Genomic DNA, 114,300 nt, shown 5'->3' with positions numbered 1-114,300 from the left:
TCTGTCTCTGTTTCTGTCTGTATGTCTGTCTGTCTGTCTGTCTCTCTTTCTCTTTTTCCAACGTTTGAAATCAAGAAGTTGTTTATTCGTGCCATAATCAGTGTCTTCTCCGGCTTCCCTTATATGGTCCACCTACTTCGCTGCAGTGACTCAGTCATTCGATCGCTCAACTAGGCCCAACACAATCTTGAAACAAAATTGAAATTACCATATTTACAAAATATTTATACCTTTACTGGATCACCAAAAGAGAATCTTTCGAAATAATCTTTAGAATATTACTTAAGCACATAAAATGGCCAGGACTTCCTAAACTGGGGGATTTGATAAAGGACGAAGACCGAGTATTCACCTCAGCTGAATGATTCGAATGTTTAAGAATGTGGTAATTCGTAGTGTTTAATTAGCATAGGATTCGTTCAAGCATACAAACAGATAAACAAATTATTACGCTGGTAAGCTGAAACGGCCGTACAATTGTTCTACTTTCAATTTTAAACTAATACTTTCTCGTGAAGAGGTACAATGTGATTCCAAGCGGTAGTATATATATATATATATATATATATATATATATATATATATATATATATATATATATATATATATATATATATATATATATATATATATATATATATTAATATGTGTGTGTAATTTGAGAAGTTTAATCATGCAACTGAAGCTGAAAATATGTCACAAGATTCTGTTTTTAAAGCCTAGTAAATAGTAGCTTTGGTTTCAGACTGCTTACTATACTAATTACGCAACTAACTCTCCCGGTCCTGACTAAATGCCTCCCTCCCCCCGCATAAAAATCCTGCGGGCGCCCATGTATATATGTATATATATATATATATATATATATATATATATATATATATATATATATATATATATATATATGGACAGAAACACAAAAAGAGAGAGAGAGAGAAGACTAGTATTTTCGGGGTTTTCGGTATCTACTTATATCTTGATATCTGGAATACGTGCTTTATAACAACGTAAACACTATAAGATTTCGTTTTCAAGCTACGCGGTTCAGACTGCATAGTTTTAGTTTCTCTTACATAACTTTATCTTGTTAAAAAATAACACATCCAATCCAATTTTAACATTACCGAGTATGTTCAAAACATCAAATTAGTTCTGATAAGATTAGTAAATTGAAATCCTAATAAAAGAAGTACTACTAATCAACTATAATATATGTAAATTGCTAATGGATTGAATAACTGTCAAAAATATTTTTTTGCCACGAAAATATAACGTTTATTCAATTATTTTAATCTGATGCGTTGCATCATCTTCAGCTTGAAAGTTAGTTATAGTAGTTAGTATTGGTTTCATTAATTTATGAAAAGTCAATTTTCTGGTAGTGTTTTTTCATCGGCTGATGTACCTTCATTCGCCAATGACAACATTCTACACTATTGTAATTTTTTATTGTTTTTTGGTGGATATTGTTGTCAAATATTTAAAATGTCGAAGGTTTACAAATCGGGTCCTGTATCATTAAGAGACAAATATTTGATCCTACATGCATCCACCAAAGAGACAGACAGTTATCCAGATATAAATATACACATGGCGCATTTATACGCATATATGAATAATGTTTCAAGATTAGGTTATATTTCAACATTAGGCTATTGATTCTGAATTCTCTAAATTTGAGATGAATTTGCACTGATTGAGCATTAGCGTTGCAATAAATTGACAATAACAAATACTAATAATACATGTTTTCATAATGAATTAAACATGGTTCAGAATTTGATCGATACCCCCCCCCCCCGCGTTATGCGTAAGGGAGATAATACGGGGATTTATTTGGAGTGAAATAATAAAAAAGATAACAAATTGCACCAAGTCACCTACAAGAACCTGGGACCTCGTAACGATTTGGTGTAAACGTTCCATAGTAATTTAATATAGTAATCTCAAAATTAATGATACAAAGTTGCAATAGCCTGTCAAGATTTGTAAGATACAATTATTTGTTAGGAGGTATACACATGCTGTAATCTTTTTAATGGTTAGCTTATTTTAATTTATTTCTTGATGTTGTATAAAACTTATTAATATGGGTCTAAAATGTATTATTAATAATACAAATGTCCGAAGGCCAGCACCAATCCCCCTCAACCTTTTTATATTACTTTGTGGGCTGATAAGACAGCAGACTAATAGACCAATAAAGAAACATAGGGATTGGCAATCAACAGCACCACAATATCTGTGTGGCAGAATGTCGTTTTAGTTTATAGTTCCAATTAGTTTTAATATAATATTCGGTTTGTGAAAGACAGCGCGTTCAGTGTCCAACTAGTTAACCATGCTGTATTTGTAGTGCTCTACTTTCTTTATTTAAACCATCTTTCTTGTTCAAATTATCAGTGTGTTTTATATTTATTTAATTGATATGAATGAAAATAGAAGTACAGAAACTAAAAGAAGCAACATATCAATTTGCAGTGGAGATTGTAGCTGACACACTGAACAAGGCTGTGCAGAATTAAATCATTTCGTCAATACACGGTTTGTTAAAGTCAATCATTACTGCGTTGGATATGCAAGAATGTGCATTTGTATGTGATATACATAAAATGAATGTATAGTATGTACGCTGTATGTTTGAAATACCACTGTGTACATCAATTTTTCATTAAAATGAAACTCGACAAGATTCGTTTCCTTTTGATGAAAAATAAATACATCTTATGTATATCAATTATATATATATATATATATATATATATATATATATATATATATATATATACAAAACATAGACAAGACAAAAAAATAAAACAGGAAAACGGTTATGTTTGCGAAACTTTACATGGCTGTTTCTACAGGAATTCAACCTTTTAACATTATTAAGTTTCAACTACTTTATTTCAGCATCTGTCTAGAAAGCAGACCAATCACCATGACGACAGGTGCAGTGGATGGCAAGAAGCCGTGAACTCACAAGACTGATATTGTCTACATTGATACTGATTAGTTCACCATATTTTTCAACGCTAACAGAGTGGTTAAAAATTACTTCATAGTCAAACGTCTAACTTTTAGGTTGTTGCGAGTTACGCAATACATATAAAATTTAACTTGTATCAAACCAAGAACTAAGCCAGCAAGTACATATTAGTAAGCCCGAAAGTATGAATGCAATTATTTATTGATGTATCTGTATATCATCAATCGCCGCCGCTGCACGCACTAGCCCCATACCCTCTCGACTTAGCGCACATCACCCCCAAAAAGGATTGAACATAGCAGTGGCTACAGGTATTCGTGCGTAGCAAATACAGTCACACGAGGAACCATTAACTACCTGTGGTCAAACACACAAATGTTATTTCTTCAAAATTCAATCTTCTTTTCACCATGTCTGGTAGGTTTAGATGTTTGTAATTATTAATTTGTATCGGAACAAATGTGTGCTTGATACTTTATTTACACATATATAATTCATATATATTCAGTCAGGTAATTACATGAATAATCGATGCATATATTTTATATTTTCCAAAATTACTCTTAAAAGTATGCGTGATAAATAATGGTAAAACATCAAAACGATACCTAGTTTGGCGATTCAATTAAATGTGCAGCCATGTACATAACTGCTCGCAGCATAAAGATCCTAAATGTAATAGTTTGCATGCGGCATTAAAAAGCCAGTCTATACAATAATACTAAAATTGATTTATCTCACTTGACATACGGATGTACCTAGTCACGCTTGTACAATCTTTTCTCTCCATGCCTTCTTTCCGAACAAATAACTTTGCATAATTTTTATGTTTCAAGTACTTACAGGTTGTTTGATTTCGATGTTAAGGACGAAGACGTTTCTACGGCGTTTCATTGCAAAGTATATTTAACTCTAGTTGTATTATGTGATTATGGATTATCTTAATGTGATTTATAAGGTAAACTTGAAATACATGTACTCTGTATAGGCAAGTGAGGTTAATTCATCTTAGATGGAACACTCAGACTGATACGGTATATCTTGATATACTAGATCAAGGACATATACATAATATTTTATAATGCTTCCAACGAAACTGCTGTATAATAATTTTGCTAGAAATATAACCCAATACCACAGTTTTTGTGTGCAAATTGCTTAATCACTGTTACTTGGTATGCAGAGACGCAATATAGATATTTAACACGTTATAAACCTGATTTCCATAACCACTTTCCCATAAATATAGTATGATAAAGCTTAGAGGCATGTTTCATCCGTGTCTTTTTCTGTTTAAAATAAAACAAATCGCACAATATTTTAAACCATTCTACCTATTTGCTGCATGAAGAAACAGTTAACAATTAATAATTGATGTATTAACTAGGAAAGAAATAATCATATAGGCCCTGGTGGAGAAGCCACCTGCACCCCCAGAACTCCGGCATATTACGCCTTTTCCATTGTATAACTTTAACAATATAACTGAAAAGGAAACTTAGTTTCGAAAACACTCTGGTTGCTTCGTGTTCATCATTTTCTTGGGAGTGGTGTGTACGATGTATACGCAACGCCCACCCTCCCCGTAGTTCCCTAATGAGGTCTCATATACTTTAATCGTATTGCTGGACACGCACACATAAATACTCCATCAAGGACAAAAACAATGAAAACAGTGCCTGACATATATTAGTCCATGTAGGGGCTCGTGATGTGTTAGTCTGACCTGAATATATGCCTCAGTGTTAACAAGGCCATGTAAGTAAAAAAAAGATCTCTCTCAAAAGACAGTAGAGGTAAGACATCGCCCTAAACAACTGGACCTGGCGGGACCATTGGATAAAAATTAGGGTAGGTATAAAAACAAATAAACAAGTATACATAGAGTTAAATACATAGAATGTCAGAACTAAAGAGCATTTTATAGCACGTATGCTACCGCTGCAGAATTTTGAGAAAGGTCAAAGCCAACATTTGGAGATATTCGAATGAAATGCTATTCTATGTTTTATACCAAACACTTCTGAAACGCAAGACTCTCCAACCTTTGGACGGTGAATTATATAGCATCGGCATTACATGTCACCGTTTAATTTATACATATCTCACCTTTCGGTGGACAGCAGACAGAACAGGAGATAACAAATTTAAAAATAAGGTAAATGTATGAGGGTTAGGATACACGGGAAGAAGACGGAAATGAAAATAAAGAATACATTCATGGACAAATTCGTGATTTAGAAAACGTGCGAAACAAACTCTTAAACTCTTAAAGAAAGATAAATATGACAAACAAGTGTGTCAAATGCTTCTTTAATGCGCCAGGTATCGTAACACATCGACCACATAGGCCCACTAAACACGTCTGAGCTCAAGACAAATATGGAAAGAACGGCGTCTACGTTTTTGGGAATTTTTAGGCTGATAAGAACTTCCTTCATTCCTAAGAAGTAGCATGACCAAAAATGAGAGATATCTTTGTATTTCCTTACGAATTACACTTTCAAACTCTGCTTGAACAGGTAAGTACTACTATATCAAAAGTTACGCTGGGACATTTTTGTACTTGATCTTGACTTTCAACTTCCATGGATGAAAATCATTTGTGCACTGTCCATCTATATTTCCATGCATTGTGTGAACAACTAACCCTCACGGAACAAAGATTCTCTGAAAACGAGCAGTTTTCATGACAGGGTTCCTATACACAAACGACAAAACGATCACAAATTTAGACAAAGTAGGAAACGGATCAAGGAGGTAAAAAAAATACAGAAAAAAAAAACGGTTTACCATGCCTTGAATTTAAACCTGAGATAAAATAATACCTTTATTGCACAAACATTTATAATGTTCAAAGCAGTTTCGGAGACTAAGTCAAGATACCCTAACTTGCAGCGTTTTGACATAATCATAATTGTTTTGCAACATCTCTTCAGCATCTTTTCTCATTTGTATCTTGTGCCTAACATTTGTATGTTGTGTTGTTGCTTAAGAATTAGCCTCCTCATGAAAACATTGATTTGTGCAGTTCTAGGGCCTAAAGATATTTGCTACTAATGCATTATCTTCAGGAATGTACTAACAAGATATGGCATGATTGACATAAATAAACTAATGATTAATCTTATATGTATAAACATCGAAAGTTATGATCAAACAGTAAAGTGTCCAAATGCATTTTCTTTGATACAGCCATGTATACCTATTCTGACGGCGTTGTAACATGAACTTCATAAAGAAATACAGAAATAAATATTGCATTTGAATAATGTCTGCTTGATTTGCATACATGTTGAGTCAATCCATCTGCGAATCAAGAAATTTAGTATTTTGTCTTTTCAGCCTTAGTACTGAGCTCCGACATGTTGTTGTGGTATCATGCATGTTGTACTCAACTTTAGCTCATTTAAAATCATAAGACGTAATGGCAAATTTATAAGCGAAATGTATCGTACCAAAAATGAAAATGCTGATGCAATTTATACGCTAAAATATATTTTCATTGCATGATGAATATTTAAAGTATTTTACAAAGACATTAAAATGGTACATGAACGTAATCTTAATGTCTACGATCCGTTATACATGGATGGAAGGAATTGACACTAATACTTCCACCAGAAGCTTGACGCTTTCTGTACCTATCCACGCACACTCCTCCCATATCCAGATCATTAAAAACATACTCAAGGTGACCGAGAACGCTTGGTGAAAATAGATAACTTCATGTTCATAGTATAAAGAAAGAAAAAAACAATTCCACGATCACACCATGAATACCCTTTATGTCTTATTTACTTTACTAACATGTATACAAATAACAACTTCATTTCGAATTTTTACATTTAGCATCTCAAAAAATTTACATACAAACATTTGTGCGTTTCCATAAACAGGTAATAATGCACTTAGATCATGGTGGTATAATTCAAGTAAGTGAAACAATTCGGTATAAATAACAGTCAAGGTCAAGAGTCTATGGTCTCAGTTAACTATTTGTCCCGTAGTTGACATGTAAGATTAACAGTTGGCATGTTTGGAATATATCTTAATTTTTTCATTAACGGTTATGCTAACGAAAAATGCAACATTTTAAGGTGCCAATGTTCTGAAAACATTAATAGTTTCTTTAATGTGATTATCATAAAATTTGATTGTTAGTATATTTGCTTAGGATAATAATAGTAAAGTGGAGGAAATAGTCCAATTGATGGGCTGTTATGTATGTTTAATTTATATTGTGTGCATAACCTTTGTCTGTGAGGAGGGGTAGAGCTTTGGGCTTCCTGTCTATTGTCATGATGCGGTCTCTTGATGTTCGTTATGCACATAAATTGTTAACAAAATGTTCTTAAAGTCTAAGTTCAATCACTAATCGTGTTTACATATTTGATGGAATTTCTCATTTGCCCACATCCTCAGCATTATATTTTGCTTTTGTTCAAGTGAAGATGGTATATATAGGTTATGTAAAAGGAGGTCACCATTCATGTTTAAAATTCATTCTGTAAAATCATTTACTTTTGCATTCAGAAATAATTTGAGAGTAATCATTTATTTAAATTAGTAATTATAAATATAATCTTCTTTGAATTTTTGTACTGAAAATCTATTTTGGGATTGTTGTAGATTCGGTCAAGACATTCTGGATTATATCATTGCGATCCATCAATACTATTTGTACATTTAACATAATTGGAATTCATTCGGAACACTCTATACTCTTTGACTTGTAATACAACATTTATTAGTATTTGGTATTTAATTCACAATTAGTTCTCACTTTGTAATTTAGAGAAATACCTGTTTTTGGTTAATATCAAGATATACATTATTTGTTAGTTTTACTACACTTATTGGTTTTGCTTATTTATGTTACTTAGATGGAGACCATAGAGTCGTCACAGAGACAAACACCGGAAATCGGTGTCCAATATATCAAAATATGGGCTTAACTTCATAGAAGTTTACGATACGTAGGGAACGCATTTACTACTAAAACATACAGTATCCGTCACACATACACAAACACACACACACACACACGTGTGTGTGTGTTTCTCACAGCTGTACACATTTCTCATCCTGATGAAAATCCTGTCCACAGTAAGATTTTGCTTGACAACTTATGACTTTTAATGCATACAATTACACAGCATGTATAACGATGTCCTATAGTATATACAGATCGTACCGATGTACACATTTGTGCGGCCTAAAACGGTCCTGGAGACAACATCTATTAGGAGACAACATCCATTAGGAGGCACATTTTTTAATAATGCATTTATATAACTGATACATATAAGTGCATCAAAATAATATTTGCAGGCAACACTCATTACTAGGTCCGCCTATACAACATGTTTTTCACTCAAGCACACATTTCACAACGGAATCAAAGAAGTAAAGGCAATATGCAACAGTAACTCCCTCACATGCTATTTATTGATTTCACCAATTCATCCATGTATTTAGCTCTTTTTTTTTTCCTACCGATAGGACTGTCTTTTGTAATGTAAACATCTGCTACATGCACACAATTACATAGCCTAAATTAAAATTTACAAAACATCCATCAGTAGACCCGTCCATATGAATAATACGTATATATAAATGCTACAAGCAAATGTACCACAAATAACAGATACCGGCAGCAGCCATCAACATTTAAGATATTATTTATACATTAATCTGACTGAAAGATGTACGTAAACACCACAAATAAGAACGGATAAGCAGCATCCATCAATAGTCATGTAAAATATAGGCATGCGTCGAGTTCATATCTCACTGATACGCGCACCTACACAAAAACTTGAATACTGCATCCTGTAGTAGACTCATTAACTGTTTATTATACATATCGCCATTGCACACAGTTTCCAATCTTTGATAATTACGTGTAGACATCATCTAAACAACAGCCGCTTCCCATATAACAAGTGAAGATGAACAAATACATCCAAACTAAAGGCCATTACAGAATGTATAAGTAGGCACATGCGGTGTAATTTATTTATTCGTCTAAGAAACACTTTCACAACCTAAATGGAAACTTATATAGTACATATATCAATAGGTATGACCTACAACTACAAAATGATGGGGGCCCCAAGTGGCCAAGTGGTCTAAATCGCTCACCGTTACGGATCATTGCCATCTCACCTCTGTGTATGCGGGTACGTGAGAAAGCTTGTTAGTAGCTTTTCTTGGGTTGATTGTTCTTTCCGCGTTTTTCCCGGGTTTTTCCTCCACCATTTATACAGGCCGCCATGTATAGCATATATTGTGCTGCAAAATGGCGTTAAACCCTAAAACAACTACACTAACAACAAAATGATGTATGGAAAAATTTGCCAATGAACATTTCTTACACAGAAGTTACCATTGCCCTCAGAAACACATTAGGTAATTTAATGTCAATTTCCCATTGTCCTATATTTCCGCTAAATAATAAGAAAAAGTAGCTTCCTACTTTCCTATTCAGTAACCGACCCACCCACCCACCCCTCTCTCTCTCTCTCTCACACACACACTCACACACACACACACACGCGCGCGCGCAAAAAGACACATATACACAATCGTCATGTTAATTCCCTGTCTCTTCTGACGGCGTCATGTTCATCCCCCTCTCAATTTCTTTCTAATAATAATAATAATAATAATAATAATAATAATTTTTCATGTTTGTCGCCACCTTGTCTTAAGAAAGTCATAACATTGATAGCCTTCTCACATCATCCTCTCTCTCTCTCTCCCCACACACCTGAACTTCCTATAGAACGATGAATATTTAAATCATAAAGGTGTATGTTCCCACTTTAACATATCACTCAAAACAATTGCCATAGTCATAATGTATGCTTGAAATAGAAGGCTTGAAGATACATAGGCATTATTTTGACTGTACGGTTGGAGGTAGAACGACAGGTGTGTGAAATATTTTACTGCGACCGTCTGTCTATATTTCATTGTTTGCACTTTGTTCACAGTGGCTTAAGAAGCTGTTAAATGTGGCTAGGTAAAACAGTAAAAAGAAAATAAAGTGTTTGACGGGCAACAAGCTTCAGCTGCTGCTAATTTTAGTACATACTGTATCTAGATTAATCAATGTGACACGGTCTAATAGGCGTTTAGCAATATGCGTTGCTAGGTCAATCAGGACGAAACGCCGTGTTTAGATTGCCACTAAATTGCAGCCACTGCTCAGTTCACATATTAAAATTCTATGGTCTTTAGGTAAATAATAAAACAACATAGCAATCATCAAGTTTAGTGAAATGCAGCAGAAATATTTTTTTTCTTGAATACAAGGGATACTTTACTCAAACAACTGCCCGCTTTAGTAAGTAAATGTGTTAAAATTAATGCTTATCTTTTTTATAATGAAAAACACGGTTTAAGTGATGATTGAGTTCGAGATGTTTTTGCTGCTTTCTGTACAGTATGTTCGTAGATAGAGGTCAAAATAATTCACTAGTCAAGATACCTTCAAAAGAACAGTAGTTTTGCGAATGGTTATGATCATGTATTTTCTGTAACTCTGAAACCTAGTGCACATCGCTGGTACAATGACATTATCCAAAATGATCGCAGGAAATCTAGTTTTACTTTGCAATTTTGCCAACCTTGTCAGTATGTTCTTCTTAAATATGTTGTACATAAAATGAAAGGGAGAGACTCTTCTTCTTTTTCATTTATGAAATCAGCTGGACTTATTCAAAAATGATGATACGTGATGACTGTTTGCAAACATTTGTTACCTCTCTCTCTTTCTCTCTCTCTCTCTCTCTCTCTCTCTCTCTCTCTGTTTCCCATGTGCATGCACAAAGACAAACAAAAAACTGAAATGCACACACTTTATTTACAATTTTAAAAAACAAAAATTCTATATTTCTGTTTTTCACACACAGCCATATTCCTCATGTTGAAACGTTTTACATACATTGGTTTTTCCATTCGAGTGTAGACATTCACTTTATGACACACTGCAACACAATATACCTGTCAAAACGACGACCCTTATGATTATTGTTTTCTTCTCTGTGCCCATGAATTGAGGTCAAGAATGTTACTCTGTACCCATAATGCTAAACCAATGGGCAATTTTAACATTGGAGTTTTCGTGCAATATGGTCAATTAACATAGGTTTAGCTCATTTCAATCCCGTTAAACCCTACAGTTTCATCCTCTACTACTCACGTATAAGTGCCCATTTGAAAGATGTGTTTGCCTTATATTTCTAAAAGTTAGTGTGTTAGTCATGTATTCCATATAGAAAGAACCATCAGAGAGTATATAAACGTATGAGTCACTTAGGTGTGTATGCAAATTAAATATGGCCGACCTCAAGGTGGATAGTATTCCTTCGTCTTTATGTACAGTGTCTTGTATGAATACTTTGAATGAGTATTATAATGCACCTCAACACCAATACGTTATTTACCGCCGAGAAAAACTGGAGTATGGTAACTTGTACAATGACACATTGCGGTGGCTGACTCGGGCTGATATGAACCCTTTCTGTCTTAAGTCCTGCAATCTCACGAGCGAACCACTGCGACTTTCCCCTCCATTGGTCGTCTCTAAGGACACGCAGGAGAGTGCACAATGCCTATTATACAAACGCCCAATGCTGGTAGTGGAGCATCTTGCATTAAACGGACAGTCTCTTGGATCTTGATGCTATAGTATTTTTCCTTTCAGAATATGTGCTTTCTCCTCGTCCTCATAATACTCAACACAGAATAGTTATTCACTACACTAATGCCTTTTAACTTAAGAGCCACATTTATCCGCTGCTGGTATAACACAAAAAACTGGTAAAAGTTTGAAAAATTACATTTTAATTCATTACCCTTTACATAATCATATAATAAGAGACAATTTTTAACTTGCGAATTTGGAGTTGTACCGATAACCCTTACTTTTAATGGTATTGGAAACCTTTCAATATTCTAGGTGCCATACCATTCCTTTTCAACAAGCTATCTCATATCTTATTAAGTTACGTATGGGAAAAGGCAAGAAACAGATAATGTAAAATTTGTATGGATTTCACCTAGTTAGACATTGTTAGACTTGCCCCAAATCACGAGTGGTTTCATAACTATGCAGCTTTAATAACGCGTTGTCACGACAAATATAAGCCGTTCTACATATATTTATATAAGTATACAATTGCAATAGCATAAAACATTTGCTTGCATTTGAAAGAGAATCCCTACTATCTTAATTTCCATCAAATTTTGTCCTAAATGATCCGTTTTAGTCAAATCTTCATTTTAAGGATCTACAAAAGGGCGCCATAAATAAGATGATTAAACTTTGACCAAAATAACTGGAACATTTTTAGCTGAGTACCCTTAAAAAAAAATTCCAGGCATCTGTTTTCTCTACATTATCTGCTTTCTCTTTTATTGTTATTTTTGCTGATCGTCCTTCGAGTTCGAACATGACTATGACATTGCTGTATGGTTTGGATTCTGTACGAAAATGGCTGGTCAAGCGAGTTTATTTTCTGACATTTCTGTGGAACACTTGACAGGAGATCCCGCTTGGATTTGCATGATCAATAGAAAACGTTCTGCTGTTCTGGAATTTCGCTGTTTTGCAATTGTCTTCCTCCGGCAGGTCTTGCCAATATGTATGGTCAATGTTGAAGTGTTTCAAGGATGACTAATATAACCTTCTAAGCATTTGTTCTAACCATCCTGAGACTGCTTTTCCACTTTCAGCTAAACGTAGAAGATCTTCTTTGGCGTTCTCTCATCTGACATGATGCTGATGTGACCTGTCCATCTCAGTTGTGCTTTCATCAGCATAGTTTTGATGTTTGGAATGCCTGTCAGTTTGAGAATCTCAGCGTCTGGTACCCTATCCTGATATCATATCGTCATCGGTTTCCTCTGGCAGCCTATGAGAAAATAATTCATTTTCTTTGCATGGCGTCTGTGCAACGATTTGTAGACCGTAAGATTTTAATGTAGACTGATCCCATTGTGCCCCCACACAATTGGACGTAGTCTGCACTTTCTATAGCAATTCTAGCTATTGTTTTATCATCGATGTGGACACCGTCTGACAGTGTGCTACCACGACAGGCGAATTTGTTATCTGCCACTATTGTTTGGCAATTGATTGTGATGGTAGGCTGTACATAAGGCTTTCCTGATGCATGTTGTTGCATGACCTTGTTCTTCCTGATGATGACTGATAGGCCGATATTGTCACAAGCTGAAGAGAAATGGTCCACCTTGTTTTCCATGTCAGACTCATATTTGACAGTCAGGTATCAGTGGTCCGCAAATAGGAGATCTAGAAGAGTCACTTCCTGTAACTTCGCCTGTAGTCTCATCAGAATGAAGAACAACTAGCTTGCCCTATGTTCGGTATATAATGTCGATTGCATTGTGATATGTGTGTGTGTGTGTGTGTGTGTGTGTGTGTTTGTGTGTGTGTGTGTGTGTGTGTGTGTGTTAATACGTTTTTAGAGACATGACATATTTGGTGATTGGCTTAAGGACTTAAGGGCTATACTTAATACGAATAGGCTGTGGGTGAGGCATCACGTGTAATACGTAATAAGTATAAAGTTCTATGTTATTAACTTAAACAATTTTGCCTGTAGATACTTATCCCAAATACACCTTAGCTGTAGCTGTTGTATATGTTTCTGCTTGCAAAACAAATATGTGATTCAAATTAAGTCAAAGTTGACCTTTGTAAAAATATTACAAACCCATTAGGGAAGATATATGAACAGTTGCATACTTTAGAAGATGGTACTTCGTTCAGTGTTGCTGGATGCTATTACAGTGAATTATACGGTGTGTGGAATATGATACGTTTAAGGGAAAGAGTTAACACTTACTTGAAATGATAGCTATATACGTATTAGTTTTGATTTAGGAACATTTTTTCTGTATATGTGATAAATAGTTATTTATGTTGTTTTGTGTATGACATATGAATACTGAGTAAATTAGTTTTTATCACATTATAGTCATTTGCAACGATATGAATTGGTTTAGAAAGTAGGGTACAAGCAGGCAGCTTAATGTGGCTCGTAGTCTAAATAAAGTGGAAATATTAGACCAAATTCTTGCATTTTGTACATTTTGTATGGAACCGATTACTAAGTAGAAAGTGATCATAGATTTAAATTCAAAGATTCATAAATTAATAAAGTATAGAATAATCAATTGCAAAAGTGATCGAATATATAGATATCAATATTTTAAAAGACAAGAGAGCAGTGAATATGATTAAATTACAGACTGTTCATTTTTGGCTGTAGTCATTGTTTGGAACTAAAAATTGTAACATTACTATTAATAATACCAAAACAGGTGGATAATTGTGTTCTTGATTTTATTATAAACTGTTGCTTATGACCAGGCTTTCCCATCATGTCTTAGTAACTACTGTGATGGTTGTTCAGGACTGATTAAAATCGAATTTGTTCATGTTTTATACAAAATCTAATTTTCCTTGCAACTAAACCGATTATTCATAAGTATCTGTGGTATTTCGTTTTGACTACATACCGACTCGATATTGTTGTACACTGCATCAAATTATGTGGTTAAAATGCTATGGATTTCATTTTATTATAAATTATTCTTTCACACTCTCGGTACTACTAATGGGACATGACTGTTACAATATATTTTAGACATTGCTTCACAATCATAGATCTTTCCACTACATACATGTACTGATTCGTGCATTACGCAAACCCTTTAAAGGAGCACTACTGCATAATGTGAAACATATGAGAAAGGATTAAAACTCTGTTTTTTTTATTTTTTGTGTAAAATTATTTGTTTCAGTCATTTGAAGCACACTCAAGCAACTGAAATGAAGAGAAAATCGAAGTCAGAGTCTCCAATATAGTAAAACGGCGTTATCATGTACGACGCGTTATTTTGAACGCGTCTGCGTGCTGCTTAATCTGTGCGATTATTTGCTATTACCATGACACCAGAGTAAGCCGCAGGAAGCAGAGGGCCTCGAATGTCCCAGTATGTCCTCCTCTTCTGAAGGCGGTCACCATCCATACAAGCAGCACCAGTTTACTTAATTCAATTATTTAAATTCTATGTCCAGTTTCCTATTTATACCGGGTTGTCACTAACCTACAGCCTAACATGTGATAGTCTCATTCGATTGGAATAGACCTGAGTTCTGCATTTTCCTACAATGAAAGAGTTTGTTAATTTTCTTGTACTATGCGCACGTGTATTTTCCTAAACGTTCGCCAATCATTTTGACTTAAATAGCGTCTATTTTTGTGATTCTAATTCAAGTGTTTGACATCGTGAGTTGGTAAGGTAACCTCATTTTGAGAATCATATATATTTGGTGGTCCTCTTTTTTGGGAGGTGGTGGAGTAGGAGCTATATTTGCTGTACTGTAAGTTATAGATGTACATGTTCTTTGCATGTGTTCAATTATATGTTATCTTTATCTAATTGGGTTCGGGTGTAGGGAGGAGGAGTATTGTCGGGTCTAGATTTCTTCCTTGACGATGGCAATTATTTTCTTTATCATTGGGGTTTTAATTTTGTGTTTATAGTGGCGATTTCTTTTCAGTTATTCTTTTCTTTTCCCAGAGTCTTCTCAAAGCTCTGTCCTGGTGGTCTTCTATCTTCTGCTTCTTTTCGTGATCTTCTTCAATACCACATTTTCCACTGAACTGTTCCTGATCTTCGTTAATTCGGGTACATTTTCCCTTTGACCTCCTTAATGTTTAATTCATTTCCTGATCTTCCTTGTATCCAATAACCGTTTCACTTACTTTCCCTTTTCATGCATTGTTGTTGTCTTCTGCCTGTGTCATAAGTTTATATATATTACTCTTCCTATTCATCAATTTGATCTCTTGTGTCTGGAGTTCGGTTGCTTAGATATCCCTTAACCTGATTCATCATTGGAATGTTTTCACTTCTATTAGGCTAATTGTTTTGACATTTTCTTTTATGGTATTAGTTGGCCACGTTGTTTGTGAGTGTATAAATAGAGCTCTGTTTACCTTCGAAAGTCTTGTGTCTCCAAGGAATATCTAGAGTGAGCTCTGCTGTTGAAAGAAAAATAAACAATGATTCGACAGGCAGTGACACATTCGGCGAAAAAAAGGAAGAAGAGGAAAACATGAGCGTTAGGTACAGAGGAACTTCGACGTAAGTGACGAGGCAAGAAAATGGCGAATCATAGAACCAGTCAGGTAATCGCAAAGACAGGGAAATGGAGAAATTCTTACTACACATGTAAATTTGTTTGAGCGGCGGGGGGGGGGGGGGACTCAATATGGATCACAAGCACAATCAAACATTTTCAGAAGCTTTTATAAAAGTTTATCGGATGTTCTTAAACATGTTCTCACATTAATAGCCGGCAAACTTCCTTTAAAACTAGGAAAATAAATGAATTCGAGAGGACTCCTGACAAGGGTGGGTGAAAGTGTAAGACATGCACCCTGATATGTATCTTGTCTGTATGTGACCAAACAATATAAATATCAGGATGGACGTCTTACATTGCAAGAGTAGGTCAAAATACAAATTGTATGCCTTTCATGTATACCTATACCCCAGTCCCATATGAAACGAGTTAATTATGATGCGTACAATCTCAAAACTAGCCCTACAATGTACACGCTCAAAACTAGCCATACAGCGTAAGAAGTCTCATCTGATATTTATTTTGCTTGGGTTCACCCAACCAACATATATATCAGGGTAAAAGTGTTACATTGTAGGATTTTCTCAAAACTAATTCAGCATGATAAATTAGGATAGTCAAAGGAAATAATAACGCAAAATAGCTAAACACATAATGATTACAGGCATTTACGTTGATTCTTCATAATCCACATAATTTGGATGGAATGGTTGTTTGTGTAAACTGCTTGGTTAAGTCTGTTGAAGGTAAATATTATTACCAGAGAGGCTATTTCCACTGAATGTGAAAAAGATTACACAGAATTTCCTTATTTCATCAACATGAACAAATATTGATTGACATCAAGTTGGTTACTTATTCCTTGCTCCTTATTCTCGACTGAATAAGGAATAAGTGACCAGTTATCGATTCAATAAGGAATAAGTAACCAGATACCGATTTAATAAGGAATAAGTAAGCAGTTACGTATTCCCGATTCAACCATCTCTACATACATTTGGCTACTTATTCCTTATTCATATTCAGTTGTCTATTCATTCATAATTTCAAGTTCAATAAGTGAATGGTTATAACTTATTTATTGACGATTAAATGCTCTTCAGGGCATTCATTGGTGTTGTTCTAACCCCGTCTGGAGAAAAAAAGTGTTATTTTGGTATCAGCTATATCAAGCTGAATAGAGACAAATCACGGACCATATGTAGGAAGGGTTTAGGATATTAGTGGGTATACTTATTTAGTAATTTAATATAGGATTAATTAGTTATGTTAGGTTGATTGATTGATTGATTGATTGATTGATTGCATTTTAACGGCGCATCAGCACTGTTAGACTATTTAGCGCCATACAAAATGTTATATGTATACTTGTTTAAAAGTTATAAAAAGTCTCATATCGACCAGCGATATCAGAACCAAATAGTTGACATTAAAACGATAAGATGGTAACGGTGAAATATAATGCTTCCAGTTCAACGGGGGATGTAAATGGTGTATGCTAATGAAGAGTGATGAAAGGTATTGATAAAAGGGAAGGTATATAAATTGCATAAAACTGCTCTAGGTGATAGCATAAACTTTAGATTTTAGAGTAAATGTTCACTGCTTTCAGGAACTCCATAATACAAGTAATGTTTATTGTATCAAAAGGTTCCTTCATGTCATGCATGTTGCAATAATGATTGCGAGTAGGTTCCAGTTCAAAATACTTTATCATAAAGTGCTTAACAGTGAATGGTTCATTGCAGGAAAAGCACTCCGGTGGATCTTCTCCTTTTAGTATCTGAGAGTGGGTTATATAAGTATGTCCAATTCGAATACTTGCAACGACTACCTCCTTCCTACGCATGATTCTGTAGGAAGGAGTCCATTCTCCTAGGGTTGGCTTGATGGTGTGAAGTTTATTATTCACTGCATAATTCCATGATGAATTCCACTTCTGACGTAAAGTATCTTTGATACTAGGTTTAAAATATAGTATACGGTATTTAAAATCAGAAGGTTCATGAGACAGGGCCATTTTAACAGCGCGATCTGCTTTTTCATTGCCTTTAATACCAACATGGCTAGGTATCCAGCAATATGCTATATTGTGGGAGGTACTCAGCTTAGTATTTTTGACGAGAACATTGGTCAACAATGGGCTATCCAGTTTTCTATTGTGTAGTGACTGAAGTACTGATAGGGAGTCGGACAAGATAATGCTGTTTAAAATACGTTTGTTTTCGATATATTTCAGAGCAAGGTCTATTGCTCTGATTTCGGCTGGAAAGAAAATAGATGTGCCATTTGGTAAGCGAACTTGATTTACACAAACGAAGGCTGCGGCAGCCTTTTCCTCATCCTTTGATCCGTCGGTATAAATTCATGTGTAGTTTTTGGTGAGGAGTGCATGGTAAGAGTTTTGGAAGATGGAAGGGTTTGTCTCGGATTTTTTTTCCATCGTGTAGCTTTAAAAGTACTTTTGGTTGTTGAAGTAGCCAGTGTGGTGTTTCGAGAATGGACGTTTTCTGAAGTTTAGAAAGATCATTTTTTGTACTGTCATGGCTGGATGATATTATAATGCCAAACGAAGGTATGGCGTTTGGTTTATTTTCATATATGGCTTTGTATTTGTGTTGAAGAACAGCCGAAAAGGCACGTTTCAGAGGGTTTGATTTTAATTTGAGAGCATACTTTGCGGAAAGCATTTGTCTACGATGTGACAAAGGTGGATCTTTCGCTTCAACCAGGAGGCTTTCACACGGGGATGTTTTAAATGCTCCCAGAGCTAGTTTTATTCCTTGATGATGAATCGGATCAAGCATTCTCAAATATGACTTTCTGGCTGAACCATAAACAACGCAACCAGTTTGGAGCGTTCTATATAAACGGAGGATGACTTTTCTATCAGCATCGCATTCAATGTTCGCTACTACGTTAAGTAAGTCAAGAGCTTTTAAGCATTTAGTTTTGAAGTTCTTTAGTTGTGGAATAAAAATCAGTTTTCTGTCAAAGATAATGCCTAAAAACTTTGTTCCTCAACAACTGGAATAGGTGTTCCGTCCAGCGTGAGTTTAGGTTCATCGTGGTGTCGTCGTAACTGACAGAAATGCATACATGCCGTTTTTGATTTCGAGAATTTGAAGCCGTTCGTACTTGCCCAATTATGAATCTTGTTTATATTTTGCTGTAGTTGTCTTTCAAGTGTATGCATGTGCTTTGATCGATAGCGTATTAAAAAATCATCAACGTATAGCGAGCAATCCACACCAGGAGTCAAACACTTGGTGATGCTATTGAATTTGATGTTGGCAATACTGCCCTGTGGCACACCCATCTCTTGCTCGTGCAGATCTGAGAGGGTAGAGCCCACTCGTACCTTGAATTCTCTGAGAGAAAGTTTGATATGAAAGAGGGCAGAAGGCCTTTTAGACATAGATCGTGCATTTCATTTAGTATCCCGTATTTCCATGCCGTGTCATAGGCCTTTTCTAAATCAAAGTAAACCGCTATTAAGTAATCCTTCTTGATACGTGCATCGCGAATACATGTTTCCAGTGTAACCAGATGATCATTTGTGTTCCGGCCAAATCGAAAGCCACTTTGGAATGGAGATATTAAATTGTTAGTTCCAGGTACCATACAAGCCGAGAATTGATCATTCGTTCCATTGTTTTGCACACACAACTTGTGAGTGCAATAGGTCGATAGTTGGCAGAATCTGCACTATTTGTACCTGGTCTGGGAACTGGTATTACTATTGCTTCAATCCAAATTTTAGGTACATTACCAGTAGTCAATAAGTCATTGAAGATTTACAATAGAGATGTTAATATTGATTCTGGAAGGTTTTTCAAAAACTGGTAATGTATTTCGTCAGGCCCAGCGGATGTATCATGGGCCTTGTCTAAAACCTCCATAAGCTCTAATGGTGAGAACAGTTGGTTATAAGTTTCCGAGTTGTTGGATTTGAATTTTAAACGTGACTTTTCTTTCTGTGTTTTTAATCTTCGGGAGGCTTCTGAATAATTAGATGATTATGCCTTTTTAGAGAAACTGTCAGCAAGAATATTTGCTGTGTCTCGTTTTGAACTTAATGTGTTATTATTAAGTTGAAGATGTCGGAGAGAGCTGTGTTTTTTCTTTCCGTTTGTTTTACGAATAGTGTCCCAAACTTTCTTAATAGAGGAACGAGAGTTTAAAGAAGAAATATATTTATTCCATGATCATGGTTTACTTTCTTTGATTGTGCGGCGAGCTTTGGCCCGGAGAATACGATATGAACATAAAATTTTGGGCGTCGGACAATTGTTAAATTTTTTCAAAGCTTCTAATGGCTTCCTTGCATTCCTTAGTGACCCAAGGTTATCGGGTTCTTTTGCAGTTCGGTGAGGACTTTTGAATGGATTCCTCTGCAAACTCGGTTAAAATAGAAGTAAAATGATGAATAGGGTCATTAGCATTGAAAACTTTATCCTCATTCAGCCTAGTTTTCACTCTACACAGATCCCATACTCAGCTGATATAATTACCTATGATTGACCCGTGAGGCCACCAGCTTCTAGGGTCGGTAAAATTACCTCCTGATTGACCCGTGCAGCCACCGCCTTCTAGGAAGTCTTCTAAGACTGCGGAAAGGGAACGTTGAAGAAATATACTGTAGTGACAACGGTGGTATCAAGAGAGATACAAGGCGAAAGATAAAGAAGCTGAGAGAGTAGATAAAAGACTTCCTAGGGCTCGGCGTGACCAGCTGATTTGTCGAGACCGGGCCAATCCCGACCACCCGTCTAAGAGAAGAAGAAGCCAAAGTAGTGTATTGCATCGGAAAGCCTCTGCTCAACTACCAGGATCCTTTCTCCCCCGACACGGGACGCAACCCACTGCAAACAGGTTGCCTCTATTTAGTCGCCTCTTACGTCACGTAGTGAGGCACGTCGGACCAATTCTACAACCCCGGACCCGCACGGGGAAGTTAAGTTAGGTGTTTGGGTAGTGTCTTGTGATGCATGGCGTGAAGTATTAGACTCAGTGCCACTAGAGGTAAAATTTCAAAACGGGGTCTAGGTCTAAATCTATAAAGAAGGGACGTAATGGCCTAAATATATACTTAAGATAAACTCTTCTTGCGGAATGTTTATTACCGCACATTATCTTGTCGCGACTCTCTCGATATCGACAGGAGGTATATTAAATTAAAAAATGTTCCTACTGTTAACATGGGTACCTAACCAGATACTGTCCAACAAATGTTGAAATCAAAATTATCTAAGTAAAGTTCAATTTTCATATTTCTTGAAATCGACTGGACGAAATTTGTCAGGACTTATGTCATGGCTCGGTACTATCAACTAGAGAAACAAATGTCAAAGAAGGGTTTATGTCAAATCTCTTTAAAGATACTACGTGATGGCCCAACTATATAAACATGATATAATCTTCTTTCGGCCTGTGTATAAGTCGCCCTCCGATCCCTTTATGTAACCCCAATTTCAGAAAATCGGTTACCCGTATGCTAAGCTCCCCAGTTCCAAGGACTTCGAGTCAACAGTCAAACTCAACTGAAGGCTTGTTAAACTCGTAAATACTCCACATAATTCTCTTCTATGGACATGATAACCACACAAGAGAAATCTCCAATTTCACACGTGTATGGTTTTTTGGTGGTTTCACGTTTGCTTGTGTCATTAATAAGCTTTTCGAATCTGAGTATTAATAGTTCACGCCATGCACAATAAGATATGACACAAGCACCTAACACAAGTAATTAATCCTATCTCAATTCACTAACCATGTATACCTACCAATTTCCTAAACCATTCTCTCACATAGTCCATGATCTGTCTCTGTTCAGCATTATATAGCTATTACAAAGAGAACACTCGTATTTCCTCAGTCGGGTTAGAATAACACCAATGCAGACCCTAAAAAGCTTTCATCTGCATTAACGAATTGGTAACCAATTACATGCTGAATTGGGAATAATGAATAAATAGACAATGGGTGTGAATAAGGAATAAGTATTCAAACGTATGTGAACATATTTAAATCGGATTACTTATTCCTTATTGCATCATGAATAAGAAATAAGTATCAGTCAAATATGGTAGGTTATAGGTGTTATAAATTAATGTAGTATCCACAATACTGACAGCATTGACTAAGAGGAAATGTAAACTGGTAAAATAACAAGTATTATTCAATCTAATTAGTACATGTAAAACAAGCAGAAAGGGACTGATAGTATACACGTTTTGCTGAGGATGTAAACATGTTATCACATCACCAGAAATTAGTATAGAATATAGAATATAGAGGGGAATTTGCAGTTGGACGGACGGCGATATTGTTTTGAGGAATCTAATCACTATTATGGACACAGTGAGCCATCCGAGACTCCATGGGTATCAGCAGAATGCCCCAGTGAGCCAAAAAGCTATGTTATAGTGATGGGCATAGAAATATATATATATATATATATATATATATATATATATATATATATATATATATATATATATATATATATATATATATATATATATATATATATTAAACTCAGAGACAACTTTTAATATTTCACTTTTAGTCCATATATTTAATTTTGTAGTCATTTAGGTTATTATTGAATTTACTTCTGGCAGTGTGACCTTTATTTTAGATAGGTAACCTATAATGTTTATAATACGCATATGATAGAAGCAAGAGCATACATGATAAATTTGTATTTATAAATTTGTATTTATAAAGTTTACAACTGTTTGCAGCAACTACCTTTATTGTAATTATATACGTTATGAGATGTCAAAAACGCTGACTCAATACAACTGCATATATTTGACATCCATTACATCTACCACCACACCAAATTTTGAAAATCGTTTCTAACTGAATATCAGAAATGGTTCCAACACAAAGCAGCTAATTTGTTCACATCTAACACTGGAAATTTGGTTCATCCAATAAGTGTTAATCCTTTAGAATAACTCTTCTACACTGGTCACCCTCCATTTCCTCTGCCAGGAAGAAATTCTTTGTAGTATCAATAGGGTTTAGAAACTTGTTCCTGATAAATTGGATGCAGCATGATGGAATGATTTGTCTATCATCCTTTCCCTGACTACCATGCTGTCATAAGACAGTTTGCCCGTATGCGGCATATCTGCTTGCTTTGTTCAAGTTCTGTTCCGTTTATGTTTCCCTTGCAAATGTATCACGTCGATAGGTCTGATGCAGGTACAGCACAATGGGATCTGTGACAACCAGTCCCATTTCGTGTAATTAAAGAGACCAATTTATTTTGCTACTCATCCTATAGGAAAAAATATTATTTAAAAATGTTATTGTTAGGAAGGAGAGTGTACAAGCATTACACAAATGTTTTATTTTTTAGAAGTATTTCTTTTTGCATTTATATGAATTATTAATATAATATTTGTTTAGTAATTGCACTAATTAATGACTTACTCATATAGTTATCTGTGTATATCATCTCCCTAAAATTCCGTGGTAAATTTGTCCCAGTGTTCATTTACTGACGACTGCATATAACTGAGTCTTACTAAATATCTAAACCTTTTTGCTTGGGTCATATGTATTTAAGGCAGTAATATTATGATAGATGGGAGAGTTTGATTTATAGTTAAATTAAAGATTTAGAAAATACAACGTTTCTCAATAAATTTAAATTATACTTGTGTATCTCCTAAGAGAAAATTGTTTTAAATAAGGGAGGCATATGCACAGAACTTTGACTGATGCAACTTTTCAGTATCAGTAAGCAAGGGCATACGCCTACATCCTTAAAATATAATTGCTGACCACTACATGTCTGCCTCCACCACGAACAAATTATGCATGCAACATTGTCAGTAGGCATTTACGTAAGCGTACGACGGAAACACCAGACTGGAAAAGGATGACCTTCAGTGATGGTGTAAGGTTGCAAAATTTTACAGCGATTTCGTATTACATTTTGTTGTGGTTCGCTTGATATGTACCCGTTACATGTTATGTATTGTCTATGATCTATATAGCTTGGCAACTTGAAATAATTATTCTATCCTGTTTGGGACATGCATTTTGAATTTTATTTAGGTTAACGTGAGGTCATAGAGGTAAAGTCTCCGAAGTGATATGCACCAGGAGAGAGTATTGTATGAACTTGTAGTCAATTTCAAATAGGTGTCATAAAGTAATATTTTCCAGAATAGTTATTAATAAATAGGGACTAAAAAGAACTTTCGGAATATGTGAGACTAATAAGAATGTTGGTGGGTAAACTAGCAATCCTGATTGGCTGAGCTAAACGAGGGTGTGTTCCCAGGTAGAATTGTAAAGTTGTGGAATAGTTTCCCTCGTAGAATCAATCAGTCCAAGTTGTTCTGCCGAAGGGGAAGTCTTCACTCCCTTGAAGCAAAAAGGTTTATCCAGATATAAATTGTCAAAAGGGGTATCGCAGAGATCCAGAGAAGGACAAGCGGAATTTTCTGATGTTAAGCAGCCAAGGTCTGGATAAAACACAGTTAGTCTCAAAAGAAAAAGAAGGTAGACAATAAAATTAAAACAATGGGATGAGCGAGTTTAAAAGAACGTTTGAACTAATAACTTAAAGATAGAAAAAATAGATTTAAACAATTTGGCTGCCGCGAGTTCGAACTGTCAACCTTCGGTTTAGGAAGCATTTAAATCAATGCAAAAATTTGAATCCGTGGAACTATTAGTGGACCAGAAATTTGAAGCAAATCTTAGGCAACCCTTCGAAAATGAAAACTTAAACAGCTGGTCTCTAAGTTTAATCCAACATGTAGAAATATCTATAAATCAAGTTTAACTTATTACATTTTGCATCTTATTGTATGCCTAGTCAGCCATGCCATGTCGCCTTTGGTCTCTTATGCTTATCCCCGGTAATGTACAGGTCTTATGATTTGCATTATATAATGCTCTTAAACTGTGTATAAAAACGGATTTACTTCTAGGAAAATAAATTACTATATACTGAAACTTATTAATCGCTTGGACGATATCAGTAGATTTATTATTAGCACAGATCTTAATGTAAAATCATCAACACACTAGATCACGAGGTTTACCAGTCATATGCCAAACATCAGAAATTCCGATTTTTTTTCCCTTCAATGCCGATACTAAGCGGCGATGGTGTTGAATTGCCATTTTCCGCCTTGGACTGCCAGTTTGAATCGTTACGTGACCATGTTATACGAAGTCAGATTCTATTTTTAGACGAGGAAGCCCTTAGATACGCGGAAGTTCGACTTAGACGAAGTTTAGCCTTCTTACAGTAAACACAAGTTTATTTTTTACAATTTGTCAACCAATTGAATCAAAACAGAGAAAACATATGCAAAGTAAAATGTATGAAAATGTATACAGTAGGGTTTCTTTAAAGTTAGGCTTAATCAAATTCATATAAATGACATCAATATATGTTATAGCCGGTAGTAGTCAAGGTGGATTCCCTTTCCTTTGTACATCTACACCCACTTGTCATGCATCGCTTGTACATCACGGGGGATTTTCCCCACTGAGTTTTGTGTTCTTTTTGTGGTTTTCAAGCATATAAAAGGATATACATAGCGGCTAGCATACTAGCACGACTCTACCGGCAAATTTGTTTACATACCTACTTCTGCCGACCCGAGACTTGAACACACGAGGCCAGATGTCAGTTGCCAGTGATCGGTTACATGTTTTATGTAAGTTTTGTGTGTGTGTGTGTGTGTGTGTGTATGAGTGAGTGAGTGAGTGAGTGTGTGTGTGTGTGTGTGTGTGTGTGTGTGAGAGTGAGTGAGTGAGTGAGTGAGTGAGTGAGTGAGTGCGTGTGTGTGTGAGTAAGTGAGTGAGTGTGTGAGTGAGTGAGTGAGTAAGTGTGTGTGTGCCCATGTCCGTCGTAGTATAACGCAATGTTTACATTATCACCGCTACCTTTTAGGTGGGCTATGTTTTTCGGAAGATCTAATCGCCCGATATTTCAAAGCAGAAAAGGAATGCAATACTAAGAAAATGTTCCCTTAAACCAAATTATATTTTTATTTCTCTGAAGTGAATGTTACTTTATCTTATACATTATATCAAATTTAATTTCAGAAAAATCTCTGCCATTTTTTATACCAAATATACCACGCCTGCACATTTACGGAAAAGAGCGGGAACTGAAATATTCACAACAGTGGAGAATTCAATTGTTCTTGATAAGGGTCTTTAAATTTACGTGAAAATATGAGATCAAGGACTTACACGTATGTAACGTTTGGCTTGTAATAAGGCATAGTGTTCCTTTTATTTTACCAAATATTGTTTTATTACTAGGACTAATAACAATCGTTATGGTCCTTATATAATATAGACCCACGTGTATAGGACGCAAGCAATAAATGAGATGGTAAAATGATCGCCAGTCTAGAGTTATGTGAACAGAACATGTAGTATATATGGCTTTGGAGGCCATGATTTTAGTCAAAAGAATAATGAATGAAAGCTAATGTATTGTAACTTTATTAACAATAAGTGATAATGTTCTATTGATGAAATTACTGTCCTTTTCAGACTTTACTTTGGAACACTCGTTACTAAATATTCACTAAATTATCATGGCGCAGAATTGAAAACTGCATCAGATCATGTAAAAAATAAACTCCTTGGCTCGTGTGATTTTCTCCGTAGACAGAAGCTCGAACCAAATATGGTCCCCTACTGAGAAACATGATAATATGTATTTAGAAATTAAAGTAAAAGTTTGAGATTATGGTATTTTAAAAAAATACTTTTACTGTTATTACTTCCGCGAGTCTTCTAGAAGAGTTTGTATGTCAAGAGAGGCAACTCAAATTTAGGCAAATGATTAGATCTGATAGTAGTTATGTCCTTTAGATGTGATTCCACTACATGTAATGCTTGAACAAAAAGTAAAACATGTTTTTAATAGGACATTACACAAACCTCTAGCAAATAATGATTAAAATGCTAATACAAATTGTCTAGTGATAATTAACAATTTTAAACAATATTACAGGCATTATTTCACGATATATGTATAGTTATGTTTCCACATTTGTTCTGTTATACATCAGTACCATTTCAACCATCCAAGCCCTCATTTTTCTCAAAATTTTGAAGAGTACCATGTATGTGATCTTGTAACTGAATGAACGGTTGGTCACATGGTATTTGAAGTTTTACTAAGTTTGTCAGAAGAAAATTTATTTGAACCAGGTTGATGTGATTTTTTAACAGAGATCGGATCATGTTTACAAATTTCCTTAAAGGAGACCAGAAACCAATGGAAATATAGAATAATAATAAAAGTACTATAGCAGAAAACCTTATGCTGAAGTATCATCTGCGACCGTAATGTTAATATTTAAATATTGGCCTATCTTCTAAGAGCTGAATTTCCGTGACCTCGTATGCAAAATTTCCGCCCCTATTCGGTTACTTTCGGGATATTACGTCATAGTAGCGACTCCAGCAGCCCAAGTGGAAGTTGCCAGAGTAAAAGACAATACCGTTTTGTTTTGCTTACGGGTGCAATAGAACATTAATAAAAGCCTGTTGACATTTTAAAAAATCTTTTCTGAAAGATAAAGGCATAATGAAAGAATGGGTACATTATTACAAAACGAGTCGATTTCGAAGCAACACCATACAGCACTATGTTCTCGTTACATTTCTCAAAGGAATGTTACGAGAGGATCATGAAAAAATAGCAGCTCAAAGATACGCAAATGCTAGGTCTAGACTAAAAGTTGGCGCTGTTCCAGGCATACCTTTGGACATTTTAAATCCTGGGAAGAGTATTAAATGTGTGAGTTATGAAAATAGGCAGAAGGACGAGTAAGTGACCATAAAATGCGACAATCAATCCACATATCTTTTATCTAAAAACAGCAGTGCTAAAAACAAATCTGATAGCCCGACACCCTGGGTCCCTTCTGGTTTTAGTTCCGGCCCATCCTGTATTCAAAGTGAGGTGCCCGTCAGGCTTGTCAAAACAAAAATTGTTTGCCTTAGGAAACTTTGATTGCACTGGTGAAATGATTAAATGTATTTTCAAGATGTTGACATACATGCCTTAACACGGCACAATCTAAATCAAATCACCACTGTCCTAGGCGAAATTTAGATTTGATTTTAATCAAATGGAAGCTTTGCTAAAAATAAGATTCTAAACTGTCGTGTTTCGAGAAAACAATTTTAAGTAATCTTATAAAAATTTAAAAATTTATTTTAAAAAATGCATTGCATCCATGTAGTATGCATAAACGGTAATCTCTAATAATTGGAACTGATATAAAACTATTCCTTGGGCAGCTTAAAAAGCAGCGATAAAAAAAGGTCAACGTTTCACATTAACTGTCTGACAATAGAACGGGGGGGGGGGGCGCTATTGACGCCCCCCCCCCCTTGCCCCAATGTTTGACCGCCCATTTGACGTGCCTTTTCTCCCTGTGATACGCCTTATATTCTCCCATGACAAGCCCCTTTTGCATATTCTGGTCAGTTCTGGCTAAATTGCACAATAGCTAAAGTTTTGATTTAAGTACGCAAACGATAAAGCCGGTGTGACTAATGAATATAATCCTTATCCTTGCATTGATCTTGTGAAAAGGACTGCCTTTCGGACATACTTCAAAAAAACCATGTTCGACAGTGTGTATGCGTAAGCACCAGCAACTGATTACCAAATAAACGATGCCTATTTTGTTGTTACTTACGATGCCATGGACCTCATTTTAACAGTTCAAATCTGCAGTCACAAGTTACCGTACTTGTGGCAACTGTTTTTCTCACGTTTTATGCCACAACTTATTTCCTAAGGTTTAAGTCTTAATGCATGTAACACTGTATGCTGAATAAAATATTTATTCAGAATTAGTTCTTTAGGGCCACATATACTGCATGGTATATTTTGTTTTATTCCTTGTAATTTAATCATGATAATTAAACTTTTCATATACGGTAGAGGAACGTCAGGTGTTAACTGGCAGAGTTTCTTTGGCGGAAATGGAGATGCGATTTTGTTTGCAGAGAAAATTTCAAAGTGATCATTCATTTAAGCTAATAGGTGACAATTTTATTCTTTTAATTTTTTTAATACTATATTACTGTTGTAGTTGTTTAAAAAAATCTGATATTTACTTGAATAATGTTTAATCTTCACGTTCTATTTACTGAAGAAGAAAAAAAAGAAGAAAAAACTTGTATGATATTAATTATTTCGCCCAGTGCCGGTTTAGACGTGTGTGCGTGTGATTTGAATTTTTAACGTAGCTTTAACAATTTTTCAGTCATATCGCTACGATGTCTGCAGTGTGGCAGTTTAGACTGGATTACATACGTTATGTTTAAACATGGTTTGGGGTTGGTTTTTTTCTTCTTCTGACAAATGAAAATTGACAGACATAATGTAATAATCGGGACTTCGCTGCGCAAAATTGAGAGATATTACGAGATCGGGAGGTAGATGAGGAAATACCCCCCAAATCGGGAGGTTTTTCTCCCGGCTTGAGAGTTGACAGGTATGAACTGTCCGGGCTTGTGTAATTTCATTCAGGACTTAAGTTTATTTAAGTCACCAGCCCGGGGCCTGTGCCTAACAAATTTCTTTTAGCACTTACCATTATAGTACATAAACTATCATATCAGACTGCAGATTCAACTTTTGAATGTGCAACCCAAATGTGGTCTCCTGTCTGCCTCGCTCGCCAATGTTTATGTTTGTATTCGAGGACTGGCTGGTATAGCGTCACGGTACCACGTGATCTGTCGTCTCATCAAAACTCGGAAAAACTCGGCAATTTATGTAACAAGATAACCGGGTGGGATATTTCGGATTAACAACAGAACACGTTTTGACGACACATATGGTTTAATGTGGCGATTTATATGAGTAGTGGATTATGAAGATATGTGCGTATTTATAATCCAAATATTGGATCTATTTAACATAAAAACGCACAGTTTCATAGATGGAAAAAATATACAAATAAATTAGTTCAGTAACCCTAAAACACAGGATAAATGATTTCACAAATGATTCAATAATGGAAAGATGAATATAGTTCACTCAAATAGTAAACGATGTAAGTCTTTACACATAGTAAAAAATGTATTCGCTCAAGTAGCGATATTTTGTCACTAAACATAAGGACCGATATACAATCTATCCTCCCAGTCCTGAATAATACACTGGGTCTTACTAACCCAAACTTAGCATACAGCTAATAAAATACATGTGTGGAGATGCACTCCGTCACCCGTGCACCATATCCGCTCCACAGCTCCTCCGAATCAATTTCACAACTGCTATAGACTCCGGACCCTCGGAATACTATGATCACTTGAACATTAGACCCTCCGGACACTTGAAATATTAGACCCTCCGGACCCCCTGGTCCTTTGACGGCTCTACAGCTGGGTCACCTTAGTCACTCTGGACACTCCGGACGCTAGACATTAGACGCTCCGGCACCTTAAACGCTCCGGACACACGGACGTTTCTACCCTCTGACAACACCGGACACCCCGGATATTCCTACTCTCAGACAACACCGGACACCCCGGATATTCTTACCATCAAAAACACAGCTGAAAATATACCCGATACAGTGTACTAAACTTGATACCGACATAACGTAAGGACGTTATACATCCAAGTCATAAAGATTATATTATTATGGCAATTACAAAACAGAGGTTCAATAGTAAACCTAACCCTGCTCGATAAGACAATAGTAAACAATTCTTTTTAAAAAAAAAAATGTAGCTTTACATTACCAATATAAATCCTGCACTACGTCGCAACAAGAATAAAAAAATGCTCGCATTATGGTATATAAAGAAAACTATAACAAACATGCAAAGGTAAATATGGTAATACACTAGTTATCACTTATAACCCAAAAATTACCTACCCCTACAGCTGGAGTTGTGCGAATCCTTTTAGCAGGCCGCTTGCTGACAAAACCCTTAGTATTGTAAAGGTCCTTTACATCTAGTAACGTATTTATACCTTTAGAATTTTCGTTATTCCTTATCGAAGGCACCTTGCACGTGTGGCATAGGACGAATCGTACTCACGATTTCGAAATACAATAGACCCTAATATAATCACCCTCGGGTATCGTTGTACAGCGAAAAGAAACGAAACCCGAGTACATGTATTTAATTAACAACATTTACACCATTCCGTGACAATTTACGGAACCGTGTTATCTTTCACGCAATATAATCACTACCCGCTTACGATATTTAATTTATAAACATTGCAGTCGAATTAAAATCTGTAGAGAATTACATAAGTAAAAGGAAAATTTTGATTTCTAGTCTCCTTTAAAGTTTTTAATTGGTAGGGTGGGCGGCAGCGGGGAAATATTTTCGAAAATAAAAATTGTCTTCCAAATGGTACAAAAGAAATACAGACTTATGAAACTTGCATAATTGCAAGTTCTTATTCCTGTAAGACAATGTTTCTACAATTTATTTTAAGGACATATGTTAAGAGCTTTATACAACAAAATTCACAGCCTTGTTTTGCTTCGTTATATTTTTCAGACCTGAGCTGTGGAATTCAACTTGCTATTTTCTTGTATATCTAACTTTGACGTTTGTAATACATTCCCTTCAAGGTAGGAATTAGTTTTGTTTATTTCGACACGTAAAGAAAAATAGTCAGTAATAACTGAAACATTGAAAAAGGTATTGAAAAGGCAATTGCATCATACCTTAAGGAATGATATCAGAAACTTAGTAATAAAGAACTAATCATTCCAAATTGTTTTTTAAATTTCGGTGTTTGGGAGAAATAGATGTAGTAAATATAAGCATTGCAGCTCTTTGCTGTGTATTAAAATAGATTCATAGGGTCTTAATATTTGTTCTAACGACCTGATTTTTACTTAAACCGAATTCATCCTTGGCAATTAACACTATATAAGCAAATAGATGTATGTTGTTCTTTCTGCAATACTAATTAACTTTTGCCAATTAACAAAACACAGCTTATGCTAATTACATCTGATGAATGATAAATAAATGCACTCAATCCGCAGACATTCATCATTGAAACTTATGAACTATGATCTGAGAGCGAGTTACTTAGTCCGTAAATTGTGACTATTCTTCACAAATAAAATGTAAAATGTTGCTTAGTTTATTCACACACTTCTTTTTAATTTTAATATGCCTTTTTAATTTTATTAAACAAATACTCAGAAGTGTATAATGAAATGTTAAATCTTATATAAATCAGAACTTTAAAAAATACAAAATATGTATATTGTTACTGAATACGTGAATGAGTGAAAGCATACAGAATCTGAGTAGCTTAAATCGTGAATGCAGTGGCTAAAGTTTCTTTTTAAACTATAACAGTTACTACTACATATTTGTCTTGCATTTTTCCGCGTTGTAATAGCAATGAAACCGTTATATTTTGATCTGATTACAAGAATTTCCTTTTGAAAGAAGCCGCTGTAATGCATTATTTGGCGCGTCGGAATTAGAACCAGCAGGGTGCATTTTAAATCCTACCATGAAATCATCCCTGGTTTGCCCTCACAGTTTGTCTAGAATAGGCATTCTACATTACCTGCCTCCACACGATATAACCATCCTGTGATGCTGTGCTTTAATTTGAGGGTACAATTTAGTTTACGGCAGATAAATCTACTACAACAGGTCAAGACATTCTTCAAATTAAATACAAAACTGGGTGATTAGAAGCTAACTTAAAGTAGTAATTTTAAATAATTTACGACAAATCTGTATTTAGTCTAGACGGTGACCTAAACTGGTAAACAGAGTCTCTCCAGTTTTAAAAATACAATATTGAAATGTTCCTGAATTATTTTGCAACTAAGAATATAATAATAGAAGCAACTCTCCAGTAGAATAAATCATACCATCTTCTTTTGTTTAGAATTATATAAATATATAATCATTCTCCATATATAATCACACTGTATATAATTACAATGTATATTTATATTCCCGGCAATCATATCTATATAAGTACATTGCATACTTTTACAATCAGCTTTTTCACCAGTCATACAGAATTAAGATAAATCAAAATGACGTTGAAAACATATTTACGGGAGAAGGAGCTGTGTTATTCTAATCTAAGTTACAAAAAGTTAGAAGATTTTAATAATCATACTTTTTAAATCTTTAGATACCTCGCCTATATCTTTCTTTTACTACTCTATGTACAGCGAGTTTAAACTTCTTTGTAATTATTTGAAGTCGTTTTATAAGTATGTCGTAATGGATTAGTTAAACTTTTATTATCTTTTCGATACCAAAGGATCATCATATTTCTCTAATCTACAATGTGTTAATGCAGATATCATTGTATACACAAAATCATATGTTCAGAAGCAAGATGGAGAATAGGTTGTATGATTTTTGTTTTTAAAGTAACAACCTGTTTGTTTAAAATACTCACAACAATGAGTATAAAATTCTCAGCAGTTATTTGAAATCTTTCCTCTACTTTTTTATGATGAGTCTGTTCTGGTTTATATGTAGGCTGCACTCAACTCCTTGAATGTGTTTGTTGTTGTTGAATTATCTCCCGTTAGCTATACTTCAGAAATGAGTATCGAAAATGAATGTTACATGCAAAATGAATATAGGTCATTATTCGTATGTGTTCGTACATGCGCATGTAAAATCTTAAAATTAAATTTCCTGTCCAAATTTATTCGGCGTTATCCTTTATAATCTAAACAAAAAGTGTCAGCAAGTTCGCTGAGATAAAACTTTTGCCTAGTTTTGGTATTTTCTCAAAAAAAACCCAAAGCCTAGATCATATAACTCAACGAGGTTTGTCAGGAAGCTGTCCACTGTACTTACTGAACAAAATAAAAAAATCTGTGAAGTAAAATATCTTACAGAGGGCTCTGCCCAACAAACCAGGTACAGACTGTGCGTTGAAAAAATGCAAACACCAGTACCATACAGAGAAATTATAATGTTTAAATAGGTGAGTAGAATACTCAATTTACCATTATGGTTCAAGCATAATTACTACTGTTTTTATAGCATGCACACTAGTACACATTGCAATGAATATAAACATTGTTCTTGCTTGATATAATTTTTCGAGCAATTCTGATTCTCTAATACGGCTCAATTCATTGGAAATCGACTACAAACAAAATTATGCGAGACGATCAGCCAAGAAAAGCCTCACCTAGTGCTTTCTTAATTAAGACGATACACTCACTTGCAATGTAAGCTCGTGAAATGCAATTAAACTAAAAAAAGATAATTTTATTATGTGTTGAGCGTAGTTTACAGAATTGTCAAGACATTATCAAAATATACAGACGTTATTTTATCGGCAGAGTACCTTTATACTACAATAAGCAGAACTAGTTTGAAAAGTCGACGGTATTCGACCTGATGTAACATTGCTTCTAACCTAACAAATTGTCTATGTACCAGAAGGATACTCATGAATATTAACTGTGGACCTGTCTCATTTTAAAACTGGTAATACCAGTCATAAGTATGTCCTCTTTCAAAGATTTGGTTCAAATATATAATGAATGCACACAAAAAATGCATGATACACGAAGTTTTTCTATGGACTTATCTATCATTAAAATAACACACATAACCTTAATGAACACGTCAAAAACATATGTTTGTCAAACTATACTTTAATATCGTTAAAATAAGAAGAACTATATTGACGCAAAAATGTGCAGAAACGTATTTGGGCGGAGTTTAATGCACAAATCTGTAGAAAGCTTGTTTTCTGCAGAATTAGGTAGAAATCTGACTTGCGTACTATTTTTAGTCTGACAAAAATTAATTTTTCATGTCTGATCGCAGTGGATCGTAAGATCTGAGTAAACATATAATCGCCATTATTACTGATTTAACATAGTAGTAATTTGTCGAGCTTTTGAAACAAAAGAAGAATTTAGCTTAGTTACGAATAGTGATCAAAGATGTACTTATAGGTATAGTGACATGCCATCTTAAAAAGAAATATAAAAGAACAATTGCTTTTTCATTTAAGTCACAATTTGTCTCATTGCTTAGACTTCATTTTTTCAAGAGCAAAAGTTGGGTATGAGTTCCCTCCAACGAGACCCGAATCTGCATTAACGGCAGAATTCATCCCCAAAATTAGGAAAAGTATGAAACTATATCTTGTATCTTCGAAAATGTCAGTCTTGATAATCGTTTATTTTCCATCGATTTAGTGTAGGTTTCACTCTGCATATCTGATGCAAACTAGATGTTTGTCGTATTCAGAAGTTATTATGTCTTTACAAAAATGCACCCAAGATCATAATATGGATGTTTAGTATAATACCAAATGTTGTTTTCTTTTCATCTACTTATAGGAATAAGATGGACTATGCCGTCACAAATTACGAGGTGCTCAGGCCAGACTGCACATTTCACCTGGGAATATGAGAAAGAAGCAAATGAAGAAATAAGACAGTTACAATGGCGTTTCAACACTACAACACTGATTGCATATAGTTCTGAGAAAAATGGTTTCACCGTAGATCCGAAATACCAGGGAAGAGTAGAAAAAGTAGGCGTCTCTGGAATCTTGCTCAAGAATATCTCAACTAAAGACATTGGAAACTACACACTCTATCCTGTTATTTCGTGGAAGGAGAGCCCCGTCATACAGTCAATTTGGCTTAATGTCATAGGTATACATAATACATTTCAGAAAAATGTGTAATCAGTTTGATAATGTCTCCCGGTTATGTACCATCTTCCTGTCTGTCACTATTATGAACTTCATGTAAGAATTATTGCGATGATATTATATATATATATATATATATATATATATATATATATATATATATATATATATATATATATATATGTATAGGTATATACGTGCAGCAATGCAGCCGTATGCAGGAGTCTGGTGTCACTTGAATCTATTTTAAAAACAGTTGTGACTGATTTCACCAACCTTAATTATAACATGCAATACAAATTATACCATAATTTACATGATGGCCTTAAGTAAGATTTACGATGCTACGCAGATTCCTTATTTTACACAAGCAGCAGACTAGTCGACACAGCCCTTTTGACCTCCAGCAAGGGTAGGCTTTTTCCGCAACCAGTAGGATGATAATCCTCCATACGAGTCCACCACCATCGCAATTGTAAACGTGGCTTCAACTGTTTCCGCACGCGGGGTGGTGGTGGTGGGGGGAAGCAGAAGCCATCTATGTTTCCGCCGCAGTTCCCTCACAATGGGGCAAAAAGGAAATTACACAATCTTTGTGTGCAAAATAACTGCTAGTGGTTGGATTGTTTGATCTTGATATTACCCTTACGGAGCCTCACTATTATTGTCACTTAAAATAATCGCAATGCAATATCATTCAGTGCTTATTGTTCTCTATAAGGAATCCGTTCAGTTTGACCAAAATTAATGAACCTGATACGTCTCTAATGTTACTATCGTGTGTCGAGTTTCAAGGAGGAATCAAAATTTGAAGGATAAGCTCATCTTTGGTCAAGTCCCCACGAACATAAACTAAATTCATGTTATAATTTGGCTAACAGACTAAAAACAAGTATGAATTCAGCTTTACAATGGCTTCGTGGAGGGGTGAGGGCATGCTATTCATTTTCAACAGAGCGATTATCTTTAGAAATTAGATCTTACTTTCCCATATGTACCAATGGATTGTGGCTAGAGCTCTGACAGCATATATTGAGAGGTAAGCACTGCAAGTTCGAATCGTGTCACAGTCTAAAATGTTTTTCTATATTAATTGTGAAGACTGTCGAGTTTACCTTATATATAATCTCATTACAATCTTTGCTAATGTTTGTAAATTATTTCACGAGTTAGATATAATCAGCATCTTTACGCCGCAACAAAGACAAACTGACCCCTCATACATATGTAAATTGTGTGATCGCTAATGTCAGCTCGCATCGGCTTAATGTAAATTAATAAGGTTTGAAAAACGTTATCAAGATCAATACTATAGCATGATCGCTGATCAGCAAGATTGATCGTAACAAATCTATGTGGCTGCTGTTGCGCGTATACGTATAAATGTCTAAATATCTTGTGGTCCATGGCGTCAGAGCAACAATTGAATGAACATTTCTCAGTGTGTGGGTATTAACTCCATTAAAAAAAGCAAAAAAATCAGAATTGTCTCTGATGGCACATGGGTTTTTCGTTGTGTCTAGTCTGGTGTATAGGTGTTATTATGCCTGTCTTGTGAAAAACAAATATTTCGGGATTTGTTTGTTTATCTAGCACGACGTTGTTATAACCGCAAGGTTATTTATCTCCCTACAAAGTAAATTGATTTGGCCTTGCTGGTATCAATGATAAATTCAACTGGCTCGTCATCGGATAATTCGTTGACTGGCTATAAATTTCATTCGCGGGTTTCACAAACAACGTTGTTGAAATACTTGATAAACATCGTAAGTGTTTATTTTCTGCGGACGGTCTACACTTATCCAATTTAAACCATCACATTATCAAGTTCTACCAGAAGTTGAGCTTTTGCCCGTTCCCGATAGCCCAATGATAATGGTTCGGATATAATTTGTCAGCCCTGGATAATACTGAACTGTGTGTCATTCTCGTATGTCTGACAAGTCACTTCCATGTTGAAGTCTGACATTATACAATAACACTATGAGTTAATATTGTTGCTCGATCTAAAACCATGCGGGGAATAGCCATAATGACGTACTACCACAGACACGCAATAACATACACATGTACGGATTGTGGTGCAAACAATACACATTTATATCAACGAAACAAGTCTCTCAGGACAAATTATCTAATAAGGTTTAAACAATTTCCACTGAAGTGTATCTCGGACGATTTTTCATGAAGCAAGAATTAAATCATCTGGAGTCCAATGCGCTACGAAATCGTTAAGCGGAGTATATCGAATTATTTTACACATTTCGTCGCATTGAACTTAGTCGGAATTTAAACGCATTTTGATTTTCATATGCCGTAGCGTTTCATCTTTGGCCCGATATTCATCAATCATTTCTTTTTCACATTAATCGACGTGGATGACCAGATAATCAAATGGTGAGTGACCTGTAATTGAAGCAGTTTGACCTTGATCTCAAAACATAATTACCGCAACTGGTTATGTTTTCAACCACGCTTAAATCATTTCCAGTGTGTTTCTGGCAGAGTACATATTTCATCCCAGATGATAATCGTGTGTATATATATATTTGGTGATCATCATGGCTGTATTCCACCGCACCATCGCAAGAAACTATGATACGTTTATGCTTGTACATGTCTTTCGCGAGCCTGTGCTTTGGAGGCAACCCAGTCATGCCGCTACAATTTTAAACAAATTAATAACCCTTGTTGATTTATTGCAACTTCCAGCGCCATTTAGATACACAAATTTATATCATCCAGCGTATCATAGACCCATGCCGCCGTTGACATCTCGGCGAGATCGCTTTTAGAACGATACTCACTAGTATCATGTTACTTAGCAGATTCCTTTGGAGGTTTTAACTCTTCTTGTTTGATTCACCAAACCCCATATGGCACAGTATCATCCATCGTTCATACATATGCGGCTATATATATATATATATATATATATATATATATATATATATATATATATATATATATATATATATATATATATCTGGATAAGCAACAATATCTCCCTTGTAAAATTTACTGATATTAAGGCATCGATTGATCAGTGATAGTAGAAGAAGATTATCACGTTGATGAAGGAATTTCGTTTTCTGTAGAATCAATCTGTCGCGACCCTCACTAATGTGGTTGGACAATGATTAATCATTGACAACAAGTTTGATGCAAACGCATGCAAGCATCTAGGATTTGAAATGGGTATTATGAGTTGATTCTGAATCCCGATAAATAAGTATATGCTCCTTTCCTGTTTTATCTTTCGACAAACTAAAATATGTCCATGAGATAATACCGTGTTTAGGTAGTGTATCATCGATAAGAAAATTCAGTGTTTGCCCTGATAGTAAAAAGCCTATGACAAAAACGAGTGCAATCCGCTGACGCCACCATGGTAAATCTTTAAATTAATTTTTGCTAAATGTTTATTTTTCGTTTGAAATTTTTCTATGCATAACTGTCGACACGATCACTCAACATCCTCGAGAAATCTCTTGGTGTTGGTTATCATTTTTTCTTCTTCTTTGCTGAGCATAATGTGATAATACCGATGTAACAGTAGACTAATTATTGATGATCTCTTGGATGTCATCAGTGTGTTTAGATGCGGCGCTACAAAGCTTATTATTAACATGCTTAAGGCGATAGCAATCTCCTAACGATAGCACAAATTAATCAAATACTTTCGATTGAGTGTCGCTAGAAAATAGCCAGCAGAGACAGTTTCATGTTTAAAACCATCCGTGATCGCTTGATAAAGATCACGGTGATAAAATGTGACGATATGCCGTGGTGGAAATTGCATGTTATGCGACCACATATTTGTATTATCTGTGATATGCCGGTATTTACCATAACAGAAAACTCATCATCTTAACGACAATCGGGCATTTGATCGGACTTTTCTGAGCCCGCATATCATCAATTTGTAATCCATATTGATAAACTTGCTCTTCCTACGTGGATATCTTTATAAGTCTTGACTCTGTTAATTAGTGTCCGTGTAATATTCTACATGTATTGGTTCCATAATATCTTGGATAACCCAGTCACCAACACAATCTTTTGTGACCAACTTATTTCTAAGCATATATTTCCGGCCAAGTAGCTGCGATGAAATTTCACCAGTCTACGCATCATTCATCTATTTATCATAAACAATTTGACCAGAGGCGATTTAGATGTTTTGTGATATCCCTCTATCTTCACGTGCTTGTTCAACTGGTTGTTCAATATATCACGTTGCAAAACTTATGCAGAACCGCCATTGACAAATTCATCTTTAGCATCAATGACACGATCATGAAATTTTGATAATATCCGTGGAAGTTCTACCCTATCTTCTGGATCAAAAGTAAATCCCGGTTCACTGACGGCTTTACGTTGCTGCTTCCCGATAGATTGCTCAAACGTCTCAGTTCCAGAAATGAAAGGCAATATCTAGTGGTTAGACCATAGCTAGTTAGCCGCTGCTACAAAGAGAATAATTTGTTGCCCCTAACGTCATTCGAACCCTTTCAGTGTTTAAAGTCAGCGCTCTAGCTATCTCGGTTACATTCCATTGGCACATATAGGCAAGTAAAACTAAAATATAAAGGTAATAGATGGAACCGACTCAGTTGCATTTGGGGGTGGGTGAGTGGGCGGGAATATAGTTTCTTCACACACACACACACACACACACACACACACACACATCCGGAGGCGCACAATTCTGTGGACCACTAACATTGTTGGTAGAAAATAGGGTTGGGCCGCCCGATCGGCTATTATACCAAATATAATAAGTCTATCATAACAGCATATTATTGATGTAAATCTTTCCTTGATTTTTCTTTCCTATTCAAAGACGAAGTAAAGATACAACAGTGGTGTACGTGTGAAGGACTACTAAAATCACTCGAGCGGAGCGATGGACGAACTTTTACCATAGTGGTATAAAGCTTGAATATTGTTTACAAGTTCCTTTTGTTACATACCTATCTAATATTTCATCTCTGGTATTCTGGTTTGACATTCTAAGCAGCTGTTCAGTCATATACAGTCATATCATATACAGAAATTCTCTGAATCGCATACAGTATATAGACTATGTAGTTTATCTTCATTTAGGTTTCATTTCAGACAACATAAATGTAATTCATACTTTTTCCAAAATTATATTAGAATATACGTCAACTGATTAAGCATGTAATTCGTAAAGTAAACTCATATTTTCTGAATGGCTAACGGGTAAGATAAAGATTCTCAAAGTAACTTCGTATCCTTATTGTACACCGCGTATTTAATGTTCTATCAACGGTTAATTAATAGCTAAACTGATGTTCACATATGCATTTGCTGTCCGGTTTCACAATGCAATAATGGTGTTGTGTTTTAGAGTGACGGCTGTATCCTAGAGATAAATTCGTCATTTTGCTGTCAGAAGGGTCCGGCCATCCAATGCATGGAAAATGATCAACAAACGTTTTGTGTTCCTATTAGAGACCTAATTAATCTGAACGACAGCGGCACTCAAAAAAGACACACACACAATCTGACTGACAGCATTACACAAAGCCGAATTGTACCTGAACAGATAAGTATGTTGTTTGTATTGTCAAATACAATAGATATTTAATCAAGTACTGACCAGAGGAAATGTCATGATTTACCCATAACATGCTTTAATTTTCCTAATAAAACAGTATCACATGCACACACGAAGGATTTCTGTGATTCAAAAATTATGTCACTTCTTACTATCATTGCATAGTGTTATAATAAAGATGTAAGCTGGACCAGATAGTATTATATGGTACAATAAACAAATTATCCTCACTCTACGCTCTTATTTTTCAACTCGATATGAGTGTCCGACTCAAATGCAGTTTTCTAAACGTATCTTATCGCTTGATGTCTTGTTTTTGATTTTACTTTCAATGGAATAGTTACGGCCTGATCCAACACACACACACACACACACACACACATATATATAGTCGTAACCGTTTTTAGACTATATCAGACCACTAGTGAATGTTTAGTATCATGTGGCGCGTATTGTCATCTAACGAAACGAGTCTGCTCTGACTGAGATTTCACGATACAAAGTATGTTCCTATGTACGTACATAAACAGTACAATAAAGAGGGTACCTTTCTAACTATACATATCTTTTTAAGTCGTTTACTTTTATGTTTGGAAAAATGTTTTATAAACTTCATTTAGCCTTTACTGATTACATTTCTCTCTGGCGGTTTTGATCTCACCTGAGGGTAATGGCTTGTAATACTTTGGTATGATCAAAGACTTCACACGAAACGAGAAGTAGCAAAAACGCAATGTCAATTATCAAAGTGAAATATCTTTTTGGGCAGAAAAACACAAAAATGTAGCCCTGATTGACCTTCATATAAAACCTTCACATAAAGTTTATTTTATTGTATGTAAATACGAACGTAATTCACAATAATGTTAATATAAAGGACAACACAAATATTATTAATTTGTATTTTCAGTCGATAATTATTATATACGCGCTCAGCCTAAAATAATATAAAAACATAATACATGTATTATAAGCATCATCTGCTCAAAATTGTAAATTGCGCGACATGCCTCTGTAACGCAAATGCACAAAAGCTAAGAAAGTCTCTATCCGCATGCTTATTAACTGAGAATTTTCTTTTTGTTCTCCTATATCCAGCTGTTGTAACATCAGTTTCAACGTCCTTGTTAATGGGATACAACGTTTTACTCCGTTCTTTTGTTTTTGTGTTTAAGTGTTCCTGTTCACGGTTTTTTTCTTCGTTACGCGTTCCATATTCCGTGATTGTCTTGGACGCTATTTCACCTTACTTCGTGAAACTTAGTATGTGATGAGTCTGAAGAGGCAAACTAAATCAATACAAAACTAGGTCACTGTGATTCACTGTCATACTTGAGTCATTTTTGTATTTTCAGGTATTTGTAAATCACGCTATAATTATATTGGACCCTCTTTCACCTACATTTATCAAAATCAGTATTTGTACTTATATCACGGCGAGTGACTCGACCACATATACCGCAGGTCACTGAGACATCTTTAAGGGCAAGTGACTTTTGTATTTTCAGCTACTAGGTCATTGCACCCTCAGTATATTGGGCCCTCTTCACCTACACCAATGACAGTTTATACGACGGAGCATCTCAGAGAGTGCACTTAGTCATTAAGTTTATTTAATTTTTACGGTTTAGCGATGATGATGTTTTCAGCTATTTGTTCCTAGCATCCTAAAATATATTGGACTATTTTGCATCTTGATTATCACATTAAGTGTGTAAATACATTTTTAGAAGCGTTACTTGACTATATTGATAAAGGTCACTGTGACCTAATGTACTTAATCGAGAGACGTATAATTATATTAGCTTTCTGTACGTAACGTTAGGAATACATTTGACTTTATCTTATATTAAGACACATCAAATCTTGTTTGGACGCATTTCGAGATAGCAAATTCAACAATACCAAAACTAGGTCTCCATAACACTTTTGTTATGCTTCAGTGACATGATATTATCTATGTGTTTGATACAACTTCAGTAGCTTGGATAATACTATATACAGAGGATCTCAAATGGATAATGATTTAATATTGAATTGATGAAACAAATGGAATAATGTCCAGCTTTTGCGAGCCTTGGCGAGCAAAACCTGGACATTATTAAACGAGTGTCATAAATTTAATATTAAATCATTTCCCATCTGAGATTATTTTAATCACATAGATTTTATTTTAGTGGAAATTATTTAGATAGAAAGGAGAACGAATAATTTCGTTCATTCTGACAGACGTTGCCCCTTTCATTTGTTGTGCATACAAAATAGTCTAAAACAAAGTTGAACTAGTATTAACACTTAAAAGTAGATTATACTGTTCTTACTTTCTAAAGTCAAAGAACAAGCGTCCTTCCGAATAAACAGAACATTTTACGCAGACAAAATCAATTTTTAACACAGAATGCCCAATGCTCGTGTTGTCACATTGGTTGATGCAGTACTGGTTAGAATTCAGTAGACGGTCCAATGTTTACGTAACCTAACATGTCACGTTCACAACAAAACATTAAATTGTTGCAATAGTCATTCGGAAGAAGGTTTTCTGGCTGCAGAAGTTTCCATATTTGCTGTAATGAATTCTGACTAGATTGTTCTGTATTTGACATAGAACAGCAGACTACAGTATATGTAACAAATATCATTTTGGGTCGGAATTGCATCACATATTTACCGCATAAATATTCATTGGTTGGATAAACATCTGTCAGTTCGGAGACCGGTTTATTTATGTTCACGTTCTTTAGCTAACAGAGGTGAGTTTATTTCCTTCTGTAAATTAACATTTAAACCACGACTGTGTGTAGATTGGATTCCAAGCTTCAGGTTTACCTCCCCCACCCCCTCCAACCCCAACTCACACATTTGATATGAACTGAACTATACCCTTAGCAGTTTCTTGTTGTTGTTGTTGTTCTTGTCTTTCGGTTTTAGCCATTAGTCATGTTATGATATGCTGTACATGATCTAGCACGCCCGTGCGGTGGTAAATTGGCGATATGCAGACAAGCGAGACAGTTTGTCCCAATTCATTTCGTGAATAGAATAAGAATTGGCGGCCAAAAGATCACTGACAACAAAACATTCCAGAATGCGGGGAATAAAAAGGTTTCCCACGTTCACAGCCCGTTGATAAAGAGAATACTGCACACTAATTTCATGGGTTTTTTTTGACCAATCAGAATCACATAAGTGATATGTTCACGTTATAATATCATCAACATGACACTGTACACACTGTAGGCAAAGTGTACCGACTATGTGATCAAAAAGCTTATACAAATGTATTGTGATTGCATCTCCAAGTGAACAAACCCAGCACAGTAAAAGAACCTCACTATCGCTGAAGCATATTAACGAGTGGTATATTGCATAGGTACTTGCTTCATCCACATGACTGAGTTTGACTCCTATTCAGACCCGTCAGTCGTGGCATATCTGTATGCGAGGCTCTTAATTCAATTCCTTTGGCAACATTTCTCCATAATATGGCTATATTGCCGGCTACTCCAAATGTGGACAAGAGTGTCTTGATGTTGCTTTACAGTAATACATGCTTTGTGGGAGATTATTATCAATGGAAAATAATATTGTCTTCGGCGTCGGTAATTCTTTCCCAAGAAATATGATGTGAACCCCTATAAAGGCTATAATATCTCACCAAGGATACAAGTGATGCAAATCATATTTATGTATCATACAGACAGTATCTAACTCCATGTGAGTTTTATATGTTTAATTTGGTATCACAAAAATAATTTCATTTCTGCAGTGTTCGGTCATTCATAATATGAGAAAACAATAGCCTGGTCGATGTCAACATTAAAACGTCTTCTTGTCAGTAGAATACTATGTTTCTGAAAGTGAATTCATTATATCATCGAGTTACCTGTAAAACATCTCTCATTTATAAATGTTCTTCAAAATATATTATTTTTTATACTGGGAATATTGAAAGAATGTTTATAAATGTACATTCATTTGTTTGTATTATCTGTCAATTTATAGTTTGATTAAATAAGTATAAGAATTTTATCAATCTATCCTTTGAATTTACATTTTACTATTAAAAGTAAAAACTGTCATATTTAATATAGGTCTTAAAGATTTATCCAAAATTATATTTTTGTTTCAAACATGTATTTGTATTTTACACGATGTGAACTTATACCTTCATGAGCTCAATACCTTAATGCCATCATTTACGACAATAATATTATCACATATATTTTTATGGTAGCGAGAATAGTACACTCTTTAGTTGCATATAATGATATCTACATCTCTGAAGGACATTAAGAACATTAATGGAAAGTCTAGCCAACTTCCTAATTTGATGAATGGTATGTTGCATTCATATTTCCACATTCCGCATGGTCGCTCAGGTATTATGTTTTACTTAAAACCAGCTGCCAGTGTTATGGGTCCGAATCTTGTGCAGATCAGTTTGAGAAGACACTTGTGACGTACCTGATTGCGATGCATTTATATGCATTCACACTGCCTCGATATAAGTCTCTATATCGTGGGCTGATTAAAAGGTATGCTCCTGCTGGCAAGAGCAATTCATATTTACAAGATCATATAGCTTCTTAATTTTCCAACCAAAACAATCAGCTTCAGCACTCTTTGTTTTTAGTTAACATTTAACAGAAAATGCCTTGTTTTTGACACAAGTAAACCTTTTCATCCAAATTCCCATGAACTGACCCATGTGAAGGCTGTACAATATTATGCAGGCCGAATCCTGGATCCGTCCGAGTCACATATATTTAATATTAAAATCATTTAAACAATAAATGATACCACATAAAAAGTGATATAGTATATGTCTGCTTTAAACGTTAACTATTATTATGGATTGGTATAATTCAGGCACACACAAACCTATTAGACCACGATGATACCAAAATAAAATGATAGGAAATGATGCAAAATTGAATGAAACATTTGCCATTGTGAACGATTTTTCAGAAGTTTTTAGTAATTATGTAAAGTTATACGAAAGGAATCACTTTTGAATGTTTAACGTATTTTATTAGAAATTTTCAATGAAATTAAAAAACCAAATGGAAACAGTCAAGAATAAATATTCTACACATACATGTCCTATTTTGAAGAAAAAAAAACCAAAGGAAGCAAACCAAAAGAAACCAGAAGAAAAAAAAAAACAAAATAAAAAGGCAATGCCATAACGTGCAATAATAACCTGATTGATTTCAAGGATCAAGCATGAACATAGGAAAAAATATTTCCAAGGATCGAGTTTTATGTAGTTGTAATAATAAATAACAACCTTTATTAAAAATCTGAATTTTAAAGATGAAATAATTATCTAATATATGTTAAAAATAAACTATTTACTTTGATTGAACGCTGAAATTGTCTCTACTAACTAATTAACTTTCATTTGATAATACAGTCATTCACTCATTCTTAATTTTGTTTCTTTGGGTAAATTGTCTTGAGATATTTTTACTTGTTTTGGAATGGAAAGACATACGTTTTAAAATTGTAATTGTTGGAGTATGATGGTACTTTTCCATATTTGTGTTTAGAGTTTAATGTATTTTATAATCAATATATCTTCAGTGAACATATTCTCCTAGCATCCCACCCGTGGCTTTCTCTGTCCGCGAAGAGTCTATTATCAAATATTTTGAGCTTACCATGCCATGTTGACATCTTATAATGTATGTCTCCGCTTTTAACTGTTTTACTACTGTGTCTTCGGTTGCATACAGTTTGTGCAAACTAGTTTCCTTATCATAAATCTTGACCATTTCCTATATCTCCAGAATTTACCGATCACTTACTGCCTTTGCTGAATTGGTTTTGATCTGTGTCGTAGCTCCCGCTACGCAAAACGTTTAGCATTATACACTTACATTACTCACAAAAACGAACGAAATCATGTCAAGTTATTCATAGTCATAATAATCATAGCAATTATGCAGTTTATGCATTAAATGTGCCTCTTGTTTAAAAAAAGACCCATAAAACTATGTTCTCTCTCTCTCTCTCAGAACAACTACCGTCTAATGACTTTAAGGAATAAATTAAATAAAAATAAACTAAATTTAATTGATCCAGTAAAACAAAACGTTGTCAAATTTTCACTGACTTCTACATGCATTACCATATTTATTGATGATCTAACAGATGTTCTAAAGATGAATTGTATTCCATCTAACTATGGAAAGATACAGTAAGAATAACATAGAAGGCAGAAAATCTTTAAAATTGCCTTCAAGCCTACTGGTATTTATATATTTGTTCATTAATTTTCATGGTTTACTGCAGTTTAACTTGAATGAGCTTTTTTGAATTGGACTGAAATATACTGTTAACTACCACGAATCCTAACATATTGTAATAAGGACCAGCAATAAGTATAGTGAAAATCAATTTCACTCAAGGGTTGTTTTGTTGATTAAAGGAACAATATAATAATTTATTTCATACCAATGCAGTTGGAGTAAATTGCCTGGTCCTAGAATGTTATTTATTAATGAAGCATTCATAGATTGTAGTTGTTGTAACTTAATACTATATTGTTCACACAGATTAACATCATGACCAATTGTTAACAAAGTAATCTGTCTCGAAGCAAAATTAAAGGATGCACGTATGTAGGTACTCTAGGACGCCTTCCTAAAAGTAACACAATCTTTCAAGAAATAATGCTTAAATGTTTTCCCGTGGCTTGTGATCTTTTCAAGAACAGAGGAAAATCGTATAAACATCTCATGTTTCAAGAACACAGACTAATACATACATGAACCAATAGTATGCATTGGTTTGATGACTTGACTATTCCAACGTCTTGTGGATTTATTGTGACCCGAAACATTTTTCTAAATTGGCAATAAACAAATCTTACTATCCCTAACAAAAAACTGATCACGGCCGATGTTGAAACGGTTTGGGTTTGCTGCTGGTGCAATATTCTTTATGTAATGAAAGCCACAGATGATTTACTAAAACGCAGTTTGCCCATCTATGATGTGCCATCCTATATCATAACAGTAAGTATTCCGTAAGGATGTACACAGGGAGTATATACAAGCTAAAACCTTCCTCGGTGTGAAGTGGGATCTCAGAAAGTTTTACCTTAGTGTAAACGTTGTATTCGACTTGAAGGATGACATGTCCTTTGCACAAAGATGTGTCGCTCTACTCTTGACTGTATTAATTGTTGCAATATGAGAAACTAATGGACTGAGGCTAAAACCATTGTATTTGTCAGAAATGTTTCAAGGGTATATTAAGGTTAATTGTGATAGGCAATTATTTATTAAAAGGTTAAAAGCGTACAACCCTAACACTAAGATGGTTGATATATAGTTACACCTAAACATAAGATTCTTATACAATTCAGATGATTTTGATACTTCGACGTGATGACCGATACAATGTTATCCTCATTACAGATCACAAGAAACTAATTTCGTTTTCGAGAAAAGTTGTACAGCAAAAAGAATTCGTTGCCCAAATGTAGTTTTTATTATTCTAGGTCTTTGTTGCATAGTTTCATACCACTCTCCTTAAGAATTTAAAGTAATCTAAGTATCGGTATTATGTGAGAATAACTTGGTATTACGAATGATACTCAAAGATCTGCTAATCATTGGATTTGAGATTTGTTTCAATCGCCGAACCTCTATAAATAAACAAATAATCACCAGTATCTAAGAACACTCTACGTTAGATGAAAATTCACATAGTCTAGATCGATGGATCATTGCATTGCTTATTCAGATAAGAACTTTCTCATTGTGACTTGAGTGAAAATATTCTCTATAAACAGGGAAATAACAGTGATATCCTATTTCCTAACAATAGTCTTTATTTTAATCATCATAAGTTGCCGTCATTTGCAAGCCAGCTGCAAGTGGCAGTAGTATCCAATTTGATTTCCTAAATTGCCGCTCAACCACTATTCATTTAACAGACTATAATGAGTCCATTACACCATAGTATATACTTCAACGAGCTCATCGTTCCACTATTGCATCACTTCCTCTTACATGTCAGGTGTGGGATTGTATTACCAGCTCAACCTATATTAATGGTGATGCTTTTACATGGAATAATTGTAAATTCAGTGACGTTGATTGCTTTACGAACAGCGGATATATGATCTCGTGAAATAAATTCTTGAATAATTTTCATATTATAATACATGTATTCTTTGACAACAGTAAAGTGTAAACAATCTCAGTAAATTACAGACAGATTTCACACTTACATTGTTGAAAAGTAATGTCCAAATTACAATTTCCAAAATTTATTTTTTCAGCTCCAACAGTTCTGCAGAAGAGTAACACTGAAAAATGTCATGTCCAGTTAAACCTTCTTGTGACCAATACGATCATGATCTCTCTACTCGTCATATGTTGTTTGGCGTATGTACTCTGGAGGATCTGTAGGAAATTAGGTGACGCAAAACTATAGTTTTCTTTATTTTGTGAAAATTGATCATAGTGATTGTTTCATATATGCACCATAATATTAGGTTTGATAACGTTTGACTACCCCTGTGAAATAATACATCAAAAGAACTTAAAGAAATTCATATGGGGCCGTTGTGCAAACATAATGCATGTATGTGATTTCAAAGATAATATGGCAACTCAGGAACTAAAAATTCAAGCTCTATACTACTTTGTGTGTGTGTGTGTGTGTGTTTGTCTGTGTGTGTGTTAATTACAGTAAAACATTTAAACATTAAACGTTGTTACGATAGTCACAATTTAACAGATTTTTGTAGAATGCAGCGTTAAAGTCTTCACTGCAGTGATATCCGCCTATTTAGAATCATCCACTTGGATATGATAGGTAGCTTATCCCGCGTAGCTTCCCAATCCGGACACCAAGTTTGGTTTGTATGTCCCCAACTACAGAGCCCCTCCCTGAAGGAGAGCCTTAGAAGGTATGTTTGCTTTGGCGGTCCACCCCAAACAAGCCAAAGGATGCTGTACTGTTATTCATTTAACCAAGTAGATTATTCGGCTGTTTAATGGGTTTTGAAACATGTTCCATCTCTCAGCCTAACGTGGCAGATAATCCATCTAACCAGCTTTCTACTATACCCCCTGGTTCGGCTCTTGCAACTTCCGGGATGGCCTCATACTCACCGCCATCTTAGTTCTCAATATTGCCCGCCAGATCTTTCCGTTCTGTTCATCGAGCATGTCATTCCGGGTATTATTCGGTGGTTTTATTTTGTAGATATCGCATTCATCGATGTATATTAGGACAATCGCTCGTGTAAGACTATTTCCAGGTCGGCCTCGTCCATGATGGTCCATGATGGTTGATCCTGTTTCATGTGCCTACCCTTTCCCCACACCCATAGTTTCTTGCAGCCGACCTTTATCAGACTTGCCCTCAACTAACGTTATCAAATTGCAATACCACCAGCCTGATGGTACCACATACGTGCTATTCTTAACAAGCCATTTTCTATACATGTATATATATAGCTGTATGTAGTCATTCACAGCCAAACATAGTTTGCACCTCCAATGATTATTCATATAAGCTGATTTTATTCGCTCTACTCTAAAAGGACGCTGACGAACATCTAATTTTTGCCACACCAACGTTTCCAGCATGTTAGAGTGAGGCTTTCTAATAGACAATTATAAATAAATAATGTAATTACAGGTCAACACAGATATCTGAAGGAGAAACAGGACAGCAAGCTTCTGCTAGAAACTACAACAGTCAGTACGTACATAATCGAATGCATACAAAGCCAAATTTGCTACAGCAAAAATCAATCTTTAGCTCTTTCTCTCTCTCTCTCTCTCCCTATGTATGTAACTATACATACATACATACATACATACATACATACATACAAGCATACATACAAGCATACATACATACATACATACATACATACATACATACATACATACATATGTAACTATACATACATACATACATACATACATACATGCATGCATTCATACATGCCTACATACCTACATAGGTAACTATGTATATGTACGAATATATTTCTTTAGATAAATTCTTGGTACATTTGGCAATGCTTAATTTTGTTGATATCATTATTGCAAAGTACATTGCAGATTTTAAACAAACATTACTGAACAGTTTTCTTCTTTATGCGTGAAAATTTTAGGGGTTGTACGTATGAATATGACAGGAACACTGCTGATGGCGAAGGAACAAGAAAAACACTAACCACCATGACCCCTTCTATTCTCCAACAATATTCTATATTTTGGTAAAGTGCTTATGTCCCAAAAATGTAACATCATATATGTTACTACCTCTTCTAAACATGTAAATCGTCTACGTTATCAGACAAACGTTTCTCTGCTATTTGGCAACCGACGTATAGAGTCACTGAAGCAAACAATACATATATATATTATCCGAAAATTTAATCATAGAAGAAAATGACATACGTGCACATACGTGTATAACAGAAATACTATCTTTGTTGCCTCTAATCCATTACAAACAAATTTCGAACAAATGATGGTAATTTACTCAATGATTTGCTTTTAGAGAAGAAATTGTGTCTGCGCTTAATACTGAACAGGGGGCAAATTGGGAATTACATTGATATAAATGGTTTATTTATTGATTTGTCCAATACATTGTGACTAATCTTTGACATTTAATAGCAGAGATCTTATCCATGTGTATACAAAATTGTTATTTAACGAAGGACCGTTGTGTGCATTTATTACAACAATTGAAAATTTTGTAATAAATTAAAGATGTATATCTCTTGTGAACATTGAGTCAAAATAAGGTCTGCAGTTTCAACAAATAGAAGATAAAAATTTCTACTAAAGATAATTATTTAAAATAAACTAGGTTCTTTCCTTGGGCTACATCTTAATGATCATACAACTCTGATTTATTATTTGATTAAAATAGAAATAGAAAATATATAGACAGTTATTTCACATGACCTTGAAAAGCTTTTGAAACAAGTCCTTACCTGAACAAGCCTTTATATTGTGTGGTTTTAGTATATTTATCTTACAATAGCTCCAATCTTTTTAACATAGGACATCGCAATCTATTATCAGGAGTGACTGAGATTTTTATAATTCTTTGAATGATGGTTAGTTTTAGTCTAGTTGGTATTACCTTTGTAAATTGAACTGAAAAGAAACGGTTTTGAAGACAGACAAAAAGACGGATAACCACTAGGTCTTTTAGAAACATTTTTAGCCTATTGTAAATGGTACATTCCTGGAGATTGGGTTTAGTTGAACTGGTTCATCGCTTCAGAATATTACTAAGTGAATATGAAGTACTAAAGCTCACAAAGCATCACCATGCTTTCGTTGGTTTCCCTATTCTAGGAAAGGATGCATTGTTGTCAATAATTCTAAAATTGTTGAATTGAAAGTGGCCAAGTATTAATCGTTACCTTTCACGCTAAAAAAAAAAAACTGTAATTAATGAAAAGAATACGAATAAATGATTAATGCTCTTCACCGTGTATACTTATAGAATAATTTTTTATATGCACCTTTAAAATCAAGGTTGGTTTGTTTTTCTATTGAAAATATTGAAAGGCAAAATACTCCCCATAAGCGAGAAACAAGAAGAATAGAACACCTCCAAAATGTACTTCAAATATGGTCAGAACTTACTGGAGTCTAGCCCATAGATCTGTAAGATACCTTTTCTGCATCGTGCTAACACCGTGTTAAAACACACACGCACACACACACACACACACACACACACACACACACACAGTTATGTGTGTGTGTGTGTGTGTGTTTATGTATGTGTGTTGTTTTGTATTATATTGTTGTATTTCAAAGAAAACTAATTTTGAAAACCGATTATATTTTTATCGATCAAGTCGATCTGATTTATGGTAATTGAAGAATTATGACATATTTAATATGAGAAGAGCCTGGTAAAATGCTCCAAACATCTAGAAAATCAAATGACCAAATATTATGATCTTTTATATAAGTGTGTTTATTTTGCCTATTTGCTTGCAAACATGTTAAGAATTACCTGGTAAATGTTTGACGAATTGGAATGTTACACTAAATTGGGAATGCGCTTATAAAGAATGGAAATTGATATCATAAATATTTTCTAAGTTTAGGATGATAGGAGATTGTAGAGTTCTCACTTTAAATACACCGCTCCGGTGGCAGGTTGAGAAAGGAATAATATCACAGCTAGTGCATACCTTTCGGCTAATGGTACGCTTTTGAAATTTGATAAAGTTACAGTTCATTTGTTTTTAACTTTCAGGATGAGATTGTAAATCCATGCCTCATTTAGGCTCAAGCTATCATCCTTGTGGCACGATCTGACATCTATATGGGATAAATTTCATAAATGATCCAGTATTACCAATGTGAAGAATATAAACATCATTTGCCTTCCATCTATAAAGGTTGTTACATGGCTTAACCACCATGTGAGAAAGATTTCAGAGATAACAGGAAAAGAAAATAATGAAAGCTTTTTGAGTAATGAAAACAATCTCATATGAATATTGTACCGTTATAATAACAACATATATTGGGATTCTAGTAGCATTTGCAGAGTTGGAACATTATGAAATAGTTAGTAATAAACGTTTTCTAATGACTCAAACATACTTTACTTTATCATATTTTGTGTTTTCATGCAACAAACACATGTGAGGGATATTACAGTAAATATAAAACACTGGGACACATCAAGTGAGTAATAGTTTTCTAGCAGCGAATTTATGTAAGAATTTAACAACACTCAAAAGGAAAAAGTTTGTTTTATCAACAATAAAATAAATAAAATGAAAGACGTTAGCAAATAAACATATGTACAATACAGTCATCTAAATAATAGATAGATAGATATATAGATAGATAGATAGATTTATATAAAGTGCAACTAAATATTGAAAATTATGTACGAAAATGACTTTTCTAATGTTTGCTATTTGCTGCAAATTGTCAGTGATTTATTTTGCTATGCTGCAAATTGAAGTACATCATAATTAAAACCAGAGATGTAATTCACATGACAAACTAGTACGTTTACATCGATTTGCCTCTGACGTCACGTTACACATAAACAAACTACAATCGTACTACGATTTTGACTTCTTTTCTAAGTCAGTGCTTGCAGAAACTGTGGCATAATTCACTAAAACGTATAACCCAAAAACTTTTTAATTGCTACCTGCTCCATATTGCAAAGAAAAAAGAATTATTATCCCGGTTTAAAACCTAAGATGGTTTTGACTTACGAGCTACGTCGTTATCTAAAAAGGCCAGCAATTTGAAATGATGTAATCAATGGACGTACTTAGACATGAAATAATGAAATCAGTCAAATGCTGATGAGTATAATTTATCTGAAAGTGTTTCTGGTTACCTAAAATACAAAATACTCAGGATTTATGTATATATATATATATATATATATATATATATATATATATATATAATTTAACATGAACAATCCAGTAATTTTTATTCTTTTTTCTTGTCTTCCCAAATTATTACATTTAAAGATCATAATGTGACACTCAGTCTGCCTTTCGTTACAGTTGTAGTGGCTGCTATTGTTAGCAGTTTCCTGCCTGGCAATTTAGTCGAGAAAGAAAGCAATTCAAATTTATGCAGAATCAATCATATTACAATGAAGGCAAACGTTTCATTTTTCGTAGTATTTGTTTCAAGGTTCAGTTACTTCTGAGGCTTTTGCCAGAATTAATTTACATTTTAAAGTATGTGAGATAGCAGGTAATTTTTGTAAATAGACCGGGAACTAAACTTGGTCTTTTTCAGTGTGTTGTGCATTTCTGTAACTGATTGTAACCTCATAAATTTTGATTTTGCTAAATCACATTTGTTCTAACCAAAACTGATAGCAACACATTTGTATATCTCACAATCATGTTGTGTTTATTCAACTGTAAAAGATCGATAATTTAATAACACTTTGCATCTATAAAGCGCGATATCCCGAAAATGTTGACCACAAACGTGTTGGCCTCTCATTTTACCTCTGTTTGAATATTCAGACCTGCCAACCCGTGTGATGTTACTATACTTAATGACCCTTAAAATACAGACTTTTGGAATAAAGCACCTATTACGGAAATTCGATTGTCTATGGTAAAATCCAGATATTTGCTTATCCACATATTTGATTTAGATCTGGGTTTCATACTAAGTTCAGCGGAATCGGTTAGCAAAGCAGATGAACTTTACCTCAGATGTTTCAAACTGCTTAATTAAGTTATTTCTTAATAGATTTTAAACGATCTTTCGAAAAGTGAATGTCAGGATGAAATGGAAAATAAACCTCTTAACAAGTTTCAATTATGCAGAAGAATAAAATGGAATATTCAGATTATTGGGGAAAATAGCGGGAAGTTCACCAATTATTTTGGTCACTATCATTTATTGAAGCGAGTATCTCACATGGTCGAATATGATACCATCACCATGGACAATCTGATATGTATAAAGGATTACGGTCAAGTTGAGAGACAACACAATCAGTTTACCTATGTGGGGTACATTACAAACCGAATAAGCTTCGCATATCAAATGAAAATGTACATTTAACACTTACCCCTATGGCTGGAGAACAATGGAGAGTGTACACCCCTTGACGTGATCCAAAAACGACCAGTGTCGGTTTTAGAAATTGATCTTACTTTAATCCATAGGAGAGTGAGTACAAGTCAGGGTAGAATACCCGTCATAAGTAATATCTGGCTAGGTACATGTTAATACAGTCGCTTACCTGGATAAACACGTATTCACCCTAGATAACGTTGTACGCGTGTACAACGAGAAATAGTCGAATAGTTTTAAGATAAAACCAAGTTATTTCTTTGCCTAATTCTGTGACAGCATCCTGGTTATGAAACCTTTTTAAGTTCTAATCAAATCCGAGAAAATCATTGACCAAACCCGTAAAGTTAATTAGTTCATGTCTTCCGAATCTTTAGCTTCAGTTTATATTTACGATATTAAAATGAAAACAATGCATTATAGTCAGGATATTTACTTCTCAAGAAAATGCCCTCATATTGATTATAGTATGAATGTTTACTCAGGAAACTCTTCTTGTAACAAAGTTAATCGGTATGATACCAACGATGTGTTCATTGATTACAAAACCGTAGGTACATGGTAGTGCTAAATAATGTCACAAAGTATTATCAATATTTAGCTTCTGACCATGTCAAATAATGTATCGTTAGTCTCCATAGTCATATGTAAAGCAATACGCATCAGAACTGGTGATGAAGCACTAACTGTTTAAACACGGAAACGATTTTCCGCAGTCGACTGCGTCATATGTTATTTGAAGATATTGGATGATTGTTTTGAAATGCTAAATTAATATACTCTATAATTGTATCAACATTTATGTGATTTTGGTCACCTCTCATTATGTTGATAATTGTATTGGGGAACTTGTAGTCGTTAAAAGTATATCTGCTTTGAACCTTCAGACATACTGTGATATTAAATATATACTTGAATGTCTTTATTTCCTTTCATTCTGTAATATCGATTATTACATTATCATATTGTGTAGACTGTTGCATTCTTACCATGAGTTTCATTTTTATTACTATGTTGTTTTTGAATGCATATTTGTGTTTATGAGTATTTTTATAATAAACACAATTTCACATACCATGAGTATCCTGTTTTGTTTCTTGTTGCACGCTTTTTCTGTCTATTTGGTTAATATATTGAATCTCATTATCGTTAAAGTCGCTTTTTCTGTCAGGTGTTTTTCGAGAAATCAAATGTTTGTGACAAACGGTCTCAAATAGATATAATACATATTTATATGACATAGGCAAAATAATTCCAAATGTAACATGATTGCCTACATATAGAGTATAGTATTGCATGCACTGAACATTCGTTTAAATTATATTTTAATGAAATAATGTTGTATGCTATTAATTTTTCCATATGTTTCCATGGTTTAAGTTTATAATACTCATGTTAAAAAATCCACATATGTAAGATTATACATGACCTATAATTATTTTCTGAAATGAAATACGAATTTTGGAAATGTCTGCATTAAAAACCCATATAGAAATATAACCAAGACAATTCAGTTTCAAAGAGAAATGACAGAAATCCAAAATAAAAATGAAAATAGAGAGATTACAAAATGCAAAATAAGAAGGCCGATAAACATCTAGAAGAGTGGCAAATGCATTTGTGAAAAGTAAAAGAAAAAAGAGATGCAAATGAAATTGCAAATACAGAAAGAAGAAAGAGAGAGAAAAGAAAATACAATTTATGTAAACGAATTAGAACTCCCAAGCAGAAATCACTCAATGATTGTATTATTGATTATGCCTCTGGACATGTTTTGATAGCGTTAGGTCGAGATTCTATACTGAGAATTATTTCATTGATTTTTAAAACAAAGCTTAAGAGCTATATAAAAATAATTTGGAACTGAACATTAAATACCATCTTTTGAATCAAAGAAATAAATCTGGCTGGTGGTATAATTAATTTTATAATTTTATGTGTAAAGCAATAAATTTATAAATGCAATTTTATTTGAGGCAGGCCAGTTGTCGGTTAAAAAATATTGTTTATAACATGAATGTACAAGAAAATATAGTTCATTAAAACTGTAAATGAGAAAAGTTTAATCATACAATGTTATTTTACCGATGTACAAACAGAGCTAATCATCTGCAATTCATATGAATGATCTATTTATTTCAGTTGTGATTAGAAGTTTATTCTAAATAAGTATCCATTATTAGCATTTTTTCTATGTGGATATCAGATAAAGATCATGATTAGTACATGAAATGTTATAGATTTTCTAATAATTAAAATGTACATAGAACACAAACTATGTCTTTTAGTTGCAACAGTGTATTAATATATGAAATTCATTGGGAGTTAAACAACTGAAGTGGTCAAATTAATAATAAATTGGGAATGATATCATATATGAATTGACGACACAAATTGGGGAGAAGGCCAGGATATAATGTGCAGTTCATTATATTAATGATATCAGTGAATTTCAAACGGCAGATAGTCCATGGGATCCTAATAATTCAAGTTGGTGGCCTATGACTATTTCAACCGTTCCGAAAGCAATTGCGCTTTAGTTTCATCAAAGCGATTTATAATTACAAATAAAATATAATATAACATAGCACAAAACTAGATATAACAAGTTGAAAGCAAAACCGTTGCAAAACCTGTCTTCCTAACAATATATGTATTCTAATGAGTGATTAAAAAACATATGATATCATTGCTCTTACTGTTCCATGCACCATGAAATCTTCGCCGGAGATCTCCTTCAAAGAAGTGTACCTATACTTGGTAAGTTATGTCACATAAACACGAGAACGCAAGCTCAATTTTAGCTAATGAAAAAGTGTTGTCCAACGCAGGCGAAATACAGTTAGCACACAGGATAACGTTTGTCTATATAGTAACTTTATATTTGTTTTCAATTTAATAACACGGCGTAATCACATAATATACATTAGGAAAATTATGTTCCATCTCACAATTATTTATTTCACTTACTTAAAATATGAATATATGGTAAAAATGTTTACATATGTATAAAATATAAAAAACAGAATGAGATAATATAATATATTGTCGGAATAATTTTCATATGTAACTGACCAGGCACACTATTGTCAATGTCTATTAATGACGTTAAAGACAATCTATTAATAGTGATGTTGATGGTTTTCCTATAAGTATGCTACAACTGTCGAAGATTATATACTCAGATGATTTAGGCATATTTTCTGAGTCAAAACAAGGTCTGCAAAGTGTGCCTTGAGTACATATTGTGTCAGATGACACCTTAAAGTTGATGTAAACTAGCAGCTCGTCATTTTGTTCAATCAATAGTTAGAGTATGAAGCTGCTTAAACATCAACGTTTCTTGGAATCGGTTTGCAAGAGGGGTCCTTTAAGAAGATATAAAGGTATTATCTACATTAGATAAATATTTTAACAGGTATGCTGATTCTTTCCCCGGAGGTAAAAGGTGAAATTTATAAACTATGGAGAGCGGTGGAAGTAAATGTTGCTTAACGGTTGAATCTAATATTTGCATAAAGATCTTGTTGGGTTTAAAACATATTAACTAAATAACCTTGTATGAAGAATCATAAATCGGATACTTACATTGCGATGGAAATTTCCACATTATGATATATTGAACTAATCTTACATCTGATGATATACAAATATATGTTATGTCTAGAGCTATCTTCTCAGTCACACACAAGCGCAACCAACTGATCACTCGCTATATGCATCAATTCACTTGATTTGCATATATATATGAGAGAGAGAGAGAGAGAGAGAGAGAGAGAGATTGTGGACGGTGTAGATTTCGGGTACTACATTGCTTTGCATTTTCTTGGGGTATATGCAGTGCTACCAATGTTTGCGCACGAGGACCCATATTTTGTAATTCAACATATAGTGTGTATTATGCAATACATTCATGGCATGTACGGTTGCCTTGTATTTTGTAGCTACTTTGTTTTCCGTTTTCTATATACGGGCTACACTAATTATCCAACTGTATGTGTCTTGTGTTCGCTTCAATGTCTTTGTTTGGATTTTGGATTTGGTTTATGATTTCGGTGTTTGAGTTTGGAGTTTTGATTCTCTTTGTCGAGAAACTAGTCTGTCGAAAACATGCTGCAAGTCGGTCTCAAAATATAGTAGCACCAAATGACATAATATGTCGCTTGGGTGTCCAAACAGACAATAGATAAGGAGGATGTGACCTACGTAAGTAGCAAAATTTGCAGGCCGCTATGGACTTTCTACCTGTGAACTTTCTGCAGTTTGATGCATCTATACATACCATGTTTGAGATGATCCTTAAAGTCCATAAAATATAAACAGAGTCCAACAGTAGCAATAGTAGTATGTCCATTGATTAAGTCAAGCTTCCTTGTAATAGATATGTTTTCCATATAGACATTAAATTAAGATGAAACATTTAAAGTATGTGATATGCCTAGAAGTAGAATAAACATTTGATATAATTGACATTATCCCAATGCACAAGGTCGGAGAGAAACATACCAATTTCAGATCATCCGCAGGAGAAAATGCAAGGCAAAAGTGTTTAACAACAGAATCGACACAAATAAGAGTTATGAATTATTTATATATGTGTCATGAAACATGATTTTATTCAAACACATTGGTATCTTTCCACATTTGCCATTCTTAAATGTGTAGTAGCACCCAGACGCTTCAGCAGATATCAGAATATATGCGGGCAGCAAACAACTTTTTTTATCGCAATTGTCTTACTGTCTTACTAATTTCACAAAGCATCATTCTTTCGGCATTAATAATAATAATGATGATAATAATAATAATAGTTAATGCATGTAAAAAAATAAACATTTGCTTCCTCTTTCACATCTCCAACTATTGCAGATTTGGATGGGCCAGTTCATTGTTTGGTCCCACTCCTCATTCTAGCTTATTTCATATTAGTTACTCGTAAGCCAAATAACATAGCCAAAGCGGTATGAATAATGTTACGGCATTCCCCAGTCAAAAGTATATTATATTGCTGTCGTAGCTTCCAACGAGTGACAAGTATGAAAGTAGGTATGTTGTTACCAAATGGTAAATTGAAACATGTACCAACACACAATGTTGTTCCATTAAGCAACAGAAAAATCGAAAGTTTCTAAATCATCCCAAACAGGAACCAATTAAATATTTCAAAAAGGAGTCAATTTGGAAACAAATTTTTTAAGCAAGAAGCAAATACCAAAAAAGTATTATTTTGAAATACTATCACGGTGAGGAAATGATACGGAGCCAAATTTATTCCACTTGATACTCATGACCTGAAAAAAATTAAGGATCAGCGGAAGAGACAAACAACCATGTACATGACATGGGATTGTTGCACACTAATTAGCCTTTCACACACATTTTTATAATAAAATAAACTCCGAAATGTATACTTTGAGTATCGGAAATCTCACCCTATCAGGTTTTGCTTGGCCTTATAAACAAGAGTCTTAATGAGGAATGTAATTATAAAGTGATGCCTAGGACCCTTACTGATGTATATTTAACAAATCCCCAGATACATTGTTCGTCACCGGTCGAATTATAATTCGTTTGCAGTAATATGCTGAATTAAAAATTTCACAATGTGCTGACCAGCTATATGAGATATTCCTAATACAGTATTTTGGATGACCACTGGTTGGGAGTATATCCTATTGTTTGTCCCTTTGTTTCGAGTAGATGTCTGTATGGAGTTTGTTTTCTATCAGTTCGGTTGTTGTGTCGAGGAAAACGTGGTATGAGTTGGATTACAATGAGTACAATAATGGCCCATTTTGTATGCAAATATTGTTATGGGAAAATTAGAGGGTCAGCTATTAGGGTCGGTTGAACTTACACCATACCAGTGGGTACGGTTTATTGATGATATAAAAATGAAGTAGCAAGATGGAAGAGATGATTTCATATCAAAGGCAAACGACTTCCATGTTCACGGCAGAAGTCACTGCATTATGAATATCCCATATAGCCGGGTACTGAGGACACGAATAATTTGCTCCGACGATGAAACATTCCCAAAAAGATCTGAGATCTATCTAAACATTTAATTTACCTCGGCTACGACAAAGACCTGATTGTTGAGGGAACCCAAAGGGCTAAACAAACAAAACAAGATAAACTACTAAAATATGGAAAGAAGGAAAGAAGGAAAAGGATGATAGGATATCATTTATCCTGACCTACCATCCAGACAACCCCAGAGTAGGTAAAATTATCGGGGGAAAATGGTCCGTCGTGGAATTATCAGATGTATTAAAGTTAATACTCCCGAACAAACCTGTAGTAGCCTACCGGAGACCAAACAAGCTCAAGGACATCCTAGTTAGTGTGAAGCTAACGCCAATCACTATTAAAGACCACCCTAGTCAATATGGCACCTGTGGTCATAAAAGGTGCATAACCTGTCAACATATGATAGAAACAAGAACATTTTCTAGCACAGAGACTAGACAAAAACTAAGCATACATGGTCCAAGCCAAACGTTCAAAACAGATAATATAATATATCTCATCTCATCACAACGAAACTGTACAGAAGCCCAGTCGCAGGACATTTCTCCTTTCCTGGCCAAACGTGATATAACACGTATTGCAATTGCTCCCAAACCCAAATGGAGTTCCAAAACCAGAAAAGAAAAGGAATTTCACTGGATACGCCTTCTTTAAACATTGAAACAAGCGGTTTAAATCAAGAATACTAGAAAAAGACAGCCATGCAAAAATAGAATCATCTTTTGTAGCCGACACATTTTCTTTTAAATAATTCTCTAAATTTGCTTAATAGCTCATACTACTATAACAATGAACTAATTTGCGCTAAAGTACGCTAAAGAACTTAGGAGGAAAATTGGTTCATACTATTGTTAGGGGATAATTTATTTTCCTGTTAATGTTCGTATTAAGTGATGCCTTATATATTTATATACGCGACGTTTGAACATTTACGATATAGCACTGTTGAATATTGAAACAAACATCCAGTCAGACAAAACATTCAAAACCAAAATATTCATATAAATCCTTTTATAATGATACACACAAAGTCAGACATATATTTTTTTAAAAATATCTGACCGAATTAAGTAAGTGCTATAATCTTTGGATTTTAAAACCAAAGGTTGATATATATATATTATTTCGACCGCTACATTTACAGTATTGACTTTACAAACGTGTATATCACCATGGTAAGCCAAATCTAACATCTTCTCTAAAGATTTCAAAGTAAAACTGAAAGTTACTACGTAATCTCTGTGTAATGCAACCTATAAGCTCATAATTATTATATGTAGTAAATGGTGTTGTGTAAATCGCACACAATTTGACCATCGATATACAATTATAAGCAAATAAGCAACCAAACGTCTGCAGCCACCATCTGCACGAATAAAGCAGCCCAGGTATTCCTGAAGCCTCTAGATAAGGAATGGCCTCCTGAATGACTTGGACGTTGAACCACGCGTCACTAGAGGTCCAAATTCATGACAGGTTAATAATATGTAGACGAAATATCTGCAATCCCCCACTGAGGCTGGAAACTATTGTTATTTTGGTATCTAATGTAGCAGAGGATTTAAGTACTGAGGTAGGCAATTTGGCAAATTCGGTGATGGATTTTAATTATCTGTCTTTGTATGCATCTTTGATTGAGCACCTAGTATCATACATTCTCAGTTTAGATCTTATATCATACCAGGAAGACCTAATATATACAACATTAAATGTTCACAAATGTGTGTATTATATCACTTAGTATGTTATATTATTAATTTAGGTCATCCCACATAATGGAAGAAGTTTTAAAGAAACAAAGGAGAAACATTATAGTGTGTTTTGAACGACTATATATGGAATTTTGCACCAGCAACTATTTACATATGCGTACTTTTGACTTCATCTTACATGTTGAAAACATCATCTGCAAATAATACAGTGAATGAAATCAGTTCATATATCGGTAAAATGCACAGTGAACTATTACCATCGTAGATATTTTTCAATGCGTTAAGTGATGTGGGAAATGCAAAACAAATCTAGCAAAGCAAAGGAACAATGCAAGTCTACGAGGCGAGCTGTACTTCTGAAAGCCACACGGTAAAACAGAGCTGCAGATAGTCAATACAATACGTCCTATTTGCAACATTTGAATTGTTTTTATTTCGTGGATTTTGCTTTCACTGCTAATTGTCACTCCACATTTTACAGCTTTTGAAGATGCTTACTATTTGTAGATGATGTTGGAAAAAGCAATCATCAACACATAATTTGATAGAGATACCGTGGGGAGAATGCCTATACGTCTCTTTCAAACATTGCCAATTTGTTTTTATAACAATACCGATTTGTTTCAGGTCCTGATCAGTTTATCCAGTTATGTTTGCTAACTTTTTCAGTGCAAAATGAAAATTCTGTATAAATTGTACTAATTTGTCACGTACCTTTCCATATAACATCATGAACGAATTCAAGATCAAACCATGATTCCCAATTGTTTATATGTAGTAAGTCGTAGCAAGGCTTTCATCAACGGCATGTTTCAAGTCAATATATTGTATTTTATCTTGCCTGTTTGATGTCAATTTTAGCAAAGTGTTTTTAGATCTCAAAGTAGTTTACTATATATATTTAATTATGTGGCTTTGAGAGTAGGAATAATTATGGCATACCTGCCTCTCATCATTTTGTTTACTGATTACTTAAGTCCGAGGTCAAGCATTGTTTACATAATTTAGAATGTTCTAGACGAAAACGTCTGACCCACACCTTGGTCATTTTACTGTTGTGGGATTTATTATTTTCGTTCTGTGTTGCTGAAATGTGGATCAGTTTCATTTTGTCGAACATTGCTCTTTTTATTTATTATATGATACGATTTGTTACTTTGATAGCCTGTTACCTACATTGCAGTCGCTGTAGCATGCTTTTTAAAGCTTCTATTTTGTTTGTTTAATTTAGGTTTTTTTTAAACCTAGTTCTCTTTTGATGAGTATAAATTTGCAAGGCTTGGGTGATTAACTCCCTCGTTTTATAATGGTCCATTTTTACAATCCACGTCACTATGTATAGTTTCGACTCTGTGATCTTAAGAAAAGTAACAAAAAATAGCAAAAACTAACTAGTTTTGTAAACTTTAACAACACTTTTATTTTCCAAGAATGCAAAGTGGAAATGGATCTCAAAATATTGCGAATAAAATCCCAAATAATCCTAAACGTTATATCAAAAGTACAAAAGTATAGTATATTTTAGTGGTGTTCTGGCGGAAATTCCAATCGTTAGCGGTCTCTGAGTTCCAATAATGGCATTTTCTAAGTACCACAATATGGGAACGGTATTAGGTCTATACGTGATACCGCCACTGCGGTGTGAAAAGTGGTATCGCGACTATAACAATATTATTATTTCTCCATCTAATACAATTTCATATCTCATTATGAAATGTATAATAAAGGAAAATCTTGCATACGTACATCACAGTGGAAACATGACCGTGTGAAAAGTAAACGTGTATGGCAGTGATGTGTGTGATTTGGATTTTTAGCGTAGCTTTAAAAAAAAATCTTTTCGCTACGATGTGTGCAGTGTGGCAGTTTAAAGAAATGTCTAGCACTGAAGCATCATGCCGCAGACATATATGATGATGTCCCACCCAATCACATTATCCTCACATCAGGGCAACTAATCCTTACACTAGCATCTTTATCTGAGAGCCAAGCGAGGCCACTGTTAGCATAATTTTTATAAGTCTTTGGTATATATCACGTTTAGATCCATCAGTTCAACAGCTCACGATGCTTTTCTGATTCGCTTTGACTGAATTTACTCTTAGAGTTATAATTCGCCAGAGTTTGAGTTACATCAAGGTCTCTTTTATTTACAATTTCTACGAAGCAATTTAATTTTCATTGTCAAACTAAATAAACAAGTTTGGTCTATCTGTATTATAGATTTTTCTTCCTGCAGTATAAATTTAGTATCGTATTACTGATAACTTGTAGAAACTGGTATAATGTTAATTCATTAGTATTAATAATGTTTACTGAATAATACATTTTCTCAGAATATCAAGAACGTGCTTCATTGCAAAAGTAGCTGATAAAATGTAGTTACGTATTTCAGGTAGATATTCAATACAGAGTGCACTGGAATTTACAAATACTATTGTTTCAACAGTAATGACATATGCACATTAGGTTCAGCACTTCGTGGCCTTTCGATATGTTTTAATGAGGATGAAACCTTGACTCATCGGAAAAGAGCTTTACACAAAGCTGTTTTAATCTGCACCCATGTAGATGACAAGATGGAACGCATTGGTGTAGCAGTGTTATTATGGTGTGTGCTTTACTTGAACACAAGTGCTGAATACCATAGTAAGCATAACTGTAAGTACTTCATAGGTATATATTTTATCTTACACGTTTTATTTTATCGTAGAGAGACCATGGTCTATGAGGCCTGTCAGTGAACGGTACCCAGCCAATTGTACTCCAAAGATTATAAAATGTTCCATTAATAGCTGACAAGTGTGCTGACGGAAAAGCTGAGTATTGCCAGGTTCGTCTATTTTAGGCAAGAAATATGATCCGCGATGAAGTTTGAAGATACCACTAGCAGCAGTGCCAATACAGCTTCTCACAAATGACCATCACAATCAGATGTATATCCATTCTTCGCAAACAAAAATGAATTAATTCCCTGGGTGATTGCCATATCCAGCTTGCATCACATGATTAGTATTAACATCATGACAAATGTAAACCTAAGTTTTCTATACACCAAAAGGTGTGGACCGCACGACGGTATCCAAACAGTAGGTTATGTCTATACAATAACTTAAATGGTAGGCTGTAATAACCTAATTTCATGCAATCAGTTTAGAGTGAGAGTGTCACTAAGATTTAATACCATAATGCAGCTACATTGGAAACCAATAACAGAGACGGTAGGTTGGGGACGAGTGAGATGGCCTTTGAGGCAAAGGTGATCTGAAGCACGTTCCACAGGAGTGGCGTGGGAACGACGTGATGACGTAACCGGTAGGTGTTAGGTAGGATCTCACACTCTGGATCATTGCTTGACTTTTACATTTGCGTAAAGATGAATTTAGTTCAATGTTGTTAAATTTAGTTCAAATTGCAGTGCCGTGCTTAGATTCACAGACCCAAAAAATGTGAATACCATCAAACACGTTCCTTTATGCCAATACAGGCAGTCTACATTTTACCACTAAAACAGAACTTGGAACAGTCGACAGTAAAATATTGACCATGCGAGACATGATAGGGTCGACTAAGCGTCCATATCCTCAACTGATGACACTGTGTAGAACTCGATTGATGAAAAGATGAAGTAGAATATAAAAATGTCAGTCTGCTGTAATCCTTGAGACATCACGTCACTCACGTAATTGTTAAACTCGATAAACCCGTAGCGATTGGTCATAACGGAGACATTAGGGAATCCGGTAAAACAATGACTAGTATTGACACGTGCGGTTGCAAAATTCAGTCCGCCAGCTTAAGGTTACGTCTTGCAAACGCAATGTATGGCAAAATTATATTTTACATAAATGCTCAAGCTTGATACTACACTTGACTAACTTGTTAAAGTGGAATCAGAAAAGAAAGTTTATAATCCTTAGGTCTGATGGCGTTGCTAGGGATTCAAATGTTTATGTTGCCTCGTCAATGCACCGCTTCTCAGAAGCATCAGTTTGTAATATTCCTAAGTACACTTCATGCAGACAGATTATAGATCAGTAATAAAACTAGAAGTGACCATAAACACGCTTATCAACGTTGAAAACAGTTTTGGTATAGGTTGACCCAAATGGGTTGTTCAAAGGTTTCGGAGAGTTAATATCGGATAATAAATCACACAGCAGCAGATACCTTGCGAGTAGTCTCTAAAAATGATATCTAAATTGTTGACATATTATGGATTTGATGGCACCATTCAGATTCTATTAACTTCAGTACCGATCTCACCTAAATGTAGATAACATAATATTTTTTTCTGATTTCTTCGTCATAATAACGATTCCGGCTGGCCATCAGCAGAACTAGTCAAGGTCGTTAACATAGCAGCTGTTATTGGCTCAAGGGTTGAATATATTCCAATTTTGTAACCAGTGGCTCGATAGGAGCCCTAACTGATCTCAGCCTAAGGAGCTGTATGAAAATGATTAGTCTTAACATTAACAGATCCTATCCAGACTGAATAAAGGAACATTTTGATGGTTTTGCTGTAAACGGCGAGGTTCGAATTTGTTTAATTTGAATCAGTGTTATAGAATTGGGCATGGGTGGAATAATTGCACCCATATATTGCATTTTTGAATCATTTCCTTGTACTAGCCATAACAAAAATCTGATTGAATGAAATGTCATACTTGAACAACTTATAGTAGTAGAAAGACTAACGTTAAATGGAGGCAAAGCTTTGTTTGTTTGTGTTTGCTTGCCTTTTTTATATCTCTCCTTCATATGGATAAACGGTTGTCAAATTTTATTCTGGAATGTGCTTCAAACTCCCCTCGAATCCTTCCCAAATAAGTGTCTTTCCAATAATATTGCTAATAAAATACTAAGATGATGTAAAGAATTTTATATTCCTCCTAACGTTTACAAACCATATAAGAAGCTAAATGTCATTTTTTAAATCAGTCATAAAACTAAGAAATAATGACTGAGAATCCTGTTGGTGGTACTGTTCATAATTTAAAATTGATATCGTGGATATTATGATTCCTCTACTTCCCATTTTTGGGGAAAAAGTTCAGATTCTTGAAGTACATGCTACAAGCTATCTATTTTTAATAATTTGATTTTGATTTTTAGATGAAGACATATTCGCCATCACCGGGTGTGACGTTTCTTTTCACTGGACATTAGGAAATAAATCAATTAAAACCATTCATGCCTGGGTGCATCATTCCTCGAACATAGTTGCTCAGATTATTGATGGTGATTGTGAACCTATGGACAATTTATCAGCCTATTGCAACATATCAAACGACGGGGATGAGTGGATATTATCTCTGACTATGTTTAATGTGACTGAACACACGAGTGGAGACTATTCGCTGTGGTTTCTTGGACTAAACCAGGCAAATAATAGTACTTTTAAGAAGCTGGTAGTAATTGGTGAGTCATTTTACCTATATCAAACATTTAGTATTTCGTTTATTCTTTAATTTCTTTTTATTTTGTTTTCTCAATTGAACTTTAAAACTGTATTAATGCTATCTGAGGTTAGTAGCTTTCAAATGGCATCTTGAATGCTACCTGGGTGATTAATCTAAATATGTATTATGGACATAGCATCACTAACTTGCAAAGAGGGTTCCTATTTGTAATATTTTCATTCTGTTCTCAGTTAATACGGAGATTAGTATAATGGCAACGGGTAAAGGCTCTAAATTTTATATCGTAAGTGCCATTCGACCTCCCACCTGTTTCAGCCAATAACTATTTCAATAATTTGCCTTTAACATTTTGTTCAGTTTTATCAAATTTGTTATAGTCGTGGTTCTACTGAAAGTGGTAGTAGTATCCAGTTTTATAAAATGCATACATTTCTTCGTGACATATGGTATAGTATTCTTGCCATTAACAACTGGTCTGACCACTAATAATATTCTAATTGCTAAATATGTTATTTTTAGTTCATAAGGGCCATACGAATGCTACTGTCTCAATGAAGTTTTGGTCAGACACTATCGCCTAGATGGCGTTCAACACATAAAAATGTCGTGAATTTGAAACAAATGACAACTCGTCAAACTGGCTTAAAATTCTCTAGTAATTTTCATTTTCATACTTTACAGAATGTTCATTTACCCTTCATTGTACGTAATTGAAAGGTTTACATGACACAAATTATAAAAATGACGTGACAATTAAACGCTTAAGTCGACTCTTCACTTTTAGCATAAATACATCTCTCTTGCACACACACACACACACACACACACACACTTTATCACAAATGCATAGATGGTATAAAAAATGTCACTCATGGGACGTCAGAAATTTAGCCTGGACAAATGTCTATTAATAGGTATTGAAGGTGATAAAGTAATTAAGAGAAGGGATTTATACATGTTATCCATTCCAGTAGGCCTCTATGGAGGCGAGCACTAACGTAATGCATTCGCTACACGCTAGGAGAAAACATACCTTCGGGCAATCAACGCCATACAAAATAACTTCACGATACAGATCGGCAATATGTCGCCATTCCCAATCGAACATTGCATGTTTTGGCTCAAACTATGTACAGTTATATTACTTGAGGTAAATGAAATGTTATTTCGTTCCTCAAATCGTTTAAACAATATTGCTAACACAGACATACATACCTTAGATGGGCAACACGTATCATTACTCCCCTTTTTCCATATATGGTTATAAACAGCCATTTTAACCTACATAATATGCTGAAAGCAGCAACGTGCCCTTCCTCCTAAAAGTGTATGTTCCTTAAAAACAGCACAAAGCTCCACGGTAAATGTATAACATATAAACTTGGTTTGACAACGTTTAGTATTGCTGCTGTCGTGTGCGTTCTTCAGTAGCCCACCAATACGAAGAAGTAAATATATCCGAAAATGTGCTTGGCATTAAAGTTATCCTTTTTTATTGTTTCATTTTTTGTTCGAAATTGTGTTAATATATGTGCATTTTAATGTTACAAATGTAATGGTTAAATATCAGAAGTTTTAGAAGATTCACACTTATTGGTTTCTAACACTTAATGTCCTAATATATATATATATTGATATTGATATTGATATTTCTGCAAATTATGATGCAGTTAAGATGATAATAATAATAGTTATTATATTATTATTATTATTATTATTATTATAAAATAAAGACATATGACTTTAATACTTTAATAGCATGCATCTGTCTCCGCCTTTAATCTTCCCATATGTGTAACTTTGAATTTCACAACGAGGGAAATGTTTTCGGAGTCAAACTGATCTCGGTTTAAACAACCAACCGAGATCAGTTTGATTCCGAAAACATTTCCCTGGTTGTGAAATTCAAAATGAGTGTTAAGAACGTTAATGATCTTTATTAAACATAAAGATCATTAACGTCCTTAACACTCATTACTTTCCCAAGTTCGATTTCCGGTTGTTTTATAAAAGATAATAAAAATTCCCTAACATGAGTTACTTTCACGGGGTCCCATGATTCCCTAACACGAATTGCTTTCTCAAAACCGTTTGACTCCCTAGCATGTAATACTTTCATAATGTCGTATGACGCCATAGTTTGTATTACTTTCACAAGCTTATATGTCTCCTCAGCATGTATTATTTTCATAAGACTCTGTGACTGTCTTCCATGATTATATTGGCAGGCTTGTATGACTCCCTGAACTTTAAAACGTTGATGCGAACGATTGGACGAGAAGGTTGCATGAAGACAAATAAATAGAGACACACGTTATTAATCAGTAAACAGGTGCAAAAAGAGCATAAGAATGTCATGGGGTTTAAAATGGCTGAGGCACATGCATGCGTGTAGCCTTGTGTTCATGAAATCAGAGTAAAGTCATAAGCTGTGACAAATTTATTAACTTACCCATTTACTGTTTGATACTAAACCATTAACATTATAATGTATAGTCGACACAACATTTAAAGATTCACTGCATTTAATTTGTATGTGTGTATCAGATTTTGTACGAGTACGACAGAGATTTGTTTCTTAGTAATTAGCATGAATAATTCACACCATTCAAATTAACGCAAGCATTACTGGGCACATTGTAAGTATTCTAGTAAGAAAGGGAAAGAGTTCAAAGATATTATTTCGAGATTGCGTGTTATTACGTACACAAAACAAAGAGTAACAATGACTAATGTATATTCACACCATATCGTCTGAATCAATATCGTCTGAATCAAACGATTCATGACGATGTATAATATATCCAAGTGATTGTATTTGCATAGAGGTTTCCTGGAGAGATGTATGATTTTTAGATGATATACGGCATTTAAAAGAGAGAAAGTTTTTCTCAGCAAAAGATGTGCATTTTCCCCAGATCTATGTCATCTACAGTTCACATGATTAGAATCGGTCCTTGGCAGGAAGAGATAATATTTGGTACTTTATGTTCTACTAATGGGCGACTATTTGACGGACAGGAAAGTAAGTGTGCCCTATGTTAACACGAGACTTAGACTGAGGATGAAAACCAGTACAAATAAATGAATACACGACAACTCTTATAAAAACATATTAAGATCATGGCAATTTTTTTCTGGTAGCACGACATATTCGCTCTGTGTGTGTATGTGTGTGTGTGTGTTTATATTATGGGGATTTTGGGGGTGGGTGAATGCAATATCATATGGTGTGTCTCAATGCAATAAATATGCTAGTCACCTTACGCTGCCAAAATTCGTTCATTTTACTACGTATCAAGTTGCCTTTATGATGTTTTTAATAATGAATTATAAACCGGTGTCACTTGTTTTAGGAAACTATTTATTCTGGACACTTTTAAATTAATACCGCATTTTGATAAAAATTAAGATGGGGACTTCTAATAATTACGTCATCACGTCATTACCTTGTTACTTTCATAAGGGGAGATAATATGTTTTCCTCTATATCCCGAAAACATTCTCCTAAATAAAAGCATAAATAAGGAGACAGATAATACTATTTAAAACATCGGGAGTCAGTTTTCACGATGCGAATTACACACACACACACACACACACACACACACACACATATATATATATATATATATATATATATATATATATATATATATATATATATATATATATATATATATATATATATTCTAAGTTATTTATGGTTCAGGAAAGCCAAAACTTTTTGAGGTGCGGAAGCCGATCCTTCACCAGCCGTTTGAAATGATCTGCAAAGCTACCTGTGGACTAGAGTGTTTTATATACAGGTGGAAAATTAATGGTTCAGAGATAACACCAGTCGGTAATGTGAATGCACAGAAAATATCCAGTCTGCGCATGACTGACAACTTCAGCCAAGTTACATGTCAAGTATGTTTGAATGAAACAGCCAGCGGATTCTCAAGTGTAACCTGCAAACATGGTAGCTGCTCAGCAGTCAGCGATCCCTACGAAATGAAAGTAATCTGTGAGTAAATTGAATATATATATATATATATATATATATATATATATATATATATATATATATACATACATATATTAACAACTGTATCCATTTAACCGGTGCTGAGTTAATGCAAAATTCCTCCTTAAGTAACTATTTGTCCCCTGCAATAGTCTCTTATGTTACTTTGTATCTTTCCTGCTTCGTTGAAATCGGTTAGTGCAAAATCTCTTCAAGGAATATAACTTTCTGTTGCATTGGTAACCTAATTAAGTTTTAAAATCCCCTATAATATCAAAAATATAACATATTATTTCCATTTACTCAACCAATCACACTCCATTTGTAACATATAATGTCTATCATATTATAGCGAACAACCTGTTTTGATAATCAGCCAATCGATTATACGTGTTTCAAGATAAGAAAGAATGGCAAATACTCTTTCTTAATAATTGTCAATAATAACCTATATTGTCTGTAAAATATATCATATTAACACGTTACTGCTTTCATACAAGCTTGCCTTAATACTTTTTCAGATGATCTATACCGGCTGAAATTATAAACCATATATCATTGGAAGTAAATCACTTGAACCTTTTTCTACTAACTGGTTAGTCAGTGACGTTGATATTAAGCTGAAAAATCGGATATTGTCAAATATGGAGAAAAAAGTCAGCCGAGATTATAATTGGATGGATGAATGATTGGTGACCAACCGCTCATCGCCACATGAAAGCGTAAATCCTGCCAAAGCAATTGCCATGTCCACGGACAAGCCACAAGAACCACCAACTGGCTAGTCTAGTACTGTTTCGGTTTCTAGCCACTAAACTGCAAAGGCTAAATGCGAATATAATCTGATAATGTGCTTGGGATTATTCATGTACCAGCCAGCTTGAAATATGCAGCCTAACGATCATGCTCACATACATATATCCCCCTGCAGGTCAAGTACTAAGATTGCTAAAATGACTGTTTTCATTCCTGCCCTTCCACATGAGCCAACTATCCTCAAGTATTAGGTCATTTAAATCATTTACAATGTGTGCGTTTGCTTTAACTTACACTTTCTAATATATATATATATATATATATATATATATATATATATATATATATATATATATATATATATATACGCTTCTTGTTATTTTTGTTTGTTAAGGATATATATATATATATATATATATATATATATATATATATATATATATATATATATATGTAGAGAGAGTTCTTCAGCATTTGTCTGGAAATTTTTGAACTTCAATATGTAAAATATTAAACGTTACGTCATGCTAGGTAATTATTTCTTTCGCATCATCTCAAAATATTAACTTATAATCTACAAGTGCATAACTGAATTGATAGCTAAACTATTGGTATTTAAAAAAAAATAAAAAAAGATTTGTTTTATTTTCATCATGCCCTTAATAAATTCTTATCTTTGCGCTCATTTCAAAATGAAACATTTGCAATGTGTTGCATTGTATCAAACCTTTACTTCCCAAGGCTCTCTTGCTGCAAAACATTGAAACCGTTAACTCGTTTATTAATTTCAAGAGAAGCAACACTTACTATCATAAGATCAGCTTGATATTTAATGGTGTCTGTTAATTCTATCCAAGAGATCAGTGAATGTTATATTATGGTTCATTCATGTGCCTCGAATACTTGAGGATGAATAAAGGCGGTGGGACGAGAAAGAGGAAGAAAATAGGTGGAAATTAAGCCTCACCCAATATCACCCACGAGTAACAGTGTCCAATGTTCGCCGTCAGACTACATTATAAGTTAATGCTTGTAAACGATGATTTACACATCTCATTGGAGACATATTACATATCAAAGTAGATAACAACCTTAAATGTTCAAATAACAGACATTCTGAAAGAGAAATAAGAAATATGTTTAATAGCTAGACAAGATATATCAATTTAATCATGAAATTTGTCTAAATAGAAGAGATGGTACATTTTCATTCGCTTCACAAAAAAACTTCTATATAATGCGACAAATATGTATAAGTGGTCAGCCAATAACTTTTCGAACCGAGCTAAATGTCTCATCAATAAGTATTGCTTCCAGAGGTTAACCTGTCAAAGTTCTTTCCTGATAACCTACTTTCAGATGGACCGGAAAATATATTACTGAGTCTCAACAAAAGCCACATTTACCTCAAGGAATATGAACCTTTCACGATAGAGTGTTCCGCTAACTGCAGTCCAAAGTGTATATATACATGGAGGGTTAACAGCTTTCTTGAAGGCAAGAAACCAGTCATCACCAGCGAGAAACTAGTCATCAACAGCTTTGAGCCAAGACTGGCCGGACAGTATACATGTTATGTTACAAATCAAGAAATAAATAGTTCATCAAAATCTAGCCCCATTTTGCTGCAGCATGATCAAGGTAAATCAAGTCACTAGTAAGTTAGATTCCATTTGCATTCATTCTACCCAAACATTCAGGGTTTAATTAGAGGAATCTTTTCTTTATCGCTCCCTAAAGCAATTTTGATACACCTACCGCATATGCAGTCTTTACACACATCATATATTAAATGGGTTATTAAAGCAGATGAAAAACCATTGCACAACTAAACTATGCTTTCCTTCATCTTACCGTTACATTTACAGAGTCAATGAATAAACTTTAAAAACCTAGTAAATGCTAATTCTCAGTGAATAAATTATGTACCTGATTGTTTACTAATGATTATATAAAATAGGTGGTATCAATAAAGCTGATGTGTTACATTTCCGGTCACTTTTCAGTTACAACAGAAATAACCGTTCCGTTCAAAGTTGTGTAGCATTTAAATTTCTTAGCAGAATGGCGAGTTACTTTTTGTGATTATTTTACGAATCTTACCCTACACACCATTGCCACTTATGTATGTACCTGTAATATATATATATATATATATATATATATATATATATATATATATATATATATATATATATATGGAAGAGTTGGTCCTTAAGCAAAAATCTGCTGCTTAAACACAAAATTTACTCGTTACAGAGGCTCGCAAAGCAATGCACAGTCCGCCTTCATGTGCATTTCATATGTGGAGGTGTGATATAACATTATTATTTGAATTCTTATTTACGGGACATTACTAAATGACATTCAAATGAGAACTATACGGACAAGTATATAAACATATATAATATTCTTCTTCTGTAATATAAAATAAATGTTTATCTTCCCAAAATAATAGTGGGGAATGTATTTTCATTACAACATAACAAACTACTTATTTTTCTGGCGCTAATAAATGTCCATCTTTTCGTTAGAAATCCTACTCGGGTAATTGGATATGATGCTCCAATGCTCTAATTTTACTCCTTTTGCCAATGGTAAATACTCTTAGCATGCTAAATTGAAATAACTGACAAGAATACCATTCGAGAGCCTGTAAAGAATGTAACTTCTTTTAAAAAGATGAAACTGGAATTTTTGCATGAAAAAGATGCTTTCATGTAAATCTTATTGTAAGTTGATGTTAAGAGTAATTTGATTAGTTCGATGGCAAAACATTATATCAGAGTTGTACAAATATTACAATATCTATAGAATCGATAGAACTATACAAAAATATATTAGATTTATCAAATGGATTGATTAAAGAGGACACGATTACATATTAAAAGGGGGTGGGAGTTTTTCTTAGTGAAAGACAAACTAGTGATTATTTTCTTCAATGAAACTGCTAAATATTTCCGGTACAAAACAAAATTATTCCTTGTGTCTATATATTGTTTTTATATTTTAAATGCAATTTATCTTTATTCCATTTGTTCACTGTTAACCAGGTCAAGTTACCTTATATACTATATCCGGTTTCAGTTAGAGTCAAGAATGGCCGCATATCATGCATATTTTGTTCGAAATCAACAAACATATTACACCAGAGACTAACCAAGGCACGCTCCAGTATATTAAAGGCTGATCAGATTACCAGTAAATTAGATCACATTTCTATCCATTCAGACTAAAATATTCAAGCTATCGTTGCAAGGAGACTCATTCTCCCTTTTCCAAATACGGGACCCGCATGGTCCTGTGGTGTAAGATGTTCGCTTTTACAGGTTACACGAAACTTTCCTTTTTTTCGATTCTCGACTCGACCAACGGGAGTATGTAATGAAACTTATTCAGTAGCTTCTCTCGAATTGGCGGTTTCTACCTGGACCTTTCTGGGATTTTTTCTCCACGAAATACTCTGCCCGCAATGTATAGTCTATCGTGCCCTAAAATGGAATAAAATATACAGAAACCCCGATTGTAAAGGCAGTCGTGATTCAACCACCGCAACAACGATCTTTACATTGCAAAATAAAAGTACGATATAATACATTAAACGTTTGAATATAAAAAGTTGGTTGCAAACATGTTTCAAAACTAATTCTTCCTTCGAATATTGGTTCTCACATCAGTGATTATCGCTCTATGATATTTCATGTACGGTGAAACTCTTGAATGATGTTTTTCTCAAATAAATCTATAAGTTCTCGGTAAATTATATCATCTTCACACACTCACACACATTTAGCGAATTAAAATATGTTAGTTATAAAATTATAGTGATTAAAGAACAAAAGACATTTATCATTAAATGGACCCAAACTATTTGTTTGCACGTTATTAATATGGTCTAATGGAACAATGTACTTTAAATTTAAACCAGAACCCCCAGATTACAAAGTGATTTATAGGCTGTCTGATTTGCAAAACTGATATATAGGTTTGTATTGGCGCTGAACAACGTAAATTCAAAACTCATCTTGAGGGTACTGTTACCAAAATTTAGCCTGGCATTTTATTTTTAAGGATATATTTATGTGGCAGTAGCCAACAAAAGAGGGAGCCACGCACCCGCGCATCCCATACCTCTTTCGAAAAGAACCCATTTTAAATCTGATAACGAAAAATGTTATCATTTTAACCTTCCTAACATCTTAATCAGAACATACAAACATAGCAAAAATATTTATTATCTATAATGACGCGAATCAATTTTGAAGAATCCACAAATACTTAATTCTTTTTGAGTAACTAATGTCCCTAATGGTATGCTAATATCCACACAAAACATGTGATGTCACTAGAATTAATGCATACAATTTCCGGTCAAATTTGAATTGCAGGGTGAAAAATACCGCAGCTAAGAATTGTAAAGTATCGCACTTTCTTCAATAACTGTCCTATTCTATCTGTGCAAATTAGCTCTTACTGTAAACTGTAAACCAGCCCATACATAGATGCTATATGCAGAATGATTAAGTTTAAATATCATATTTGTGCGAACTTATTCTTTTAGTGTGTCAATTGTTAAACAACACCCGCTGTTGAATGACGTATATATTTTTTAGCGACAAGGGTAATAAGCTATTTATAAATATATTTAAAATGCAAAGGTGCAAAATTTCAATCATTGTTTGGATATTTTCTGTTCAAATATTTTCCAATATGAATTGCATAACTATTACAAGTCTGTGGTTTTAAACTATGAAATAGAAAAAAAAGTGAAACCAACAAGTTTTGTACAATTTCAGTAAATAAATCTATTTCTCTAAGTTACAAAGTGAACTTTTAAGGGGAACTTACAATTCTGCGAATTAAATCCCAAATTATTCTAAATATTCTATAACAAATCAAAAGCGAAAGAATAATCTGATTAAATTTAAATATTCTTGCATATGCTGTGTACTACAATGATATAGTCCGTAATGTGAATGAGTTCACAATAGTTCTAGAGTAGTGCTTTTGTTGAGAAAGTTAATGATCACTTTGTAATTCCAATGAATAGTTTAAATAAATGATTCCTCTTAAATTATATCTCAACACAAATAATTGTGACTACACACACTAAAGTTAAAACAGGAATGAACAATTGTTTACATAGTCCATTAAATACATAATGTCTATTGACCTATGACACAATAAATATATATATATATATATATATATATATATATATATATATATATATATATATATACAAAAAATGCAAGTAAATGAATCTATTTGTTCTCTTGTTATGTAAAATATTTGTATTCTTTCCAAAATTGTCATCGCAAACGTATTTAAAGAAACAACAACAAAACGAACATGACAAACGTAAAGTTAATGTCCACACGACACCAAATGACTTATCTCGTGACCCTGTATGGTTTGTCAAATAATGCCAAACATAAGTGCTACAAATACTGGATCATTTGTGAACGTTGTCTGTTGTGGTCAGTCTTTGTTTCTTCGTTCGGAAAACTGGATAGCATATGACTGAACTATCGTGAGGGTACTGGTTCACTCTTTTACCTTGTCCTCCATTTTGTATGGCGAAATGTTCGTAGAAAAATAAATTGAGACATCCAAACAACAGCTGCATACCTGAATCAGTAAACACCAATATTTCTTGAACGCTACAAATTTGGAATTTCACAGTAGCAATGCATGAAAAATAACACTTTAATATTAATATTGTCAAACGATCCTGTTAAGAGTAATTTAAATTTTGTTACAAGTGAATCATAATATTGAGAAAGTAGGAACAATATTGACATGTCTAGTGTTTTATTTACAGGGAACAAACCTACAGAGGAAACGCCTGGAGGTAAGTTTAGCTATACATTGAAGAGGAAATAATCCATTTTCTCTTAAAACTTTAACATTGTTTCTGTACAAAACGTTGTTCATTTGAGCCGTTAAACATTACACACACACACACACACACACACACACACACACACACACACACACACATGCATGCATGCATGCATGCATGCATGCACGCACGCACGCATGCACACAGACATACATGCATGTATGCTTACGTACATGTATTCATGCATGTATACTTACATACATACATGCATGCATCTATGCTTGCATGAGTGAGTGCTTGCGTACGTACATACATACATGCTTGCACGCATGCACACACACACATGCATCAATACTTTTATACATACGCACATGTATTGTTCTTTGAATACTATTCTTTGCATTGTTATGTATATTTAATTTGTAGTATTTGTTTGTTTTTCTTAACGATTATATATTATGGATAATTGTAATTTGTAATTGTCCTTGTTCAAATCAAGTTCATTGTTTACCTGACTAGAGTCATTCATTTTGGCAAACAACATAATATAAAGCTTAAGTTTTCTCTATGAGTGTGGACTGAATATTCAAATCATTAATGTAAGAATATGTATCTTAGTCTGGGTCTGTGATATTCGAATTCACACTTGAAAAATCCCGATCTACCCGACGATTACTACATTCTTTATTATGATTTTATTAACAGATGTAATCTTGTTGACAAGCTAAGAATTTTCTCTGAATGCGCTTCCTGGTCCTACGTTTGTTTTTATTATACTGTTTAAATGAGAAACTAATCATTCTTGCTGTAACATACTGAAGCAGAATCGGTCTTATTGTTGTGTTTAGTATCTGATTGGGGTGAACTTATTTACTCATTGAAAATACAAACTACTCATCAACAATATTCTTAGACTGGAATATCAATTTAGAATTATAGTGAATTCATATAAGAACATTTTGGGATTATATTATTATGATACATGAACAGATTGTTGGCACATTTTCGCATGCAGAGCTAGATTTGTAGCGAGATAGACGTTTATGCAAGTCTGATACCCAGATGTTTTCATTATTAACAAATTAATTAGTATACTTATCCGATAGTCATATTTCACATTTATTGTCTAATTTTCATTAGATAAGTACATTCCATTGATCGGCATGGGACTAGTTGGATTTGCCATAATGCTGGCTGTTGTCGGAATTTTGCTGGTCAATCATTGGAGCAAAAATTTTTGTAATAAACCAGGTATTACTCTTATCACAGATAATCTTAGTCTTTGTACTAAGTTTAATAATTGTCTTTTTAATTTTAATTCGTCGAGTCTAACCATAGCAAAGGCCTCGATGGAAGTACGATGTTAAGATAATACTAGTATTAAATATCAACAAAGTCAATCCGACGGCAAACATTTATCTTAATATATACTTTTTGCAATCAATCAATCATAGTACACGCAATAACAGTTTTAATTCGATTTTCTCTGAAATTTTAATCTTGACCCAGTAAAAGTAAATACGTATATTATCCCTACACTTTGTAAGCGTGGCTATGTAATAATCATCGTGTTTCAATGGATCGCCATTGTAGAGGAGAATGTGATATCCTAACCTATACAATATTGGCAAATCATTGTGCTGTCGACAATGTCGTTAGACTTAGAATCTGATGGAGTGTATGACAGAAATTAGCGATCACAACTAGTCATTACCAAAAAATGCATTTTTCCCATTAATTGTACTGGAACTAGTTTAAGAGTGTTACTATTTTTTAAACCATATACTCGTTACCATCGTGGGGTAATGGTGGGATGTGGGAGAGGTGGAGGCATATTTACGTGAATACATTGGTCACTATTCCTCTAGTTTCTCATAGCTTCCGTTAAACAAATAGCACTGGCATACCCATTCACTGACAGTCATAAATTGTCTCAAATTTTGTATTATTGTAATTTTCTCGAAGCCCCTTTACTATTGAATCTACCATGTATTCTTTTAATTTAATATTAATCATTTTCATCCCCTACATCTATTGCAAATAGATTCAAAAATATTGAATCACCCAGTGATGTATCCTCGAATACCCACACATGGAGGAGTGTCACAAGGGATTTCCAGGATACAGAATAGACCCTTACCTATTCCAAACACCCATGATACTACAAGCAGCAGACGTTACGGACCACCATATCTTAATCATAAAAGATATTCTAGGAGTTTACACAATCTTTTGGATTCAAAACAAGACTCGTTTTACCCATTATGGGGTGTCTTATCATTGCAAGCATTATACTCCCCTTCAAATATAATGCGTAGAAGCCAGAGGAATGGCACACAAGGCAATGATGTGATAAAAAAAAGACTTGTTTCTAACGGTGACGAAAATCAGCCATGCGATAGAAGTGAGCTTGAAACATGCTTCACACCAGAAGCTCAGAATCAAAAGGTTCAAAAAGATAAGAAATCCAATAGTGGCGAACATACAGTTCAAGCAAAATGTGAAAGCATCGACACCTTTCGAAAGGAAAGTTTCGAGGAAGAGCCACCAGAAGACCTGTACAATACTATATATGAGGTATTGCTATAAGCTTTATTTCTCTCTCTCTCTCTCTCTCTCTCTCTCTCTCTCTCTCTCTCATATGTACATCAGAGTTATCCTTTCAAGACGAATTTTAACACACTCTCATTGATGAAAGCACGTGGCAAGGTGTAATATTATCCCTTTGACTCTACATGGGATTTAGCAATGATCTGCCTTGTGCTTCAACAGCGTGCAATTTTTTCTGTAGCAGAATAGATTGTTCTTCTGTCTATATCACAATTAGGCATGGATTAATTACTGAATAAGCTTCCAGCATTCTGTACAGCGCAGACTCGGATACATTCTGAAAAAGAAATACTATTGTCTGAAATGAAAGTTCAGCTGACGTCAAAAGAAAACATGTATCGGTCATTGAGATATGAGGCTGCACTAGAAACAGAATCATGTAGACGTTTTAGAAATGAGGCATCATACGCATAGCTAAATTGATTCTCGGATAAAGAAGAATAAAAAATAACTTGTAAGATATTTATTACGTTTAAGTGACTTATGAGGTAATAAGTAAGGTTATAATCCAGTCATAACAAACATTTTGTGTGAAACTATTACTTTACCCTATACATTTTGTATGGTTGTGAAATCTGCTGAGGCTCCAGCCTTATGAATGTACTTTTAATAGAGATCACTGTTATTACATGAAGCAAATGTACAAACAATCTAGATATTTACAAACATGCATTATACTGAGGGTATTGGGTGATTTAACAATTCAAGTCTCTCTCTCTCTCTCTCTCTCTCTCTCTCTCTCGATATATATATATATATATATATATATATATATATATATATATATTAAATTTAGACTTATATCATCTTTGTAGAGTCCCTACAATCTATTTTGCAAATCTAGTATTTCTACTTTAAATAATATGGGCTTTATTTCTAACATTTGTTGACTACTGTGCAAAGTTTGGTCTCGTTCCCGTTTCAAGGCCGATTCCAGGTCAAACATTTGGCTAGTAACGTTGTTTAACAAAACATCTATACATTATATGACGACGATTTAAAATGTAGACTAATTAAAGAAGCCTTGCTTAAAAGAGAAGCCTTGCTTAAAAGATTATAGAAGCTATTGCTGGAGGTTAGCTTGAATCCGTCTGTATGAGAAATAGCTGGACAATTTCCAGCATCTTTTGCATCATATCGAGTTGCAGCCAATATCGTGTTTAAACTGTTTTCATCTGCGGTTGAGAATGTACTCGCTGTCAGAATATTTATATTTCTAAAGTTGATCATTTCATTGCTGCTTGTACTTTCTTTACACCAGAAAAAATATAGGTTTGGTGCCATATTATTAATACATTCGGTGAGAATGTTTACATGTATTTATTTTAAAGCTGATTTTATCAAAACGTTTTACCAATAATGTCTGGAGAGTTATTAGTTATCGGTAGTAAAAGTCAAATTATGCATTTCCATATTCTGTGCATGCAAGCTGTCCAATTGGAAACGGTATACAAGAAATGTTTGACTATGTACCGAGCTTATTTTAAATTTGTTTTGATACTCTGTAGTTTATTTAAACTATGTACTCTGAACGAACGTATGTCAGGTTGCGTATTTTAATGATTTAGCTCATTTTATATAATCAATTTGTAGTATAATAAAGCGATGATTCATATTTACCTAACGGTATACATGTTCTCGATATTTTCATGATAGACGTTTACTCGACTTAACTAACATTAGCATTTTCTGCTTTATATTATTTTATGCTTTGTTCAAACTTCTGCTAACGTTTCTATTTTGATGTATTATTGGGACAGTTTGTACTTTTCGTAATGCCCCTTAAATAAGGTTATTACTCAGTTAATGAATGAATTAGTCAATCCCTCTCTCTCTCTCTCTCTCTCTCTACATCTCTCTCTCTCAATTTAGTCGTTGAACAAATTTATTAGAATTGACACGTTAAATGTCCATCGAGTCACATGTAATAGGAAAGAACTGTCTGTCCATCCACTGAAATGCAATTGCAATTTCATCGTTTATGTCTTTAAAGAGCACAGTTCGATGCACAATAATGCTCATAATTTAGTTGTTTCATTAACAAATTAATATAGGATACCTGTCTGATGTTTGCAAAGGCTAATCACATAGATCACTTCTCAACGTACAAACAAAATTTAAAACAAAACGATTATCCATGCTTTCTTCTTCTGTGCCATTAACTGTTGGAAATTAAATAGTGCTATTTCTATGCTTAGTTTTAGTTTACTAGTTTCGTCTGAATGGTACAATTCATGCAATTTAACTACAGCCTTTTTTGACAGGATGACTTGGCCATCTACGATGCAGCAAAAAAAATTAACACCAATGACAATTCGAATGAACAACCGAGACACGGAGAATCCGATTATGACTATGCAGATTGCCAGTTCTGTGAACTAAGCGGTTAGCCTCTGATTTCTAGAAGCGAACGGGACACCATAAAAGACAAACTATCGCTGATGACCAGCACATTAGTCTTGTTTAACATTGCACAGGAGAAGGTTAGAGCCTTCCAAACTCATAATTAGCCACTTTAATAACATAAAATAAAATATTTATCAGCTTCCAGCTGGACGCAATGTATTTACAATAGTTATCTGTCTTTACAAGGACCAAGATTAACAAAAACGTGTATTCTAGTCTTTAAGTGGTCTTTTAAGTATTCTATTGACTTTGACATAGAAAACAAGAAATTGTTGTTGTTGTTATTGTGATTTGGACTTTTAACGTAACTTTAACAATTGTTCAGTCATATCGCTACGATGTCTGCAATGGTGCAGTTTATAGTGATGTCTAGCACTGGGGCATCATGCCGCAGACATGTAGCATTATGTTCCACCCCGTCACATTATCCTGACACCAGCCCGACCAGTCCTAACACTAACCTCTTAATACTGAGTGCCAAGCGAGGCAGCTGTTAGTATACATAGAAAACAAGAAATAAAAAGGCATATATTTCCTCGTATCAAATAAAGTTTGGTATTTGTAATTATATCTCACCTGTAAAGAACACTATTACACCATTCAAGTGCATAGATGACATCAAACACCTAACCTACTTGTGGCCTGACTCATGCGGAATAAAAATGTTGATGAATGTTTGTTTTCAATGTCGCTGCGATATATATATATATATATATATATATATATATATATATATATATATATATATATATATATATATATTAAAGCAACACGTATATTCGTGACAACAATATTAGCTTATACCTGTAATCAGAAACATGTGAACAAATGTTCTTAAATTAAATGGATATTGAACCACATGTGTACAAAAATATGATAATGTACATGTCCCTGCCGGTAGTAAGGATAACATGAAGGCTGCTTTCACTTTGCAGGTTCAACCTAATTATTCTCACGGTTGCATGTAGCACATATGAACCATTTCCACTGCACCCCTGTAGGAATGCTTGTCAGTCGCCTCCCGCAGGTTGGTGGTTCTTATCAGGGTTTTCCCTGGTTCTACCCCTATCAGCTACGCTGGCCTACATGTATTGACGACTGTGTGCTGAAAATGGTGTTAACCGCACAACAACATCATTGCACCCAACCCCACATCCCGGGTCATACGCATACATCAAAATTGACCTTCGCCGTAAGTCTCGAAAATGTTGGCTACGTTTTATAGCCGAACGAGTCAATTGTTTAATCTTAGCAATAACAAGTCTTTGTTATTATTCACTTTGTAACTCTATAATTAAACGATCATTTCCTTTCTGTATCAGACATATTTCAAGAGAACACGATTTACTTCGAACTATGTTATGTCCAATGTTTTATTTGAATAAGAAAAATTCGTAGACATTTCCTTTAACTACTAATTTTTGTGCTAAGCTTTTCAAAAAGCAATTTGTTTTGCAAAAATGGCTATCTGAATGTTATTTAGACGACCAATTTATTAGATAACAAATGATATAACGATATCATTTGTTTCAGAAATGGCTATTCACGTTGTCGTCGGGTGATTATAGAGTTCTGATCATTATAGTGTTAATTATATGATTCGAAGAAGTAAATGCTTATATTATTTTATCCATATGACTGCGAATCATCCTTTATCAAATTTTGTATATGTACCATGCATAATGTCACTGGAAAATAATCCATTGTTGAAAGACTAGTATCGACATGAAAAGTAATCTCTAAAGCTATGACACAAATCTGATGGATACAATTAAAAAAAAGTGTTTGAATGTCAGTGCAAGCTTTTCGTCACGTACAACAGATAGGTAAATTTTCAATTGCTTATTTTGCTTTTCGTATTCATTGTATAGCAAATTATACTTTTTTAAAAATGTAATTTTCCTATTTGTGTTAATACTATCAATTATTTCATTTGAAACCATTATCAAATTTGTTGCCAATTTATATAAACACCAGTGACAATTATTTCTAACAGATACATAAATACTTGCCATCGCTAACGTACAAGTCGCATTTATCAAGATTTTATCAATCAATTTAAGTTCGTATTTGCCGATGATTATCAACCGGAGTTTTGTTTCACAAATGATTTGCTAATAAAACTAAGCGCCTGAATTACACAAAAGGCATTCCTCATGATGAGAAAGGTAATTGCCTTAGGTACTTTATAAGCCTTTCTTATGGTTAATAGGATAACAGTACATTTATTGAAATATTTATAGGTTACTGCATTTGGATTAAATACTGCACGACCTTGGGAGCGCAGTATATCCTTCCGACAAAACGAGTTCTTATTTTCCCATTCAAATGCAGTAACCATTTTATTATATGCTCATTTTTTTATTCTACCTAAGGCTTAATTACATAAACAAAATACACTACAAAAAACAACGTAAATGAATGTATGCGGCATTCCAAACTAAATACACAAGTGCATATTCATCATTACACAAATCAACATTATTACTGCACACATAACTCCGCCCAGATAAATTTGAACTTAGTTGCGCGCTCGTCATAAATTTCGAAAGAAAATGGCGTGTCTAGTTAAACTTGAAATTTGGAGTCATATGGTGAATGAATGTGCATTGCAACAACTTTTCCATTTGATCTGGAATGGATAGATTTTGGTATTTTTTTCGATTCTAGGAAATTTCGTGATTATGGACTGGATTTGTATGTGACAATTCGACATGGAATACGTGAGATTGAAGAAGGTAGGGAGAAGCGTGTTGACATCTGCAAATGTGTTTCTATTTCTGCCACTGAATGTTTGAAATCATAATGTGGGAAGAATATGAAGTCTTTCAGTTGCAATTATCAAAAGACTCCATGGAGTTTAATGCTTATTTCATTTTGAGTGCAGTAAGGATGATGTAATTGCACTTATCATCGAAATTACAGTACAATTTCGAAATGTGTAATCCAGATTGAGAATGTAAGTCATGGCTCTTGTAATTCGGACTTGCAGAATTAAGAAAATGCATTTTGAGGAACTTCAGGATGTAACACCATAAGTATAATTACATTTTATTTTGCCAGTCTTATCACCAGCTAAAGAAGAGAGTATATGACTTGACACTTGTATGTTATTTGTAATGACCTTATATTGCTTCTGTTATATACTGTAGCTAGCCTAAATCCGAAACATTGTATCAACGCGAAACGTGGCAGTCCACGAAATATCTTTTTTAGTTCATTCAGAAACAAATTAAACAACCACAACGTAAAGAGCCTCTTACGCGAATGTACATGATTTTTTGTACAAATCAAAAGTGCTGGCGCCTGCTTCCATTGTTTGTTTACAATAGAAAGTAGTTCCTTTATGCACGTGAATGCTATATGTGTATTGTCGCGCGGGTTCAATATCGGGTAATACTACACTATTCTGACAATGTAAAGGTAACGGGGGAAAAATGAGTATATAATAAGTTTTATTTTAACTCAACTATTTATATTTATTGGCAGTATATATATTTGTATTCCGGTTTCAATCCCATGACAAGCGTACGTGCCTTTCAAAAGATATTACATTATTCTTGTATATAAAAATAGGATTTTGGGTTGAAAATTATAGTATTAACCAAAATTAAGGCCTATTTTGAATAAGGGCCATTTTCTGCCCCCGTTTTATGGGGAAATATTTTTTTTTAAATATCACAAATCTGTGCCTCATTGTATTATTCGATGTATAAATCAACCTATTCTGCATTAAATATGCATATACATTTCCTTTTCATGCCTAAACACGACCTTTGAACATGATCTGGTAAGGAAATTTAAGAGAAAAGACAACATTTGAGCAAGTTGAAACTAAAAATAAGATATAAGCGCAGGCTTGATGAGACAAGGTATTTACACTGATTGATTAATTTTTGCTAAATATTTTAGGTTCTCATATTAACTTATTTTTTCACGCTTGCACTAATCACTGAAATTAAAAAGTTCTTGAATTTTACTATGTATCATTGTCGTTATTTTCCCTGTTGCACCGTAGCTGCCGACATGTTGCTGCGCGTGAGCAATTAGTCCCGCGTTTCTAGAGTGCGCTGTATTATTTCCTTCAATGTTATATTAGACAAATTTCGGGAATAATACAGATTCAGATATTTTAAAAACAATGATATAAATTCATTTATCTATTTCTTCATTCTATCAAATTGCCTGGGGAACAAGATTTTTCTAAAAGGTGCTGAAGGGGCATTTGGAACTTTATATAAACAAAGACTATGTGCAGTAAACATTAAAATAAATTGTATTTTTACGTTGCCAATGTTATGCCTTAAATAATAGGGCAAGTACATATAAATTATTTATTTTTTACATTAATAGCAGGGCTTTTTCTTCAGTTACATCACGTTACAATTTGCTATGTTTAATTCGCTATTACAGTGCAATTTCGTTCATGTGATCTAAATGAACCTGTAAATTTTCTGCTGGAAATAACGTTTACAACCTGCGTACTATTTAATTACATTTTGTTAACTGTGTCTGTCTTCATATAGCAACAATATTAATTCTTTAAATTTCAAATATTAACTGTGCAAACAACAAGTAATAGTCTGCAGCTAAATAAAACAGCTTGAAAACGTCAGCTAGAACAAAAATACTTACAGGCATTCAAGAAAAACATACAGAGGATATATTGCAAAGGCCTGTAACACAAGATGATGTTGTTTGCTCTAGATGCCGTAGTAAATATTGCAGAAATCTGTCAGTCAGAATTTCCCCAAATCTACACCATAATCCAAATTTTCAGCTACAAACCACTTTAAATGCTGCCTTAAAAAGCCCACAATTCAACTTAAAATTTCATCAACACCAAGATCACACGGACGTTGTGTTGTATGTAAAGCATCACATGGGCATCGAAATCATCTTGTTAATGTTCCAATCTGTGATATTACCCAGTCTTTTGTAGAGAGTGTTATATTTATAAATTCATATAGTAGATGCTGCAAATTTCATTTGGAAAGCTCATACTTTAGTAATGAAGCTTTACAATATATCAGTGCAACAAAAGAGTTTGAAGACTTTTCAAGAACAGACATAACCTCACTTTTACAAAATGTGTGTGAGTTAATTAAAACAAAGTCATATTTTAACTTTGATGTTCCTTCTTCCCTGTCGGATGTTGACTATTTCCATCTTACTGCATTGGAAAGGGATCAATTCCTGAAAGTGTCTTCCTTCTTGAATACACTGCTTAATACACATGGTAGATATCCACTGACATGCCTAGGTGTTTTTCTAACAAAGCTGCGGGTATGCCTTCCAAACACCATTTTATCCACATTTTTCCATCTAATAACATCACAAGTGCAACGAATAATTAAAACGGTGCGGGAGTCCCTTATGGTTTACTTTGTTGGGCAACACCTAGGTTTTCAACACATCACACATGATGTATCCTCATCTGTCCACACCACTACAACTGCAAGGGAGATATTTAATCATAGAAGCAACAAGGCAGTCCTTGTCCTTGATCACACACACACACACACACACACACGCACATATATATATATATATATATATATATATATATATATATATATATATATATATATACAAATATATATATATATATATATATATATATATATATATATATATATATATATATATATATATATATATATATATATAGACACACACATACAAGAGAGCTCTAACTATAACTTCCAACGACGTTCATACAGTTTACATGACAATCGACCATTAATTAAGCCAGTGATGGTTGTGGGAACTGATGGTTACATTTTAACTGCTCTAGACCCATATTTAGCTGATCATTATACATTTAACAACGATGCAATCATAACTAAACACATTGTAAGAACAAATGCTGAGGACATTACAAAGTGGTTACAGGAGGGTGATGTTTTTGTTGTAGACGGGGGGGGGGGGCCGCGACTCTGTCTATTTTCTACAGGAACATGGATTTAAAGTTGAAGTGCCAGCTTTTCTACATACAAGACAGAAGCAGCATTCAACAGAAGATTCCAACACTTCAAGACTGGTCACAAAAGCACGATGGGTAGTAGAGAGCGTTAATGCACGAGTGAAACAGTGGATGTTTTTATGACAAAGTAGTGCCAAATACACTTCTTCCTTATATAGGTTACTTCCTTAGAATAATCTGTCCATTAATGAATAAATTTCGACCACCCTGGCCAACATGGATCCATCAACTGCTGAGATTGCAAGAAGAATGGTTGAAAAAAGCAGAGGAACCGAAACAGTGTTCAAATCCTGGTTCAAGAGAACAACTTGCTGAATAAACGCAAAATCTACTTTAAGATGGATGCATCCACTGATGAACCGACTGATTATCCCCAGGCTCTCAGTTGATTACCTGCGTTACATCACTATCAGCATTTTTCAAGTTAAACAGGCTCCAAACTATAAAAATGAACATCTCACAGATGAGGGGCTTTATGATGTTATGGTATGCATGGCTTTTCCAGGTCTGTTACATGCAAACATCCAGTCTCGCCACTCCAGAAATAAAACACATTCACCGAGGATCCAATACAAGCCTAACGATTACACGGATTCAAAGTATGGTACTGCACCTGCAAGGTTGGTGCTCAGGATGTAGGGTAGTGTGACCTTGTATCAAGTGTCATATGGTTTCTGGGCTGCGAAAGATTGGATAATGATGAGTTTGACAAAGAGAAAATCACTAACTTGTCATCTTAAGAATGCATCATTTATTCCAGAATGTGAAAATAACAACGGGAAATCAACTGAGGAGATATTGATACACCGCGACAACTACCTTCATCAAAAATCATATGGTTCCGTTTATATATATATATATATATATATATATATATATATATATATATATATATATATATATATATATATATATATATGTGTGTATATATATAACTTCTAAAACATATTTCACATATTATATCTTTACAGATGAATGTATAGTTTATAACTAGCTTATAGTTTGACTATAGACTACCTCAAGGGGTGTGTAAGACAATTTATTGATTTTTTTTCTTCTTATAAAGATCGAAACACAGTAGTGTATGTGTTATATAGCCATGACAATCTAAGGATACTCCAGAAACTTCAAAAAGTTCAAAACACAGCTGCTCGGATCATACTTAGAGTATCATGATCAGAGCACACCTAAAACCTAAAACAATAAATATCAGCAACGCCAACATTAAATTCACACAATCAGTACGTAACCTAGGTGTTACTCTGGACACTACTCTCACATTGCACCAACATGTCTTGAACATATGCAAGGCTGCATACCTTGAGCTGAGACGCATCAGCTCAATTCGCAAATATCTTTCAGTTGATGCCACTAAAACACTTGTGTGTTCATTAGTACTTTCAAGATTGGACTATTGTAACTCAATTATGTCTGGTTCATCTCAATATCTACTCCGAAACTTCAAAAAGTTCAAAACACAGCTGCTCGGATTATACTTAGAGATACCACGATCAGAGCACACCTCCCCGCTGCACTGTACCCTACACTGGCCATCCATTTGATCCAGAATCAAACACAAAATCTGTTCTCTGTATTTCACTGTCGGACTCTAGTCCAACATACCTATCCGACCTCACTCATGTGTACACACCAGTAATATACTTACGCTCCTCTTCTGATAATCGTATACTCATTATTCCACGTATGAAAACATAGTCATATGGACAGCGTTCTTTTGCATACCAGGACCAAGCAACTTGCAATGAATCGCCCACTGAACTTAGACACAAAGACACAGTGATCACATTCAAGAGGGCTCTCAAATCTCACTTATTTCGACAGCAAGAACAAACTTAAAGACTTAAAAATGTCTCCTAGCTGAAATATTCTCAGCATTTTTTTAAAATGTTTTTCTAATTTAATGTTGTTTGTTTTTGTAATAATATTATTATGTTTCTTATCTTATAGGTGTTGTCTAAAGTTGTAAAGCGCTTCGAGCTTCTAAAGATTAGGCGCTATACAAAGTCCTCATTATTATTATTATCATTATTATTATTCGGCGACGAAGTGAACATACAGGCCCCTGTTAACGCCTCCTTTACCACCATATTCAATAATATCAAACAATCATTTAAATAATTCAATAATATTAAACAATATTTTATTGATGTACATTTTTGCATTATATGATTAAGTACCTTTTTGACAACGTATTTTATAAATAGTTTTCTGTTGACGTATAAGTTTGATATTCTATTTTTGTCTACGATCGATCGTTTTGGAATAGTTTTAGAAATTAAACTTTATATATAGAGCTTTATAACTTCTGCAATAATACAAATGCATATTGCAATTTTGAAACTGAGTGAATAGCTCATGGAAAAGCAGTATATATTAGAAGTGAATGGAAAAGATTACTGCTTTTCATGTCTTTTATGATTGTGTTTTGACACCATGTAGCAATGGGAACGGACACGGGAACAAAAAACTGATATCAGAAATAAATGTTAACCACCTGATATATACATTGTACATAATACAAGGACATTTGGAGAGGGGGCAGAAAATGACCTTGATTCAATATAGTCCTTTTTATAATTTTTGCCGATAATATTGTATTTACAACTTTATTATTTATAATGGTATTACTTGCACTTCACTGTACTAACGTTATACATACCACTGGGCATTTAAAATGTCATTAATACTGGCTCAAAGCTCTGGGTCTCATTGTTACTAAGAAAAGGCTAATGTTACTCAGATCAAACATGTTATACAGATTAAGTAAATTTTACTTTTTCATATTGTCAATTATCTAAAAACGTACCAAATTCGAAGAGAAAGAGAATTTGTTTTTCTCTTTATACACACACCAATTACGTTTGAACAAACGTATAAATACTTTTATCTCTAACGTGTCGGTCACAGTTTTAAAGTGTTTAAGCACTTTAAGAAATATCCTTTTGCTAATGATTTTAATATGGACTTTGTCTATAACTTAATTAGTGAGAAAGGCAAATGCCTGAAGTACTCACGGGAAAGGCAATTGCATGAACTACTCAATAACCCTTTCTAAAGATGAGAAAGGTCTTACGAATATAAATGAATTGCCTTTAGTACTCAACAACCCTATCGTGCGATATGCAGGATGTGAGTAAATCACTTTAAATGTTTTATCACACTCCATTGTCTTAAGTTTATTGATAGTTCATATCCTTGTATTTCTGTTTCAGTTACAAAAGACAAACTATATGTTTGAACAGGAAGTAAAATATAATCGTTTATCAAGGCATAAGTTTCGGCAGAAAAAAAAAAGTATTATATTATCCACCAAAGATTTATTTACAAGCTTTCATTATATAAAAGACATATAGCCTTTTCGCTGCACTACCGTTATGCATACCACGTAGCACTTAAAATGCAGTTAATACAGACTCCAAATTCCTAGATAATCATAATCCAGCACAATAAGTTACAAGCAAAATAATGTTTTAAAATACTGAAAATCAATGCAGAAGTACGCGTACATATTAGGAAAATATTTACTACAAAATGGTACCTAACACGAACATTTAGAGGTGAGAAAAGTATACAAGTATAGAAAAGCATAATTGTTTTTACCAATAATTCAGAATATTTAGTCATTGTTTTCCAATGACGAAATCAAGAGACAATTGGTTTCGTGAAGGAAGTAATTACTTTTAACATAACAATATGTTCTACTTTTATGTTACTCGTTGTTGACATCAGCAAGGAAGAGTTTTCCAAATTTACCCATTTTTTTTTCCTTTAGTAAGTATTATTGTCATTATTTACTTTTGCCTTTGCTACTACTGTAGCTTTTTCTTGCGTCTTTTATTGGTTTATCATCATGTATATCATCAATATATATCTTTATTTTAAACTTTATATTCTGAAAACATTTCCCTGGACCTTTGCTGGATTCTCTAGTACATTTTATCAACTTTTCACCGACCTCAAATTTATAGTAAAAGAAAACAAATAAGTAATGAAAGTACACACTGCATCATGTTAGAAGATATTGGAGTAATTTGAAAAGGCGCACCCCCCCCCCGAAAAAAACAACAACAACAAAACAAACCACTATATAAATAAACATTTCGCTACGTTGTGCGGGACTGGATATCAATCCTGCAATGCATCGGTCTATCCAGAATCGCAAGCGACCACAATTATTTAGGTTGGAAGGGTGGCGAGGAAGCAACTTTCGTATATATAAACTGGCTCCTCTCTAAATCAATTTCCTCTTATGGACTAAACCACACTTTTGCCGCGATATATATATAGGGGGGGGGGGTGTAGCGTGACCTCTACCTTTTATGATGTTTAATGCAATCAATAATATAACAAATTTTCGAAAAAATATCAGATTTCGCTTTCGAACAACGAAGTCCCAAATTGATAGAAAACACCATATGACATTACTGTTTCTTATTTAAAGAGGAGGGACTAATCCAAAGCTAGCTGCATTCAGTAAATTTGTACAATGGGATAATTATCAACAATTTTTGTTTAATCTTCAGTGAATGGAAATACGAAACAATGGGAAAATGTGTACATTACCTAGACATTTTGTTTAAACTCGCTAAATTCGGTTCATGAAACAACTTATAAACATTTAAACTGTAAGTGGATTGAATCGATGTCAAACAAATTTTATTAAAGTCCAGAAGGTAATTTGTTTCTCAATTTTAATGTCTTTCTCTTGCATTATATTTCTTTCTGTATCTTGAAAATGAAAGTTACTGATATTATTATTATTTTTGCTAATTTATACCAGCTAAATTCAGTGTGAGAATTTCGTTGTGTCATCTTCAAATTCACTATCGAATGTGACCTTTGTACTTCCTGATGGTGGATGTTGTAAAATTGGTAACCCTTCGAAGGTTTGATAACTTTTCAGTTTATCTAGGTCAAATAGTCGATAATGTTCCGGTAGTGTATAATACAAAGATCAATTTCATACACATTTACACCAAAGGGACAGAACTATGTCTTATTAATTACTGATAAATCTTGGTTGATACAAATATTATTATATGGGATGTAATCACTTTACAAATAATCATCAGCAGACGCAGCATAGATATTAAAATAGACTCCTTTACTTATATACTGGACTAAGCAGCAATAGCAAACAAAAGTTTAAACCTTAATATGAGCTGCACGTTCAGATTAGCACTGTTATCAAACTGTATATAAATCATGTGATCATAGTCTACTCAATGCAAGCAGTGGAAGCAAACACAGTAGCTGAACCAAGAATTTCCTTCGGGCGGAGGGGGAGGGCGAAGCGTACAGGATTAGGCAAGAGTTCTGTGGGATGGAACCCGCCGAACGTTTCTGCATTTCAAAGGTTTCTAGGGGAAAATATTGACAATCTTGCTATGAAGACAGTTTTCTATAGAAACCGTTTCGGATGTTTTGCGTTCTGTATTTCGCCGTGAAGGGGTGCGAAGACTGGTGTGCTTGTGGGCTTTGCCTTCATTCCTGGATTTGCTCCTTAGACCATCAGAGGGTGACATACTTACGTAAGGCGGGTTGTTATTATGAATATTCTGGCTGTCGTTGTGAAGTGGGTATGAACATGAAAATAAAAAACAGTACATGGGATATACAAGATGCATTTACATTTTCTAAACAATCTGATCTGGAGACGGAATCTTTTATAATTAAAAATTGGACGACATGTACAAGTGCTGATAATCACGTGACTATTTTAGGAATTGTAGTGTAATAGATGTTCCAGATTGCCAAGAACTTACGTATGACGCGAAATTAGTAAGGCGGAGCATACTAGAAACTTCTTAATGACAATAAACAGATCAAAAGTGTACTAGAATTAGTCAATTCAGTATATTTCATATATGTATTTCCTGATAAGAAACTGCTTTCTAAATATAGTTTCACGATGATGCATTTAAGTAAATTATCAGCGTTAATATAAAACAATTAAATCTAATCTACACATTATTATCATAATGGATGGGACATCATGCTACATGTCTGCGGCATGATGCCTCAGTGTCAGACATAACTATAAAATGCCACACTGCATGCGATATGACCGAAACATTGTTAAAACTATGTTAAAAACGGAATGCATACACGCATACACACATACTTAGTTCGTTGCTTAAGGAAGTTCTGAATGTCTTTCCGGTTTTAAATATTATTATTTAATTTTAAGATTGCTACCTGTAACATGATTTGACCTGAATGGATGCTTCGATTAAATGACAACACAATACAATGTGATGAAAGATGGAAGTTTATGAAATGAATTAATAAAATATGTATATCCTCTATAAAAGCAATGATTCGTTCAAGCTCTAAACACATGACTCATTCAATTACTTTGCACAAACACTCACAAACGGGAAAACAAAAATGTGATTGATATATTCTCATGTAAAGAAGGTAAGATTCATATAATCTCATGCAATGAAAGTAAGATTCACATAACTCATGTAATATCACTAAATTGTACTCAATTAAAACACACAATATGTTCCATGTGCTCAGTTGAAACAACAATTGAAACAAACATGATCAGTTGTAATCAACATAACAGTTGTACCAAACATATGACTCGTGACACTCAGTCATTTGTACAGCCCGTACGATTCATAACGCATGACTCGATTAAATACTTGTAAACCTTGTATTTTGACCTGGTTCACATGTCCATTGTCAAACCACACAGTTCTCCTGAAGTCTTGGGTAAGCCAACACTTGTATTGGCCACACAAACTCTCTATGGATGCACCATGCGCACAGGTTTACATATCATCACTTCCGTCGTTGTATGGCCTTCATGGTCGCAACTGCGTCCATCGCCATACACACATACGGACGGCCAGACCGACAGTCTGATACACCCGCACACACACATACAGATATCTATCATAGACACTGGTCATAATAACAGGTACGGTATTAAAATCTATAGACACGATCTACTAAATTAAACTCGTAATAGCAACTTGTAACAGTTCAAAAGTTCACAAGGTTTCAAATCCGCGTAGTGGTAACGGCAACATTTCACGCTTCTATATTAAAACTGAATATGATTCACATATCAGATAACTAAAAATGTGACATTTATCCCTAAGGCTGTAGAGCGAAATGGATAACGTAACTCCTTGACAAAATCCCAAAAGACCAATGTGTCAATTAGAAACGAAACATACCTTAAATCTACAGGAGAAGGAGTATTAGTAAGGGTAAAATATCCTTGCATACTGTTCTCTTTCTGTCTCTCGCCAAAAGTTATCTACGACGAGAAACATCCTAGTTCAGTTGCCTAACTAGGAAAACAATTTATCCACCCTAAGTAACGTTGTACGCATATACGACGAAAATGATCAAATCTTTATAAGGCGAAACCAAGTTATTTCTCGCCGTATTCTGTGACACTATCGCCTAATGCAAAATTCATTTTATCTATATTACAATATTGTTATCATAGATTTCAGTTTCACCTAATTACTCTTCTAATATCTTTTGTCAATGGTTTCCACTCATTAGAGCCTATCAACACTTTGAATTTGCTTACATCGAGTTCCAAAGCACCCTTCAGATAAGCCAAGAATATGTAGCATGAAGAGGTTTTTTCCATCCCAAATGCAGCATTAAAGGGCGCAGCAGGCTAAGTGGATCCTTACATCATCTTGTGAAAACTCGTGGCTCTTACAGACCATTACTGTCACATAACATCCAAAATTAAACGTGTGCTGAGAAATGGCGTTAAACCCTACAACAACAACAACAACAAACAAAATTAAAAGTTCTATCGATACAGATCACTCGAACATTTGACAGGAGGAAGGATCTTAAATCTATTAATTGTTCTTCTGTGTAGCAGAAAATGACTTTTATGGGCAGTTGTCTGGTATGGATAATTTCTGCAACAAAGAGATTTGTGTCAGGAGCGGAATTACATCTTCTTTTCTGGCCTCGTTTCTTTAAATGCTGTATAATCTATCACAACTGGACTTATTGAAAAAGAGATAAACCATTATTTTAAAATTAATGGCAATGTAGCAATCATTTAGGCAATATAAATGTACAGCTTGATGTACCAAAAGGCAGATTACGAAAAGCAGATAGTTGAATTGGTGATTCTGAGGACAGCTTTCAGAGTGGAGATCCTATGTTATTTGCATTGAGTCTGACACTTTTTTTAATCACCTTTACTATGTTTGGTTTGGTTCTGATGTAACATTCCGAATTCACCTTAGAGTTAGCATGGGGCGCTGGAACGCATGTTTCATCATATTGCACTTGATACTCTACAAATTTGATAAACTGGCGGTGCTCCAAAATGGATGAAAAGTTATTTGACAATTATTTAAATTTTCAATTACACACACACACACACACACACACACACACTGTTAAGAATATTTGAAAGATCCTCAACTGTTAAACATTTGCCTTCGGGAAGTTTAAATGTGCCAACCTGAAAAGTGCATCTGGTGTATACTCCTTGTGTTTAGATATATGTTCCTGTGCAGATGCAGCACCATAAAAATATCAAAATATGGAAAACTCATCTTGTTGTTGTTGTAAGGTTTAACGCCATTTTCAGCACAAGATAGGCTATACATGGCAGTCAGTATAAATGGTGGAGGAATAACCCGGCAAACACCCGGACAGAACCACCGACCCACGAGAAGCTACTGGCAAGCTTTCTCACATATCCACATTGGCCGAACCCGAGACTCGAACCAACGCAGACAGAAGTGAGATGGCAGTAATCCGTAACGGTGTGCGCATTAGACCACTAGGCCACTTGGGGCTCCGAACACTCATCTTGAATATAGGACATACTATGTAATGAATTTTAGTATTTTAGGCGAGTGGAGTGGTTAAGAAACTAACAAAGTATCCAGAAGTTCTTATAACTTTAAAACCACCTGTAAATATTATGTTTTTAGGTTCGGTCAAATGTGGATGACGTTGATGATGATGATGATGAATTAATTAGTTTATGATCACATAACAATAAGCATACATTTACTCCCAGAGCATAGCCTAGACATTGTTTTTCCCGATACCCAAAATCTCTTACGAACCTGTTAACAATCTTTATCGATTTGAGTACCATTTATGTTGGGGGGGGGAGGGGGCGGGCGTGAGGGAGGGGTATTTAGTGCTTCACTATGTTCTTATTGCCCACTTTCTATCATTTAGAACCTCTTAGTGCTTCTCGTTGGTTCTGAGTAGTTCTTAGCGGTGTTTACAATCACCCAGTCAACAACAACCCGGATGGGAAACTTTGTCAAACCGGCTTTGGTAGCAAACTGATCAGATCCACACGAGCGCCCCGTCGGGTCGCTGGGAGTTTGTAAATGCTAGCAAATATTTTGTATATGTTTCAAGTGTAACTGGGAAGTTATCACGTAAAATCAACAAGTGTTTGTTGTGTCAGACTTCTGCAAATGTATATGCTGCTTTAACTACAAGTGCATCATAGATTGTAACAACAGCGTTGATCTACACGACATGAGCGAGTATGAACTCCAGAAGTCTCTATGTAAATAATCAACAACTTTACGTGGTGCTACAAGCCAGACAAATACACTAGATGTCAAGGTGTTACCACGTATGAGACACAATGAGTTTCGGGTCTTGTTGTTGGATGTAGGTGAACAATGCATGTTTTCATCGAGCAGAAAATCATCGACATAATTTCAACCCACATAATGACACGTCTGAATTGTTTCCTTGATATCATGGCTACACCAAAATTACTTAATGACGAGTTTTCATGACTGTCAATGGCGAAGCCACAACACATGACATTTTTGAGTCGTCCTAGGTAGTTGAAGCCCATTGCATGAGGGTATTTTGGGAGTCATTCCCGGTAGTGCAAGACTTTTATATGAAACCTATACCTAAAGATTGGATTTTACATGACTATATTTGTTAACTGTTATGTATTTAATGATGCCCGAGTTATAATTACTCTGTTTAGTTGGCCGATTTCCTTCAGAACCAATGTGAGCTGGCTTGTAATTTATGTATTCATACTTCAGAATTAAATATTTACTACAGAGACATGAATGACAGTTTACATGAAGTACTGACCAAGTATGATCCGGTTTTAGTTAATTTCATTCAGTGTAAAATTATTCTTTAAAATATCATTTATTTATTTTTGTTGTAATAATGATGCATGCAGAGGATACGGGTAATCTAAGGTTAACTAAAGAGAGTGACATGGTGTGTCTTATCCCTGGACTATGGGGACATAACTCTTTCTAACTTATATATCAAAAGACAATCACCATAATAATCAAATGTCTATCATGTATTCAAGAGACATGCTTAATATCATAAGAACAATTTGTAGCAGTAACACAATATACATAAATGAATGTAATTTAAAGTGCAAGGACTATGCAACATTTAGCTCCACAAAAGACAAGAGTATTAAAAAATGGTTTACAAGGTGACTATGTTATTGGGGTATTTGCCAGGGAAAGCTGCAATACAATAACTTTATTCGAGTAATTTCTTTTTAAATTGTCTTTTCCAAAATGGTTCAGAATGAGAGGACAACATACCCCTAAAAACGTGACATCAACAAGTTTACAAAATACACATCAACGTCAAGTGTTTATGAGGTGTTCACCATGACAGGTTACAATAAGCTGATACTACACGGAGTATTTTCATTTTAAATTACTTTCTCCATCGGTGCAAAGATATAATGGAAAATTGTACAATAAACTACGCGACATAAACAATCTTACTAAGAAGTAATCAAGTAATCAATGTCAAGCGTGCACAGCGCTATTTTTGGTGTATACTTCGATGTATCTTCTGTTTAGGAACAGATCCATTTTTCTACAAATCTCATCTTTCATAAAATCTACTAAAATGTATATAGTTTTCAACCCATCAAAGACGACTGACATGTCTTTAACATGCAAACAGCACGTACTGCTAATGTAAGCTGTGTCGAGAATGAATCATCGTAGCCATGTACCCTTTTGACCATTAAAATCATGTTTTCATGAACAGCCACATATACCCTAATTAAAAGTTACCCACACAGATTTGTTAATGGCAAATGGTGGCGATCTCCAGTCATTTTTAAATTGGAAAAGACGCATAAGATGGCAGACAACGTAAAATCATACTTCACTATATGGTGAGCGTACATATACTTTGAATTAAGTATTTATTAGAGAGCTATAATTCTGTTGTTAATTTCATGGTTGGAACAAATAATTGGATCAATAACCCATGCAAGAATGACCATTGTATGGAACTAACAGACAACAGCAACTAGATATTAACCTTCTAGTGTATACCCAGACGCTACATTTATTAGCATAATCTTTGACCTGTAATCAAATGATTTGTCATATAGCGTTTCTATGGGAATAGGATATATGTTCCCCACCATAATGGTAAAGGCCCTTGCATATTCCACAGTTTGCATACCCACAAAAAATAAATGAATTCATTAAAGTTCTCAGACTTATCATAATCGCTATTACATTTGCTATCACTTTGAATAATGTAACAGAAAGTAAATCTAACAAGGTTAGTAAAATCAACAAGTTATTTGTTTCTCTAAGTTACCATGTCAAATTTAGAAATATTTTGTGCATTAAATTCCAAATAATCCTAAATGTCCTACCTCAAGTCCAAAAGTATAGAAGGTTCCGAATGAATTCAAACAGACGTGAATGTCCTGATATACCAATAGTTTTGAATTTCCAGTAGTACAATTCAGAATGTCTTTGAATGAATTCACAAGATTGACAAATAATGTATAAATCCTGTCATTGAGTACATAGTAATTCCAATGAATACTTTAGATAATTCCTCTCAGTTTAACTAAACACAACTACTGCTTCTGATCAAACTGGATTCTTACACAATGACCAAAACATGAATGAATAATTTGTTCAGCAAACCCCTATATATACAATTTTCACATGACCTAAAGTGTAAAAGAATGGTCTGGAAAAGTAATCATTCTAATGAAAAATTCCACCAACTTGTAAACTTGTCAAAAAGCTAAATATACATACTTCTTAAATTTGACTATACGTATACTGCAAGATCATTTAATTTATGTGGCTAGATTGTTCTCTCCGACCAGGGTATTTAGTCTTGTCTCATTCGTCACAAAATAAATTTATTTCAAATAGAAAAGGAATAACATGGAGTACTTTTCATAATACGAAAATCAAGTTCAAATAATTTCGTTATAATCATGTGATTGGATGTTAGAAGAAATAGTACAATATATTACTTAGATCCTGACATGGCAGGATCCGTTTACCCCCCCCCCTTAAAAACGGACACACACACAAAAACAAATTGTCATTTGTCATTTGAAATTTGATCATTATTTATTTATTGTGCACGTTTATTGGATATTATGCATATTTTGAGTAAACATACTTTTGCTTTGGTGTCATTTTGAGGAAAGTTAAGGCCCTTTTGAAATGTTGGACCCCCACCCCCAAACACTTGAACTGACCTGAACAGCTCATGCATGGGGTAACTATCGCAACTTGTGCAATATTGTTTCACATCATTCAAGTATTATCGTTTCACATCAGTCAAGTATTATTGCGATTTTGCATGACTGTTCCATTGACGACATTCACCGTTAATAACACTATGTCTACTTACGATTTCTTTAAAGGGCATTTGCTCCTGTTTAGTTAAATTACTTTGAAGAATGTGTGATGACTTGCCATGTAAAGTTGTGTGTGTCTGCAATGAAATATGAATAATGTTCACTAAAATAGGAGTACATAGCTTAATACCTGCAGGAAAAGGAAGCAAATACATTATATATTTTTATCATATCTACCACATTACGCCCAAAATATGCTAACTTGTCCTGATGCAAGCAGCTATCATTTAAAAGTAGTGAAAGGGGATACCCTAGCGTCAATGGAAATTAGCATTACAGACCCCCTTGGGACAATCTAGCGTCAATGGAAAATTAACATGGAGAAAAATCGTGGGACAATCTAGCGTCAAGGGGAATTTAACATGGGAATAAATCGTGGGACAATCTAGCGTCAAGGGGAATTTAACATGGGAATAAATCGTGGGACTGTCTAGCGTCAAGGGGAATGGAATATGGGATTTTTTTTTTTTTTTTTAAATTTTTTTAAATTTAAAAATTTAAATTTAAATTTAAAAAAAGGGGTAGGCAATGGAAAGGCTATCTCTTTTCGAGAAATATGGGGGCCCTGAAAAGGGCCTTTGGGTTTTTCTTCTTCTTCTTTTAACTTCTTAACTTCTTCCACCATCCTCTTATTTTGTCCATCATTCCTTTCTTCTTTTTCTTTTCTGTTTCCGGCAGCCAGTCCGGGTGGCCCATGGCCCGGAACTTCTCTTGGATTTTCATCCAGTTTGTGTTCAGTTTTTCGAATTCATCCTTTTTTTCTATTTTCTTCTTCTTTTCTTTCCTTTGACCACTTTTCTTTGATCTTCTTGACCTCTTCGGTCAGCACATTCCTGATTAGTTCTTCAGCTTTCTTAAGTTTTTCTAACCCCCACTTCGCGAAACACCAATCTGTCCATTCTACAATGTCTTCTAGAAAGCACCTTGCACTCGTCACATGATCTATCGCTTCTTTTAACTTACCCACTTTGACATACGGTGGGTTAATTAAACCTCTGATTCTCTTCTCCTCATCCTCTATCATTTCTTTTACAATATTTACGGATAAGTGGAGGCTGGTTACTTGTCTTGAGACGAAGTCTTTTGTCACTGCATACCTCCATTCCTGTTCAACCCTTTCTACTACACTCAATCCATCCACCATCCAATACCAACTTCCCATAAGATCGTTGTATAAAGCTGAAGCTGCTGGCATCTTCTTGTTTGCTTATTCCGTAGAATGGGTTCCAATGACCAACACTGTTAGTTTTATACTGAAAGCGCGTTCGTGAAGGAAAACATCCCCCTAAAACATAAAATTGATCTTACCTAGATCATGACCCAACAACGCGCGGACGTGAAGGAAAACATCCCCTACTTTCTCATTTCATATAATATAACCCTAACTATACTCTCTACATACGCTAAGAATCAATAAATAAACCCATAATCTACTATTCACACAAACTTACTTCAGCATTTACAAACACAAACACAAACACATAAACTTACTTCATCATTTACAAACACAAACACACAAACACATACACTTCCACTATTAATAAAGAGTTAGTGTTTATATTCACACTACTCTACCTACAAGGAGAAACTCTCTGACGTCACAGCGTACAAACGTATATTTGAGCTCTGATATTGTTGCAAATTTTATTGAAATTACTTCGCAAATGGATACAGTTTTGTTATCGAATATTACACCATTTTGCTGAGAATGAATTATGTAAGGTTTCTGTGACTATTGTTTCAATATCCTTTAAACATATTCAGAATTACATAGATTGACAAACTAACGTTGTTTATTTTAGTGACGTCATTCCCATAACGTCAAGTTTGAAAACTATCTCTGAATTTGCTTGACTTGTTTACTGTTTAAAACCGGCTTGGTGTATAATTTTAAAATTTCTACTGAGTGCGGCCACCACCAACACCAATTAATATAGGAAAAAGGAACAGGACAACTTGTGCAAAGAAATAATGCTAAGAAGAGGAAACGATTAGCAACCCGCCAAGCCGTGAACAAAGGAAGTGCACAGATCTAAGGAACTCTCACAAAGGAACGATAGGAACACGCAGTAAGATAGTAATATATCAGACAAAGGAAATCCAGCCAGCAGCCCGCCACGCAGCCATTTTGGATCATTCCACCTCGTATAAAAGCTAAGTACTTTAGTACAAGGTAGGAAAATTACTAAGCCTGCGGGCAATTAAAACTCTGTGCTGTTTACATCTCACTATAATATATTTTACCTTACTTGTACTAAATTCCGTATCTACTCAATTTGCCGCCTATTCTCTTAAACAGTCTCTAAGAAACATACTAGAACCGACTGGATTGAACCCACACATGATACAAGCACCAAATATCATTGTGTGATTTTCAATCATAGAGAATATTTTCGACAAATTACACAACTAACCACTACCTTTTTCTTATAATAACAACACTAGCTGTTAGCACTGTTCCCGAAAACAGGCACTAGGAAACACACTGATACCACGCCTGGTCAGAATCTCACAAATTACAAGCACAAGCTAACCGCTGTGAGATTTTCCGATTCACGGAACGTAACAGAATCTCATCTCTCATTGTTTCTTCATAACCACAACCACTATTAACAACAATAAGTAACCTAAACCTTATTCAAAACCAAAGTAGGAATGTCTCAATCAATCACAAACAAACTTAACTTTAACACTAGAAAACAAATTCTAAGAAACAATAGGCTTGAAAAGGAAATGAAATCACATAAACCTCCCACCCCTATGACACCAAACCCGCAAATAATCACGGGGAAATTGGATCTCAGTGCAAACTCCAAGCACCTTGAACTTTGCGAGAAGAAACTCAACTTCTCATCCACTCCTGAAAGGAATGATTTAACAACACCGCATCTAACCACCCCTGAGAGAAATGAACTAATTCAAATATCAGCAGCCGACTTAAGTATCAACTCAACTGTAAGTTTCAAAAACTTACTAGATCCATCGGCAAACAAGGACCTGGATGATACAATACCTATAAAAACACCAATATCGCCACTCCAAAAACAAGACCAGCCACCCACCCCCAAATACATGGTCATTGCACAATCCCCGGAAAAAAAACATATAGCCATGATAATAAGAAACCCACCGAAAATAATGCCCAACTCATGTAACAAAGGAAAAACTACACCCAAAATGGCGCCCATGGTAACGGTAACTCCACCCATTCATATCAGTAACAACAAACCGAAATATCATAACAGTCAGACCCCTGGACCATCAAAACCCTTAACTGAAGAACAATTACTCAGCAGCCGAAACAAAACACAAGCTAACCCAACCACTAAATCAAAACCTAACAGTCAGACCCCTGGACCATCAAAACCCTTAACTGAAGAACAATTACTCAGCAGCCGAAACAAAACACAAGCTAACCCAACCACTAAATCAAAACCTAATGTGTGGGATGGCAAGGATAAAGGGAAGGGACCCATGTTTACCAAGAACAAACCTGCCCCCCAAAATAATTCAAACTCACACCCCCCCAAAGAACCAAAGAAACAGGCCAAATTTTCATACCACCCCATAGAACACACACTTTATATCAGTAGCAACTCCAATAAACTGATAAACTTAACTGTTAACAGTCTCACACAGGCCCTCCTTAGGGTTCATCAAGGACAATTCAAAATATTTAGGCCAAACACAAGATACATAATAGTACACTGCAGCACTCGCAGTCAAATGGCCAAATTCCTAGAAATTGAAATTATTAACAACATTAGGGTTAACGTCGAAAGACACAAACAAATAGGGACAAAGAACATAATAACCAAAACACACAATAGCAACCAGACCCTCATGGCAATAAACAATAACACACGAACAAATGACTTAGCCACATACTCCCGCACGAACACCCCCACATTTAAAGCAGTTCTAAAACTCACAGGACAAAATAAAGGGATAAAGAATGAAACCCTCACTGCCAAACTCAAAGACAGTGGTACCCCCATAAATAGGGCGTATAAACTCAAAAATCATTTAGGACAGGAAACCAATACAGCGATACTAGAATCAAATTCTCCACTCTCAACCATGATAAGACTAGATCACTCTGGGGCACGCCACCGCCTTGAGACATACATAAACAAACCCAGGTTCTGCAGCAACTGCCAACACTGGGGACATTTCTCTAACAGATGTAGATATACCCAACTATGCTACAAATGCGGGGGAAACCACAAAGGTGTATGTCGTAGAACCACACCCAAATGTACCAACTGCAGGGGCCCCCACCTACCTAAATCCCACGAATGCCCCAACACTATCAAGGAATATCAAACCATAGATATCATGAACAACAAGCAAATCCCGTATCATGCGGCGAAAAAACTAACCCCCAGTAATAAAAATTACCACATCATGACCCCAAACAAACCAGCAACTGAAGCAACCACAGCCCAAACACCCAACCTACCAAGGTCAAACAAGGTCAAACAAGATCAAACAAGATTAAATAAGCAAGATACATTCTTAATCAAATCCCACAAAGACTCACAACTCCACCCCGAAGAATCAGATAACACTAACACCAAAAACAAATCACTGTCAAACCCGACAATAGAAAAGTTACTCACAGAGATCAAAGCCGAACTTATCAACAACCACCACTACATCGTGGATAAAATAACACAGATAATAAGCATAATAAGCAAAATCGAATCAAATTTGAAGTTAACATCATAACCCTCAACACAAAACAATCAATAAATGACCACCCCAATAATGGATTATACAACAAATCGGAACATTATAATATGGCAATGGAATGCTAGAGGCTTAATAAGTAATATCAGTGAACTCAAAGCCAAATTACAAAGCTTAGAACACAAACCAGATATTATATGCATTCAAGAAACAAAAATAACAAGTAGAACCAAACAAATACCCAAACTCCCAGGATATGCCCCAGGTCACTTCAAAAATCGAACCACGGGACAAGGAGGTGGGGGTTTAGCCATCTATATAGCAGATAACATCCCGAATGTAACAACAATAACCATAACACCAACCCCAGGTAGCAACGAAGCATTCGAAATTCAGTCCCTCATAATTCATACAGGCAAGGGTCAAATACAAATATTCAATATTTATGACCCAGGGGGAACATCAGGCACAGCTAACTTAATTACTTACAAACAAATAAATGATCACAAACGAGTAAATCAGATCGTCATCTGTGGAGATTTCAATGCCCATAACGAGCTATGGGGGGGCGGTGTGACGGACAAAAGAGGCAAATTGATTGAAGAATGGACCGCAGAATCTAACTTAGCCATTTTAAATGACGGTACAAAAACACGCCTTAACCCAGAAAACGGTCTCATGTCCGCCATCGACCTCACCATTTGCTCGCCATCAATAACCCAGGTGGCGGACTGGAGAGTGGATCAAACTGACCCCTTGGGCAGTGACCACTTTCCAGTAATAGTCACCCTGCATATGACGGTCCAATACAACTCGCTAAAAAGAACCCCTAGATGGATATATTCAAAAGCAGATTGGACCTCATTTAATGAAACACTAAGCAAAATAGACACCAAAAACATAGAAAATGATAATATTAATAAATATTACGAAGACCTGATTGATACCATACTAAAGGCAGCCACCACTAACATACCCAAAACTAGTGGTAACCCACATAAACAAGGAGTCCCATGGTGGAATGATGAATGCAAACAAGCCATCACTGATAAGAAAAAAGCCCTCAATAAATTCAAACGCACTAAAAACTCTATTGATTTCACTATATATAAACAAAAGGAGAAAAACCTTAAAAACATAATTAAACAGGCAAAGGAATCAACTTGGCATAATTACTGCACGAATATCAATATCACAACTAGTACCAAACAAGTCTGGGATAAGATTAGATCAATTAGAGGAAAGACAACTAACACCACTCCAAAAATAGCTGGAGCCATTACTAATAAAGAAAAGGCTGACCGACTAGCTCAGCATTTCTCAGATATGAGTAGCAACACCAACCACACCCCAGCATTTCAATTACATAGGGACAAAGTAGAAAGAACCCATAGTAATCTCTTTAAAGACCTCGGTCCCAAAGTCTCGAACCTAAATAAAGACATTACAACTTACGAATGGGACCTAGCATTGAAAACCAAAAACGAAACTAGCCCAGGGGAAGATCAAATAGGATACACAATATACAAAAATATCCCAAATAACATTAAAGAAACAATTATTAAATTACTAAACCAAATATGGACCTCAGGCAAACTACCCGATAAATGGAAACACGCAATAGTAATTCCAATACCCAAGCAAGGAAAAGACCCTAACGATATTAGCTCCTACAGACCCATTTCCCTAACAAACAACATTTGTAAGATCATGGAAACCATAGTCACCAACCGACTCAAACACCACCTAGAAAGCAATAATTTAATCTCCGATATACAATGCGGATTTAGAAACAAAAGATCCACCACGGATCAACTAATACGATTAGAAACCGCAATTAAATTAGCGTTCAACTCCAAACGCAAAGCTGATAGGAATTTAATTGCAGTATTTATTGACCTCGAAAAGGCATTCGACCTTGTATGGACCAAAGGCTTATTAGCCAAACTCAACCACTACGCCATCACAGGTCGAATGTTTAAATTCATTGAAAACTTCCTCGCTGACCGTAAAATATCAACCAGAGTCGGCGACACCTACTCTGAACCACACACACTTGAAAACGGTACACCACAAGGGAGCGTACTCAGCCCAACCCTTTTCAACATCATGATTAATGACTTGGACACCAACTTAACATCAAAACTAATTGAACTCTCACAATTTGCTGATGATAGTGGATTATGGAGAGCAGGAAACCCCTCCAACCACAAAGTAATCAGCGATATTCAAACAAGTTTAAACAAAATAGGGAAATGGGCTGATAAATGGGGTTTCAAATTATCCCATGAAAAAACCATAGCAGTATTATTCACCACCAAACGTAAATTACAAAATCAGTTTCCCAAACTCACCATCCAAAATCAAGAAATTAAATTCGTAAATGTAGCACGATTTTTAGGAATGCATTATGACTCCAAGCTAAACTGGGGACACCACATAAACGAACTAGTCAAAAGGTGCAATAAAGACCTTAACCTCCTTACAACCCTTAAAGGAACCACCTGGGGATCCAATCAAGAAACCTTACTAGCATTATATAAATCGTTAATTAGATCTAAACTAGATTACGGATGCCAAATTTACAACTCGGCACCCCAAAATAACCTCAAAAAACTAGATAGCATACAAAGAAAGGCCCTAATTATTTGCACTGGTGCACTACCATCCACATCACTAGTGGAACTTCAAATCTTAACTGGAGAACTGCCGCTCCACCTTAGAAGACAAGAACTCACCCTCAGATATGCAGCCAGGCTAACAACACACCCCGACACACACCCCACCCGGCTAGCTATAAATAAATGCAACATACCTTTTAGAACTAAATTATCACAAAACATACCAGCAGGGAAATTAGTCCATCAATTAGTTGAACAACTTCCTATAGACAAACTCCAAGCAGAAATTGCAAATCACTATGACAAAGAACCATGGATAAATATCAACCCCACAGTTAACACCCTCATTACGAAATATGGCAATAAAAACGAACAGGAACTCAAACTAAACACAATCTGTACAGAAGAAATCAACTCAAAATATTGCAACTACATTAAGATTTACACTGATGGGTCCAAAATTACAGAACCACCCAGAACAGCAGCAGCTTACGTAATCCCCGAACTTAACATTAAAGTAGGACGAAGACTACCTAACCTCTGCTCTATATACACAGCTGAATTCTGGGCCATACTTGAAGCACTCAAATGGATCAAAGAGAACAAAATACCCCAAGCGGTAATAATAAGTGACTCGCTAAGCGTCATAAACTCAATACTTAATAACAACACCAAATCAAGAGAAAACTATCTTAGGCAAACCAATTTATTGTTAAAAATACTGAATAATAATAACTTACAAGTAGAATTTATGTGGATACCATCCCATATTAACATACCAGGTAACGATATGGCAGATATAACAGCTAAACAAAAACTAAACGAAACCACTCACATCAACCTAGATTATAGCATATGCGAACTCAATAGCATATCTAAAACCCTCATTGATAATAAATGGCAGGAATTATGGAACACAAGCACTCAAGGCAGGAAACTAAAAACCATCATTAAAGAAGTATGTAGAAATAGGAAACCACCCAAAACAAAAGGCAGTGAACAAAAATTCATAAATAGAATACTCACGGGCAAAACCAAGCTGGCTAACAGCTTCGGACAGTACATAGCACCACAACCACATAACCCTAACTGCTACCACTGCAGGGTCCCAGAAGACATAGAGCATATTTTTAACAACTGCCATACACTTGAAAAAGAAAGGGCTAAGTTTAAAGTTAAACAGCATAAAATTGGATCCCCTACAACATACCCAGAATTCTTGATGAACACAAACCCCAATATTAATCTAACATTCAAAAATATCATAAGTTTTATACACGAATCCAATCTACTCAAAAAAATCTAAGAAAGTAAATCAAAGACCAGTTAAAAATATAACAAATCACTGTTTGGGAATTATGACGGCCGGCTCGGTCTCGTGGGTTCACAGACTGACACAGCCGTTCATAGCCCGAATAATAAAAACCAGTTAAGGACGAATATTACAAAATCACTGTTTGGGAATTATGACGGCCTGCTAGGTCTCGTAGGTTCACAAACTGACACAGCCGTTCATAGCCCGAATAATAAAAACCAATTAAGGCCACAAAAAATTAAAATAGGAAAATAGGAATTAATTAAAACAGGACTCCATAATAACATACAAACAACCATAAAACAAGTTTTCATTCCAAACCAATAAGATAGGGAATCAAAATAAATAAGGAATTCATGAATAATAATAATAAAAAAAAAAAAAAAAAAAATACTCCTAACAGTCTCCTTGTCTCTTAAACAACATCTGGCTGAACTTTTAAATCAAGCTTCCACAGCTATTTCTACTAACATACTCAGCCAAATCCAGGCAATGTTGACAGACGACACTGAAGAATTTGAAACTTCCACGCTGGCAGCGGCCCTGGAAGTATCATCATCCAGCGGCGATGAAGCTGATGAACCTGCACCACCTAAACAGAGTGGAAAAAAGGAAGGCTCTGTCTACCGGAATATGGGACTGGGAAAGGCAATCGATGATATCAAAAAAGCGGGCCACTTCGTCAATGCCACAAGACCGGGTGTCCTAATGTGACGTCATCGCTGCCGACCAATCGTGGCGGGAGTCACATACTGCTTGGTTTGACACCTGGGGAATTTCAATCCAACTAAGAAACACGAGTGTGTGGTGTGACTATTCCCACTCATGTCTATTAGCCTTTCAGTCAGGTTGTTAAGGACTAGTTAGTCCTACACCTGAGTGGCTAAATTAAAAAGTACTCTTTGAGTACATAAAAGCCTGGGGGATGAGGCTCCTTTTCCTTCCCCCAGGAGTAATTAAAAATCACGCAGTGCGTGAATAAAAAAGTGGTACATGTTCAAAAGAACGAAAACCACTATAATCCAACTAACTAACTAACTCTACCTACACACATTGGCAAATCGATAGTTATTTCTTTTCTAGAGTATTGGGTAGCCCTTAAAAGGGCTGTTTTTTTAACTCCAGATGCACCTATCTAATGGTTGCACCTTCCAGGCCTGGCGCCGCACACGCATCTTTGACTCCAGTCTCTTTTTACTTTTTGTCTTGAGAGTGCAGAGGCGGGATGATTCGCTTCAGCACCCCAATCCTCTGTCTCGGGAATATTGTATGACATCCTCTCTTCTAGTTTTTTTTTCTTCCTCTTCCCTCTGTCTTCTCTCCTCTTCGTTCTTTATTCTTGCTTCTTCTACGATAGCCTCCGCTGATAGTTCATTTACTATGCGCCTGGCATATTCCAGGTGCATCTGGAGTTCTAACAGTTTCACTATTCTGCTATTCATTCTTCTGGCTGTGTTGATCAATCAACAAGGGTAGCTAGACTGCCCAGCGAGTTTCAATCTATAGTGAAAGCGCGGACGTGATGGAAAACATCCCCCTAATAACATAAAATTGATCTTACCTAGATCATGACCCAAAACAACGCGCGGACCTAAAAGAAACACTCACTCACTTTTTTATGCTACCCATCACTATTTTAAATTTTTTTATAAATCACTTCAATAGACTATCCACATACGCAAAGCAATCCAATCTAACCCCAAATATACACCTCTAACAGCCAAAAAACAAACATCATTTTAATCTACTATCCATACCAACTTACGTGAGCACTTACAAACACAAACACACAAACACATACCCTCACAATTTTTTATAAAAGAGTTAGTGTTTATTTTCACACTACTCTACCTACACACATTGGCAAATTAATAGTTATTTCTTTTCTAGAGTATTGGGGTAGCCCTGAAAAGGGCTGTTTTTTTGTTTGCTATGGCATTCTTTTTTTAGTTTCTAAGAATGCGATGTCCTCTGAGGATAGACTTTCTGGCGATAGGTCTGCTTCTTCGGAAAGAGAAGAAGAACTCTTTGGTGTCGATACGACAATCGACAAAGCCTCTGTCAGCTTCAGGTTGTTGCTGCTGCTGTTGCTGCTGTTGCTGTTGTTGCTGCTGTTGCTGCTGTCTCTGAAGTCTGT

At 34.7% G+C, this 114,300-nt stretch overlaps 2 protein-coding genes and 1 pseudogene across 5 annotated transcripts; all 3 read left to right on the top strand.

Annotated features, from left to right (window-relative positions):
* Window positions 1–25,717: 25,717 nt before the first annotated feature.
* LOC149774197 (uncharacterized) lies at window positions 25,718–57,133 on the top strand. Of its 4 annotated transcripts, XM_089945648.1 has the most exons (9): window positions 25,718–25,882; window positions 26,274–26,425; window positions 31,740–31,813; window positions 35,552–35,872; window positions 40,718–40,803; window positions 41,249–41,450; window positions 49,755–49,892; window positions 51,125–51,187; window positions 53,732–57,133. In XM_089945648.1, the coding sequence occupies exons 2-9, from the start codon at window positions 26,406–26,408 to the stop codon at window positions 53,734–53,736; spliced, it is 909 nt and encodes a 302-aa protein (XP_089801774.1). In that variant the 5' UTR covers window positions 25,718–25,882; window positions 26,274–26,405; the 3' UTR covers window positions 53,737–57,133. The 4 variants fall into 4 exon arrangements, with proteins under 4 accessions (XP_089801774.1, XP_089801777.1, XP_089801775.1 ...); XM_089945651.1 differs by lacking the exon at window positions 26,274–26,425; XM_089945649.1 differs by lacking the exon at window positions 31,740–31,813.
* Window positions 57,134–66,358: 9,225 nt separating this feature from the next.
* On the top strand, window positions 66,359–85,114 carry LOC149774196 (uncharacterized). The gene is made up of 8 exons (XM_089945656.1): window positions 66,359–66,464; window positions 68,922–69,227; window positions 72,942–73,238; window positions 75,354–75,635; window positions 79,819–79,848; window positions 80,980–81,090; window positions 81,884–82,416; window positions 84,714–85,114. The coding sequence occupies exons 1-8, from the start codon at window positions 66,383–66,385 to the stop codon at window positions 84,837–84,839; spliced, it is 1,767 nt and encodes a 588-aa protein (XP_089801782.1). The 5' UTR covers window positions 66,359–66,382; the 3' UTR covers window positions 84,840–85,114.
* Window positions 85,115–90,537: 5,423 nt separating this feature from the next.
* LOC149774195 (uncharacterized) lies at window positions 90,538–91,160 on the top strand (annotated as a pseudogene).
* Window positions 91,161–114,300: the final 23,140 nt, after the last annotated feature.

This window comes from Sinohyriopsis cumingii, unplaced genomic scaffold (genome assembly GCF_028554795.1).
Source record: "Sinohyriopsis cumingii isolate HCF-2022 unplaced genomic scaffold, ASM2855479v2 utg000379l, whole genome shotgun sequence".
NCBI classification, from domain to species: domain Eukaryota; kingdom Metazoa; phylum Mollusca; class Bivalvia; order Unionida; family Unionidae; genus Sinohyriopsis; species Sinohyriopsis cumingii.
Note: the sequence above shows the minus strand (reverse complement) of the source record. Positions and strands in the feature narration are given on the sequence as shown.

Excerpts from the sequence above, each read along its gene's own strand:
- LOC149774197 (XM_089945648.1), top strand. The coding sequence starts at position 26,406 with ATGAGATCAAGGACTTACAC. Across the intron at positions 40,804-41,248 it reads GACGAACTTTTACCATAGTG|AGTGACGGCTGTATCCTAGA; the intron begins GTATAAAGCTTG and ends GTTGTGTTTTAG. Across the intron at positions 41,451-49,754 it reads AATTGTACCTGAACAGATAA|CTCCAACAGTTCTGCAGAAG; the intron begins GTATGTTGTTTG and ends TTATTTTTTCAG.
- LOC149774196 (XM_089945656.1), top strand. The coding sequence starts at position 66,383 with ATGGAACGCATTGGTGTAGCAGTGTTATTATGGTGTGTGCTTTACTTG. Across the intron at positions 69,228-72,941 it reads TAAGAAGCTGGTAGTAATTG|GAAAGCCAAAACTTTTTGAG; the intron begins GTGAGTCATTTT and ends TTTATGGTTCAG. Across the intron at positions 79,849-80,979 it reads TACAGAGGAAACGCCTGGAG|ATAAGTACATTCCATTGATC; the intron begins GTAAGTTTAGCT and ends AATTTTCATTAG.